At 25.7% G+C, this 124,599-nt stretch overlaps 4 protein-coding genes across 6 annotated transcripts; 1 reads left to right on the top strand and 3 right to left on the bottom strand.

Annotated features, from left to right (window-relative positions):
* Positions 1-3,154: 3,154 nt before the first annotated feature.
* On the bottom strand, positions 3,155-24,320 carry LOC129965679 (zinc finger protein OZF-like; the record flags this gene model as incomplete). The annotated part of the gene is made up of 6 exons (XM_056079783.1): positions 3,155-3,408; positions 12,233-12,478; positions 15,684-15,761; positions 20,563-20,742; positions 22,429-22,602; positions 24,074-24,320. Coding segments are annotated over 6 exons (1,179 nt in total), but the record flags the coding sequence as incomplete, so codon positions are not given.
* A 1,316-nt stretch (positions 24,321-25,636) lies between these two features.
* On the bottom strand, positions 25,637-52,513 carry LOC129965678 (zinc finger protein OZF-like). Its single transcript, XM_056079782.1, has 8 exons — positions 52,363-52,513; positions 47,872-48,021; positions 43,372-43,437; positions 38,592-38,774; positions 36,290-36,529; positions 30,298-30,622; positions 30,158-30,192; positions 25,637-26,525 (listed from the first exon to the last, which is right to left on the bottom strand). The coding sequence occupies exons 1-8, from the start codon at positions 52,511-52,513 to the stop codon at positions 26,194-26,196; spliced, it is 1,482 nt and encodes a 493-aa protein (XP_055935757.1). The 3' UTR covers positions 25,637-26,193.
* A 1,227-nt stretch (positions 52,514-53,740) lies between these two features.
* Positions 53,741-84,543, bottom strand: LOC129966850 (uncharacterized). Of its 3 annotated transcripts, XR_008784301.1 has the most exons (4): positions 84,356-84,486; positions 72,727-73,606; positions 57,939-58,218; positions 53,741-55,401 (listed from the first exon to the last, which is right to left on the bottom strand). XR_008784301.1 is itself a non-coding variant. In XM_056081443.1 (3 exons), exons 2-3 carry the CDS (start codon positions 73,550-73,552, stop codon positions 58,187-58,189), a joined length of 858 nt encoding a protein of 285 aa, XP_055937418.1. In that variant the 5' UTR covers positions 73,553-73,606; positions 84,468-84,543; the 3' UTR covers positions 56,617-58,186. The 3 variants fall into 3 exon arrangements, 2 of the variants coding, with proteins under 2 accessions (XP_055937418.1, XP_055937416.1); XM_056081443.1 differs by lacking the exon at positions 53,741-55,401 and having other exon boundaries at positions 56,617-58,218; positions 84,468-84,543; XM_056081441.1 differs by lacking the exon at positions 53,741-55,401 and having other exon boundaries at positions 56,617-58,218.
* Positions 84,544-90,019: 5,476 nt separating this feature from the next.
* On the top strand, positions 90,020-97,251 carry LOC129965670 (zinc finger protein 658B-like). Its single transcript, XM_056079771.1, has 4 exons — positions 90,020-90,033; positions 91,665-91,720; positions 91,938-92,132; positions 96,926-97,251. Exons 1-4 carry the CDS (start codon positions 90,020-90,022, stop codon positions 97,249-97,251), a joined length of 591 nt encoding a protein of 196 aa, XP_055935746.1.
* The last annotated feature ends 27,348 nt before the right edge of the window (positions 97,252-124,599 follow it).

Genomic DNA, 124,599 nt, shown 5'->3' with positions numbered 1-124,599 from the left:
TTATAGTGAAAAAAAAAATGAAATTATCTCCAAATTTGATCACAAACAGAATTATTGAAATTCAACAGTAGAAAACAGAAACTGAAAAAATGATAGTAATAAAGAACATTAACTTCCAAGTTATCCAGAATTGCAAATAATTTCTTTAAAAAAAATTGTTTTCATTTGAAATTTTTAAGGAAACTTTCTATACATTTAGAGAACAACAGCGGTGGTTAATGAGATAATTGTAGAAATATTTTACATTTATATGCACCACAACATGACAAAAACAAACAAACCATAATTTGAAAAGGAATATTAGGAAGAAGATAATGTTTCTTAACAGAAAGTTTAACACAATCAGGATAATGAAGGAACATCTATTGAAAGAGATTATATAAATATATAAAATAAAATTTAATACATTTTCACATATACACACAAAAAGAAATTGAAGTGAAAAAAAGATTTTTAAATAACAAATCAAGCATATTTATTAATTAAAAAAACTTATAATTTTCTTGTTTTATTTGTGTTATTTTCAAGATCATCAGAATGACTTTTAATCAATTTAAAGGAACAATGGGCATATCCCAAACACAAAACATAAAATACATCAATGATAATAGTTGTGATTATATGCAGCGGAAGATTTCAAACTAGGCAGCTGCCTAGGACTAAGATGGGCCCCAGGCAGGACAAAGAAATAATGTTATAAGGTGCTAAATTAAGAACTTATAAAGATATAAATTCTAGGAATTATAAAATTGCAATGTGTATAATCTCTCTCTCTACAAATAATAAAGATGAATGCATATGTGTTGGGGCTCTACATGCCAGATCATTTGACCTACTACTCTTATCAAATTTGGCACTTTTATACTTTAGAGGATGGGAATGTGCATCTTGATACATTTCTTTTTTTGAAATTTTAAAAATTAAAATTCTAGTAATTAAAATAATTTTTTAGTTTTTCACGATAAGTTTCAAAAATATTATTGCACAAAAATAAATTTTACACTCTTTCAATTTTTTTTTGAAATATCGATTTAATGATGGAAATTAAATAATCGAACGAATTTTTGCTGAATTTTGAGAATTTTTCAAAACATATTTCTTTGCTAAATTTCCAATAATATATTATATGATTGCTCTGGATTTAAATCAGTTTTCATTGTTTTATCAACTATCTGATCGAAAGCCGGGATAGCCTGGTTGGCAGGATGGTGGATTCACATCCCTTGGGTTGTCAGTTCGAAACCTGCTGGCCAAAGATTCTCCGTCTACATGGTGGCTAGTACACGTATAAATCTGTCAAAGCCACAAAGTTCTCTTAAGTCGTGACAATATCACGGGGGGTACTGGTTCAAATGTGATCATTCTGTGATTCAGCTCTAAATTACGATCTGTGGATAAGAGAATGAAATGTTTAGTCGCGTTTCGATGACCTGTAGCCTTACGGATTTGGTCATAAATCTGCCAACTAATCTGTTTTATGACCATCCTCGCCTATGGGCATCGGTCCGGAGCTTCTTGCAATTTGTCGGTGAACTCAACAGACATCAAAGAACCCCGGAAAACCACAAGAGAGGGGAAAATATGCTTGCATCCAGACGCGTTGGAACGGGGCTTATGAATGAAGTCCAATCTACAGAAAGGGCTGTGATGTATGAGTAGCTAAGATGCACTCCTGAAACAAGAGACACTAAAACTCGGTTTAAAATCTCTGCCTTGTCAGCGGGCTTGCCTAACAACTGCCATAAGAACAACACTATCTCATCGAGTGGTTTTTCTTCCATTGTTGAGAGATAAAGAATTTGCTTAGAATCTGTGTATTTAATAAGATGGATTTATTATAATACTGCTAAATTCCCAAAATAAATAAGCCACTCATTTACATTTTTAATACTGTTATGGGTCTGATTGCCATAAGAAAATATCAAGTATGCAACGAGGGCAGAATATATGAGACAAATAACACAACTTGAATGCCTGGTAATTTCACAGTATCACAGATATGAAGTTTCATGATGAACCATCTGAAGCCACAGGTGACTTGTCTACAATAAATGTCTAAAATTAGGACTATAATGTATATGTGCATAAAATTATTATTAAATAATCTAAATGATTAAATAAATAAAGAAAGAAAAATTAATACTTATTTATGAAATATAGAAAAAATCAATTCATATAACACCTTATGCTATATATCTATCACTTGAGAAGTTCTGCAAAATAATTTTTAATGTCAAATTTGTTTGAAGTCTATCATTTTATTAAAATCTTACCATACTAATTAAATATTTTTTATCTTCAAGTAAGATCATTAATCAATTATCAAGTCTGATTTTATAAAAAATTTATTTAGTCCCTTTTTCCTGTGACATACATATTTAAATATAAATAAACAAAAACAATATTTTTTACATAATTACTAAATAAAATAAAATTTGTTGAAATGTAAAAATAAATTAACCAGTTATTAAAAAAAGGTGCCTCAAAATGTGCACTGCCTAGGGCCACAAAATGCTTAAATACACCACTGCTGAACTCTTAGTATAAAAACTAATAACATGTTAAATCTAATGATAATGATAATTTCAAAATTATTTTTGCAAAGCATTTATTTGATAATTAAAACACACACAGTATGCAGTAAGAAAATGATAGTTCAAATTTAAAAATACATGAAAGTTAGAAGAACATTTATCTCCTGACACATACAGGAGTTTTTTAAAGGTTCTCCACATTCTTTATAAAGAAATGTGCAAAGAAAAACAACATTGTTAAAATGTTAATTTACTCAAACAGAGAAATTGCTAATGATTATTTTAAAAGACATTTTTGTGCACACACTACTGATAAATTATGTAATTTAATGTAAGCTCAATAAAAGAAATGAAAATATATTTTGAATGTTACAAGGAAGACTAACTTTGCTTTTGTATTACCCAACATGCCCAATAAAAAATAAAGAATTAAATAAATTTTTGAAAAATTTGAAATATACTTAATATTTACAAAGATTCAATAAAGTTGAACTAAATTGCTCAAATAATAAATATAAAAATCTACTGAAATAATTTAAAATAGATAAATATTAACCATTGTAAAGTGCAATACATTCTGGAATTTAAAAAAAAATCTGTTAAAAGTTTTCATCAACAGATCAATTCACAAATACAACTTTCAAATGCGTTTTTTCATGAGTCTGAAGATGTTGTTTCTGCAAAAAAGCTTTACCACAGGTACCACATTTGAAAGGTCGTTCTCCAGTGTGTATTCTAATATGTTTAGTTAAATCACTTTTGTTATATGTAGCATATGAGCAGAAGTTGCAGCTGTGGAATGTAATGGAGCATACAGTTTCTATATTTCTTTTTCTGAAATTTCTAGACGAATGCTGCACAATCTTGAAATTACCTGTTGGAAGAAAAATTATAAAAGAAACTTTTTAAGAGGAAATAAACCAATTGTTTAAAATGGATTGACAGATTTTGCATCCACATATAAATTACATTAAAATGTAAATATTCTCTATGTACATTTAAATTATAGAATAATACAAAATATATTGACCTGAAACTAAATAATTAATTGATCAATAAAAAAAAAAGCATCCATAAAAATGAGGCCAGATTGGAACTGTCTATAACTCTTGTTAAACAGACATAATATTTTATAAGCAATGAAAAAGAGCCATTTGAGAAAGACAATGACATATTCTGACAAAAAACCTGCTTTCCATTTGAAAACTAAATGAAATGATTTGCCTAACTATGCAGTTGTATCATTTCGTAATACATTTTTACTTACGTGCCAGTTTTCTGGAGAAATTTATATTTCAATAATGGAACCTTCTGTCCTACAGCTGAAACCATATTGAAGGCCAGAAGGATTCCTCAAATATTTGCAGAATTAGAATGAATTCTAATTATCATAATACGGTGAATATCTGTAATAATGGAAAGGCAAGTTCCAATATTACAGAGAGGTGCTGCAACTTTCTCTTAGATTCATTCAATTCAATTTCAACAAATAAATATTTTAGGCTGAGTTGTTTTTATCTACTAATAAGTATTATTCAATTTCTTATTTATTTTCCAAAATCTGAAATAATTACAAACATTAAAAAATGATGCCTATAACTGAAATAATCAGTTTCAATGACAAACATCAAACTTAATACAAATTTTTAAAACATTACCCAGAAATTATTCTCAAGTTTAGCTTAGTTTCCAAATTATTGAAAAACTTTTAAGATGATTTTGAAAAGAAATGCATCTTTTTCAGCTTCTAATTAACTTTTTTCATAACTCTTACATCCATTTTTCTAACATATACATTTTGATTCAGACATTTATAAAAATCTGTCCTTTTAATCTCATCTTAATCTTAAAAAACAATTTTTATACTAAATTGTCATATGCTTTTTAAAGAAATTATTCAAAATTCAGATATTACACTATACACTCCTAAGTAAATCAAGAGAAGACTATGCAAACTGTTTATAAAATTCTATGGAAGAATGGGGAATCCATGATTTATGAAGTTTGATAAGCTCGTCGTCCCCAATTTGACACCTTTAGACCTAAAAACTTATTTAAAAATGAGTTGAATTTAGGAATTTTAATAATTTTTTAAGTTCTCCTTTAACTTTATAAAGGAATGAACAAAAGTATATTGTTCACAAAACTTAAAAACTTTATACCTATCTAAGCATCAGTCTATCACAATTTTTCTACAAAATTTAAAAAAGATACACAAATATTATAAAATATAAATCTAAACACACAAATTTTGATAAACTGATTTAACTGAATAAGCTGAAAACAATGTATTTTAGATTTAAAATATTCTTTTAGAAGTGGGGGAAAGAGCTAAGGAATTGTCTATTTCTCAACTACATCAAGATTTCACTGATATACAAGTCTTTATTTTACAGAACAACTAGAAAATTATTGCACATTCATTCATAGCCTTTTCATGAATTTTTAAGAGTTAGACAATTAATTTTTTTTCTCTGCATTTTAAAAGCTACAAAAATTACAAGTTATTTACTAATCATTCTTGTAAGTAATAATTGGTGAATAATATGAGAAAGGAATTTAAGGAGATGAATTTACATGAATATTAGGAGAAAGAGTAGTGCAGGAACATTGTTTATGCAAAATAGTTCTGTCAGCAAAACCTTGGTCATAGTATTTGTACTTAAAATGATGTTTGTCTATGCTTCTTCTAAAATGTTTTTATGATCAGTTTTGTAATCACAAAATATGCAACTATTTTCATATTCTTCTTTGTTGTACTGATTTCACTACAAATGCTGATGAATATTTTTTATCATCTTTTGTAATTTTTCACTTGAAATTATATAGCGATGTAAAAATTATAATTTTAAATAGTTATAACAAAATAACATTTACTATAAAAGCTTGGCAAAAAAAAAAAAAATTATTGAAAGATACAAATAAAAAGCAACAAGACGTCCCACAATTGACTTACCTAGTTTATAGGGTGAAGATATTTAAGTATACCCATGGATTTTTAAAGAATTAAAAAGAAAATTTATTAAAAATTAGAAAATTGGAACATTATTTAATTTCAAATAAAAATTATAAACTGAAAGCTTAATTTTATCTACATAAGTTAACACATTAAAAAAAAATTGAAAAAATTCTATTACATGGAACATATAAAAAAAAGAATGTTTCATTCTATCAAAAATTAAAATAAATGAACCTTACCAATACTATTGTAATCAAATGTTACAAATCTTAAATGGAAGTAAAGAGATGAATACCACATACACAGTAAAATTATTCTTTACCAAAATTGTAAAATGGTTCAAAATAAAATTGTGATATCTGTTTGATTTATTCATTTCAAGGTAAAATTTATTATGCATGTTCAAAACTAAAGGCATCTCAATTAAAGAGAATGGGTAAATAAATGACACTGAAGAGATGAAGTACTTCAAAAACATTCTTTACAAATTTTACACATATGCAACTTTTGTAACATGTGCAATGCCTCATGTTTTTGAAGATTATGTTCCTGAGAGAAGCTCTTCCCATACATTTTGCACTTGAAAGGACGCTTGCCTGTGTGTCTTCTCAGATGTACTCTACAGGTATCTTTATGTTTAATTTGATAATCACAAAAGGCACAAGCAAACTTCATTACATTTTCAGCTGTGTTAATCTAATTGCAGTGTTTATCAACATTTTTAATATCCAAGAACAATTCTTCACCTGAAATAACACACCCTCATAAGAATTATATTTTTTAAATATCAGTAATTATATGATATTTGGTCCTGAAAGCCTAACAAAAGAAAAAACACGAACAAATATCAAATAAAAAAAATCCAATATTTATTTACTGATAGCCCATTATTATACAATATCAGTGCATTGAAAGTGTTTGCAAGTGAAAAATAATTTTTAAAAAAATGTTTCTTCAATATTCTGAATAAATTTATCAACAATATTTCCAAACAATATAATTAATCTTAAAATCAGACGAAGTTGCACTTTAACATGAGTGGGAAAATGACTTTTTCCCTGTCAACTTAATTTTGATACAGTAAATAAGACTTATCTTTTAAAGAATTCTCATAAACAAAAACAAGACCAAAAACATGACACAACCATGTAACAAAAAAAGCTGAACTTCATAAAATAATGAATTGAGCTAAACATAAACAAGAAGAAATAAAATAACTAATTGAACATTAAAACAAGCAAGTTTTCCAAATGTGTTTGAGATATTCAAAATATTGAAGAATTATTACAAAGAAAGAAAATTAATCGATCTCAAGAATAATAAAATTAGATTACAAAAATTCTGAAATGTTCATTTGTTCAAAAATTTGTTATGTATGTAAGGAATAAGATTACATATCAGGGTATTTAGTGAGAAACTGCGGCAAAAATTACTTTTAAAAAACTAAAAAGTATTTTTAAGCACCTTTGTACATATATGCATATGTAATCTTCATATTTTCTAAGCATAGAATGTTTTTTTTTTTCTTCATAATAATGCATAGATTTTATTGAGAAAAATTTTGTTAATTAATTTTGAATTTATATTTTTTAAATTTCAATATTTATTTCCACATTTGCATAATGCCTTCCACTGTAAAATAAATTATGTCTTTTTGGTAAAAATAATCACATTATCAATACCAAAATATTAAATCAAATTTTATAAAATTAGTAATACAGATCTGCAATCTTTTTCAACATTTCTGAGAATTTAAAACTGTCGATAATAATATAGATACATAGTATGATAAAAAAATTTTGTATTTGATTTTGATATATGCAAATACAAATAAGATTTTACATGGCTGGGATGTAAAGAGTAAATTTCCTCCTGCACTAAATCATTATATTTAGTATTTTATTTGCAGTTTTATAAAACTAAGAATTGATGCATTCTGGAATGACTATCAGCATAACACTAGCATGAATCTGACGATGGAACAATGCCATGTTCCAAATAAGTTCTTTTAGATCATTTATTTTAATAGAAAAGAATAGGAATTTTCAAAAAAGGTGAGACTATAAAAAAATTGTCTTATCACTTCTTCCTTCCGAAATTTAGTATAAGTCTTTTCTGAACGTTTAACATTCCAAAGATTTAACAAAAAAAAACTACTTTTTACCATACAAGCAAAAATTCTTACTTTAAGAAAAATTATATTAATTATAATAATTAATTAAATTATATATTTTATGAAGAAATGAAAATGCTTTAAAAAAACCTAGTTTTCATAAATAACAGAAACAAAACCACAAATTAAAAAAAAAAAAAAGTATTTTTTTTAAAAATATTTTTTGAAACCAGCACAAGACAATATATCACATTGTTTCAAAATTTAACAAAACTCATGAAATGAAGAATCTTATTCAATAAACTGTTTTGCTGAAAAAATATTTTTGTTTTCTTTTATCATGACTTTAACCATGGTTAAATAACACAACTACATGATTCGATAGATCAATGATATTATTTTGAATTTCATTATAATAAGTCACTGTTATAAATTACGTCCAAAAACTAATTTTTCGAAAATTACAGTTAAAAATGCATTCATTCAAGTACAAATTTTATCACTATTTTTTAAAACCTTTATAACAGCATTAAAATAATTTTTGTGCGATAATATGCTTTGATGTTACAGTACTGTGCAAATTAATTGGGACAAACAGAAAAAATTTCACAAATGTTGCTTAATTAGTATAGGTTAACTTACATGCACAGTATAGCAATCTAATACATAATATGTCCTCCTCTAGCTTGAATGAGATCCTGTACACGGTTTGGCATGGATTCCACTAAATTAGAACATATATTTTTGATCTCGTCATCACGAAACCAAACTTTTATATCATTCTCAATCATTGTTTTCTTTGTTGAGCAGTCCATTTTACTCAGATGTCTTTTTACAATGCTCTACAAATTTTTGATGGGATTTACATCAGAATACCAGGCCATTATTTTCTGTTTTTGAAAAAAATTCGTTGTTAGCTTAGAAGAATGGCATGGAGCAAGATCTTGTTAAAATATACCAACACTACCAGCGAACGTTTGCATCATAGGCACAATTTTACTTTCTATTATAGAAATTTATTGTTTACACTTCATCATCCCTTCAACTAGTACTAAGCTGTCAGGTCTTTCAGAAGTAAAATAACCATAAAACATATGTTTCTGAGTGTTCTTAAATACTTGAATAAGATGTTGTTCCCTGATGGATTCTCCATCACTTTGCCTGACAAATCTTGGTCGAAACCCTTGCATAAGAAAATGCGTTTTGTCGCTGAATACAACCTTCTTACAATCTTGTGCAGTCCAGGATTGATATTTCCTATCCCAATCCAAATGTTTTTTCTTCACTGCAGGTGTTAATAACTGTTTTTCAATTATTCTTGCAAATCTCCCAGCTTCAATAAGCCTTCATCGAACTATCGATGAATTCACGCTCACACCAGTAGCTAATAATTCTCTCTGAAGAACTCTACTTGTTTTGTAAGAATGCATTGTACTATTTCGTACAAGAAATTTGACTGTTCGAAGTGTGGTCTTGCGTTTGCGTCCACATTTACTCTTTCATTTTGGTGACACAGCCCCAAAATTCTTTTGCTGATTAATAATCCTAGAAACCCTGGATTTTCCGACTTCAATTACTGCAGCAATATCCCTCACAGCCATAGAAGTATGCTGACTAAGGGTAACAATTCTAGTCCTTTTCCTGGGAGTGATATCCATTTTTTTAATACACATCAAAAGGAGACAATTCACACAAGCGAACACTTTTTACAGCAACTGAAGGGAAAAATTTTCGACATGTCATGATTACATGGTCAAAGCGGTTTAGAGTAGTCAAGAGTAGTCGCACGTTCTAAGAAAATGCCGTTGAAAACGGTTTGAGGCAGAAAATCCCCAAGAAAGGAACAATTTTCTTAAAAAATCTGTTTGTTCCAATTAATTTGCACAGTCATGGTACTGGATTTTATGTAACCAACTAATATAATTACATAGCACAAAGAATTACAATTCAATACAGTACAGTAAAATTCCTATAATAGGTCATTCAAGGGATTCACCAAATGATATATTAATGAAAATAATGATTGAAGAAGCTTCACTGTAAGTGTTTTTAAAACAGCTTCTTCTATGTTCAAAATGTTTATATGGTGCACCAAATTCCTCCGGCTGTACTCTTATTTCCCATTGATCAGAACAATCTGCATATTCTTCTTTAACAACACATAAAAAGTTAAACATAGCAGATATAACTTAAATAAATTCTTCAAAATCTAAAACACTAAAAATTGAAGTTGAAAGTGTTTTGAATTGTAACAATTATGGCACAGTATGTATTTCATACTGTCGTTTTTGGGTAATTATTCCAGTATTTAAATAAATTACAATATACATCGTTTAAATAAGAGGGAGCAGTAAAAAAGCATCATTAAATGTTATCTTAGTATGTATTCGAATTCCTGGATTTCTTCACTGAATTTTCCCCTTTTGTTGGTTTTCTTTCTTGATACATCCAGTAAACAAATGTTTAGAACCATGTTTTTTAATTACTAAATTCAATAAGTGGGGAAACAACACAGAAAGCTTTCTTTGAACTTCTAAAAAAAAATGAGCACTTTTTAAGGACCTTTCCCCAAAATCAAGCATTTTTAAGGTGCTTAAAAGTGATTTTCAAATGTAAGCACTTTTTAAGTACTTTCATGCCACTACGCACCCTGATATATATACTGATTGAAAAAAGTAAATCTTTGCTATTAAAATGAAAAGGTTTTGTATCAGTACAAAAAAGAAAAGAAAAAAAAAAGAAAAAAAAAAAAAAAAGAGAGGAATTAAAAAAAATTTAGTTGAAAACAGACAATGATTTAACAAATCTTTAGTTTTCATTATATTTCAAAAGATTAATTCATATATTCTGAAATATATTGAAAAGTAAGATTAAATAAAATATTTATGTTCTTATGATTCAGTCAGAAATATTAGTAACTTTTGAACATTAAAATCCTTAAGAACTGAGTAATAAACAGGATAAAAGAAAAAATACTTTTGAAAATATTCTTTACAAATTTTGCAGACATGCAACTTTTGCAATGCATAACCTCAAGCAACTTTTTATGAAAATATTGCTGAGTGTAAGTTTTCCCAGAAGGAACACTTAAAAGAATGCTCTCTTAACAACCATTGTTCTCAAATGTAATATAGAAGTATGTCTATAATCAATTTGGTAAGAACAAAACAAATTTCTGTCCTTGAATGTGGTGATGATCTCCTTAAAAAATGAAAGTGATTTTATCCTTTACTAGCAATTATTCACCTAAAATCATAAATTTCCTTAATAATTTGAATCATCCTATAACAACATAAAATGCATCTTATAAATGTGGCAGGGATTTCCCCTCCCCCCATCAATTTAACTATCTAGTTTATAAAGAGGAAATAATAAAATATAACTTTTGATGAAAAATTAGAGTTAGAATAGGATAAATCATATAACAATAAAATATCAAAAATAATAATTAGGGTAAGATGTATCTGAAAAACTGAACTACTGTTTTATCAACATAAATTGCAATATACAGGGGTGTTTGTGGGACCCCAAAAAATCCCCTGAAACTTTTACGGACTTACTACCGACATTTTGGAGTTTCGAGAAGGGGGGGGGGGGGAGAAATGAAAAATTACAATTATGAAGTATTGAATGACCTAATTATAAAAGTTCAATGAATTACTTTTTTTGCAAAATTAAGACCTTTGAACCCAGGTCACGTGATCGCACATCTGGTCGAACGAAGTCTCTCCCTTTTTTTTCTGCCGCGCCTACTTGCCGAAAAGAATCCAGAAGAGAATGTCCGAGAACCGGGGGAATGAGTCATAACTCGCAATAAGGAAAGAACAAAAAAGAAGTTTTTTCCCCCTTTTCACGCATTATCACTGCCTTTGGAGAAAGAAAGGAAAAGTTTTCACCACACACACTGACCTTGCGTTTTCTGCTTTCAAAGCAAACAAAAGTACCCAGATCAAAATAAATAATTCATTATTATTCCTACTTCCTTTTGAACGACGATCCCCGGAATTTCCGGGTATCGAAGTTCAAAATCCCCGGAGCACAAACACCCCTGAATATATTAAAAATTTACAAAAATAAAGGTATACAGTAAATCCACAAAATAAAGAATCCTTCCACACATGTTACTTCAGTTTTATACAGCAAATACAATTTTAATTGCTATCAGAATTTAGACAATGACATTGCACTATTTTTCAATTATAAGAATATTAATCATGAATCACATAGAACATAAAAAAATACTTTACCAATTTATTCTATTACTGAAAAATATTATTAGCCAACTTTTCTATTAAATTGAATTTTTTTAAAAATTAAAAGAATTTTATTAGAAAAATAAAATCAGATAAGTACATAAATGAACAGAAGAAAACTTATGTCACTAAAATAGAAAAACATAAATATTTTTGAATAAAAAATAATTTTAAAAAAATTAAAGATAAATAAAATTTTAGATGCTTAAAAAAAAAAAACCTCTTTAAGACTTGAAAAAAAAATTAATACAAATATTAAAAATGTTTTTAAGCCAAATTTTGAAATCTTTAATTATATATTTTGGACATGAATAAATAAATGGGAATGAAAGATGGATGCTTTGTGGAAGTAATTTTTATAATTTGTACACACAGAATTTCTGTGATGCATGTGATCGTTCATGCATTTTTAGATTATGCTTCTGAGTGAAACCCTTCCCACAAATTTGACATGTGAAAGGTTTCTCTCCAGTGTGCTTTCTTAGATGCTTCACAACATCACTTCGATTAAATGATTCATATTCACAACATGGACATGAGTGTCTTGCTAAACTTAGTCTTCTGGAAACTTTTTGCTCAATTGGTGAAGCTTTAACAATTTCATTCAGCCTAACGATACCTAAAAAAAATATTTTTTTTTAAAAAGAAATAATTAATAGTTTATGAATTACCTCTAAGAGTTATCTTATTCCATTTGCAATATTTTGGACTTTCTGAAAATCGATATAAACTATAAAAACAAACCAATATACTTTATACTAAAGGGATATTTTTAAAAATTCCTTCCATTATTTCTTTAAAAATGCTTCTAATAATATTATTAAAAAATTAAAACATGCATATACACATATGTACACATACAAATCATATGCTAATTCATCCAATCAGCAATTAAGGAAATTAAAATCAATAAAATGTTTTTGAACCTATCCAATTTCAGATCTGATATTAATACTTTTGATGAATCTTTATTGTTCATTTTTTTTGGTAGTCTGTGACCCCCTCCCCCTTTTTTTAACATAAGGATCAATTTTATCTAAGGTAATTTAGATCATTAAAATAAAATACATAAAGAATAATCAAAATTCAGAACATCTCAAGCAGAATTATAAATACAATTGACATAAATGTTTATGAAATAAATAATTGAATTACGAATATTGAAAATTCAGAACATCACAAGCAGAATTATAAATACAATTGACATAAATGTTTATGAAATAATTAATTGAATTAAGAATATTCAAGATTCAGAACATCGCAAGCAGAATTATAAATACAATTGACATAACTGTTTAAAACAGATTTCCATCTGTTTATTTTATATTTTATAATGTACCATTACTTTATATTATGCCATATTACTGTTTATTTCATTAATGAAATAAATCTGAGCTTATGAATTATGCTTTGCCAAAAACATATTCTCTTTCACATCTTTGATACATAAAATAAGGTTTTTCTAAAAAGTTATTCATAAATTTTTTGCTAAGTGTATAAATTTATATTTATAGTATTATATTGATAATTACTGATAAAGTACATTCTTCTTCAGCAACTAGCTATATTTGCCAATTAAAATTTATTCATTAACATAAATCTGCCAACAAAACAAAGTATATTTTTAGAATAATTATATTTTTTATGAAGATATAAGCTTTAATTAATTAAACTTTCTTTTAATCATAAGTGGATCGTAACAGTTGAAGAAATATATTTGTTTGCCTTCCATTCAGTACTTTTTAAAATAACTATTTTACACACACAAAAAAAATCTTTCAATTTTAAGACAATTCTTCATTTGCAACTATGGCGAGAAATCTAGGAACTTAAATCATGACTAGTCAAAAATGCCATCAATTACATTAACTTTAAAGAAACATTTAATCTAAGAGCATTTTTTTTTTAAACATTTGAATTGAATCTTGTGACAGAATTTTGCTCAGAAAGGTCACCATCATTTAACAGGAATGCACAACATAAATGTACACAGATGTATGACTTTTAATTTTGAACTAGTATCAAATATAAGCAACATCTGCATTAGCAAGAGCTTCAGTGAATGTGAAATATACTAATGGCTTAGAAAGTGAATCATTAGGATAAACAAATTAGAAAATAAGGACAAGAAAATTCAAATTAAAAAGAAAAAAAATCTTTCTTAATAAATATTTTTAAAATTATAAGTGATTATGATTAAGTCAGATAAAGAACATTTCAAAGCAGCATCTTTAAAATGATTGGTTAAAAAATTAATTAATCTTTGATGAAAAATAAGCAATAAAAGAAAATAAGTGAAATAATCAAGAAATACTTGACAGCACTTTCGTTCATGTCCTGCAAATGATTTCTACAGAAATGCAAATAATTTGCATATAATTTTATTTCCTAAAATTTATAAACAGAAATTTAAAGAATGAAGTATTTTGGGTAGCTAGATTTTAGAACTTTGAGAAATTTGAATTAAAATTTATCAAAGTATTCATATCTTATGTCCAATTATACAATCTTACAATAAGTGTAAGAGATAAAAAATATAAGTTACTAAAATTTTAAAATTGCTCATTATAAATTCACAATTTTTTAAAGTTCAACAACAACGAAGCAAAGATGGGAAATCTTTATCGATAAAAGCGATTTCAATTTCAGTTAAGCTTAAAACAATAACACATACTGACCCAAGCAAATGGCAGATAAGCATAAGCTTGAAATTCTGTTAAAACCTTTCCAGAACCATTAAAACAGCCAATGAAGACCCCGAAAATTTACAAATTTAATTAAACCTTAATCATATATAAAATTTTAAACATAAAAAAATATTTGAATTATTACTAATTAAAATAACAATACAAATTATTAAAATTGAAATAGAAGAAGAAAGCAATTAATCACATAAACATTATATGAAATAATTTGCCCCATATAAATTATAGTGTAGCATTACTTTTCTAAAACTTTGGCTAGTGAACTAATAAGTCAAAGGTACACATTTAAAAACATCCTATCCCTCATTAAAACCTAGGAACCAATTATTACATTGTATCGTTTTAAAATCAAGTAAAGATTTAAAAAAAAAAAAAAAAAAAAAAAAAACACAAGGATAAGAAATAAAAATTTTGTTTTCCAATGAAATTAAATTTACTTTTTAAAAACAATGCTGTTGCTAAAAAAGATTAGAAACAGATTTTTAAAAAAATCTTTTTTATTAAATTAAAATGGAAAAACAATTGTACAAGAATTTTACATATATATATAAAAGCCACAAAATTTTATTGCACACAAGAATATACGATTTCTGTTGCATAACAGTAATTTTTAAATCTTGGTAATTATACAGTACAGTTGTCTTAGCACATTGTGTAAATATTTGTAAACTGACACCCTAAAGATTTTCAGTTACAAATGAGATAACTTTCTAAATTTAATCATGCAATATCATGATACATATCTACAGTTAAAAAATTATTACACAAATAAGAAACATATTAATGAGCTTTCAATGTATCACAAAATGAAGCCTGAATATATAAATAAACAAGTTTGAAATCTTCAATCATTAATCTTATAATAAATGTCATCATAAATGTTTTAAATATTTTCTAATCAAATGCTAAATAAAAATGAAGAAAAGATGAACTTCGAAAAGCATTCTTTACAATTTTTAGAAATATACTATTTTTGCAGTAAGTGCAATTTTTCATGAGTTTTAAGATTGGATTTCTGAGAGAAACCTTTCCCACAAACCTGACAGGAGAAAGGTCGTTCTCCTGTATGCTTTCTTAGATGTTTTATTAAGTCACCTCGATAGAATGTTTCATATTTACAATATGAGCAAGAATGCGGAGTAACAGAAAGGTGATGAGCTGGTGATGTTATAACCGATTTATATGGAATGCTGGTACCTGAAAGAAAAAATTTCATATAATTGAGTAGTTTCTATCTTTATAGAAATCACAATCCACTTTAAAGTGTTTTTTGATAAGTAGTTTTAAATGAACTAGAAGGGGAAAATCTGATGTCCTTCAACATATATTAAATTTACTGCTCTTGAGAATAAAAATAAGTTATTAACCTTGTAATATAATTGCAGTAATGTTTCTTTAAAAGATTAGACTAATATATAAATGTGTGATATTAAATACATTTATCAATATATTTTGGCATACTAAAAAAACACAATTCTGGCAAATACTTAGTAATTACATAAATGCTTAAATATTAATGGGCCCAAATATATCTGAAAGTTTTGAATTATAGGCATTTCAAAAATACAGCAATGAATTTTAAAATTAATGGTTTTAACAATACATTCTTTCATTTCAACTTTGCATAGTCAGAAAACATAACAAAATTCAATTTTTTTAAAATGTAAAATATACTCTGAACTATTTTAAGCTAGTAAATTTTCAATCCAATCTAACAATACTAAAATGCAGTGCTATACATTGTTTAAAAATTTGCACTTATTAATTAATTAGCATGTGCTGATCATGAAATCAGGGATTTTTTAAATTTTTTTATTTTTATGCTTGGTATATAGTAAAGTAGAATCAAAAGTATTATTATTTGTAACTAATTTTTAAAAATTACCTAATAACCTACTATTGGATCTTCACTTGAGATGAAGAATGACCAAGTTGTTAGAAAAATAAACCTGAAACAGCCAGTTTTTGACCCATAAAACACTTTTAAACTCTACTTCATTGATTATTTATAGCTATGACAATCGAAGTGATAATCAGTAATATACTTTTCTGAACAGGTAACAATAAACAGAGAAGATCAAGGAAGAGAGCTAAATGAATGCTAAAAAGAATTTTAGGATAGTGCTATGTTTGCACAAATCTTTTTTCATGTAGAATATTCAACTGCAATCTGGTAAATTCAAAACTTTTTTGGATTTAGTTTAGTTTAGTTATATTAAAGTCTAGTTTTGAAGCAACACTAGGGCTATTTTGGATTCACCTCGTAATTTTGAACCACGGTCAGATGACAAGGACGACACCTAAGCTGGAACACCCCTCTCCAAACTTCCACACCTCATCAGTGAGAGGATGTTTGGTCCCAACGTATTTAACGTGCACTGGACCTGCTTACGCGACAGTTCTTTGGTGGAATCTGGTTTCGAACCTGAAACCCTTTGGTTCTGTAGCCAAACCTTACCAACAGGCCACTCTGCAAAAATTACTATAAAATCAATACGAATAAATAAGATATTATTGATTATGGCAGAATTAGCATTCAGTTGTTTAGATAAAGAACAACATCATTTGCAATCAATAGCATTGTTATATGAATTTTTGCTTTTAATAATTTCATACCACACTATCTTGATAGACAGGCTAAGAAATTCATATTGATATTCATTGTCGAGAACTGCCAAAAAATAATGTTTCATTTTATCTTTCAATTCAGAAATGAATTCAATCCTTTCCATTCAAGGCTTGGTCACTTCTTTCAGTTAACACATTTAAGTTATCAAGTAAATGGTAGAGATTTTTGCTTTAAAAAGTATCTATCTTTCCTTACTTCTATATTAAATTGCTATTCCCCATTTTCAAAAGCAATCCTAAAAATCTATTATTTCCTTATATATTATTTGTTTAGGAATGAATATCACTTCAAACATGTCTAGAAATCATCAATATATATTTTCAACAGAACAACTAGTATGATGGTGTGCCATTTTTATTAGACTATTGCAGCTCTTGATAGCTTAGAGCAAATTATTACAACTGCTTTCTTGATATTGATAATGCAAGCTCCAAACATTGGTTTCAAGTAATACTATTACCAAACAGAATTTTGAATGGTTATAATTATAAGACACCTTGAAGACAAAGTAAGTTGCTTTAACATTATTAAATAATTTTGAGACGATACAAAAGAAGAAACAATAATAGCTATATTATTGTTCCTCCCAATTGCTCCAAAAAATTATAATTTGTAATGCTCTTTAGATGATAATATAAAGTAACATCAAAAGTTTTATTTTCTTTATAATAGGATTTTCTCTATCCATAATATTCACAAACATTCAAATCAAAATTTAACCTCTACAATCGATATGAAATCAACAGTGACCATTGGAGGGAAAAAATATTAATGGCAAATACAAAATAAAAATAATGCCGAAGAAAAATGTTAGCAATAACTTCCAACTGAAGTAAAAATATTGTGAATTAAAATAAATACAAAATAATGCAAATTACAGATCTAAGCTCATTAAACATAGTAACAATTCAGCATAAAAAATGTAAATAAAATGAAAAACTAAACTACATAACTAAATTTCATTCATGTTAATTTTATACACACACTAATATATTAGTAAATATAAAAATTAAAAGAAAAATTCCTGCGTCTATTGCTAAATGCTGAAACAGAGAAATTGGGATTTTGCATCATATAAAGATGCAGACCAAAAAGATGTGGATATTTAAAATTCAGCCCATTATCATAGATGGCAGATAATGATTATATATATACTGATAAGATATTTTATAAGATATACTTTTCGCAAAAAAATGAATAATTCTTGTGGTCACTGTTTATAATTATATTTAAAACACCATTTCTGCTTATCTGTTATATCAAAAACTTTGCATACATAATAAAATAATGGATAAAATGTAATTAAACTCATGAAAGATGTATATTCAAAATCATTACAAAAATAAAAGTTAACAGAAAATTTCTTTCAACCATTTGTTTAAGACTTTAATTATGGGTTTTAATTTACATATTTAAAAACATGTTTCAACCAATTATTAATTATTTTGTAAGCATTTAAATGCACTTTATAATCTTCACAGAACTTTAAAAATTAATAGCACAAAACATAACAGAATACAGATATTATTTTTCGCTGATTAAGATGGAAAAAAAAAGACCAAGAAATAAGAAAGAATAAAACTGAGTCAAATGTTGAAATTTTAAATATTATTTTTTAAAAAATCATACTTTTCAACTCTAGATTTAAAAAGTTAAAAACAGATTTTAAAACAATTGATAATGTTTTTTTTTTGTTTTGTCATGTTATCACAATAGGAAAAATGTTATATTAATGAACAATGGTAGAAAAAAATTAATACAAATTTGAATCTCAAATCATTTACAGACAATCATTACATTCTTGCACCCTCAGATTATAGACATCAAAAATAAGTCATCAAAATCATCATTGGGAGCAATTTCAATAAAATTCAACTAAAAATTAACTTACTCTGAAACAATTTAAGACTGAAAAAATTCATATTATATATATATTCAGATATTAAGAATAAAATTACACTTTTCAGAAAAAAGTAATTTCACATAGAAATCATTTTATACAAAAATAAAAGATCACAAAATCTAAAAATTTATTAATTCAAAAACTTTAAAAAAAGCTTGAATATTTTATGCAAATTTCAGAGTATAATAATGCCACAGAATCAAAAATGAAAAAAGAAAGCAAAATGAATGATTTTGATTTAATGTAGGAAAATAATGTGGTTATAGGATATGGCATTAATCATACAAATATAGAATGCTCTTAAAAATATTATTCTTCAATTCCATTGGCATCGATAACCATGAATGACAAAAATTTCCTTAACAAATATTATGAGAAAAAAAAGTAATGCAAATAATTATACAAAAATATTTATTCATTTTTAATGAAAGAAGGGCTATACTTTGCATAATTCAAGTATTTTTTTTCTCCTTTCTTTTCACAAAAAATTGGAACTAATAAATATAATTCGAAAATTTACAATGTCACTGATATTTAAATCAGTTCTGTCTGTACTTGTCATTTACACTAAAAAATACCATAGATGTATCACCCTTCAAGGTAGCATTTACAGTCATTTTTAAAATTATGCTATGCAAAATAACAAACACTTGCATAAGAATTAACAGAAATTTTTTTAATTAATATATTGAATTAATATAAATAAAATAATTTTACAGCAAAACATAATACAATTTTGCAATCTTTTAAATAAATGTCATAGCAAATTTATATTTTCTAGTTATAAACAGCTAACAGCTAATTTATTTCATCATTAGTAAGAAAGAGAGAGAGAGAGAGAGAAACTGATATACATATTTACAAATGACAGGGAGGAGGTACCCCAAAATTGTATGTATAAATAATTTTTTGTGTGGATTATATGAAAGATTAAATATTCCTTTTTCTCACACCTGGTATGAATATGAGTCTGTATATATGATTCCAAACTAAAGCGGGGTGGGTGTGGGGAATGCAGTATTTGTTATGGTGCAAAATTCATTTTCTTATTCCTCTTGCAAATTTGAGATGGATAGTATTGCTTAGTAAGTGACAGAGTGCAAAACAAAAGTAAGTCTTATATAAGCAAGACTTAAATTCTATCTCCTTCATTTAAAATTACAGATCAAAATATTTATTTTCTATTAATTTAAAGGAAGAAAAGTACTTTAATGGGAAAAAATGACTTTCAAAAACAAAACAATATGGATAATTAAATAAGTTAAATTATTATTTTTTTCCCCTTATAGTATGTGAAAGGAAAAACTTGGATAAATTGCCAATTTCTTAGAGAACAGTTTTCAATAAAAATAGAGAATACTTATCATTCACAAAACAGATAATAGGTGTTGACCAATGTTAGACTTTCTTGACTGTGTGACCCAGAATATGAGATAGCATGGATTGTTTCTGAGTAAATCGTCTACCACAAATTGAACAAATAAAAGGCTTTTCACCAGTATGGATTCTCATATGTGTAGTAAAATTGCCTTTATGATATGTCACATATTTACACATGGTACAATTATAGGTTTTAAATGTTTTAGGTTCTCTTATAAGTTTTCTATCAATATTATGTTCATAAGTAGCAGTTGAGATATCAAAACCTAAAAAAAAAGAGGAATACTATATATTTTAAATTAAAAAAAAACATATAAAGAAGAAAGACCCAAAGAAAACATGAAATAAAAACATATCACAAATCCAGATTTAACTTAATATTAAGACAGTTATAAAAAGACACTTTTACTAAGAATACTGACATTTGAGCAACAATAAGAACATTGGTTTTTAAGTAAAATTTTTTTTAAAATACTTTCAAAATTATTAGCAAAGATAAATTATATTTTAAAGACAAAATGGTTCTTCTATTGATAGAATAATTTTTTAAAAATCATTTTTTAAAGAATCTTTTATTACACTACAAACTGTAACATGAAACACATATAATCTGTAAACTTGACACACTTTTTAGGACACACAATTTAAACACACTGAAAATAAAATGTGAAATAATTATGATATCTTTCTTATCTGTTACGTTTGTCGAACTCAAAAAGTCTGTATTAAACAGATGAAAAAGCTATAATGGAAAAATTCTCATAAGTTGTAATTCACAGTAATTTTAACACTTAGTTACTCTAAAAAAAAATGAAATTACTGGAAAAATGTACATCCATTAAATGAAATCTTAATTAAAAGTACTGGACAAAAGCTAATGAAAAACAAAGTGCCTTTCCATCATATAATGAACAAGTCATATCAGTATAAAATCATTTAATATTAATTATAGAATCTTATTACAACTAAATCAGTAAATTGGAAAGATCTTAATGAAATTAGTTGCAAAAGTTTATTATATTGCACTATAAAAAAAGTGCAAATTTAAAAGTTAATTTCTTTCTAATAAAAAACGTTTTATTATTTCAAAATATTTTTTTTTTTTCATATACACTAATATTTTGAATTAGTATAAACAAAACATTTACTTTGTATGGTTAGTAAATTTTCTTGGACATAAACATAGATTATATATATTTAATTCAAGAAGCATTTGCATAATAATTTAATTAATGGCAATTTGATGTAGCTGATTCCATGAAAATACTTTTTCAAAAGGCTAATTAAAACAAATCTACATTATTAAGTCATTAAAAGATTTAATATATTAAAAAAACATTGCAAAATAAATTTGAAATTTCTCAAATTTGATGACCTAAAATTGAAGTAAAAAAAGTACTAAAACAACAAAACATACTTAAACAATAATTGAAATAAGAATATAAATTAGTCAAATAAAATGTTAAGGAGAAACACACCCCAACTTTCTACAAAGATAAAGAATAATTTTTACAAAGTAAAGGATGGAGTTGGGAATTTCAACAATTTGACAAGAAAAATATTCAAATATAATGATGTAAATTGATACATAGATACATTAATTTGCATCGCTTAAAGGAACAAATAAGAACATATTCGTTTCACTCAGAATAATCCAAAAACTATGTCTTTTCTCTAAGGTAGTTTATTTTACACGTAATCTTCAATAGTTGAATAATGTATCAAAATCTGAATTAAATTCATTGCAAAATCATACAACAGAGTAAAATATCTCAAGTTCACAAATAAAAAAAAAGCAACTTAAATATTTTTTTTACAGATTTATTGAATACAAATAAATTTAACACATGATCAAGAAGAAAACCATCTTTGTAAAAAAAAAAGTTAAACAGATTTAAGTTTATGGCTTATAAAATGAGACAGCATGGATTGTTTTTGAGTAAATCCTTTACCACAAATAGAACAAACAAAAGGTCTTTCACCTGTATGTATACGTTGATGTTTAACAAAATTGCCCTTATGGTGTGTCACATATTTGCACTGACTACAATGATACATTTTTAATGTCCTGTATTCTTTTGAATTTCTTATATTACGTTCATCAGTAGCAGCTGAGAATTCAAAGCCTACAAGAGAGGTATAATGTAGTATTACATAAAAAAATAAATAAGTGATGGGGGTAACATTTTAAAAACAATAAAAGAATAAACATTTGAATTACATTTACAGGTCAATGGTATATAGTTTTAATTGTAGTAAAACAGGAAAGAAAATACACCGGAATACGAGAAAATTTCATTTTTTAAAGGAAATATCATATTATAAACCAAAGGGAAAAAATGCTTACCAGTGCAATATTACAACATAAAGATGAGAGCTAATTTTTCACCATCTGTTTTGCACAAATCTTGTATAGACAACTGCTTTTCTTTGAGATCTATTATTATTACAGTTCAAAAGATTTTGCTATAAATATAACCCTTCCATTTTAATACAAAAATTTGAGTATTACATATATTTGCAATGCATAATGTAAAATGCTATAAAACTTTAAAATCTCAGAGACATTTTAATAATATGGCAATAATAAAAAGAAAAAAATATATATAACAATAAAAGTAGAAAAAAATCAAATTGGACTTTAAGGATCCTAAAGGTTTAAGACAGAATTTTATAACTTATTCACTGGATTTTCAGCACTGAATATATCATTTCTACAATAAATGGATAATATCACTAGGCAAACACATTACTGTTATTTTGAATATTTAGACACTCATTATTCATTCATTAAATTTCAGAAGCTATAATATTTTTTTCTTGCCAAATATGCATTTTATTCAAAAAGGAGGAAGAGAGTAGAAATGAAATAAAGTAATAAAAGAATTGATTTATTAACAGAAAAGACTTCAAACAATGAAATAGAATTTAACAAAGTGTTTAAAAGTGTGATGCATACATTTTATTTATTTTCAGAGTCAATAACAATATATTCTAACAAGAAAATTACTGCAAAATAGAACCACCATTATAAAAAGATCATATGTTAAATACAGATGTAAAATTAATATATTATTATTACTCGATAATCACAACTTGACTAGCTTTCTCACAATTCACACACGGAAAATAGGAGGTCATTTCATATATAGCACTCAGGTGAATATTTTGATATGTTTAAATAATACCTCCAAAATCTGAACAAAAGTTTATTATTATTTTTTTCTCCTTTAAGGAAAGGTAATGCAAATCAAAATCATGTACAAAGCTATGAAAATCCACCATATTAAAAGGTAATGCAAATCAAAATCATTTACAAATAAGTATATACAATTTAATTATCTTGATTTCGATTCAAGTGTATTTGAAAGTAAATGGCATGTTTAAAAAGAATATACTTTTAGAAATGAATATATTTTATTAATCTTAATAAAAAAAACCCAATTTAAACAGAAAATTGTTTAATCTAATAGCACTGAAATAAAGTGGCCCTAATATCCACAGAAAAATTATACAAATCCTCACAGCCTTTCAAAAATACTCTCAGCTTGAGTTGTCTTTGACTATGATCTGAAATTTGCAACAATCATTGGTGGTGGTGTCTTTCATGATTTTTCAGATTTTGTTTGGTAGTACAGCCTTTGCCACAAGTTGGACATACAAATGGTTTTTCCCCAGTGTGCTTCCTTATATGGTTATTCAAATTAGTTCTATGGATAGTGGAATATTCACAATATGGGCATAAAAGAAAAGATGGTGACTTGTATGATGTAGAAGTAAAATTTTCAGTTGACAGAAATTTCCTGGGCAATCCAAACTGGTTAATTCTAACTAAAGAGAAATAATTACATTATTTTAAAATGAAATTGTTACTCTTTGAAAAATAAATAATATTTCAGCAGTGCTGTAAGAAGTGACAACTCAACTTGACATTGCACTCAAAATTAAGAGTGACTGAATCAGAAGTGAATGATGAATATGAGATTCTTTTGCTATTCAGAATGATGATAATTAAAGGAAGATAATGAGAAATTAAATAATTTTACTAAACAGAATATTTATAACAGTCAATATTAAGAATCTGATATTTGAAAATGAAATATTTTAAATAAATTAGGACCATCTTTAAGTTAATTGAACAAAATAGGGCCATGTATCTTTAACTGTGCAATCAGTTTGAGTTGCCATGATTTACAGCAATGCATATCAGAAATGACAGCATACAGGCATGACAAAGGTTAGTAACAAAAGAAACCGAAATTTAAAAAAATAACGAATTTTGTCAAACATAAGCCCTATGAAATAATATAAGAATAATTAACTGAACAATAAGATGAATAAATTTATACAAAAAGTGTTTGAGATAATACATTTTTACATACAAGAAAATTAAATAACCCAAAGAATGATAAATTTTGATTTTAAAAAGGCTGAAATTTGCATTTGTGTAGAAATGTGTCATGTCTGCAGCATAATATAGAGATAGCTTTCATTTTTTTTTAAGTCTTGACAATCTAAATATTAATCAAATGCACTCTATAAAAAAGAATGATTATTTTTGAAAAATACAACTTAAAAGTTGAGATTTATTTTAACTTCACTGCATTGACTTCTTGCATTCGTAAAAATTCCTCCTTTTAAAATTTATTACTAATATCAGGGAAATGAATCTATCTCCTTTTAGGCACACCATGATGGTGCCAATAATTGTTAAATCAGCCAAATGAAGAAAAACATGTTAGCAGTTAGTTCTTAAGTTTTATTACACAATTAAAGTTAAAAATTAAATACAGTAGCTACAAACTGAACAAATATTTGATAGAATACTGATTTTAAATATATTCTATTTATAGAGCAGTACAAATATCACACAAATTTACAAACCATTAAATGGGGAAAAAAACATAAGTAAAATATGAAAACCTCGGAAATGACAATCAAAAGTATTTGTTTCAGAAGTCATTTTTAGTTTTCTAAAAGATTTATAAACAAATGTATAGATCCTTTTCATTAGTCAATGTTTCATTGTACAATCAGAAAATGAAAGTCTAAAATATATTAACAGTTTAAAATCAAATAGTTTTCATTTTTACACAATATGTCCATAATATACTTCTCTATATTCATTTACATATTAGAGTTATTTATTTTCTTCTTGCAATCAATAATCCCCCCCCCCACACACAGATAATCAATTTCAAATCAGAGCTAGGTAATTATATTTAACATAATTTTTTTCAATAATAATTTCTTCTTAAATAAAACCATGCTTAATATCAAAAATATTTTCCCATAAAAAATGAAATGCATACCTACTCTATTACACTTTAATTTCCGAAGTACTCAGTTATTTTTATTTTATAACAATCACCATTCATCAATAAACTTTCAAAGTATATTTTTAAACCATAGTTAACCAAGTAACTGACTCTATAAACAAGCCTTTTAAAAAATAAACATTTTTTTAATACACATACAAGTGAATTTTTTTTTCAGCTAACAGCAAACTCTCCCTAGTTGATCACCTGATCTTTAATAAAGTAAAAATGCACATTTTCTTTTGTAAGAAAAGTTGCTTTGATGACTCTTTGTTTCTTGAACATCAGAATAGACTTATGCTAAGAAAGTTTTAATGTGATTAACATTTAAAAACATTACAAGATCTGAAATTAATTCTCCATATAAAATGTCAATATTGCAGTGTGATATTTTCCATATTATCCTTCATGATAGCTATTATGGGAAAGAGCTAACATATGAGATTCAAGAGCAATTCTGCTTCGAAAGCATGCTTTGCAAAGTGAACACATATGGAGTTTTTTTGTTTCATGTAAAAGTTCATGAGCATCTTTGTGCTGTTTTTGCGTGAAACTTTTGCAACAATACTGACATAAATAAGGTCGTTCACCAGTGTGTTTTCTAATGTGCCTTTTCAAGTTACTTTTGTCAACTGTAGCATATTCACAAAAATTGCAAGACCTGGTAGGTGCATTGATCATTTCTAAAAGGTCATTTTTAGAGAGTGATGAATCAGAAACTGTTTCCATACCTAAAAAAAAAATATATATATATCATTCTTAAAATTAAAATTTTTGTGGAAATGTAGCTGAGCAGAAGAGAAAATTAAAAAGAACTAAAAGTGAAAATAAATGATTGTATAAAAAACATATAGTAATGAAATAAGACAAAAAAAAAGTTTGCACTTTTTTTTCTTTTTTTTTTACACATACATACAAAACAAATAATTCTTCAGAAGTACATTCAATACAAACAATTCACTGCAAAAATTATTTTCTAAATGCTGTTCATCTTCAATGAACTTTGTATGTAAAATAAATTATGGTCTTATTAAATGACGATAATCGAATTATTATACATAACATGTTTCAAAGACAAAATTCCTTTGACATTGATAAAAATTAAGAAATGATTATATATTTCTTCTTTTGTCATGTTAGCTACTTAGGGATGGAATGAGAGTCGGACTTACAATAAATGAAAATATTTCATGGATTTAATATTATATTAAACAGGAAAATGATGTAACATTTCTTAACCAAGACACTTTACAACATAAAATGGGTGCACACATAAACACAATTAATGGAAATTTTGAAAGTATGGAAAGAATTAAAACTTATAGTTAATATATGTATAGACCAAAATTTTAATAGAAAATAACTAATTGCTGTCAAATGAAATTACGCAGCTGATTTCTCAAAAACTAATTCTAAATGTCAATGATACTACAAAAATGAAAAGCCAAATACAAACAAATCCTTCTAATAAAACCACAACTTGATTTTTTTTTAGGAAGTACAGGTGATACAATCAATGTTTATAGCAAAGATCAATATATTTAATAAAGACTATAAAAGCATAACAGTATGAAAAAAAGAAGGGAAAAAAACTATCATAATATTCTTATATGCAATCTCAATAAATTTGTAAGTAAAGGCAGAAAAAAAATTATTATTATTAATATTTCAAGGAAACAAATTTTAGTGGTTTTGTTTAATTCATATTTTATCTTTAAGTACTTAAATTGATTAAAAAAAACTATTAATTTCATGAAGAGAGAGGATTCAAACTTCGGCTTAAACATCACAAAACTTTTTATATGATATTTAACATAAATACACAATTTTCGTAAAGAATTTACTTTACAAAAATGCCTAAATCTAAATTTAATAATATGTCTTTAAACTTTAAAAAATATTTCAGCATTTATATTGTCTACTCAATATTTCCCTATAATTCAAGCTTGAAGACTGATTTAAATCAATGAAAATAAGGCTTCAAAGTAACCAACCACAAGAAAAAAGTATGCAAAATGTACAAAGCACAAGAAATAAACATAATAATTCAAAAACAGTATGTAATACCCAAATGAAAAAGTAAATTGAATTAAAATGTATGGACAATACCTTTACTAATTAAGAATACATTCAAAAGCAGAGGATGTTAGTTAGATATAATTAAAAGTTAAATTTGTATTGGTATTTTCTATTCAAAAGCAAGTTAATAACCAAAGAAATTTTGAAATGTATATTGTTGCTTTTTTACACAGCATAAATATGATGGGGGGAAAAAAAAGATTTGAACAATGAAGAAATTTATTAATTCTAATGTAAATAAACAGTATGAACAAATAGCAACAAAAAAAAACCCCTTTTACAATGAAAAAGATAAAAGAACAATTCATCATCATATATGAATAAAAAAAAAGTTTTAAAAGAATATAATTAAATTTAAATACAAAAAAAGAGACAAATGAAATTTAAAAATATATATCAATATATGTACTAAGCTTTATGCTACAATCAAAAAATTAATATTGAATTTTGTTTTTTAACTGAGGTAAACTTCCACCATATTTGTATAACAAACTATTAAATGGAAAAAAAAATTAATAATAACAATTGAAAGAGGCAGAGAAGACATACACAGAATATAAATAAAAAAAAAAACATTAATGCATTATAAATAATAAATTATTTATATTTCTACACTATCTTGTGAAATAAATATACATTTTAACTGCAGTTCAACACTGACTCCAGAGTAATATTTTACTTAACCAATAAAATTGAAACATAATTCACAGTAAATAATTAATTTATATTTCTAAAATATAAATTAAAATAAAAATAAAATAAGTATAAATTTTACCATTAACTACAGCAAAATGTTTTACTTAATTAATCAAATTATCTCATAAATTTTGTCCAAATATATATTGTTCAAATTTATATTAACGTTATATTCCAAAATATGAACTAATTAAGGGGGGGGGAAAGGAAACTATTATCAAATTAAATAGATAGAACATAAGAAATCAACAAAAACAAAGCAAAAGTAAGAACAATCTAAATATTTCAGACTAGTTAGAAAATAAAATAAACATGCTTAAATGGTATAAGTTTAGTAATATTACATTTCTAAAAAAATATCAAATGCAAATGATAAACTCATTTTACATACTTTTCACAAAATTTTATGTCACAAAGAAAAATTAAGAACTGACAAAACAAATCTATAATTGATTTAGATTAGGTTTAAAAGAGATTATTTAAAATAAGAATATTATGATCTTTATAAAAAGAAAAATAAATCTGAAAAATTTAAACAAAGTAATAATAAATCTGAAAAATAAAACAAAGTATTAAATATTAATAAAAATAGGTACTTCTCAATATGACACTCAGACTTAAAGTATTTTAAAGAAAAAAGAAACACACTGAGAAAATATGATATCGAATTTGAACCGATTGGCTTAGAATGTAACATCAGAAAGTTAAACAATACATACCAAATATTTAAACACATAGATTCTTTAGGGTTTAATGAAATATTAAAAAGAATGATAAAATATTTAACACTTAAGAGCAATGTCATAGATGAATATTTTGAATCAATTTTTTCTTTACATCATAAATTAAATTACAAACTCAAGGATTTGTTTTAGCTTTAAAAAAGAAACTTATTACATTAAATTTAAGGACAAATGAAAAAATAATACTTTTCAAATATGTTCCATCAAAATTAACTTGCCAGTCTCCGCTACAATCCTTATTCTTTTTAAATAAATTACTGCATTGTATAGAAAAATATTTTTATTTTACAGAGCCAAATATTAAATATTAAAATAAAATTCACACATAAAAGCAAAATAATATATAATTCAAAGCATTCATAAAGGTACCACACATTATCAGTTCCAACAGAAATAACACAAAATAAGGTATAATACAATTAAAAACTCTAAATACTATAATAAACATTGAAAATAGTTAACATCATGACACAAAAATGCTTTTTCATAGAAAAAAAATCACGCTTCATAAGCTATTACAATGTAATCCATGATGATTTTTTTTACTCTTTTGTAGCTTAGAGTATTATAAAAAGAGTTAACCAATAATTATAAAATATTCAAATAATATACTATCACAAAATTAAAATTCAATAAAAAGCATACATTAAAAAGTATTTCTTTAGCCCTCCCTGTTAATTGAAAAAATAAAAAATAAAAATTTTAAGTGGTTAAAATTATATTTTGAAACAAGCTCAATATCATTGCAGAACATAAGTTTTTAATATAATCATAAGTAAATTGTTGACAAGGCAACACAAATTTTCAATCAATTTATGATAAGATATAATATGATTATTAATTGCTCAAAGATACATCATAGCAATTATTCTCAACTAATCTATAAATAAAAAATTTTATATTTAAAAAGGATGTATGAAATTAATAAAACAGTTTATTGGCATAGATAGGTAATTAAAATAAGCAAAAAGAATTATGAAATTACAAAATTAATGTTCCTTCATTGTGCTGTGAAACCAAGTGCATTTTCAGACAAAATTCACTTCGAAAAGACTCTTTGCATATATTGCACAGATGTAATTTCTTCTGAGCATGTGACACCATATGATAATCCAAATTTTTCTTTTGAATATATCCTTTACCACACAGCTTGCAAGAATATGGTCTCTCACCAGTATGCTTTTTAACATGCCTGATTAAATTGCATTTTATGTAAGTCTTATAATCGCAATAATCACAGGCATAGAGATGTACTGAACTGCTTCCTCCAATAATCAAATTACGCTGTTCAATCATCTGAGAAAATGGTCCTAAAAATGAATTAATTTACAAAAATTAGTAATTTATGGTCATGCAAAATTATTTCCAATAAACTTAATTGTATAGCATATTTATACAGTAAAAAATAACCATTATATATATATATATATATATGTAAAGATTTATTTATTTCAAACATTATGATAAATATGATTCTTAAATGGAGAAAATAACTGTCTATAAAACGTTCAACATTAAGAATAATTAAAATTGTGTTTTCTTTTTTTTAACACTTATTTCTTCTGTTTTAAAAATTAGAAAATAAATCAATCTAATCAAGATATGATTCTTTAGAATTGCAACGTTTATGATTGATTTAAAATAAATAACAAAGATTTTTTTAAATCAATCATAAACAAGGAGAAAAATCTATTTAATATTCAAGTGATGATTAATTTTCTGGAAATAGAGAAAAAAAAATCTTAAAATGAAAAGAATTGACAAAAATACAAGAAAATATATATGACTTACAAAACAATGTTTTCATACTCAATAGTATTAAAAGAATATATAAAAAAAATACTTTGAACATAAAAAAATTATATTTAGATATTTTAATAATTAGAAAAAAAAATTTTAAGTTCCAATCATTTCAATATTATGATTATATGAATATTATTTCCAAGATTACACAGTTATTTAGGAATAATATTTACTTTTCAATACAAGCATGCAATATATTGAACTTTAAAAACAAAACAGAAACAAAAAAATAATAAATTGTCTTTATTATATTCTCTCACTTGTTGCTACATATTGAAAAAGCAAAATATGAAATTACTTGATATTTGAATTAACAGAAGCAAATTATGTATGTATAATGTAATAAAAACACACATTATTTAACATGAAAAAAAAAAAAAACCTTTAAAGAAGAAATATACATTAGCTGCTCAAAATATTACTAATAATACATTACAAAAGAAAACGTTACATGAATTTACTTTTTAACAAATACATCTTAAAATTATAGAAACAATTCAAATTTTAGAAGAAAAAAAAGTTTGATATACTTTAAATAGATACTGAAATATTAAAGTTAAGAATTTATTATTTCACATTTTAATTAATGCACAACTAGAAATTATAAATATATTAGTATTTTTAACTAAAAAAAATGGCACATTTAATATTTAGTAATTTTTGGAAAAGTTTTAATCATAGGACTGTTTACAAATATAAAGATACAATCAACATTCATATACCATTCTGTTTTATATCAGTGTTATTATTTAACAGTATTTCTAAAATATTTATTTCACACTGATCAGCAGATTTCTTGAAATAAATAAGATAATGCTTTTTACATTATATAATATGTGCAATCAACAATAAATTCAATGTTTTTATGTGCCAAGAAAACATTTGCTCCTGAAAATTCGCATTTCTTACCATTAAATGAACTAATCATAACTGTTGTCTTTGTTATTTCATGCAAGCCAAACATGTTTTGGGTAATGCATGTACACAATATATTTTTCCCTTTGATTTTTCCACTGGTCTACTATCGGCCTTGCACCTAATTGGATAGGCTAGATCAGCATGGGCATTAAAAAAAGTATGGGGGGGACAAAAAAAAAACAAGGGAGGTTAACACTGAAAGCATTTGAAGCTGCATATTCATTAGAATAGTACTATTTCTCATCAATGGTAAAATGACGAAAGTTTGTATAAAGAAGTAACATATAAAATAGATCTAATAAAAAGAATTTAAAAAAAATCTACATGACTTTATTCCTCTCCCCCAGATACGAGAAAGAATTAGGATGTAAAACAGAATCTATAGAAAGAACAAAAAATTTATGAGACTTCACCCACTTTCTCAAAGCATTCTATCCAAAATTCAATGATAAAATGAACTCTTAATGTAAGTGAATGTCATAAATAGGATCGGGGCCGTGATGGCATACTGGTAAGGTCTAGGCTTCGGAACCGGAGGACTTCAGGTTCGAGAAATCCGTTGTGTAAGCAGGTCTGGTGCACACAAAATCCATCGGGGCCAAATGTTCTCCCGTTGGTGTGGTGTAGAAGTTTATAGAGGGTGGTGTCAGCTCACGAGTCATCCTCGCCATCTGACCGCTGCTCAAAATTACAAGATCCATCCCAAGATAATCCTAGTGTTGATTTAAAAACGGGACGTTAATGTAACTAAATTAAACATAAACAGTATGAAGATTGACTCAAGTCCTTTCTGAAAGTATTTTTCACCCTGAATGTAATTCCTTTTTTCTTTTGCATATGATTATATATAATTCCAAAAGATATTGTTCTGTGCCGTAAGAAAGAATAACTTCTTTTTATGTTACTATTTTAAACAATGCTTAGAAATATCAAAATTATGAGTATTTTATAAGAAAATTGTTAAGCATTTTTGATGAAGGTTTTGTTTTTATTTAAAACAATATAAATAATTTGCAAAATAACATGCACCCAATTATTCTAAAACAGGAAAACTCTTGTTTCAAAAAGCCTCTTAGTCTGTCTTTCTTTCCAATTCAAGGAAATATACTGGACATTGTATTGAATATTCTAATTATACATGCATTTCATTATCTTTTTCTTATTTTAACAGTAACTATGCAATATATATATAAAACTTTAGAGAAATAAGGGGAAAAAAATATTTTAATAATGAAATTGTGATTAAAAGTAATTGAAAAAAAACTAAATCACCTATTAAATTTTATTCCTATTTCAATTTTCTTGTTTAATTAATTAATTTTTTATATATTCAATATTTTTTAAAAGTACATGGGTTACTGAATATGGATCACATATCTATTCATATGAAAAAACATTTTACACAATAATAATCCTAGAAAATTTCAGATATATTCAGATGAAATACATTCTATCCATGTACCATTTTTTGTAGTTGTAAAATTCTAAAACCATGATCTTTTTTAATCTGACACTCAAATTAACCAAATGGCTGATAGTTGATAAAAACATTTAGTTTGTTTAGCTTCTCTGCCTTGATTTGGCAATAAATTTTAATTACTTAAAAATTTGCTATCATTTAGCTATATATTGTCATAGCCTATATGACATAAAAAATAAAATAAATTGCACATGCATTAGTAATTAATTACATTCAAAAAATCAATACAATAAAACAAACCAAAATTTTTTCGACAGCTTATGAAATTAAGGTGAAAAATAAATAAGCACAAATATTTTTATTTTTTTTGAAAATTAATATTAAAAGTAAAGTTTAGAAGTATCAGATATCAGCATTTCGGATATTATCAGGCAGAAATTTCATCACAGCACAGAAAATACATTGATGAAATACTACAATTAAAATATTAAATTAAATAATATATGAATAAGGAATTTACTGTGTAAAATAAAGTACAAAATACACAATAATTAATGTCACTAATGTATAATAAATGGAATGGAATGCTGCAAACTGAAGTTTCATAACTTCTAATTATTGCCAAGGCTGAAAAGTAAAATACGAAAAAAGTGCAGAAACCAAATATACATGAACATACATTTTCTTACAATAATTACTTTAATATCAAAAATTTATACAAACAAAAGTGGAAGGGAGAAAAAAAAAATAAACAGATAAGAGATATAAGATAGACACACAAATATATCTAAAAAAGCGGAGCTAAGAAGCCATTGAAGATAAAATATTAGAGGTATTTTAATAAATGCTGTCAATAAAATTGAAAGATTAATAATGAAACAAGTATAGAAGATATAAGTGAATATTTACCAGCACCAATAGAAAATATTTTAACAAATTCAAAAGTATTTTTTTTCTTTTTCTTAAATTACAATTTTGTCCCGAATGCTTTACATAATTATATAAAAATGTTACTTTTTAAAGTATGATTAATTATTCATAATGAAGATTCCAAAATAGAAATTCTACATTTTACTATTCATATGAAATTTTATAAAAATAAATTGTTAAAATAGGCTAAAATTTAAAAAGCTACTATAATGTTGATATCAGGAGATCTTCCACAAACACCATTTATTTAAAAAGAATTTAAGAAAAGCTATTACTAAAAGGGAATAAGATAAAGATATTGCATTTAACACAGTGTGATTTTATATTGTATGTGAATAATATATGTATTAATGTTAAAAATGTAATTCTTTATTTACAAAAATTTTCATTCATAACAATTATTTTATGAATAAGGAATATAAATGCCACTGGTTGAAAACTATTTTGAATTTGAAAATTCAACATTAAATTGGGAAAAGGGATTATTAAGACATGAAATTACTTTAAAAATAAATTCCAAACAACCTCACACTTTATATATTATTCAATATATTATTATTACCATATATTTCAATTTTTTTAAATTTCTTTATAAGATATAGATTAGAACAAGGAAGTTAATTTAAAACACAAATTATGCAGCAGAAGAACTGAAATTATGAATGCTTTAAAGATAAAATAAATACTTGAGCTAAACAAAGTACTGTCTTAAGACATATATTTGCTATCAAGCACACACCTATAATCATAATATAAATCAAATCATTAACTGAAAAGGCAAATGATTTCTCAAATATTTTTTTTTCATTCTAAAATATCATTTTTTTAAATTTTCTAAATAATAAAATCAAAATTGAGCCTCCCTGTAATTTTGTTAAAAGGGGGGGGGCATGAAACTGCATTCCTCCAATTCCAAAGCTGAACATCTGTCATCAGAATTGAGAACCTCTAAATAATATGAAAAAAATTACATCTGCAGTCAAGGTTTGAATAAATAATTCATCGAAATCTTTTTTCCAGTAAGTATATTTTATTAGCAAATATGTCAGCATTTTTTGAGATACTTCTATGGTTTTTGGATATTTCAAATTCAAATGATTTGGCAATATTGCCTATGAAGATGGGTAAAATACGTGATTTTTCTTGCATAGTACTTTATTAAATTACATCACAAAGAAAGCCAACAAGAGTTTTCCAATATGCCTTTAATGTACTGTATTAATCAAATTAAACTCAGTTTTACACACACAAAAAAAAATGTTACATCATAAATATCTTTAAGGGAAACAACAATTAAACTATGAAATTTTTAACAATGGTAAACATTTAAATAAATATAAACTATATCCATTATATAAGAAACCAAAATTATTGGGAAAACAAAAATATAACACACAAATAGTTATTTGTCAATCAGAATAAATCACATTGCAACTTGAAGTGACTAGAAATTAAATAATTGCGATTCCTATTTGAAATGTAGAATACTGCAGAAAGATTATCAAATATGAATTAAAATTTTAAATTATATAAAAAACCATACATAACATTTTCATTAAAAAAATAATAAATATCCAAAACAAGAAGGCACTATGGCAGAGAAATATATAATTTTTCTCAGATTTTTAAGCTTTTATCAGCATATCACAATAAAAAAGATATAAATTTTCAGTTTTAATGGAATGATCAATAACATAAATAACAAAACTGCATTTCAAATATGGCTTTTCTTTACATAAACTCTTTTTTTTATTATTATTTAGAACATTATTTAGAATAATACATCTCATTTAAAAATAGGAAAAGATCATCAAAGAAGTTTAATTTCAGTGTGTAAGCATGTGATTTTGTAGTGACATGCTTGATCGAAAACATTTTTTGCAAACTGTGCACATATGCAGATTACCTAAAGCATGGCAAATTTCATGTCCTTGAAGATGATGCTTTTGAATGAAACCTTTACCACAATACTGGCACACAAAAGGCCGTTCACCAGTATGTTGTCTCTCATGCTGCTTTAAATGGCCTTTATTATAGGTAAAATAGTCGCAAAAGGTACATTTGTGGTAAACCGTTGATTTCACACGATTAGTCTTGGCAAAGAATTTATCATACTGATAACTATTGTAATGTTGGGTAGATTTTCCTGTAAGAAAAATCAAAGCATAAATACATTTTTAAGTGTTTTAAAAAAATGCAAAATTATTAATTTTGGAAAAAAAAAAAAAAAAAAGGAAAATTATATTTCATTCAACATATTTCCTATTTTGAATTTCAGAAATATATTTAAATCATTTTAAAGTAATAATTAATTAAAGAAAAATATACAAATTTAAACAGCACAGAATACTAATAATCATAGATTTAATATGCATATAATGGAATTTTTCGAAATATATCAATAACGAATGAGATGAATCTTATTATAAAGAGATCTCTGTAAATATATATAACCTTAAATAAAGAAATTTATTTTTTTAAAAAAATACATTAATTTAAAGACAAAGTAAGTTTTCAACTGTATATATTTTTTATTTCCATTATTAAAAATCAAGAAATCTCATTTTAGGGTAATTGCAAATTAATATCACACTATAATATAATAAAATATAGGGTACAAGAGCACTTGTATGTTTCACAAATAAGCTGCTTTTTACTATATGAAACAAAGTTGCAAATAACATATTCTTATAATTAAACTTTATCTGCCTTTTATGTTTCACAAGTAAATTTATTAGACTATCCTATGAACTTCAATCATCATCTCCCTCACTATGTGTTTTCTGGAACAACATATAAATCTAAAAATTATTTAAAGTAAAAATAAATATATTTCATAAAGTAACAATTAACTGAAAACCTATCAAGATTATTGCTACTTATATGAATCATCTTTCAGTGAATTTAATTTAAAACTAAAAACATTTGTACTGTAATAACTTTTCAAATTAATTACCAATATCTAAATAAGTAAATAAGCCTAATTAATATATTCAACAGAAATGAAACTAAAAAAAAATGTAAGGAAAATACACTTGATTAAATATTATATTAAAAAATTAGAAACTACACAAAACAGTATAAAAAAATTCAAAAAAGATTTGTGGTTTTCAGTATAAAAAAATGGAATTGTGTACAATTATATTGAAAAACTACAGGTAAATACCTTTAAAAGATTTTTATTCTAATTTAGAATTTTACACAAGTACTTTAACATAGAAGTGAACAGAAATCTAAAAGTAATTCCTTCAAAATACATTCTTAAAATAAACATTAACTAATATATAAATGAAGCAGCGAAACAGAAATTTTAAAAATTATTAAGAAATAAAGGTAACACCTTTCCTATATTTATTTAAGGATACAATAAAGGTTTTTGTATTCTTGGTTTAATTTAATAAATTATCAATATGAAATATTTTAATAAAAACTGATAAAAAGATTTGAATGTTGATAAGTATATAAAATCATGTTTTATTCTGGAAATTATTAAAATGACACAAATAAGAATAAAATTAATATTATTTATTATATTTGCTGAAAAACAGTACACAGCGATCACGTTGCATCAACTTTCAATAAGAAAAAGAAACATAAAAAACAGTTTTTTTTTAAATTAATAATCAAATACTGAGACAAATAGAAGGGGAACAAGACATTCTAGTTATAATTCCATGATGGAAAATGTACAGCAACTATAGTATGATGTTTTGGAATTAAATTGAGTCATAACTAGGATGAGAAATTTACCTAAATGCAGTAGAAAGATAAGTGTTGATTTTCTTTAAAAATCAAATATATATATATATGTATTAATTTTTTTTATTAAAAACTTTTAAACAAAATTTCAACATGAAATACAATAAACCAATAGTAAGAAACATAATAAAAATTTATTTTTTGAAATATCTTAGTATTTATTTATTATTATTTTTGCATTACATTTTTTACAAATATAATTATACTTTATTATTTTTTATAACAACAATTAAGTTCTTATTTAAATAATGAAATGACTTCTTCTAAATAGCAACTTTTATCAAAGCATGATTTATCTCAGATAAAAAAAATTCATTAATGTTGAGTTGCCACGTGAAATTCAAGAGTTTCTTTAGATCGAAAATTCTTTTTACAAACTACACACATAAGCAATTTTTGGGTAGCATGTAAATATTCATGTCCTTGTAGGTTTTGCTTAGAGGAATAACCTTTCCCACAGATTCTGCACAAATAAGGTCGTTCTCCAGTATGTTTACGCAAATGAGAAATTAAATGGCCTTTGTTATTAGAAGAATAAGAGCAAAAGTTGCAGCAATGTTTCATTAATTCTGATGTCCTTCCCACACGTGATACACCGATGCTACATGTAGCCCAAGATTTTGGAATACTTCCTACAAATAAAAAATAGTAAGTAATAGTAATAGTAAAAAATAGTATAAATATTTCAAAGTTTTAAAAGCAAAGAAAAATAAACACAAAAATACTTTAAAAGAAATGAAAGAGAAGTGGAATTTTATAGAACAAATGAACAAAGCTTAGCTATTACTACTACTATTTAACATTTTATCGATTCCATAATAAAATAAATAAACATGTATGTCAGGTCAAAGGATCTCTAATTAAAACAGAATCTTTCCACAAATTTGAAAATAAAAATGTGAAAGTATTTATTTTTATTTGTAATAAAAAGGTAATTAATAATAAATAAAGAATGCACATTGTAATTCAAAATTCATTTCAGAGAACAAACATTAAATTTGTTGGGGGGAAAAAAAGGCACTCTTAATTTTCAATAAATATATCATCACTTCTTTGATGGATCGAAACCAAAATTGAAAAACAATCATTTTGATCGGCCATGGTACATTAAATGCTAAAAAAAATCTTATTTTTTTTAAACCCTTATATAATATGATTTCAAAGTTTTTATAGCCTTTTTATTTAAGCTAGGGGCATTTGAAAAAAAAAAAAAAATACAAATGAAAGTTGAAGTAACTTTTCATCAACCAGCTTTAAATATTTTGATATGCTTATCACCAATTTAAAATACACAACGAAATAAGGTGTTCTACAGGAATTTTCAGTTAGCAACTCAATTGAGTACCATCATTTTCCATAAGCTATAGATGGAAGTTTATCTCCAATGTATTCAAAACAAAAAATATTTAATCAGAAGGAGGGGGGGATAAACACTTCAGAAATTTATTTTAATTTTATTCAATCGTACAATTAATTAAAATCACATAAAAATGATTATTTTTATTTTGAATAATAATAAACTATAATCCTTAAACATTTTTTTTATATTTGGGTTAGTATATAACCTTTTAATTCAAAAAAGTTTTCTTAATTTTAACAGAAAATTAATCAAGTTTCACAAACATAAATAAATTGAAATTGATGTCACGAGACTCTCAAACAAGTATGATCTTAAAATGTGGGAAAGATTTCACCACAAACCAATTTTGCATTGAAAACAAACAATGGCAATTGATATTGAACAATAAAGAGAAGAGTAAATTGATACAGCAATTTTGAAACTTCTAACAATATCAACTTTTGAAAAATGATCAATATTAAGCCTATTTTGCAATCTGTTAAAAATAATGAAGTTTCGAATGTGGTTATCTCTTTTATCAGGCTACTAAATTGAAACTTTGATTAAGGTTTCAACTCTTTTAAAAAACATTTTTTTCCCAAGTACTTTTTTTCCCCCTTTTCTATATTAAATCAAAATTACTCAAAATAAAAAGTTTCACAATGAAAATTAAAATAATACAAAAATAAAACTAACGGAATTGTAGTGAACTATAAAAGGATATCATTGAAATTCAATTTTCATATACTTATTTCAAATGAAACTTCTATTTCAATTTATCAGAAAAAAATGAATATTTATATGTTTCAGATTTTTAAAATATTTTATTTTTAAAAAACTGCAATGAAACAAAACAATTTACATTTTTTTAGCTTATTTTAAATAAAATTAAGATGCAAAATATATCACAAAACTTAAGTGTATTATATGGAATTTATAAAATATTTTTGTTAAATAAATTGCATAACAAAAATAAATGAGTAATGAATATTCATTAATATACTTTACAAAATATTTTCATTCCTATTTTCTTTAATTTTCAGGATTTTGCATAAATGCTTTTTTAAGATTCAGGATTTTATACTAAAAATTATTCCTTGGTAATTTTTATTATAATTTTTTTATTATTATTTTAAGCAGAATTATTTTATTTCCTTATTCAAGCTAACCAATATATAAATAAAACACATACAATTTTTTAAAAATTATACAAAAATAGTGGTAAAATGTAACTTATATTTGTTTAAAGGCAATTTGAAAATTTTTATATTTAGGTTTGTTTGATAAAATCAATTCAGAATAGGGATTGCAATACCGGTATACCGAATCAGGTATTTTGAGCCATTTGTACAATTTTGTAATACCGGTATTCACAAGTTTAAATACCGATTTTTCGGTATTTACTAGAAATTTTTAAAATTGTCTCCACTATATATTCAGGGATAGCCAACATAGCAAAATAGTATACGTTTTTGTTTTCATGTCTTCCCTAATGGGCGAAATTAATTAGCTAATTAATGGCTTAATTAATTGCTAAAATCTAAATTAGCAAAACATGGATTATTCCTGTATGAAGATATTGCATTCATAACGACTGATGGACAACAGTTATGAAAAAAGTTGGAAAGTTGATGGTGCAAATCAACAAATGTGCTATGCTCATGGAATTCAATTAAAAAGTAATAGATGCATTATACCAAAAAAATAAAGAACAAAAGAATCCAAATACTGTGGATATAGAAACTTCGAATTCCAACTTTAAAAACACTAAGAGTGAGAGTGATATTGACAAAGAAGATAAAGACAATGTAATTATTGAAGAAGATATTCCTAATGAGGATGAAATATTAACCCATCAAGAATTGCTTCCTATAATTTATAAAGTTTGAAAAACTGTTAAGATATTTAAACATTCCCCTATAAAAAATGATATATTATTAAAATATATACTAACTGAAAATAAAATAGAATATATGTTAACATTAGATTCTAAAGCATGTTGAAACATTTTACTCCTAATGATGGAACGATTTTTGAAACGCAGAAATCCAATCCAAAAAGCAATAATCAAATTCAACCTGTAATTTAATTTTTCAGATAGTGAATTCGACTTAATATCCAGAACTGTATCAGCTTTACTTCCAATAAAACTAACTATTGAGGCATTACATCGGAGAGATTCTATAAACAGCTAATGCAACAATAAATTTCATGTTGCATACTGAAAGAACAGCACACATCACTATCTGAAGAATTATATATTACCTTGAAAAATCGCACAGAAGAAAGGCATACCGAAATAGAAAATGTCTTGTGGTATTTACATAATTATAATGATTTTGAAAAAGAAAAGAAAAGAACCAATTCAAATCTAATTAAGTTTAATGTAAATTTTTTTAAAATTTTTTACTCACAAACCTATCCAGATTCAGAAGAATTCGTTTCAGTTATCGAAGATTATGATGACACTAATGTTGATAGTGAAAAGGAATTGTCTCTTGAACAAAAATAAGAATTAGTGATAAATAAGAAAAATTCAACGAACCAAAATACAATACAAAAATCAGCTATATCCAATACCACTCGATGAGAAATCGATTTATTTGAAGACGAGCGATTTAGAGGTAAATACTTGGAAAAAGTATATTGTGCATTGTTAACAGTACCACCAACTAGAGTAGCGTTTTCGACAGCTGGTAATTTTTGTACAAAATTACTTTTCAGGCTTAATGACAGTACAATTGATGCATTATGTTTTTTAAGACCACATTTCAAAAATTTGTAATACTACCTCAGACTGAATAGTGATATTTATACTTTTTTGTTATTTAATTAAATAAGATGTTCCTTTACTTTCTTGGGATTCATTACTGTTATAATTTATAAATTACAAATTATTTTTTGTGATATTTACACTCTCTAATATAACTGGCAAATAAAACAAAGAAACGCCTGTGTTTTCTTTCTTTTTCTAGATTTTTTAATACCGGTATCTAGATCTAAAAAATACCAAATACCAGTATTGAAATTTTTGTCCGATATTGCAATCCCTAATTCAGAATAATAAAATTTAATGTTTGAATGTAAATAAACATAAAAATCACATATTATTCATCAAATTATAAAAATCAAAGTAATATAAATAAAATTGTTTATTATATTAACTGATAAAATAATATGAAGCTATAATATTAGAGCTACCTTTGATTGATGTCTTATAGCAACAATTAAAAAAGCTTTTAGCATAATTTTTAACTGATAGTAAAATATTGAGAATAAAGCGAAAGAGAATGGGGCATCTAAGTTATCATCCCAGGATGAAAAATACATAGCAACTAAGACATGGTGTTTTAGCATTAAATCTTTTATAATTGGAAGCAAAGCTAACCTAAACACAACAATGAGAAGTGTTGAAACAAACAAAATAATAATAATTACTTATATGATTATATTTAATTCTTTTATTGAAAACTATAAAAGCACAAATAAAATATAAATTAATAACAAGCCAAAAAAATGAACTTATTTTTAGAAACACCACAATATTCATTTATTTTTTATGACAACAAATTTAAATGATTGAAATGAATTTACAAAACATCCTTAACTTCATGGCTCTTCTTTGACGACAACAAATTGTGGATGCTGAGTAGCCATGTGAAATTCAAGAGTATTTTTAGTTCGAAAATTCATTTTACACACCATACACACAAGCAATTTTTTTGTGGCATGTAAATGCTCATGTCTTTGTAAATCGTGTTTAGAGTAAGAGCCATTCCCACAATAGCTGCAAAAATACAGTCGTTGTCTGGAATGTGTACGCAAATGAGCAACTAAATCTTTTTTGAGATTAGTAGAATATGAACATAAGTTGCAGAAATGTTTTATACTTTCTGATGTTCTATCTATATGTAGTTTACTAAGGCTGTCTTTCACCCAAGGTTTTGTAAAAATTCCTACAAATAAAAAAAATAGGTAGTTACATAAACAATAATTCATATTTTTAAAAAAGAATAAAAGTAGACACAAGTATATTAAAAAAAAAAGTGACATGGAGAGGAAGGTTTTACCACAGTTGAATAAACTAAATAACTGAACCATCTATTCCAAATCAAAATAAATGATAAAGTCATCATCAAGTCAAAGGGTCTGTAGTAATTAGTACACAATCTTTCTATTGAGTTATAAACAGTGCAGAAATAAAAATGTATATGAATAAAATTTTATTTTCAATTAAAATATAAACAGAAATAATAATACTAAGATTGAACACAGAGATATTGTTGAAGGAGGAAATTGTTAATAAGTTGAAGGGGGGGGGGGGGAAAGAACTCTTAACTAGCACTAAGAGTATTCATAGATATTCTGAAATTAAAATTGGAAAAACAGTCATTAGATTAAACATAGTATGTTAAGTGTTAAGATAAATTATGCATTTTGATTTCAATTTTTTACAGCATTTTTAACTTAGTTTGAGGCATTATTTTTAATAATTATAAAAAAAGTCATAAACAAATAGTCATAACTTTTTCATCAACTGTATTAATATGTTCACTACCACTTTAAATATCAGGGGTGTTTGTGGGACCCCAAAAAATCCCCTGAAACTTTTACGGACTTACTACCGACATTTTGGAGTTTCGAGAAGGGGGGGGGGGAGAAATGAAAAATTACGATTATGAAGTATTGAATGACCTAATTATAAAAGTTCAATGAATTACTTTTTTTGAAAAATTAATAACCATTAATTTTGCAAAACTAAGACCTTTGAACCCAGGTCACGTGATCGCACATCTGGTCGAACGAAGTCTCTCCCTTTTTTTTCTGCCGCACCTACTTGCCGAAAAGAATCCAGAAGAGAATGTCCGAGAACCGGGGGAATGAGTCATAACTCGCAATAAGGAAAGAACAAAAAAGAAGTTTTTTTCCCCCTTTTCACTCATTATCACTGCCTTTGGAGAAAGAAAGGAATAGTTTTCACCACACACACTGACCTTGCGTTTTCTGCTTTCAAAGCAAACAAAAGTACCCAGATCAAAATAAATAATTCATTATTATTCCTACTTCCCTTTGAACGACGATCCCCGGAATTTCCGGGTATCGAAGTTCAAAATCCCCGGAATTCCGGGGTTTCCCCGGGCCACAAACACCCCTGAAATATACAACCAAGTAAGCTATTCTATTGTAATTTTCAATTAACAGCAAAATCTAGCACCATCATCTTCCAATTTTTAAATGGAAATTTACGTGATTAAGGGTAGAGAGGGAGAGAGACTTAATAACAAAAGAAACTTGTTTTAAATTGCATCAATCATTTTTAAATAACGAATATCACATAAGAATGATTATTTTTATTTTCAGTAATAATTAAGTACAATCCACTTTACAATGGTTACTAGATAATCTTTTAATTAAAAAAAAAGATTTTTATTTTTTATTTTAACAGCAAATTAATTAAGCATCACAAACATACGGCAAATATAAATTAATTGATGTTGATGTTACAAGACTCTTAAACAGACATGAATCTTAATACGTGTAAAAAATTTCATTACAAGCAAATTTTGCACTGAAAATAAACTATGCCAAGAAATAAATTCGTATTGAGTACTAAAAGAAAGTAAGTAAACAGGTATAGCAATCATCACATTTCCCTTAATATCACACTCGAGTGATCACATTCAATATATTTAGAGGGGGGGGGGGGGGGAGTGATCAGATTCGATATTTAAATTGACTTTCGAAATTTATGGAAAATTGATCTATATTAAATCTATTTTGCAATAAACTGAAGCTAAAAATAGTGAAAAATGAAAATCTGTTTCTATTGTTTTCATCTCTTCTATTTTATAAGAATTTTAAATTGATGCTTTGACCAGATTTTAAAATCTTTTTTGTAATATTTTCTTCACTTTTTTTATCAATGTCATTACAAATTTTAAGTTTCGCTATGAAAACTGAACAATACAAAAAGGTAAAATTAAAGGACAATTTGAAGAGATTGACCATAAAACAAAAATAAACAATTCTATTATTTCCATTTACTCATTTTAAAGGTGACTCATTTCAAATTCATCAGAAAAAAAATTAAGGATATACACATTTATTTTGCTTCATTCACTTCAAATTATTTCAAATCTAAAAATGAAACATTTATTTTTTAAATGTTCTAATCACAATTTTAATCAATAGCTTTGTAGCTTATTTTGTATCGAATGATGCAAAAAAATATAACATGAAACTAAACTGTATAATGTTCATTTACAATACTTAATGCTTTTATAAACAAATTTGAAAAATAATGTTAAATGAGTGTTATATAAATTTACAGAATTTTATTCTTTAATAAAAAGCAACAATTAACTCATTCTATTAAGAGCATTTTTAATGACAAGAACAAAATTTTAATATAATAAATTTAGAAAATATCATAAGTTAATTATATTTGCATTGTAAAGATTCCCATGCTAAAACTTTTGTAGTTATATAAAACATACAAACTTCACAGATTTCTTCAAGATGCAGCATGACCCCCTCCCCCATAGAATCCACCATTCAATTGGATGCATTCTTTTCGCTCAAACACATATAACAAAATGAAGTTATATTTGTTATTTCCTTTTCTAAATTTATGATTTTATTTTATTTCAAATAATCAAGATTTTTTAAGAACAAATTTCAATTGCAACATTCTAAATGGGAAACAAAATTAAATAATTAACAATTATTAAGATGTTATAACATTTAATCATGAATATCTTAAAGAAAATGCCTGAACAGATAATATAAGTAATCTCCAAATATAAAATTAAATTGCAGACTTGCAATTTAGTAATGTGGACAAAATAAAAATTAATTATAATTTTTTTTACAAAAGTAAAGGGAAGAAATTTTCTATGAATGTAAGAAAATCTAAACAATACATGTTTATTCTGTATAATTGCATTCCTGATTTTTTTTATTTTAATAGAATGGAAAAATTTTATTGCAGCAATGTATCTGAAAATATACACTGGAATAAAAAAGAATAATTAATGTTATATGAAAAGTGATAGCTAAATTTAATAAACACATTACAAACCAACTTTATCTAATTTTGTAAGAAAGAAATATTTTTATAACATCAGTATTGAAATAATGAAGAAAATATATTTAAAAAAAAGCCAATTGTAAGAAACTAAATTGTCATTATGTTTTACATTAAAATTATTAATTTCTTTAATAATAAAAAGGTTTCCTCATGAACATATTTTAATTAAACAAATAATTTTATGAATGATTAAAAATACAATAAAAAATATATGAAAATTTTCTATAATTGGTTTTTAAAAAGTTACTTATACTTGGGCAAATTCCATTTAATTCCTATTATTTTATAATAAATTTTGTTGAGTTGAAATTTTTGAGTAAATCATCAATACAGCTGAAATCCTTAAAAAATTTATAATTTAAGAAAAACCTGATAATTTTTTTAACAGAAAATGAGAAATGAAAGGGGAAAAAAAAAAAGAAAAAGAAAGAAAAAAAAAAGTAAAACTGAATAAGATATAGAACAGAAAAAGTAATTCCTTTCACTATACGAAGAAAATTCTATTATTTGATATTTAACAATTTTAAAACATATAGCAACAATTAAAACAGTAAATAATTTTAATTAACATCAATATTGCACTTAAAAATTAAATTACAGAGTTGACACTTCAGTCATAAGATATGCATAAGAATAAGCATAATATTCATAAAAATTGAGATTGACCATTTAACATGTAGATCAAATATAGATAAAATCTACTATGAATTGTGAGATTAGATTACATTAAATTGCAAGATTAGAAAATTTTTACAAAAATGGCAAATATATATAGTTTTATAATAATGTTCAATGCTCTAATTTATGCAAGGATAAAAGTGAAGAATCAAAGATTTTAAGTAAATATTTCATAAAGTGTTTAGAATAGAGGATGAATAAGACATTTATCTATTCTCATATTTAATATTATGAATGATAATAAAAAATGTTATTTATGATTTCAACTCATGTTTATTTTTTATAATACAATGAATAAAAAGGCAAAAGAAAATACTTATTTTAAGACATGAACAATTTCAAATGTCAATTCAGTTCATTTATTATAATTTAAAATTGTCAATTCACTCATTTCAAAATCTCACTATAATAATGACATGATGGCACAAATATGAAAAAATCAGATATTTTAATCATTTATGACTCAGCATGTGGAATTTCAATGAATCTAAAGTACGTAAACTTAATTTACATATATCACAAACATGTATTTTTTTCAAAGAGTGAGAAATTTCATGAGATCGAAGATAAAATTTTTGACCAAAACATTTTCCACAAATCTTGCACATAAACGGTCTCTCACCAGAATGTTTCCTTACATGGCGATTCAAGTTGCTTTTATAATTTGATATATAAGGACATTGTGGACAAGAATAACAAGGAACTTTCCCTGCATTGTTTTTCCTCAAACAGGAATCATCATATATCCCTCTGATATCAATGTTCATAATGTCTATGAAAAGAAAAAATAATCAAAACTACATGTAAAATTATATCTATCCATTACTACCATGCATATTATGGGAGAAAAAGAATCTATAATATCAAAAGAATCTAATTTCATTCTAAAAGCAGTCTGGTATCATAGAGCAGTAATAAAAAAATGTTTAAACTACAATAATGATAATAAAATAATTATATACATATAGAAATAAAATAATATTTAATGTAAAAAATCAGCATTGAGAGAACATTTTAAGAAAATACTAATCACCATTTTATTTCCAATTAAACTACGTTTAATGATTTCATGAAGTTCTGAAAAACATTAAATATTGTTCTCGACCTTTACAGAAATTAAAATTTAGACTATGCCTAATATGACAGATAAAAATATATTTACATTGTAAATTTGAATTTTTTTAAAACTCAAAAGTTATTACAGCTTATCTAATGAATGCAATTATGTTATAACATGTCAATTGAAAATGCTAAATGACATTAAAAAAATATTTTGAAACTAAATATAAGCTATCTTAAATTATAATACTTCCATTAATATCTAAAATTTCTTACTAAGGTAATATTTTAAACTATAAACACACTGTGAATACTGTTTACAAGAACAATAGAATAAAGAAATTTGGGGGGAGGAGGTAAGGAGCTACCATATTATATATATATATATATTGATAAAAATATTTTTCCTTAAGTTATATTTTATATATTACATTAATTTCTGTAATTTTTCAAGAAGTAAATTATTGTAATGATTATTGAATAAGAATTTCCAAAAATTTATATTGATAATTTGGAAAAACATGAAGGCACTTAAGAAACAGATATTGGTTTTCATATTTTTGCACAAGTTTTAGCAAAGAAAAAAAAAGTACATATGAATCTCTACCAGAATAGAAGAGTTTAATTTAAATACTAAAAAAATGAAATATATAAAAAAATAAAAAATTGGAAAATAGCAGCAAAAAAATCAAATTCAACTAATAAAAATTATTTTTAATATAAATATTTTTAATACAAAATATTTTAAACAGATAAAATAATTCTAATACAGATTGAATAAGAAAGTGATTCACAGAACAAAACATATAATGCTATAAATAATATGAAATAATGCATAAGAATACCTTGGTATGTAAAACAAATGATTGTGTAATTTCTTTTAAAGTCATGAGTAAAGAATAGTAATTATTCATCAGTGAGACTTAATTATGTATAAAAAATTACCAAGAAAAAAAATTATAAAAAAGTAAGTTTTATAAACATACATCTAGAATATGAGAAAATGTAATTAAAAGAAACAATACATATAAGACTTTATTCCACTTTCTACATCTTCCAGAAAAAAAAAAATGCCTAAAGAAAAATTAAAAATCAGAACAGATTAAATAAGATATACAAAATTAGCATTAGAGAATTATTGCTGATACAACTCAAATCTAACCAAAAAAATATACTGAGTACATTTTAACTATTTTTTTTCAATACAACTAGAGACTATTAATCAATTAAGTTAAAAAAATTAACATTAAAGCATCATGTAAGCTTAAAAAAATTTTCTAGAAACTCAACTAATATTTTAACAGCAAAATTCAATTTTTAATATAAATGCAATCAATCAATTTAATTAAAATAAAACAATCTCACAAATATAAAAATTGTAATAAGAAAGAGGACTCATAATTGTTCATTACACAAAATTTAAACACTGCTATTTTTTTATATAAAAGAATTGAAATTGTAATTTTATTTATCAGACGAGGATTACAAATAGTTATAATTGATTTAGAAGTTGTAAAAACATATATAATATTCTAATATTAATTTTGATATATGGAATGAATTATTCAATGTATTTTTTAGTAGATTTGCACCTTATATTTATTCTTTTCCAATGTTATACCACAATATATTTTTCATGAAAGCAATTAATAACATTTCAGCTATAGCTGCACTTTTTCCCTTCTTATCTTTATTTAATAATATTTTTTTTTTTTTTTTGTAAAACAAGATGTGGATTCCAAACTGGCAATTAATCAATTTTATAAATTTGATGTAAGATATCTTATCATGCTTTGAAGTATTTAAGGGATCTTTCAATTGTTTTGCATAAGTAATATCTTTGAATTACTGAGAATTATTTCATTTTCTTTCAAATAAACATTAAATAAAATTTGAACTACTTTCAACGCTTATTTTATAACAAAATAAATAATCAAAATTGAAACCAATGAAAGATTCTATAAACATAAGCGTAAAAAGTTCAACTGCAATAATACATACAGAATTATTTAATATTTTTTTCTACCACTAAAGTTACAAATACCAAAATAACTAGATATCACAATACCAATAATTCACTAGATTTTCAAAAATAATTGGATATAAATACAAAAAGTCTTTTACCTTATTACTGAACAACTTTTTAAAATTACATGAAATTTTTAAAAAAATCCACAAGTTTTGTTTAATGTAATTTCTCTAATGATTAATTATTAAATTCTGATTAATGAAGTTTAAAAAATATATATTTATCCATTTACTGATAACTTTCTCAAGTACTTAATAATAATAATAATAAAAGATATTCTATAAGCCCAAACATATCCAAGATAAACATAGATATTACAATGAAAAATACACGGAGAAGAAAAAAAATATTATTAACTAAAGATATAAATTTTATCAATCTGACATGTTTCAAATTAATGCATTTAAGACATAACAGAACTCTTAACATTTCAGAGGAAGTAACACCATGCTTAGCAATATTTTTATACTGAGCTGCAAAACAGGAAGACATCATTTCAATCAAATATGTCACTCATAAAAAGAGAGTAAAAATCACTACTTTATATAAATCAAAGTGCCTTTCATGGAAAATTTTATAGCAAAATAATAGCAAGCATCTCCTAATAAAAAGGATTTCTCACTTGCATGGATATTTTTTTATTATTATTATTATCCTCAAAATATTAATATATATGAAATATTAGTAAAATACATTTCACAAATACAATTTAATAACAAATTAAATAAATAAATGCAGTAAAAATAAACATGATGTCTTCTTTTTTACTTTTTCAAATTTCAAAATAAGAATAATTATTAAACTGACTTTTTGCTTAATAGTAACAATTTAAGATAGTAACAATTTTCTAAAGTTTAAACTGCATAAACAGCATCAATGTAAAGTCTGGCACATTAATAATGAACAGGACATCCAACAAACTAATTTAGCAGCAGATCAAGGGCATCATTATTTCAAAGGTAAATACAAATTTGCTATATTCATTTTATTCTAAATAAAATAGATTAAGTAATTACAATTTTAAATATGTTTAAAATATGAATAATGCTTTACCTTGTGTATCAATATTATAATGTTGCTTAAACATAGGTATTTTTTTATATTTATAATATAGTTATTAAAAATGAACATTCTAGAATTAAGAGAAGCTGGCTAACAAAAAAATTCAATTTGCAATGGATGTAGCCCCCAACTACATTTTTTATTTTAATCATTAATTATTTTATAAAAAGATATTCATTGGATCACATGAGTTCAAATTTCTAATTTTAGTCCTGATATGGCATCAAATTACTCTAGTTAAAGACGCTAAAATTTGTGGGATGGTCTTGATAACATAACAGCAGAGAATTCAATTCTATAAAAAATTTAAAGCAAGCTTTAAGAGAAGATTAGGTATACCAAATCAAATATGTTTTATATAAGAACAGATTGGCCGAAATTATGATAGTAATATCAACAGAGAAAAGGAAAAAGATTTATTATTTCAAAATAGATTTATTTAATAAAATATGTATTACATTACAGAAGGTACTAGATTAAAGTGAGACTTAATTATGGAAATCCAGCTTCCAGTAAGTTTCAACTTAAATAGTTTAAGATGAGGTACATGCCTATTTGAAAATCATTCACAATAAAAAGCATTTCAGCAAATCCATTTTAATTAGTTTAAATACATGTTGGCAGTATTACTCATTTGCATCATGTCTAACACATACATAAATATAAGATGTCACAAACTTTCATTCTGTAAAATTAATTTGTTTTAGTAGAAACTGCCCCTTAACACCATTAGAATACTTTTCGATCATACTAGCAAAGAAAATTAAAGCCTTACTGAAATGAATAAGACAACAGCATTAATATTGTATTAATTTTTACAAGTTAGTGAGTGAATTTTCAAATAGCTTAATGAGCGAAAACTCTGATGGCAAATGCTGCAAACATGAATTCTCTTTGACAAATGTGCCTTTTCATGATTTTGAAGATGATGCTTTTGGGTAAAACGTTTTCCACATAAATTACAGCAAAATGGTCGTTCACCAGTATGCCGTCTCTCATGAAGTTTAAGATTACATTTGTAATAAGTTGAATAAGTACAATATGGACAAGAGTATATTTTTAATGACTTCTCTTCTCCAAATAGTTCCATGATATTTGAAGAGCTGGAATCCATTTCTAAAAAAAAAAAATTTAAAAAATCCTTTATAAAAATTTATAATTTTTTAAAAACAGTAAGTGAATTTATAACAATAAAGCAAAATGGGTACTTTTAACATCAAGAGATCTAGAAAAGCAAAATCTGGGGCAAAATATTTTATATGTTGCAACAAATATTCTGATAGTTTCATATATTCAATTAAAAATAAGCAAATAAAATTAAGCATATTGAAATATTTTCCATCAATATTCAAAAATAATACAATATGAAATGCAACGAAAATTCCTATCAGTTGTGCTAATTTAAGAAATTTGTTCAAAAAGATTTACTTTTCTCTGCTTTATAATTAAAAGTTATGACACTTTTTAAAGTAAACTTAAAAGCATTTAAAAAAGGAAAATCAGATACAATAATTATTAAAAAGAATTACATTAATATTTAATAAAAATCAGTTTTTTAAAAGCCAATATAAACCTTTTATAAGTAAAACTGAATTAGTAAATACTTTTGAAATTAAACAAAATTAAAGTAATTTTGTTGCATTATTAGATCACATTTTCATGGGGCTTTCTAAAAGCTATATAATTTATTTAAAACTGTGTCCATTGAAGCAATTACAATTGATAATCAGAACAAAATTTCTCTCTTTTGCACACATTTTCATGAACATATAATGACATTGAAATGAAAATATACTTTAAATGATTACTCACATTCTTTCATTCAATATATATATTTTTATTCTTAATAAAAAGATGCATAAAATTTCTACAGAGCAGAACATCATACAACTGGAACTGCTGATTACATATTAAATTATTTTTATGACACATTTTGATATAATAAAAAATAATAATATAAACAATTATGTAATATTAATAATACAAACAGTGAACAAAAAGAAATAATAGAGCAATTTTATAATCTAATTAAACTTATAAATTTGTTTAATATCTAAATATGCACAACTTGTTCTTTTTTTTTTTTCTAATCTTTTAATACATATACATTTGGTCAACATTTAAGAATTTCCACTTTAAAATTCAACCTGTGTAGAGAAAAGTCCTGTCAACGAGGGGCATAAAAATCATTCACAGTGAAATTTAATTTCAAATATTTATACATTGTGCCTCGAAAAGCTGAGCAAAATCTATGTATTGGTCTGGTTACAAATCACTAGATTATGAAAAAAAAAAATGGTTAAGAAATACAATTATATAGCACAAAAAAAAAAAAAAAAAAAAAAAGCAGACAGATATATGAAACACAAAAAAATGCAGCAAAAACATACTAAAATTATAGGAATACTGAGCATTCTACCCATAAGTTATGATATTCTAAACATACAAATTCTTGGATTAGTTCAAATTGGTAAGAAAGTCATGGACATATGTCACAAATTTGACTACCCTAACAATAAGGTTGTTTCAAGTATAGTACATGTATATCCATGTTTCTACATTGTGCTTCTATATAAAACTTATTAAGACCATTAATGCTTAGCAGTTTAATGGTCTTAATAAGACCATCATAGCCAATATATTTAATTTACATGTTTAATCTGTACTTGCACCATTACATTATTTTATAAATATTACAATGATTTTATCTGTCCATTACACCATTTTATAAATATTACAACAAGCTCTTTAGCTACAATGATCAGCACAGAACTTCTGCTTATCTTCATTCATGGCATAATAATAAATGTTTAAAGAAACACAGTTCTTTTTCCTTCACAAAAGAGATAAGTCTACCTTCTGGAGATGTGGAACCACATTCCTTAAAGCCTTATTGGAATTTTAAGTTTGACCCTAAATGAATTCATTTCCATACTGATCTCTTGGCCAAGAATAGCAAAAATTAAGAGTTACCTGAATTTACTAGACAAATGTCACTGGAAACAATTCAGAGCATTCCATCTTCAGCTCTGAAAATGTACACTGATGGCAGTAAAGGAGATGGTGGTTTTTCTGGTAGTGGCATGCACATTGAGACTCCTGAAGGAGCTACTGATATTTTGATTAGAAATCCTATCAACTGTTTTGTATTCAGGTCCGAACTTATTGCTATCTATAAGGGACTTCAATATATCGACACGTCCTCTGAAATTGTCTTCGGGGACATTTGGATTTTAAGGACATTCATGCCTCTATACAGCACCTTTCTCATTGGATGAAAGTGGGGGACAAGATTAGCATGAATATCTTAGACCTTATTGCCAGGCTCTCCGCAGAACACTCTATACACTTTCAATGGGTCCCCTCACATGTTGGTTTAAATGGTAATGAGATAGTGGATAACTTAGCTAAGACTGCCTCAGCTGACATATTTCATAGAGATGTAACACTAACTTATTCTGAAATCTTCTCTATCAAAAAGATGGAGTTGAGTGCACTTTGGAGAGTCCTACCTGCTCACCCTTGGTACTTTGGTTGGTGTCAACGTCTGAATATCTCTAGAAAACAACAAACGGCTCTCTCGCGTTTGAATAAATAAAATGAATACTTTATACAAAAATAACAAACATCATATTTTCAACTAACATTTCATTTTGTAATAACTAGGCTATGCTAGAATTTCAATAAAAATTCTGTGTGGTATTTGTTAATTTAAAAAGTATATAATTAAAAGTATATATTCTATTATAATTATTATATTATCATAAATGATGAATGTTAACATTCAATTTTTGCGTTTTGGAACACTAGAAGATGAACTCTGATGTATCAGCAAATGATACTGCAAATTATGTTTCCGAGTATAACTTTTCTTGCATATCTTGCATACAAAAGGTCTCTCTCCAGTGTGTTTACGCAAATGCCTTTTTAGTTGCCCTGATGCACATTGGTGTGGACAAAACGGACATGACTGAAAAGAATATTTAGCCAGATGTTTCAATCCTAAAAAAAAGGTACTAAAGTTTATATTTGATAAAATACTAGTATAAATTTTTTAAGTAAAAATATTTATTAATTTAAAATTATTTATGCTAAGAATATATGTATTCTTAAACAGAAGAACTGACATTAGAAATAAAAATAAATAAATTCATATCCTACAACGAATTTACAAAAATTTCATGCATTAAATATATATCACATTGAGGGTTTTTTTTTTTTTTTTAATAACGATGCATATATTTCAAGAAAAATCAAAAGAGTAGAAATAAAAATAGTTTATATACAAATTACAAAATATTTTTCAACATCATGCTCTGCGAAATTGCAGATCTTAATTCTGAGCGTGAAATATAAAAATATTTAATTAATTAGAAACTTGTATATTTATGAACAATCATGCTCTAATAAACAAGAGAAATATTTCTTTGCCTACAGTTCCAATTCACTAGATGGCATGAAGTTATATTACCACAAAACCCATTTTCACTGAAAAGATTTTTGAATTTTCCTTGCATTCGCCAAAGAAACTGAAAACATGGTCACACAAGATTTAAGTAATAACTGGTTTTAAATACTTATTTTAAGACTTATACAAAAATACATTAACATTTTGAACATAATTTCATGATCTGCATAAAAAAATTTCTTCAGTCACAAACTTGAATTAATTTTAAAATTATCTTTCTTTTCACAAATAAAACAGAGCAGTAATTATATGTTCCTTCTGATAGTGAATTTTACTTTAAACATTTTGATATAACATATATATTTCATTTTATAAGATTTCTATAAAATCGAATTGCATAGAGCTGCTTTTAAAGATAATGTTTCAATTCTAAACTCTTAAAGTCAAACAAACAAAGAATATATTCTTATATATATCACATACACCCTAATTATGTTAAAACTTTTAAAATGCCGATTATTTTGATTCCATAACTTTCAAGTTCAGAGAAATAAAATTTCAGACAGCTGAATCATGCATTGGGAAAATAACATGTTAACAATCTTTGTAATTTCACTTTTTTTAGCAATAAATGTACAACTAAATAAGAATTAAACTTTGGGAATCAATATGAGGAATAAAAAAAGCTGGTCTGATCATTTAGATTTTAAAAAATACATCATTTTTAATTCAGATTTGTAGAAATATTTCAATTTTAAAGAAAAATGGAAAAAATGGGAGAAATCTCTGATAATCATTATCATTGATTAAATATATATTGATTAAATAAAAATATAAGGATTTGTAGCATAAGATTTTTTTTTTTTTAAAACTAATAGCACTGATTTAACACTTGCTTACTTATATTCAAATGTTAAGTCATCACATTTCAAAAGTAATCTCAATATGAATGCATTTCAAAACATCTGACTCACAAATTTTTATTCAGACAAAAAATACAAAGAAAACCAAAATTCAAAACAGGTTTTCAAAAGAACACATAAACATATTCAATTATTGACAACATGAACTAAATTTTTTAAAGGTTTTTCAGATAGTTTTTAAATATGAACTAATTAAAGAACCAGGTTCCTATTTTTAGAGAAGTTTTAATGGCAAGTTTTTTGGAATTTATCAAAATCTAATTCAGAACTTTAAATAACATATAAAAAATAAATGTGCAAGAATATGAAATAAAATATAACTTTTGTACTATTTCAATTTAAAATCCAATATCCAAAAACATTAATCTTTTTAAAGTTATATCATTAATTTAGAGTCACAATTGATTGCAACACACACACAGAGTCACAATTGATTGCAAGCATTCTCCAACAAATAAAAACACAATAGATAATAACACTTATAGATGATTATAAAAAATTCAATAGATAATAACACTTGGTATTGAAGTACTTATTAATATGAGAGCTGTGAAATTTAATTACTTACAGATTCCTTTCTAACTATAAAAAATAAAATTTCAGATGTTTATAATTTTAAACAGTTTAATAAATGAATGAATATTTTTAATTTTACATATACAGATTTCTTTTACAGTTACAATTACAAAAATAAAAGTCAGTAATTTTCATCATAAACTAAAAAAGTTTTAAAATCTACTCACAAATTATTTTAGAAATATGAAAGTACTTTCAAAGATTATAAAAGTTCACTGATAATAAAAAGACTTAAGAATTTAGTCTTAGAATCAATATACAAATGCTATGTTTGATTTTATGCTTGTTTATAAATGCCTTTCCAGACCATCAAATTTGACAGCATATAAAATGATGATATATGTACTGCAATCAAAAGGGTAACATAATTTCAGAATCAAAACTATATAACAGTATAAATTAGCAATATTTTTACAATTTTTTTCTGATTAATTTTGAATATATTAACGTCTAAATAATTATTTTACTAATACATTTTCTGATTTATATATATTTGAACCAATTTAAGTAATAAACTTGATGAAAAATATGTATTTTTAATTCCTTTTAAATATTTATAGCCCATAATTATTATGATTTAAAACTATAATGTACAAAATTATATGAATTAAGGAATTAAAAGCTATACTTACAGAACATCAATAATATGCATGACTCTTGATTATTCAATTAATATACAGCATTGAATTTTACATTATTAGCCTTAATACAAAATGTAATATTTTTTTCTTACTGTAAAAGAACCCATAATCAAAACTTGACATAAAATACATAAAATTTTAGTTAAATTTTAAAAAGACTTAAAAAAAGTCCTTAAAAAATGTAAATGTTAATTGTGTTTGCTATATATGTACAGTTGCATATACGCAAAATTTCAATCCTATTGACGTCTGCAGTCAAAACCATCATCTCCTAAAATAAAAAAGAAAATTTTCTAATTAAGAAAAGAACAACTAATACATGTTAGAATACAGAATTCACACATAATATACCCTATCAGCATAAGTATTATTTTTATCAATCGGAATATTTGATTAACTGAACTCAAATATATTTTATATATATATATATATTGTTTTGAATTTGTAATATTGCTTCATAATGCAGTAAGTCTTGATAACAAATCAAAGTTTCCAGAATAAACAAGAATCTTAGAAAGTTCATTACGTCATGAGTTATAGGGATCTTTCTAGAAACTTTTTACTCTTTCATGGAAACTATAAAAGGCTAAGAGGCAAAGCTGAAGCCAGTCATTATCGAACTGAATAGTGAGTCGGCTGGCGAGTTCAGCTCACACAAGTAGTCAGTGGGAAGTAGCACCTATTTGAGAAGCTTGAGAAGTAGTGCAAAGTCTCTCTCCTGCGAATTCTTCCTGAGCATTTTATACTATTATAGTGTAAAAGATAATTCAGTTGAGACAAACAGTTATTGCTTATATACAAGATACTCACATTACATTTTGTAACAACTCAACTCTCTGTGTATAGCTGAGTCAACTCAACTGTTCATTTTTGTTTTATATTTAAAACTGCTGTTACGTTTTTAAGTTTGAGTAAAAACAAGAATTCGAATTGCGTTTGTGTTTAGAAGTCATTTATTACAATAGTACTTGTGTAACAGTTTATTGCAACAAGTGTTGTACCTGTATTCATTTTGGCTGTGTGTTTGTGAATTTATATAGAATAAAGCAACATTTTGTTACCGAGTCTGTTACGCTTCATTCACTGTACACCAACTGCATTGGATCTTTGATTTTTGAAACATATATATATATATATATATATATATATATATATATATATATATTGATAAAGGTCATATTATTACAGGTAATTTAAAAATTATTGAATCCAACTCTTTAAGAGATTTGATGGGAAGAGGAACAAAATTTAGATTAAGAGAAAAAATAAACCATAACAAAATTTTGATTTCTATTGGTAATGATTTGGATGTTTTTATTGCCAAATTATCTAGAAAATACCACTGGCCTGCGGAAGGTTTCGGGGAATGGAAAGTGAGAATTTTAAAGGAAATTAAAATAAAATTGAATACTGATTTTGACAGATCTAAAGAACGTGGGATTTATTTTAGTAAAACATTAAAAAATGAAATAAAAAATTTAAAAGAAAAATTTGTTATTACAGTAATAGATAAATCAGCAAATAATTTCTGTTTAATTTGTAAATATTATTATAAAGAACTTTTAATTAATGAATATAACTCTAATGCAACTTATATGTTAAAGAACACCGGGAAAAAGGAATTAGATAAAAGAATGCTAGCTTTCGCAAAAAAAACCAAAACTAAGACTTGCTCTCTTAACTATCCTTATTTATTCTCTACAGTTAAATTTCATAAAAATCCATTAAAATTCAGATTCGTAACCTGTAGCACTGGTAGTTATAATTACTATACGGGTAAACATTTCTTTAAATACTTAAAAATTATCCTGGACAAAATAAAAAATGAAGACAACTTTATTATTTCTAGTAACAAAGAAGTATTGGATTTTCTTAAAGATAACAACATTAATAAACTTAATACTTTTGATTTCGAAAATTTATACACTAATCTACCTCATGAAAAATTAATAAAAGTCTGCACTTTTATATATGACGAATATTTAAATGAAAATATCATTCCTAAAAATAACTGGCTTGAGTTATGTAATTTTAATATTACTGAAAATTACGTGTTTAATGGTATTAAGTTTTATAAACAAGTCAAGGGCATTCCAATGGGGACAGCTTTCTCAAGTGCTTTAGCTAATATTTTCCTGCATTACTATGAGAAAAAAATAATTAAATATAATTTAATAAACGGGTGGAGATATATTGATGACCTACTTTTGATTAACTTCGACAATACTAATATTATTACTAATTGCTATCCAAAAGATTTAATTCTAAAAGATACAAATATAAATCAACTTGAGGCTACCTTTCTGGATTTAAAAATCGAAATTGCTAATGATAAAACAATAGTTGGTATATACGATAAAAGGGATGATTTCAACTTTAAAATAACAAAACTATGTAACTACCATTCCAATCTAAACTCTAAAATTTTCAAAAATCTAATTTTCTCACAAGTTAACAGGATCAAAAGGGTTTGCAATAATAAAAATTCTTATATTGAAGCATCAAATATCCTCCTTAAAAATTTAATTAAAAATGATTTTCCTAGAAATTACTGTAATGTCAATTTTTTAATTAAACAAGGTATGGTTTGGGATTAATCTTTTGGCTTAAATAAAAATAGAACTTTACTTGCATATTGGATCACTCAATAGATGGCGCTGGGTGCCTACCTCTGTTTACATAATTTACCGTTAACTTTTAAAAACAGGAAATCACAATCGATTGTTTAAAGTTTCCTTCACTGTTGGTATGTTCTGGCCTTTTCGTTTTTAATTTTAATTTTAATTTTAATGCTGTTTTTGTTTTTATTGTTATTGTTTTTATTGTATTTTTACTTTGTGGTTTTTTTCTAATTTGTTATTTTGTATTTCCTTTCTGTTAAAATGGTATATCTCTTGAGCATAATTTCAGGGGATTTTCGGGTCACGAGGAATCATTATTAGGCTTATGTCTGTATGTCCTCACAGAAAAAATCCCTTTATTTGAATCCCTGCCTGAGGGTGACCCTTGAAAAAGTCTTCAGGCCGGATTCTTTTTTAATATTTTTTTAATAATTTTTTTGGTTTAATTTTTATTTGATTTTTGTTTTTCCTATTAACTTGATTCTAATACTTTTGTATATATATATATATATATAGGATAGTTGGATTTCATTTCCATGCCTAAAATAAACTTTTTTTAAATTATTTTTACTACCTCTAAGAAATTTCAACATTTTTCAAAATTCTGAAACAATTTTTAACTAGCATATGGCTGTCAAGTAGTGAAATTTTTAAATTTAAAATGTCATCATTTTTAAACTTTTTCCCCTTGCTTCATTTCAATTTGAAGTTAATTTAAGAAATTCAAAAGTAACCTTTATTTCTGAAGAAATAATATAATATAATGAAACAATATATCATTTTTTCCCCACTGTTTTAAAATTAAAATAAATCATTCATTCTATGTGTTCTAAATTCTCTATCAGATATTAAATTTTACTTACAAAAAAAATTCTTTTATATACAACTGAAAGGTTAGCAGCTTCATTATCAAGAACATCACAATTCTCTTAAAGAGTATTTTTACAAAAACATTTCTGCTATGAAAGATTTTTCGTTCCTGTTGGTCTGCGTTCATTTTATTTGAAACTCTGTTTAGATTATATTTTTATTCTGAACCAGGAAAATGATGTAGCGTATTAATTTCTAGGAACAAGTTTTAAACAAACTGTTCATTTAATTAATGCTTAAAATTTTACAACCCAATTTTTAAAATGCTTCAAAACTTGAGACTGCTATTTGTGTGTGGGTGCTTGCATTTCAGGTGCATCTTATTAGACAAAAAAAAAAAAAAAAGTAATTTAGCAAAGATTACCAAAAATTAAAAACTGCTGCGTTGATTAACAATTATATTTTCATATAAATTCATGTGTTTCAGTTTTATGAAATAACAAGGCAAAATTAAAAAATAAATAAATGCATTCCATATTAATTCTTTAACAGTTTAAAAGGTCAATAATCAGGGCAAACAAACTGGCTACAGAAGGAGCTAGTATGTATGAAAGCTACAATCTTTATTACACATTTTCCTTCCATATCATTATTTTCCTAAAACTTGCCTATAATTATTAAAAATCAACATGTCCTTGCAAAGTTAGTTTGATTCCTTTATATATTTTCCTAATGTAAATGAAGCATGTGATATATCAAACATACTTATATATATGGTTTCTTTTTATTTATTTATTTAACCAAAGTTTAAAACAGAATCATATCAAAATAGCAAATATATAGCTTCAAAAGGGAACTTTAATTATGTACATGTCACATTGTTGATGTCATGTTTTTAACCTTATTTATAAAAAATTAAAAGCAATTTTTATTTTTCAAAATCTTAAGCTTCTGTAAAATAATAATAATAATAATCAAAAGCTTTAATATATTAAATAAACAAGTTGGTTGACAAATGTAATAAGGCTATGAATAGTAGATTTTCATGAATACAAAAAATAATTCTCAAAAATACACATTAAAAAAATATATAACTTTTTTATACATCAAATAATAACCATTAAATACATTTATACAATTAAGAATTAAGGCATTAGACCTTTTTAAAATCTGATTACAAAAAATAAAAATGATCATTATTTTATAGATATCTAAATTCTTGCACACATTCTCTATTATTGTAGAATGCAAATGCTTATCTTTAAAATAGTTCATCGTAGAATTTGAGATACTTGCTCATTCAACTGTTTCCTCGCATTAAATGAAACAGAATTTTATTTATTTACTATTTATCTCATATGATTGAATGAACAAGGATTCATTGATTGAAAAATAGAACTATTTCAAGTTTAGTAAAAAGCTACTCTTTATATATATATAAGATTACCAATTTTTATTTAATCGTAAAATGAGCATATTGATCATTAAAACAAACTGTGTTTGCAAATTTCATTACTGACAGAAAGAGACCAAGATCCAAAAGGTGTTTTGTCCAATGGTCTGTTATTTCATCCTAAATAATTTATCTTAAAACACACACACACGACCACAATAAATAATACATATTTATCAGAAATTTGAACGTTAAAACCCTGGGAATTTTAAAACAAAAACGGATAAAAAACAAAGAAACTTTAAATGTCAGAGTGGGAAGGAGACAAGAAGAGCAGAAACGGGTTGAATAGTAATAATTCACTTAGTTCTGGTCATTATAATAGTGATATTCCCATTCACAATCTTATGATTTCGGATGCACTATTTAGTAGCCGAAAAGTCAATTTCCATGTTAATTTGTCATAAATATTAAAGTTTTCTGATATTTATGTATTAACTGTATATCAGCAATCAATTGCTAAAAAAAATCCCTAAATATTACAATTCTTATTACAATTAACATGCCAGGGATGGCCAATTAATTTTATAGTAGTAATAAGCTCTTTCTTACTTAAAATTTTACTATATTCGCCAATAGCATAGACTCAACACTACAGATTGCCAATAGCATGTAGTTAATGCATAAGTTGCCAATAGCATGTAGTTAATGCATAAGTATCGTTTTATTTGACAAAAAGCTAACAGTTGCAGCAGAAGTACTGATCACTATTGATTTTTTTTACTTATTTAGGGAATCTGCTGCACAACAATGAATTAAAATATTTTTTTCATGCTTTATTGAAATTGGCCATTGATCTTTTAATTGGAAAAGGTTGGTAAATTCAAAAAATAAAAATAAATGAATCATTAAAAGGTACGTGTATATGAACTGCTATCTTCGGTCAACATTTAGCTTAAATGCAAGCTAATGGTAAAGAAAGCATAACTGCAAGCCACTGTCAAAATCTAGCAATGAGTTACATGACACTTTTTTTATTATTGTTATTAATCGCTATGTATTATAAAAATACATAGTTTTTATTCAAAAATATAATTTTTTTTTTTTTAAGTCTTACATAAGTGCATTTTTAATTCAATATTCATTTTTGTAGTTTCTAACATTCTGATTTAATAAAAAAGAGAGAATGTAAATTGTCATTACTAAAAAATTGTCAACTTTTATAAATTTATCAAAAATGTGTTACCCTTTTACAACAATTTTAAAATTAAAAAAATTACAGTTCAACCTGGAGGAATACATGATTTCTGAAAATATTAACAATGATGTTGAAAAACAGCATGAGCAAAAAAATATTAGAAGGTGGAAAAGAAAATTTTTTCATTGTGTTTTAACAGAATCAAAAATTAAAGAACGCATTTAAAACAATCAATTAACATTTTAAACTCTATTAAAAATTCTAATTAACATTTTAAACTCTATTAAAAATTCTAAGTAAATTTTAATAACTTGTGTTTTTACTTTATTAACACTGATCTTTTAAATTTCAATAACTATGATATATGGATATTAACGAATGTAAATCAATTAATTGTGTAAGTAATCTTTGAAAAAAAAGTCCTTGATGTAAAAACGTTTTTTTTTTATTTTTTTTATTTTTTTTTTTTTTAATATTTTAAATGAAATATTTTAATATGATATTGTGAATAAGTAATTATAATTGCTCAGAAGTTTGATTAACAAGAACACCAATATTATCTTTAAGTATTAGTTTGATACAAGAATTAAAAATTCTGAAAATCTGATTTACAAGATATCGATTAAAATCCATATTATATGTATATATGTAACATAATTATGGTAGATGCATGGCTGAGAAGATGGCAATTTTTTCATTTTTAAGTTTGATTTATTTTACCACAGAAGACAATATTTGTCCATGAGGACTAAGTTGGAATGTCAAGAGCAAAACTGACAGAAATTTTCCCCATTAATGATTTTACAAAGAGATCCTGAAAATTTAATGATTTTAGAAACGAAAGAAAGACTGACACGTGTTGACTTAAGAAAGGTAATTTTAGGTACCTTAGGTAATTTTAGGTAAAAATTAAGAAAATGACAAAAAATTTAGAAAATAGAATGAATCACACATTTATGTTTTAAATAATGCCATGATGTCACGGGACTGCTCTCTATTAAAAAGGTTCATGTACACAGAGCAAGAACATGTGTTCTCTAGTTATATTTACAAGAAAAACAAATTTTGGCAGAATCTTGGATATGAAAATATGTTTAAATAATTTAAGTGGTATTAAATATAACTAATATCTTCAACAAGTTAGATAATTAGTTTCATTAATAAAACATAATAAGTTTGTTTATTTGTGGTTATGTCTGTAATATATTTACTATAATTTAAAAGCACTTTTTTTCTACTGTGAAATACACATTAGATATTTAGAAACTTTCTACTTGTAAATATTTAAAAACAGTATTCTTTAGCGGCCAGTTGCTTTGCTGGGATTAATATTCACTAAAACATTACATTAAATATTTTATGTAACTTGGTCTTTTAATAGCTTTCTTCAGAATAATATTTTTAAGCTTCAAATTTTGACCAGACATACAACCAACTCACACTATTATAGAAGCACTAAGTTATTCTGTTTAATGTACTATGATGTATCTTTAATTTTTTGTCAGCTTCCATTAAATTTGATCTTTAAACTCAAGCAAAAGTGTTTAAACTTCAAATAATATGAAATCTTTTTTGCTGAAATCAAACAAATTTGCTTTCAAAATACGAGTACAGAAAACAGAATCAATCAGCAGTGAAAATTTATGAACTCTACGGAATATCTTAATATATATAAATTACGTGTCACATTGTTTGTCCGCGATGGACTCCTAAACTACTTAACCGATATTAATCAAATTTGCACACCGTGTGCAGTTTGATCTAACTTAAAAGATAGGATAGCCCTTTTTTTTAAATTTTTAATTAGAATTTTAATTATTAATTAAAAACTAACTTTCCTGCCAAAAAAAAAATCTTTTCATTTTCCCCACCGCCAAATGAGTACGACTTCATTTTTTTTTTTTTCCCCAACAGTCATGAGGCTAGGCTTAAGATTTTTTGGCTGATTATTTGAAACGATTCTATTTATTTTCTTAATGTTTGATGCATTTAAAGTTACACATTGTTAATTAATCGATCTTTCAAATTCATTCTTAAGTACTTTTGAATTAAAATAAAACAGAATAAAGGAAATTAAAAATTTGCAAACTGCATAGCGTTACCTCAACTGGCCTAGAAAAACTCACACATTTGCGTTACCGTAACTGGCGTTGAAAATTCACGCATGCGCATTGTGTTCTGATTGTTGACATGACAACCATTATCAACGGATGATTTAAATTATTTTTTGGTTAGTTGCAGGTTTTTGTAATTAAAGTGTATTTATGTTAGTTATATATTTTTTGTAAACGCTTATAATTTTAAGTACATCGTTTTTTTAGTTTTTTTTAACCTGTTTCCGACCGATTATTTTAAACGATTCGTTTTATTTTCTTAGTGTTTGATGCATTTAAAATTAAACATTGTTAATGAATCGTTCTGGTCATAATGAATCTGAGAATATTTTGTTGACAAATTCTTGAAATATTACATAAATTAGGAAAGATATTCTTTAGTGCCCATAAAGTTTAAACACTCAGTGACTGTTTTCAGTAATCATATTACAAAAAAATACTTCGTTTCAGTAAAAAATATTATTATATTAATTGCAGATCAATCCTTTCCACTTTAATTTATAGTATAAATTCTACGGGAACTAACAGAAAATTAGAGAGATACATATTACGTTCTGACTGAAGACGTTTATAATATTATGAGAGAATTATATGACTATCAAAATTTGAAGTTTTAAAACATTTTGATGAAGAATCTATTAAAGTAGGAATTGCATAAAATATTTAATTATTAAAATTTTAATGAACATTAAGATTGGCGAACCATCTGGTCACCAAAGGCGGCTAGTTTTTATGTAATTTATGAAATATCTCCAAGAATTATTCAATAAAAATTTCTGATTCAACATAAAATTCAATTATTAGTTTTACTTTCAAAAAGATTTAAATGACACAAATAATATTTTAAACTATTTCAGTCAATAAATGTACTTCTGAAATTATTAGAAAGTTTAAATTTTATACAGTCTCTCTCTCTCACACACACACAAAGAGTGGAAAAGAAGCAACAATTTAACATTATTCAAAAAAACATGTTAAAAGAAAATTTACATACAGAAAAAAATTACTATCTAGAATTTAGCAAGACAAAATTTATATATTATGGGGGAGATATATTACTTATCATGGTCTTTAATTGTAAATCATACAAAATTAAGAACTCCAATGTAATAAAAAAAAACATTTTTGATATCATGACATAAATCATTTATTGATTTACAAAGCAAGATTACTTTTTTTTATTCATTTTTGCCAATTCAAGTATTTAGGCATCAATTTCTACAGAATTTTCCGCATTCAGTTTCATGGAGCTAATGGACCTAATCTGTAACAAATAAGGTACAACATTTCTGTACTATTTCACTTTCAGTGAACATATAACAAAATAATTCTGATGAATCTTTCAGTGCATTAAAGGATGAATGCCTATAAAAATTTAGCTTTAATGACTGTTCTAGAACTAAAAATAAAAAGTTTCCAATTGGTTTATTTTTCGATATTAAATTTGATGTTTTTGGAATTGATGTGTCACCTTTTTCTGGAATTCTTTTTAGATATTAAGTATAACATCAATGATGACTTCTGAAATGGTATACAATCTTGTATGCTTTCCTCTTTCGACAGGACAAAAAAAGTACCTATTTTCCCATATTTCTTTATTATCCTCTTACAAACCCAGCAGTATGCAGAAAATTGATTTTGTGGAACTTCCCAAACCCATTCAGCAAAATGAAGATAGATTTTTTTTTTTTTAATCCATCCCAAGTCTTTTTTCAGCAGCTCATTAGGAAAATTCTCAAACCTATTTTGAATAAACTTATAGTTTCTCAAATAATAAACAAACCATTCAATAAACTCAAGCATGGTAAACTAAATATCACCGCATTGCTTCCACAGATTGAATGTTGTTAATCTCGATAGAGAAAATTATTCTATTCCTTTATGTAATTTCAGAAATCCCGCATATGCTGATTAAGTGCAATTCAGGAATCTCATGGGAAAAGAACAACTGTCATGCAAATCAAAATTGGAATGATCTATACAAGAAAAATAGAGGAGAAAGAAAAGGGACGAGTTTCCGCCTTACACAAACACAAATGGTAGTTTTCCCTTCCTTTTTGGAAGCTTTGAGTACGATCTTTTATTCTCGCAACGTTTTGAAATTGGCATTTTTAGATGGGAAAAAATTAACTAAGAAATATTAAATTCCCTGTATATCCTCATTTTTTATGAAAATTTTCAAATTTCCCTACATTTTCCCAGTTTATTTAAAAAAATTTTTTATAATTTCCTGTTTTTCCAAATGACGTGGCAACCCTGACCTAAGTAAAGAGAAATGATTTTTTATATTTAAATATATTTTATATGATCTAAACGTGAAAATTGAAATTGCTGAGACATAAATAGCACATTATCATCATTATAGTTTGACTTTCAAATGCTATTTCTATGTTTTGTTTGAGCCTGAATTAAATTTAAAATAGCTCTAAATTTAAGTTACTTTTTTCAGTGGTGGAGAATTATTATTATTTATTTGAAATTTATACAATCAGAATGATAAGAATCTAAGATATTCAACCTAAAGATAAGAAAAGATCTAGCAAAAAGTGGAGAAGATAATCATTACACCCTCCCTTCCATAAGGTGGAATACGTCTCCCCCCCCCCATCTGGCAAATCATGACAAAGATTGTGCCAACTTTCAATTTATGTATTTAAAAAAATCAACATCAATTTTAGGAAAGAAAAAAAAAAGTTTATCCATATCATGATGATTCGATATGCAGGGAATCAAAGCTTTTTCAATTAATTTTAATTTTCAAAGTTTAACTGTTATTAGCTTGTGACTTTCATCATTAGCATATCTAAGATTATCACACCTTTTAAAAATGAAACAAAGTGGAATTTCAGTAAAATTTAAATGTTTATTTTTGGTACCCTTCATTTTTGTTGGATTACTATTTGATTTTACAAAAAAAGGTGAGGAAAAAAAATTGATATTTAGAGGAAATGAACGATTGCATGAGAAGTCAACTGTTCTTCTCAAGTAGGTCAGTAGACTGTAGAGGTTTTTCTACACAATTTTTGTTAAAAAATTTTCAAGCACTGTCTCATACTTTAATACTAAAATACTGTTTTCAGTATGTCAGTTTGGAACGAATTGTTTGCTATTTCCTAAACTGAAAATTTCTAGCATCAAATTGCTATTTGAATACAATTTAAGAATTATGCTTTGTTTATTTTCTGATATACTGGGTGCGCCTTAATTCGTGCAAACTTCAAATATATATATTAAAATTAATGCTTGAAAAAAAACTGAGGTTTGTAGGAATATGTCCAAAGTCTGGATTCACTCCCCCCCACCCAACTAAATAAATGATTAAAAAAATACAGACAGATGAAACTTCCAAGTCAAACCGAAACAGTTTACTGTTCATTTCAGTATCATGAGACAAACACTTTTCGACGATTCTATCTGACTAAGGGGTGAGACGTGGAAGGATGAGCACATTTCCGGAATTCTTTGACCTTGATTTCGCCCTGATAGATATTTTTTCGTTCATTTTTATTCACGTGTATGTGAGTGTCGTGCCATTTCTGACCCTATTATTTTATTTTAATTTAGTCTGCGAGTAGTCCAAATTTACTTTATTGTTAAATGTAACATCTCCACCTTTCCTATTTTCTCTCACCCCTATTTTGATGAATTAAACCCATCCTAACGCATGTGCAAAAGCAAGGAGTGTTTTAGAATCCGTTGGCAAACAATACCTAAATCAGCTATAAAACACAAGGCTGGAAATGGATCCTTCATTCGATGCCTGCAACATGCTTTCATTACCGGATCAAGCATTAGTGGTCAAACTTTTCTATAAAAAAGGTGATCGCGACTAAAGCATTGCGAAAGTTACACATGATGAAAGGAACCAAGGAGAATAAATGCGCTATTTCAATAAATGGGACACTGAATTTAGTATGCTGTTTTGCGGAAATGGGGAGTTTGGAGGATCATCCACAAAGTTGTAGACCATCTGTCAGTGCGGAGTCAACAGAATTAGCAGCAACAACAGAAATTTAAAAAATCTACGAAGATGCTGATGGCATGGAATTAAAAATGAAAGATGAATCTGGAATTGTCAACACAATTGGAAAATTTACAAAAAGCAGAAAGTATATACTTTTTTTTTAAAAAAATTCTTGTGTCTTTATTCAGAGCAGATGTTCAGCTCTATTTTTTCTTTTCAGATGCAGACGGTTGCCACATTGCATAAAGTATCATGGAAAATTCAACAGCCAAAATATCAAGGAGTAGTAAAGCATGTGAAGCTGAAAGGGTAATGAGGGATTCCGAAAACACTGATCCAATGCATTCTTCATGGAATCCTGAAACTGTATCCACACAAGACACAGATTCCGATGAAAGACAAGTCTTTGCAACATGGGCACTCGCACAAATGGAATGTGACCCAAAAGAATTGCTGAACATCATGTAGACAAATGAAGCCTACTTTTCATAGCATTATGACGTCAATACGCAAAATAGTCATACAGGGCGACATCAAACTCTCGTGAGTGCTTGACCACACCACTACATTCTCCATGTGTGATTGTAGTGCTTGGACAAACCAATACATTCTCTGTAAGTGATTGCTTGGTGTGGTTTCTCCATGTCCTTCATTCTGAGGTCTTTCTTTTTTGAAGAGCATTGCCCTGTATCCAACTGAAAAATCTGTCCCGTCATTGTAAAAAGGTGTCATGTTTTGCAAGACCACGTTGTGCCTGCTTTGCAGCAAAGATATGTGTTCGATGGTAACCCGTCTCACATTGCACATTCTGTCAAGACGTTCTTCCAAGACACATTCATTGAGGACAAAGTGGTAAGCTAAGGATGTAAGATTAAGTGGCCCTTACAATCGTCAGATCTTACTCCAGAAGATTTTTGGTTTGGGGGATACCTAAAGTCTCGTGTCTACTGGTTCTTTCCAGCCACTTTAGTGCAAATGAAAGATGTCATTCAAAGGGCCATCAGGGGCACTGATGGCAATATGTCACACTCGGTTGTACATCATGCCTGCTTTGAAGCAAAGACGTGCATTATCTTCCGTTGCTAGTTCCGTTAAGACGTTCCTCCTAGACACATTGAACTGAGGACAGAGTGATAAGCAGAGGCTGTAAGAATGAGTAGCCCGCACTATCGCCAGATCTTTCTCCAGAGGACTTTTGGTTGTGGGGATACCTGAAATCTCGTATCTACCGGGGCTCTCCTGCCACTTTGATGGAACTGAAAGATGCCATCATTGGCCGTTTGTGGCATTGATGCCGACATGTTACACGCAGCTGTAATAGGCGCAGTTATGCGCCTCACTTGCTTAATACCTTTTAGTGGCGGTCATGTTGAATATCTTTTGAATTGCATACACCATCCCAGTTTGGCACATGAGCGCCATCTATCGATCACTTTTTGAATCATTTTAATGGGGGAGGTTCGTGTTCAAAGGCTTTCTTAACATGTTTCTGCAAACCACAATTTTTTTCCAGCATTACTTTTTTTACTGTAATTTTTTGAAGTTTGCATGAATCTATGGCACACCAAGTATTTATAATTTCAACAAATTGTTGATACTCTATTGATATTAAACATACAAAATAACTTCCTAAATTGTGGTAAAAGTAAAATTTTGCAATAATTTTTAATACTTTTATAAATTAAACATAAAGATCATTCAAATAACAGAACCACAAATGTATCCCTACTATATTCAATTAATAATGCTAAATGGATGCTAAATGTTATTTAATTTTAAACACCTATTACTATATTCAATTAATAGAAAAAGACTCAGTCATTAAAAAAAAATTCTTTTTTAAATTCGGAATTCAAAGAAAATAAGTTTGAATAAACTTTGTATTCAAATGTTGTCTTCATTTTTTAAAATTTCCTTTTATGTGCTAGAAGTGCTAGTTAGTAAAAAGAGTTTATTTATAATTGCAATAATTAAATAATAAAATCACAATATATTTAGAAATATTGATTTATGTTAGATGATATAACAATGATGAAATCTGGTCATTACTTAGCTTTAATTATGACTCACTATGGGGTGAACTCTAATGCCTCTTATTAACAATCCATAAAGAATTAAATAGATATTAATAAGAGAAGGCTAATATAAATTCATAACCTAAAACAGTAAAAAATTTTAAAAATGTAAAATTTAAAAAAAAGTTTTAAAAAATGTTACAGTAACATGTATTAACGCTCATGGATTCCTTCCTCGAATTCTTTCCTTGCACTAATTTTCTTGCTTAATACAGCCAGTAAATAAAGCATTATGATTTTGCTTTTTATTAATTAAATTCAACATCTGAAGAGAAAATTTAGAATGTTTTTGAAGTTTAAACATTTTTAGGTGCTTAAATAAGATTTTCGAATTTAAAACACTTTTCATGATGCCACACATTTTGACATTCTACAAGCTACTAAAGATCTACATAGAAATCTACTGAAATATAAGGTCATATTAAAAACTTTATAACAGTAATTATAATGCATAGAAACACATATGCATATAATTACGATAATTTTTTCAAGGTACATTTTTATAATCAGGCAGAAATTTTATGTTCACTTTCTGTATTATGTATAAATACAATAAATTATTCACATTCCAACAGCAAATAAATAGTAATGAAATGGTACTAACCTTTATTAATTCCACAATGGAATTCAATACATTCATCTTCGCAAGAAGAGTCATCGTCCTCAAGCTTTTCAAAAGCTGATTCGATATTTTTCATAAATTTTGCAGTATCCAGCTCTTGAGACATTTGGGTGAAGGTGAAACTTTTTTCTCCATCCATCTGTTCATTCCTCTCATGGCTTATGAAGTCTTCCACTCCATATTCAAGATGGTCAGTTACAGAATTTTGCATGTCAACATTTGAGATTTTTGCCTTTGTATCAATTTCAATATCATTCAAATTAATAAATTCATATAAATTATCATTCCAGTAAATATTCTCTAGATAGCTGTCAGAAACTTCTAACTGGTCTTTAGAAGGGGAGGTAGAAGTAATATGTAAATTACAAAGTAATTCAGTAGTTTTTATAATATCTTCAATATCCACAGAATGGGATAACTGGGTGAAAGTCATTTTGTCCTTTTCTTCTTTCATTTTATGCTTTGCAGCATTCTCTGTAATTAATTTATAGCGATCATTTATAATTTTCGTAGCAGCTTCTTGGTTTGAAACAGACCTTTCCAATTCCAAACGAATGTATTCAAAATCAGGTTTCATACCATGATTGAATGGGGCAAAGAGACCTGGTATTTTGCTTTCTTCTTTCTCTTCCAAGTTCAAAGATTCTTCATTACAGTTGTGGTTATCAGCTTCTGTACCTGACACAAACTCGTTTAATTCTGTTTTGACTTCCATATCATTATTTGCAATTTCAGATTCTGATAAAAATATAGGGTTATGTTCATCAACCTCTTCACCAATCTCTGCAAATATTGCAACATTTTCCATTTTTTAAATTGAAACTGTGGATGATTTGTCTAAAAGCTTCTTAATAATATTAACCTGAAAAATATTCATCACTTTAAAATCATTAAATACAAAATCACAGTACATATACAAACTTTTTTTAAAGCATGTATTAATAATTTCAATACATCTACACTCTTAAAATAATTATTTTCTATTCATTTTAATTCAAGCTTCAGTAAAATTTTTGAGGCATGTGATTTTTTCATTGTCACATTTCCGAGTCTGAACACCTGTAAAATATACTAATTTGTTTAAAATCTAGGAAAAATTCAAGAAAAAGCTATGTCAGCTCTGTTTTTTTTTTTTTTTTTTTTTTTTTTTTAACTGGCTTGCAATCTTGTTTCCCTTTTTCAGCATGAATAATAAGTGCCTGTTTTCCCATATTATTTAAGCTTAATATTTTCTTACAAAGAAACAAATGTATTTTGGGGACTTCTCGAATCCTTTCATCAAAATCAGGATTGATTTTTTTTTTTATTCATCCAATTTGTATTAATTGGATTTCGAGCAGCTCATTGTTATAAAAAATTTTCTTATCTATTCTGAGTAAGCTCTCAATTTTTTCAATTAATTTCCCCCCCATCAAAATTAATGTTTTTCTTCAATTGATTACATAACTGTGTTATATAATTACTTGAAGCCTCCACAATAAATCACAAAAATCACACAGTAAATTTTGAAATCACAGCTCTCATTATAATCACCTAGCATATCGAATGTTCTTTAAAAATTGAACTATGTATGATTATATCTATATCTATATCTATATCTATACTTATAATAAAGCTCAATGTGTGTGTGTGTGTGTGTGTTGGCGCTCTACAGGCCAGGTCATTTGACATACAGCTATCAAATTTGGTACATGTATACCTTAGAGGTCGGGAATGTGCACCTGGGGTCCCTTTTTTTGAAATTTTAATTAGAATTTTAATTATTAATTAAAAACTAACTTTCCCGCCAAAAGAATCTTCCATTTTCCCCACCGCCAACTTTTCCGCCAAAAAAATCTTCCATTATCCCCAGCGCCAAACGAGAAAGGCTTCCGTTGTTTTTTTCTCCCAACAGTAATGAGGCTAGGGTTAAAATTTTTCGGCGGATTATTTCAATCGGTTCTGCTTATTTTCTTAATGTTTGATGCATTTAAAATTAAACATTGTTAATGAATCAATCTTTCAGATTCATTCTGAAGTACTTTTGAATTAAAATAAAACAGAATAAAGGAAATTAAAAATTTCTAATCCGCATAGCGTTACCCCAACTGGCGTAGAAAAAATCACGTATTTGCGTTACGTAACCGGCGAAGAAATTCACGCATGCGCATTCTGTTCTGATTGTTGCCATGACAACATGTATATGCTTGTAGTTTTAAGTACAACGTTTTTTAAGTAGTTTTTTTTAAACCTGTTTTCAACCGTTTATTTTAAACGATTCGTTTTATTTTCTTAGTGTTTGATGCATTTAAATTTAAACATTGTTAATGAATCGATCTGCTCATAATGAATCTAAGAAAATTTTGTTGACCAACTCTTGAGATATTACATAAATTTAAAAAAATATTCTTTAGCGCCCATAAAGTTTAAACGCTGAGTGACTCTATTTTCAGTAATCAGATTATAAAAAAATGCTTTGTTTCAGTAAAAAATATTATTATATTAATTGAAGATAAATTCTTTCCACTTTAATTTAAAGCATAAATTCTACGGGTGCTAACAGAAAATGAGAGAGATACATATTACGTTATGACTGAAGGCCTTTATAATATTATGAATGAATTATATGATAATCAAAATTTGAAGTTTTAAAATATTTTGATGAAGAAGCTATTAAAGTAGAAATTGCATAAAATATTTAATTATTAAAATTTTAACGAACATTAAGATTGGCGAACCGGCTGGTCGCCAAAGGCGGCTAGTTAGTAATATTTCTTAAAACTCTTCCAAATTTATACATCCAAATATTTTAAACTTACTAATTAAAATAATGAGGCAGGCTCAATACACTTTAGAAGAAAAAACAGAAACCCAAGAAAAGAAAATTGACTACTATTAAAATGAAGAAATTGAATTGCAAGATTTTGTTAATATAAAATTTAGTTCAGCAATTCAACCACTGCAAGAAGGAAGCCGAGATATAAATAAGATTAAATCTTCACATGATGAATTTTGTTCATAGATATATCAAAATATATATATATATATATATATTAGGAATCACATAAAAAAAAATATTTTTTAAGCCTTTATGTTAACAAAAGTTATAATTAAAACTTTTTTTCAATTTCAACAGATACCATCAAAAAATTAAAGTTAGCAATTTATTAAAAGTATTAACAGAAAAAAAATATATAATTTACAATTACCAGTTCTCAAAACATGGTCAAGATTTCTTCACTGTTTATTATATGAAATCCAAGAAATTGTAAATACATGGTCATTATAATTAGAGTTGCAATTTTAAAATACTGTAAATTAAGAATCATTGGTCTGAATGACATAACTGTGAGTGATTAAATACCACGCCTATGTGTCAGCAGATTGAATGTTGCTATTCCTGCCAGAGAAATGTATTCTAAACCTTCACACAGTTACAGAAGTTTCGCGAATGCTCATTAACTGCAATTCAGGAATTTTATAGAAAAAGAACCATTGTCTCACAAATCGAAACTGGACTAATCTATACAGAAAAAAAAGGGAGAGAGTAGAAAAATAGCGAGTTTCCGCATTACACAACCGCGAATGGTATGTTTCGTTTTTGGAAGCGATGACCACGATCTTTCATTTTTGCAATCCTTGGAGGTCTAAATTTTTTGGATGGGGGGTGGGGGTGGGGGTGGAATAGTAGAAACAAAAAATTCCCTGCATTTTAATCGATTTTCAAATTTCCTGTTTACCTGATTTTCCAGGTTCTTCTGTTGGCATGGCAACCCTGATAAAAGATGCAATTTAAAGAAATCATCCAAAGTTCTCTTTACCAAGCAATGGCATAATATATATGCAGAAGTATACTAATCTGATGTGACTCAGAGGACAAATGCTAAAACAGCATTCCCTCTTCCTACTCTTAAACTTCTATCTACAAATTTCTGCCTATTAAACTTTATGCTAGAAAACTCTTAAGATTGAAACGACTATTTCACTTAAATAATAATTAATCAAACGATTCTGTACTAATGTGATCTATAAGCTTTCAGTACCGCTCAAATTAATAGCAAATTACATTTATAACCTCAACCAACCTTAAAGTGTTTAGAGCGACTTTCTCAACAAAAGAGAGAGAGAGGGACAGAACAATTAAGATTGCTTAACATTTTAGTTAAATATGAATTTAAATTGAATTACAATAATTGCAGATTTCTTAGAAAATCATAAATGTCATATTTAAACAAATTACAACATGCAAATCAATAAATAATTCTGTTTCTACTGTCAACCTGAAAAGAAGCAAAATTACCATTTGGAATGCACAATGAAATATATCATGAATATAAAAAGGATCATAGCAGCTACTTAATTCATTCATTCATATATATAACTGCATATCATAATTCTGATAAATTGGTATATTATAATGATATGGCCAAGGAAGAAATTATAGCATACATACACTATAAAATATCAGAAAAAATTCTTATATTATATATATATATATGGAAGACAATTTTTATAATAGCACTGATGGGTACTATATCAATGATTCTGAAATCGACGGCAAAACAGAAGATTCCAGAATCTACTGGAATTTTAGCAAATAGTCATAAGTCGCCTAATGGACCTTTATAACCATCCTTGCCTTGTTAATATATTATATATATAAATATATATATATAAAGCTGAGAGTTATAGTTAAAGTCAATCAACATTAAATCTTGTGCTGAACAGCCAGTCTGCACTGAGTTAGTCGCCAAGTAGTGTAGTTATGAGTAGGAAAAATGAGAAAGAATAGTTAAGTTCTCTCTGAGTGCTTTGAAATGTTATTGGTTTACAACTAATTTGCTGTTCATGTGCTGCAATTTATTTATGTGCAGTTCGTGAGTACACTTTAGATGTATTTTAAAATGTGTTGAATAAATGTTTTTATTATTATTATTATTGTATATTAGTTATTATATTGTTAGTGTTATACCCACTACATTGGATACGTTAGTTGTCAGATTTTTCAGACCTTTACAAAAATATTATGCATAATGTTTCCATACCATTATATTATATATAATGATACTTCAGATAATAAAACTACACGATTCTAATGGTTATTACAATAAAAATTACATTGTTAATTAGGTTGCATATACCTTAACTCTTAAATTAAAAAGTACCGTCATTTTCTTATATAATGCGCTATTAAAAGTAAATATAACCTTAAAAGCTATGAAAATTGTCTAAAACATCCATGCACATTTAATAAATCTGACCTTGAAATAAAAATTACCTTTGCTTAAAATGATACAGAGAGAAAAAGAACGTTTAAAATTCATAAGCTACGAAATCACTAAGAGTAAAGAAAAGCTTAAGAATAGCGAAAAAATTTTACTTAAATCTTAAGAATTTTTTTTTTTATAAATATCCGAGATAGAACAAATTTTTTCAACAAAACAAATATTAACCATCAGATGAAACATTTTAAGGATTTGCAATAATTTATTTGGTATTTAAAAGTGAATTATTTCACGAATATGAGTAATACTTCAACTACGTAATAAGTATTTGTACTATGTAACAAATTCATCTCAAACTCAAAAACAAGGAAAACAGTCAATATATTGGATGAAAGTAATGCAACTTCAACATTGGTAAAAATGTGTGAATGATGGATGTTATTAACAAAGAAATTGGTTTAGCACTTCAACATTTTTTTTAATCAATAAAAATTATATTTAAAATAACCTTTAAAAATTGATTTAAAAAAATCAAAGAAAAAAAAGCATAGTAATGAAACTGATATTATCATAAATATAATTTTTTTTTTTTTTTTCAATTTTAAGATGGTGTAAAAATAACTTCCAGTGCATGATTTGTTCAGAAGTTATAATGGAAAAAATACAAAATTTTTAAACCCATATTTTATTCCTTAAAGAGCGATGTAGAAATTTTTAATAGTATATTTAATCCTTGATAAAAAAGTATGTATTTCAGAAATTCCTTTGAATCTGTCTATGGATATAGAAGTAAATGCGGTTTAAACAAACAAATGGCCATTCAATTTTTTTTTTTTTTAAGTTGTATGTTACACAACTATTTTTATATCATTAAAAAATAAGACAAAGATTTTAAGATAGCATAAAAATTATTTTTGTACAACAGTATTTTTGAAAGTTATAATAAAAAACATAGAAATTTTGCTTATTTATTTTCCCATTAAAGTTCTAAAGAAAAGAAAAATCACCATAAAATACATGTTTGTGGTGATGCCTACCAAGTACATTTAAGTTCAATCTGGTAACTTTATATCAAATGATTTGCTCCATAATATGTCATCAGATAGAAAGACAATAGACACAAATTAGTTTTTCATATCAGTACAGATAGATAACTGTACAATAGACATAAAATATATGTACAACTGTTTCAATTAATTTGCATCATTGTGACATATCTAAAATATTCTTTTTAAAAACTAATTTGATAAATTTTAATAAAATTTGTTAAACTTACTCAGAAAATTTAAAGCATTACTTAAAAGGGCTTATATATAAAATTCGAACAGGTATTTGAATGAAAATTTTGATGCATCAGAAATATTTGCAATTGCACATTCCACGGTCTTACAATTTAAAAAAATTAAAATAGTTTAATTTGTTAAAATGATAAAAAAAAATAAGGTACTTTTCCATTAGCCAGGGACAAATGTCGGCAATTGTGAACCAAACGTGAATTTGACGTAAGAAATTTGGCGGAATTCTACATTATTTGGCTATTTTTTGCTTGCGCCCAGCTAACAAAAGAGTGCCAAAAATAAAATACCTAATTTTTTTTTTTTCTACATAAATGCTAACTAATAATTTGGACCCTTTATAATTTATCAGACAAGATGAAATATTCCCATCTATGCTTTAATCTGTTTAAAAATAGGAATATACTTTATTCCAAATTATTCATCATGAATTTCAAAAGTATCAAATGAGTATGAATAAGTATGGAGGCTATATTTTTTTTTTCTCTATGTATACCACAAAAAGCTTTTAGACATCCTTTGGCATTAATATAAACATTAATTACCATTTTTATAAAAATCTGATGACAGTTATTTCTATTCACATATACGGACACAAATCTTTGATAAATCAGATAAAGGCTTGGCAGCCATATTTCTGCAATACAAAATTATTATTATGCTTTGAAAAATACCTTAACCCTACTCTGATACTGTGCCAAATTTGACACATAATTTATTTCTTATGTCAACAATTAATAGGATTGTTTTGTACATTCATACATGTTAAATCATATCAAAAACACAATAACCGACTAAATAAAAAAAAATCTCACATTTCTACGTATTCAATATACCACAAATTAATGGAAATGCAAAATATTATTAGAAATGCTCTGGAAGAGAACTCAATGTATCAGCGAAAATTTCATTCAGTTAGAGGACACAAGATGTAAAGAAAATCAAGAAATAGCATCAAATTAAATTCAAAGCAAAAATAGGTGCAACTGTTACCAGATTGGTAATCAGTATAATCAGTAATCCCAAAATATAATTATATAAAAATGGCCTTCACATTAAAATTTTTAAAAAAATAATAAAATAAATAAAAAGGCTTGTAGACAAGAGCTTTTGCAATAGAAACATCCTGAACATTCACTATAAATACAAGTAAGAAATATGCCTTAAAATTCTCCAAAGAAAAAAACAACAATGAAACTACTGATTTTGACAGATATACATTAAATTTTAATACAATGCATAAGTACAATAAACTGGGAGAAATAAGATTATCTGATAAATATAAGGACTATCTGATGTGATTTTGCACAAGACATTAAATTTGACATACTAAAGAGAGGGTTAAGCATCTTTGAAGTAGAGATGAAATTTAAGTTTTTCAGTACAACAATTTCAAAAGTGTAATGAGAGTACTGAATATTTGACAAAACATCACATCTCTGACATTGGTATGGCCAAGAAAATAAAACCTTAAAAAAATGAGAACCATCAGCAATTTACAAGAAACCTTAAACAAGATAAATGTGCAGCACTTCCTTAATTGGTTGCAAATATTACAAAGCTGAGGCATTAAAAAGTGTAAGCATTCAAACTATTAAAAGGGTCGTCAATGATATAGGCTTTTGAAGTCGAAAGCCTACTCATGTACCATTTAGATTGCAAAGTACAAAACTTTATGCTTTGCCTAGGACTGCTGATGAATTCGAAACACATTGTCTTGTATGATAGATCCTGTTTCCAATTATATTAGGTGAATGGATATATATAGGTATGGAGACAACCTCATGAATCTGTGAACTTAACTTGTCAATAGGGGGCTGTTTAATCAAGTGGTGCCTCTGAGCTAACATGAGGCATGTGCAGTTGGCATGATATAGTGCTTTGATGTTAAAGAGATGAATATGATAAGTGACAGTTTCGTAAACAACCTGTCCATTCACCTACACTTATTTATGTCCATTGTGCATTCCAATAGATTTTGACAACTCCAACAGGCCACTGTTCTCACAGCCAAGAATGGCTCTGGGAACACACTTTTGATATAAGATACTTCTATTCATTTAAATGTCCAGACTGGAACATAATTGAATCTATGATGTCTATTGTTCAGAAGTGATATCTCCCACAATACATTCCTATAAATTTTTGGACTGCACTGCAGAATTCATGACACGAGTTCCTTTCAATATAGCTTCAGATGTTAACTGAGACTATGCCATGTTGTTTTGCAGCACTTCTATGAGCTCATAGGGGTTCTACAGAGCTTTTGGTAAGTGTATACAAGATTTTTTCTAGTTCTGCAGTGTATTTATATATTCAATGGCTAAATGCCGAGCACTCATTCATAAATTTCTTTGAATAGGTAGAGGATATTTTCCGAATATCCTTAAAATAATTCCTTTAACATTATAAAGTGTTCTCCTCTTTGCAGTTGCATTTAGGGAAAAACATGGTTTTAAGCCTCTATGAAAAATTGTTGTATAACTTGTCAGCCTCAATTGTGTGATTGCTTCAATAGAACAGAAACATAACCGAAAGAATACCCATCACTCTGTCATTCTTATGACAACTCTTTACAGTACTAACTTTTTCTATTTTTCAACATGTGGTTTTAGCATTTCTCATCCCATAATTTATAAATAATATATCAACCCATAAATATTAATTTAAATAAATTAATATTTTAATTAATATTTAAATGTACCATGTAGTCCATCAAGAATTTTCAGCTATTTCACAATTCTAACTCCACATTTCTCTCTCATAGTGCTAAAATATGCTTATATCTATTAAGCATTTGCATTTAGAACATATAATTTAATATATTGTTTAAGCCTCATCTCTTCAATTGATCAAATATAAAATTTGATAAATAGTTTAAGTTCATAATTATAAGCTCAATTTTATGCTTCTAGCATGTTGTGTTTATGAATGATCATGTTTCAATATCTGGGAATAGACAGACTGAAAGGCACTATCTTCTAATAGAACTGGAATTTCAAAATTTGATGCAGATACACAAGCTTGATGATTAAGCCTATGTAAAATGCCATCCATTTTTAAAATATTTATTATATATACATAAATCAAGTGGTACAGTAGACAAATTTCTTTTAGACTATTTCCCCCAAGACTTTATTCAAATTAATCATTTTGTTATAAAAACACATAACAAATTTCATCTTTTTTAACTTGCTCCATTTTTGAGTTAGTGTGTTCACAGACAAATGCACATAATTTCATATATGCTTTTTTTTCTGGTCTCAAAGTAGGCTGATATGAGATATGCTGAAATCTCATGGTCAATTTATTTGATAACTACAAATATTTGTCTTGTATAATTTGTACATGGATAAGTAAAAATTATTTATTTTAGATATTGTTTTATCACTATAAATATTACCCATATGCATTTCTATAACCAGATAAGCGAAATAAATATATTTTATTATCATTGTGTTGTCAGATAAAAATTTAGTATTTGCTTAAAGCACTGAAATAATTAAAAATTGTTGAGCTTTATGTAAAATCCAAATGTACAATATTTTCATTATTACAAAATAAATTTATTTAACTTAATTATCTAATAATAATCTTTAACTTTATTTAACTTGATATCCACTAACATTCAATTCAGAAATTTCACTGGCTAAAGATGTCTTTATTGTATTTGTATCTCATCCATCAGAGATTTAATTTCTAAAAATTAAATTTAAAAAAATGTTTCATTTGACAGAAAAATTAAAATGGCTGTAGATTTTTTAGAATGAAACCACTAAAAAAAGCTGAATTGATTTAAAAAGTAATTGAAATGTTTCTATATTTTTTTAAAAAGAAAAATATATTTATAATTTCAAGATTGGCTCATATTAAAGATAATTCCGAATCGTGTTGTTTATTCCTTTGAAATTCCAGACAACAAAAGTCTTTTCTTCCTTTTGCTATTATCTAGCTGAGATTTACTTATTATATGGTTCCAAGTGGCTTGGTTCTTATTGGCTGGACCTTTCAGGAAACAAAATTAAGTATACTCAAAAACTACTGTGAATTTCAAAATGAAAATTGGTGTAATACTTAAAACCCGCCGGATAAATTTATCGAAAAATCTCAATTTCCATAATGGAAAAATTTCAAAATACTAGTTAATTAACTATGTAAATCAGATTGTGTATCTAAACAACACCTTAAGTTATTTTCATCAATATAAATTTTAGTCAAGATGTGAGAATAAATAAAAAGTTAGGGGTTATCATTTTTTGTTGATGATGATGACTATAAGGGAGAGTTGGGAAGAGTGAGACAGGTTTCATAAAATAAATTTTAATTCACTAGCTTAGTGAATTAAAGAGTACAGTTTATAAAAATCTAACTGTATTTTCTTTACTGCTAAAAAAAATAGAAGAATAGCAAAACACAAACTATAAAAAAAGGTATGATTATATAAACAGGTTATCAGTTTCATTCAACCAAAAATCAATAGAATGCTTATGCTGGAATTCTATAAAACTTTTATACAAAATTAAAATGCCTATCAATAGTTTTCATAATTTTAAACGAATCAGTTTTTGATGAACTTGCAAAACACAAAGTAAAATATTGTATTCTTAACAAAACATATTCCTTACAAAATAGAAAAAAATTTTGCTGCCTCATGAATAATAAATTATATACTATTTCATGACACAACATACCAAAAAAAAATTATATTTCCAATTTCTAAAATGCAATATATTTCAAAAATGCAGGCTTAAATAAGATAAACATTTCCTTATCAGATCATTCATACTAAGTTATTTACCAACTTTGATTTTATTTCAGAAGTTAATTTATTCACAAATTTATACTTCAAACATATTAGCTGATTTTCAATAAATTAAAAATTTATACTGGATATAAGCTGTTAAAATGCAAGCAAGGAAATAAAATAATTGCATCTCTATTTAAAAACAAAATGCAGAACAATATTGAAAAACAACTATTCAGAAACTTATTTCATATCGTCATTTCAATATTATAACGTAATAAGCCTCACAGATAGGAAAAGAAGCAGTTAGCTTTCTGAAAATTCAACGGACAGATAAAACGAAATAATATCAAAAAGAAAATACTTACATATAAAATGTAATAAGATAAACTGAACTATTTTCTAGTAATTCAATTAAAATATGGAGTATAACATATGGAGAGCATTCAATAGAAAATTACTCTAATACAGATAACTTACTTATTTCAAAATTGCAATCAACAAACATTCACCAAACGAAATGCAGACCGCTTCAAGTCACTTTATTATTTTTTTCCCTCCTTCTTAATCCTTACACTATTGTCACTCTAGAGTTCAGTTGGAGTTCGACAAATACAAATGATATTATTTTTTAATTCCTTTATGCTTTTTCTGCATAGTTTACTTCCCAAATATAATGATATAAATCTACCAGTTACATAAATTAGAAAGAAAATCAGAATAATTATTAGTTATTTATTACTTTAATTTATCCACAAATCAATATTCCAAATTTAATCGTCATCGTACGAAAGCGGTGGTGTAGATAAGTAAATATGTTACTGTTTGGTTTTATTATTTCTATTTGTTAGGGAACTATGACAGATACTTTGAATTAATAAATTGATTTCTGACAATTTAACAAAAGTGTCATTTTTTTTAACCAGGTGGTAAGCTGATCATTAGTTCAAAAATTGTACCAGAATAAGCATGATAAAAATTTTAAATTCAAATAAAAGCGTCTTTAATATTTTAATTTCATAAAATTTGTTGTTATTCTTTTGGGGGATGAATAAACAGCCATTATTGTTTTCAACATAATATATATCAACAGCAAGGATGAATTTTAGCGAAAAATTATTTTATAGTTTGTTGAAAATCCAAAATATTACTTTTATTGATGTATTTCTAATAACTGATTTAGTTTTAAAATTCAAATAAATTAAGAATTTGAAATCTGTAGTAGAATAGAAAGAAAAATTACATTTTTTATTAAAAGTAAGAACATTATTTTGATATTGGCAAATTTATTGTATGGATGAGTTGAATGAGATTTAAGTTTTATCTGTAAATTATCCAAATTTTAAACTTTTGTAGTTATACTTTTAATGAAAAATTTTTTAGTTGGAAATTTGTATTACTAAAATTATCTTAACGTTCTTCAAAAAATTTGGGGATATAATTCTGACAGTTTTAAACCTGTTTAGGTTCACAAAACTGTGATGTTTTTGTAATGACTTAATAAGAATTATTGAATTAACAAATAACTTTGTTTTCATTCTTAAAAAGTAAAGAAAGAGTGTGGTCAAAATTGGGAAAATTTGATTGATCTCTGAGTTTTCATAATATGTTTATATTTTTACCTGTTTTCTTGTGTGTTTACATCAGTAAGAATTTGACTTACTTTTCAGATGTAGTTATAGAAGTTTTTCAAATAATCTAAACAATTTATCTCTAATTTTTTGTTTGCAAAGAGTCCTTTAAGTAACATTTTTGTTTGGGAGAAAGAGAAATTACAAATAAGAGTTTATTCTAAAAAGATTTTGCTTGTTTCATAATTAGCAGGATCTTTTTTCATCAGCAATATTGAGTTTGGCTTGGCTTGTTTGGTTAATAATATTTTTTTTTATTTTTAGTATTTCTAGGTTATGTTACTTATTATTTTTGACTAATTTTCATCATTTAGTTTTCAGATAAATGTTCGCATTTATAATCATACAAAAAAAAAGATGAAAATTATGCACACTTACTTAATTCATTTGATTTAATTGCATAGTATGTCATATTCCTACCTGGTAAATTTAATATTCAAATTACCAAAAGAAATCTGCCTATAAATATAAAATCCTTGTGATGAACCAGGACAAGATTGAGCCTCTAAGTTGCCTTAATATTTATCTGTTTTTAAAATTTAAATCTCTTAAATATCCTTTTTTCATTAGAAGATAAAGATATTGAAATTGAATGCAATTTGTATATGTTATTTCCTGACTAAATTTTTGTTTACAAATTTTAACATCCTTTCAGCGATAGATTCCATAGTAATCTGAAATATATGTTAGAACTACCTCTTTATTTCATATTTATATATATAATATCTAAAACATAAATGTGTACAACAATTTCTTTTATGTTTGTATAGCATGAGATGAATGCTATAACTAGTAGCTACAAAAATTGAAAGTATTTCAAAAGATGGCATTAAATTTTCTTCATTACATATTACTGCAAAGTAGATTCTCTTTTGACCTTACATTTTCTCAAAAAATTTAAGCGAAATATACATCCCCCCCTGAAAAAAACCCTATTTTTTAGTTATCTAATTATAGCATTTATCATACAATATTTTTGTACAGTATTCCTTAAAAATATGTTATTCTTACATGTGCAGAGAGAGCCTAAAATGGGATTGAACCTGAAACTGTTGCAGTCATGATAGACATAAGGACTTCTTTTTTAAAATTTGTTGAAAAATTATTTTATAAAGCTGCTGATGATACTTCATGCATTCATGAATAAATCTTTCTAAAAATCTTTTTTTTGGATTTGAACTTTGAAAGATGTTTTCTGTTGAAAAATTTCAAATACAGTAGATTGTTATTTTTGAAACCTGAAGTATTATTCCCATTTTAACCATGATTTTAAAATATTTTATTAAAGTAAATATTTTATACTGACTATATTTTTAATGGTTTAGATTATGGATATACACTATCTACCAATAAGTATTTTGGACATCCATGCAAAGGTGTTATCTGTGGTCCTGATCTATGTCGCACCTTCTGTACTTAAATAACGTGTAGGAAACAGCATTGGCTTTAATCATATGCAAGATACCTTGAAATTCAGAGTCATTCTGACTTCGAGAAAGGCATAATTGTCAGATATCATAGAAATAGCCAACCCTGAAGGGGCATATTGGGAAGTGGAAAGTCATTGGTGATTGTCAGATTGTGCTTCAACCCAGCAGACCCATGAAACTAAGATATAGAGACCGACGAGTGCTGTCCAAAAAAATTCGAAAAAAAAAGCACCAAACTTATGCCTACTTACTCCAGGTGTTCCAACAAGCATCTGAGAATGTTGTTTCAATAAATACCATCCATAAGGAAACACATTTGCTTGGTTTCAATGATCGTGCTGCTGCCCATAAGTCTTTGATTGCAGAATCCAACCGCACTGCTCAGTTGAAGTGGTGCATGGCACATCGAAATAGGACTGTAGATGAGTGAAAACAGGTTTTCTGGAGTGATGAATCTAGGTTCAATCTCTACCAGTCAAATGGCAGAATTTAGGTTTGGCATATGCAGGGAGAATGCCTTTTGCCAGATGGCATTGTGATTACCATAAAGTGTGGCAAAGATGGAATATCGTCTGGGGATGTTTCTTGTGGTATGGACTGGAACTCTTGACCTCAATTCATGGTAAGCTCAACACCGACACCTACTCCACTATTCTAGAATAACAATGTACTTTCTGTGCTGTGGCAATTTTATATGTTGGAGCATTATTTTTTCAATGATACTTGTCATTTTTCAAACCATAGATTGGTATGATGACAATGGAATTTATCGACTGGACTGGCCTGCCCAGACTCCTGACTTGAATCTGATAGAAAACCACTGGGGCAAGTTGGATCGCCAAATTAAGGGGTGTAGCAACCGTCCAAAATCTGTGAAAGAACTTGCATGTATTCTCCATGCCATGTGGAAGAAATTACCACCCACTATGATCCAAAAACTTGTGGAAAGTTTACCCCACTGGGTTTAGGCTGTAATTGCCTTAAGTGGAGGCAATACCAACTATTAAATGTGAATAAATTGTGTTAACGCAATTAATAAGTCCAATTTCTTATTAGTAAATAGTGTATTTAATATTATTTGGATTGTGCTTTAACATTAAATTCCTTTGATTTTTCCAATAAATTATATTTTAATAAACTGCTAATATGTTCTTTTTACAAAGTTATTTAATCATTCATTTTAAAAATATGCAATTAAAATCTTTTTTCTCAGATAATGAGCTGTGTTTTTGAAATGGTGATATTTTTTACAACCTTGTTTTCTATTTTGATTAATGTATGTTTTTTGTTGTTAAAATAAACGTTTGATTTTTTTTTCTTTACTGGTTATTATTACAGAATATATTAAATAATAAGCATATATAATATAAATATTATAGAATATATTTTCTAGAAGAGAGTGGAAATTTAAAATATTTTTAGTAGAATCTTTCAAATCTTTTCTTTTTTGTATTTTTTTAGATCATTTTGTTTCCTGACTATTAAAAAATCATTTCAAATGATTGAAATAATATTGCTATTAATTAATATTTATTTCCTAATTGTTTATATATATTCATTCCAAATCATCAATATATAACTGAGAAAAAACAAAAGTTGAATTTCAGGCAGTATCGTAAATATTATTTATGATAAATGTTTTACAAAAATTGAAATATTTGAATTACAAAATATTTATATTTACAGAAACTAGTGAATATTAAGCAAAAAAATTTCCATATGTTGTAATTGAATTTTTTTTTTTTTTTTTTTTTTTTTTTTTAATATATGCATTGGTGTTTTTTTTTTTTTTTTTTTTTTTTTCTTATCTACAAATGATAGCTTCTGCTATTCTGCCATTTTTCTATCTTCTTGCTTGGTACAAATTTTAAAAATTTAAAATTAGTTTGATTTTCAAGCTGGTTTAGAAATACAAGATGCACATGAAATCATCAGCAAAATGAAATTTTATGCTTTTCTTATTATGAAAATACAATCTTTTTTAGTTTGTGCTAAAGCAAAATAAAACCAATTATAGTCATCTATGATGAATAAATAATATTATGTGTTTTCGTCTCCCCTAACCCATAAGATTATATTTTAAGTTTTCTTTTCTCCCTCAAAAAAGTTTAGTGTGGAGTTAATGTTTTAGTATTTATTTTATATTTGCTTTTGTAATTAAAACATTTTTTTAAGTGACAGAAACAGAACAATGCATTATAATGCAGCCAAACATAGTCTTTTAGTATGGTTTCAATAAAGATTTTTTCAAATTAAATGTTTCTCAACCATAAAAAATGTTCAATCTTTATCAACTACTGTAAAGTTGGGGAAGACGGTGAGTATTGCAGTATTGATGACTTTGATGCTTTTTACTGCTGTAACTGAACTTTAAAAAAATAACCAAAAAATATATGTATTTTAAAACAATAATGAGAGATTAATTTTTATCATTTCCCAAAAAGTACAGATAAGCATTTCAATGTTTAATTTTGATAATTTCTTTAATTTTTGAATTTTTAATAAAATTATTAAAAATTCACGTTTTTATAACTTTTTGAAAATAATGCATTTGATTAATAAATGTTTCATTATAGATTTCGATTTTGCTATAATATAATCTGAAAGCCTTCCTTAAATTAATATTGTGAGTAATTATCTCTCAATTATAGTGCGTAGTCATCGCATAATTGTTTTCTCTGTAAAGACATTCTGCAAAAGGATTTGCTCTTTCTCTTTCATTTTCTTTTAGTGCTGGAATAAGTGATATTTATTGAAACTCTACAATTGTATAAGTATTCAATGATACATTTAAAAAAATTAATTTTGATAAAACAAACAAATAGTTTTTGTTTTATATTAAATCTAGATGTTTAAAATTTTTATGTGAAATTGTGTTGCAAATGAAAACCTTCATATGCCTTAATATATTATACATGCATACATACATATATAAAATGAAATAAACACATGTATGTATGCATTTTAAATAATGGTTCTGAATATGTAAGTAGATTAATTTTAAAACTATTAAGATTGGCACTGGTTATAAAATATTTATTATATGAAGTTGGTCATTCAGCATTAAAGATTTCTTCTTTATCTATTCATTCACAAATGTGCATATATTATATTTAATAAATTAGCTTTTCTTATTTAAATCACCCAAAATGGATACAACTCTAGTGCTATATGCTGCAATTATAATAATTTATTGATGTATTAGTTTTTTAAATAAATATTTCTTAGAAATTATTGGTATTGAAATATGATCTAATTATACATCAATACATTATTTATGATGGAATTTGATTTTGTATGATCCAATCATGTTGGATATGTTCAATCTTTTATCAAAAATTCTTTTATTTATCCTGTTTGTTAAATTTCAGTGACAAATAAAAATTTTAAAAAATCATAATTTTAGAATTATAAATTTGGTAATTTGCTATCGAATAAATGCTCTTGTGAGCTTCATCTAAGTTGAAAAATCATTATTTCACTGGTGGCAAAAATTAATATTTATTTTCAGTTTAGCTACTGATAAGTTTAAAGAAATGAAAATTAGTTGATCGAAATATTTAATTTTTGTTTCATTGAATTTATGTGTTATATATGGACTTGTGTTCTTGTAAAAATAGTTTGTAGTTTCAAAATGTTGATTTAATTTTGTATGTAAATTTACATTTGATTTATTAAAATCCTCTATCAGATAATAAATAACATGCAAGAAAAAAATATGAAAATAATAATAATTTTTTACAAGCACATTTTGTTGATGACTTCAAAATATTATTTATAAAAGCAAAAATGTGTTTTTTATTCAATACACAGATGTCCCAAGTTTGAAAGAATTTCAGAGGAATGACTATAAAAGATATGCTTCTTCTTTTGTTTATTAGATAAATTCAAATTAAGTCTAGTTATAATTTGGAACACACTGTACAGAAATAAAATCTTTTGAATCAGAATATCAGTAAAGAGTTTTAAAATCACAAAGAAATATGAGGTTATATTAAGAATACAAAGTATGGCATCAGTATATTTTTTAAAAGATTAGTTCCCTAGACATAATTATTGGTTTGATTTTGCTCATTTTTTTAGTCGTATGAAAGCTTCTGTTTTCTAGATATAATGGCTGTATGCCTTCCACTACCTTTTATTTTCAAGCACTACTTCATTATACATTCTCTTTGGGAGAAAAAAAATGATGGTGCTCACCAGCCATAAACACTTAATTGTTTTATTATTATTATTTATATGAAATCTCCTGATTTCTATATCATCAATGGCCACCTTCTTTCAACTATTCTAAAATTTTGAGCTATATCAATAACTAAAATTAATAGAGTATCCAATCTTGATAAAGAACTGAACTGAATTTGTCCATTTGATGATATTGCTAACCAATCAGAATGCTCTGCTTTACTATTTAACTTAAAATAGTATTGTGTGTGCGATAGGATGTAGTTTTCCAAAATTAGTTGACATGATTAAATACATTTTAATGTTTCAATGTTAATATTAAATTTTAACTATTATGTCATTGTTAAAATTTAAATAAACTGACAATTTCCTCTTAGTACAATTACTATACATTAAATAAATTTTTTAATATAAAGTTTAAACTACTTCAGTTGTCAGCTTGTTGGAGCACCTGTCCTTAGAGCAAAGGACTATCTCCTTCATGGCAGTAAAATTTAAACTTTTCATACTAGTTTAAATATAAATAAATTAGTATTCTACTTATAAAAGTTTAAAAATGTGAGGATTTTTTCAAAAAATTTATTAATGAAACATGTATATGTAATAAATTTGAAACTTTAATATTTCTCCCTTAAAAATATTGATTGTAAGATCCTTTTTAGATTATTTTGTTAAATGATTATTGTTCTTTTTTTCTTTTTTAGTTTGGACCAATGTTTACAAAAGCAGCTTGAGTGAATCATATGCATATGCAACACCTTCCCTTAATGATAGCCTTCCAACTTTTGATAGAACTTCTGAGCAGTTACATGTTAAATGTAAATCATTTATATGCTCAGTTTGTCACAAAACATTCAGGCACAAGTGCAACTTGACTGCACACATGAGACTACATACTGGTGAAAAACCCTACAGTTGCACATTGTGCTCTTTGTCCTTTACTTTTCGTTCTTCCTACATAAGTCACATGTTTACTCATCATAAGATCTCTTAATATAATATACATTTTCATAAAAAGTCTGTGGGCTTTTTTAGATATAGATGTAGATATGTTTTTAAGTGTTTTGTGTAACATAGAAAATTTATGAAAAATGAAGTATTTATGTAATGCATGTGAATTGAAAACTGTTCTGTTTCTATCATCTTCCAAATATTTGCATCTTATTTATTTATTGTTAAAAATAACAAAATGTTATATTGTTATTAATCTTTTATGGTGTTTTGAATAAGAGAATAGTTTTATTCTGTTCATAATGCTGCCTGTTCTTGTTTTTATGTTCAGCTTAAAAGAGGATTATATATATATATATATTTATTTATTTGAATATTTTCTTAAACTTACATGGGTAAATTGTACTTGAGATTTCATATTTTAAATAATTTGATATGTGATTTATCTATTTTGTTAATTTATTCTGATGAGCATAAAGTTACTTTATTAACATAATTAGTTACATAAAATATTAAATTTAAGTTTTTTTTACTTGATAATTGATGAAGAGCATATTAGTTCAGTTTGCATTCCTTTTGTGACGTATAATTTTTCTTAAGTCTTTGCAGTTCTTTTGTTGAAATGCTTACATGTCAAAATCTTTTCTAGCAGATGGAAGAAAAAGATCAAATCCTATATTGTCACAAATTTTGCCTACATATTTATTGTGCTATGTATAAATATCTGTTCCCAATAGAAGTTATTTTCAAAAATTGTTTCCAAAAATTATAATTGTAAAATATCTATTTTATTTTTATTTGTTTTTTTATTAATATCTTGTTTTGCAATTTCGTGAAGCTTATTTTGAGATTGATTTTGTAAGTTTCTTTCATAATAATATAATAAAAACAACATTTAAGTTGGCACCAAGGCTGCCCTAAACAAAAGCAGGCTCTGATTTATAGATGATTTGCAAGACCTTAAAACAACAAAAAACTAAAAAATAGTAATTTATGGCATTTTGCTGTTTTTTACAATGCAGAAATTTGTATAATAGCTTTAAGGAATGCATAAGAATGATAAATAATTAAATTATTTTTATAAAGTTAATATTTCATTCACAATAATATGCATTTAATGATAGCAAATTACTAGTTTCATTTATTACTGTATGTAATTGTAACTTGGTATGTGAATTATTAAAATAAGGTTATAATATGTGATTGTAGCCTTATATTAGTATTAATTTGATTATTTGACTAGAATTATATAAGCATTATGCTATCTGTTAGCATAGTAAAATTCATGGCACCCAATTTTTTTTAATTGATTGGTGTGAAATGTTCTAATGTGATATTATTCAAGTGTGTGTGTGTATATATATATATATATATATATATATATATATATATATAATTTAAAAGAACCTGTTTCTCTCTTCCCTTTCTTAAAATCTTTCAGAATGCAAGTCCTCATGAGTTTCTAATATTCTGAACACCATCAAATCATCATCATATTCAATAAACTTCTACATTACACCATAAGAAGAAAAAAAAAGAAACAGTTTTGAATTATACCTCCCCATTAATTACTTATTCCAGTTTGGGCATGTTGATTTCTGGTTATTAGAAAATCAACATGCTAATTTTCTACATATCTTTCTGACCATGTAATTATTCATGACACAAAACCTTCTTTTTTTTAATTCCAATTATGGACAAAAATTTTAAATGCAAATCTTATTTGCAGATGCTTAAATGCTCATAGCTCACATGAGGATTCATATTGGTGAAAAACTATTAATGACTTTTTTTTTTTTTTTTTTTGACAAAATTTTACAATTTAGACTGCTTTAAGATATTTTGTAAAATTGTGCTTTAAGATTCCATTTTGTATCATCTTGCAACAAATAAGCCATAAAACATTTCAACTTGATTTAAAGAAGCTGATGTAGGTGTATTTTCTAAAGTGAATTTCCAGGTCTTTTTTTTTTTTTTTTTTTTTTTTTTTGTTACTATTAACATTTTATGTACTTTTTAAATTTAATTTTCTATTTATTTATTTATTTTTTTTAGTGTGTGGACTATTTTATTTTCTAAATCACTGAAATTTCAAAGCATGATTTTGTGCTACATCATATTTGCTTCTAAGAAACAATGTATTCATTTTAATTATGAGAACATTCACAGAATATTTTCATAATTAAAAGATTCACTATGCAGTCAAGTGCATTTTGATCCCTAGATTGAATATTGTAGAATTTACTTAGTATATGAGAAAAAGAAGCGCTGTTATATTTTGTGTTTTTTCTTTATTAAATCTGCTTTATAAATGAAAAAACAGACTTGTAATTCATATGTGTTTTAATTTGAAAAGATTCAATTTGTTTATTATTAAACTAAAGTGTTCAGTCATAATAGATCAAATTGACAGTGAAGCCAGAAAGCGCCACAGTGGAAAACACATTTCGGTTATTTCGAATATTTTATTAAATATTGTTCGATTATTTGACTATATTAACAAAATATTCAAAAAGTCATTGATAAACATTTTAATAAATATCTGATTTCTTTTTTTCTGTTAGATAAAAAATTCAATTTGTTAATAGGCCTTAATCAAATCCAGATTATTTCATTTATATAAGATACTTAACACAGGAATGAACTTGATTAAAAAAAAACTTATAGTGAATAGATTTCTTTTAAAATATAAAAATGTGAAAAAAAGTTATTATATTTAAAATTCTATAAATATAATAACCTTTATATTTAAATTTCTTATATTAATTATTAAATTCTTATTATATTAAATTTTTTATATTTAAATTTCTGATTTCGTCAATTCTTTTTTTTTAATCATAAGAATTAAATTTTGATGATTAAAGTAAAACTTTTTTGTTTCATTTTTCTGCAATTGAAACATTATTATTTTTATTAGATTATGTGTTATGCAGAGGTTTTTAGTTTTGTGTTAAAAAAAATAGGATTTTAACATGATATCATGATAATTCACTGATTTTATATTTAAAGGTACAAAAATATTGTATCCATTAAAAAGTTTAAAAACATCAAGCATGGTTTTTGCCAAGCTAAAAGTGCATTTTATCTTTTCTGAATAAAATGTTATTTACTCTGATGTACTTCTGTGTATATTTAATTAGAAAAATAATAGGACTGCTTCTCTATTACAAATTTCTAGGCAATGAATACTAGCTAAAATTTAATTATTTGCATTAATGATACTAGCTTAAGCTTTCTAGCTAAAATTTAAACAATCGCAATTCCATTTGATGATTTATAAATTTTAGATTCATTTATTCAGGAAGACATCAGATGAAACTAATGAAAAGTGTGATGTATAATGATATTTAATAGATTGAATAGTGATTTTTTTTTTTACCATGATCCTGATTTTTATTGAAAAGTTATTATTGAAATCAGTACAAATTATTTATTAATATATTGCAACTTATGTTAAATTCATTTGTTTTTATTTACTATTTGAAATTCAGTAGTTGATATGCCAATTTTACTTTGGTAAAATTGTTTATATTAGTTATTAATGAAAGTTATATACTATTATGGAAAGATTTTGTATTTGTAATTCTTATTAGAATAATAAATTATTCATATATTCTTGTACATTAAAAATTACTTTCAATCATGCACTTATTAATGAGCTTTTTACATTTATTTTCTCATTCTTTAATTTTATCTTCATTCTTTTCTGAATTAATATCATTTTGCATTTTTGCATATGATACAGAATTGACTGTGACATTTGTAAAACATATTTAAAATATTCATTTTTTTCCCTTGGAAATACCAAAGAAATTTTTAAAATTATGACTTTTTGGTAGGTTTTTGATCATTTGTTTTTAAATTTTTTTCCTAAGTCAGTAAATGAATAGGACAAAAAATTTATGTGCAGTTAATAAAATGTCTTAATAAAGTTATATATGTAAAGATTAAATTCATTTTAAATATTCTTTCTAATTCATCTTATTCATTCATAAATATTGCCATTTGTTTTTGTCTTAGCTTGATTTCCTTACAAAATGCTGAATTATTGCTAATATTTAATAATTAAATATTTGGAGAATATACTTTGGAAATATTAAAAAAATTTTAAACTGTGTCTTTTTTAAAAGTAGTTATAGAAAGGAATAGTCTTTCAAAAATGGTAATTTTTGTTTAAAATTCAAGGCTTTGAAAATTTACCTTAGATTCTTAGATTATGTTTAAAAATAAGTTCATATAAATTTATTATGAAACTGTATCATCAACTGATGGATAAACTGTTGATAGTTTAGTAATAAATCAAATTTTGAAGGTTTTTTTTTTTTTTTAAATTTAAAAAAGAGACTAAGAAAGGTTTTAACCTTTAAATTTTCTATTTCTTGTCAAGAACCTTACTTTAGTTATCATATATGCTACTTTCTTTGTTTTAATTAATGAATTTTAATTTATTTTAATTGTTTTAATATTTTGAAAACATCAAAATAATACAAAATGAAGTTTTAATATGTATTGCTATTCATATTGTTTATTTTATCTCGATGTTTTGTTTTCTTATATAATTATTTACTGTTTTATATCTTACATTTGTTCATATCTGATGACTTTATAATTACAGAGTTTACCTTTTTCTTTTTTTGTGTATTTGTAACTGTATGAACATCTATTGATAATAGGTTATCTAAATATGTATTTTTCGACAGTATTTGCATTTTTTAAGTATTTAAATTTATTTGTATTTCAGGAAGTGCTTACATAGCCTCCGAAAAAGATGACAAGCAATTCATATGTGGTGTTTGCACATTCAAAACCAATAATCTTGTGGACTGGAAATCTCATGAGTTATCTTATGGCCATAGACAAACATTTGCTTGTCCCATTTGTGAGAAAAAATTTACTCAGAAATGTAATATGAAAGCTCATATCAGATTGCATACTGGAGAAAAACCATACAAATGCAAACTGTGTTTTCAAACATTCACTTATCAGTCTGCTCTTAGAGGTCACATGATGGCACGTCATAAAATTTCTGTGAATTACTCTCAAACTGAAATGCAAACAATAAATTAGAATTTACACTAAAATATTCTTTTTTAATTTTTTTTTTTAATTTTCATTTCAAATTCTTTTTTTTAGCATTTAAAGTGGACATTGCCATAAGAAATTTATAATATAACATCAAGTAAATTAATACATATCTATGTTTAAAATATTTTCTTGATGAAATAATAAAATTATCATAGGTTTAGAGTTAATATTTTGTGATATTTAATGGTGTAATTATTTGGTAAAGTAAATTTTTATATTATTTGTAGATTTTAAAATCACAAAAAAAAAAAAATAATAATAATAATCTAAATTCCAAGTTAATTTTATTTAGCTTATTTTATGAAAGATTGTATCTTTTTCTTTTAACTTTTATGTGATTGTGCCATCACTAATTTTTTATATGTTATTAATTTAATATGCCATATTGATAGTTTTGTTTTGAGAAATCTATTTAATCAATTATATCTTCCAAAATATTTTTTGATTTTAAATTGTCAGCAGAGTTAAGGAATATACTGTAAGAGTTTCTATTCTTTTAAAATAATTAAATCTTAGCTATCCTGTAATTGCCTTAACTAGTATTTGTTACTTTAAAGATTATTAAGTATTTTTATATTTTATGCATTTTAGAATTAATACACTCTTTAATTCTTTGTTCCTTTTCCTCCCCCTTTTTTACAGTTCTTTTCATTGTTTGTATAAATTAATTTTTCAACTATTTATGATTATTGTTATATTACTTTCCTGTAAAAACATTTTGAACATATAGATCTTTGCAAATCAAGTATGAAGGCTCAAGATGAAACAAACATTAGATATGCATATTCCCAGATATGTAACAAATATTAATAAGCGAAGGCACATATACCTTATACTTTTTCAAGGGCACACATTGGATTGGAGAACCGTTTTCATAACAAAATACACATGCAAAAAAAGATTCATTTATTCTGCAGAGTGTTTTCAAGTGATACAGCATTTGATTTTTCACAAGAATGAACTTTTGAAAAGAAATTAATGGATTATTATGCTTTAAAAATACAATACTGAATTTGAATATATTAAGTATTGATATGAAAAAATAAATAACTAAAAATTATTAGTAAATTCAAAATAAAACATATTTGTTAACCCTTTTTTAAGCAACTTAATGCTGAAAGGCCAGTGCACATATCAGACTTCAGGGGTCTGATCGTCTTTTTTTTAGATGAGTTAACAGAGGAAATTCTCAAAATAGGAATGATCATCTTCCAAATTGTCTTAAATGCAGGAACTGTAAAATTGGGATTCTTCTTAAAAAATCGATTTTTTTTTTATTTATTTTTTATATATATTTTTTTAAAGATCTCTGGTTTGGGTGGAACGCTGTTTTTTTGGGTGGGGGGGGGGACAATATAGTTTGAATAAATAGGTGTAATCATAGTATTTAAAAATTAGCAGCTGTGTTGTTCATTAAATCAATACTGATCATAAATTTATATTTCTACAATTTAATATTCTGTCTATCTAATTTCTTAAAGAAGCCAAGTGGAACCCTCAGCTTTGGAATTGTTTTAGTTTGTGTCAAGTATTGATTTGACCATGTGTATGAATTTGCTGAGCATAAAATATAGTGATCTGGGTCAAAGGTCTGCATGAATGTGAATGGACGTTGCAAGTATCAGATTATGTCCCTTTCATCTAATGAATGATCAAAATTTCATGATCCCCATCTTTTGCAATTTTATGAGCTTAAGTGTTAATATATCAAATTTCTTAGCTTCCTGATCTTTCTATTCTTGGTAAGAGAAAGAGGCTACGGTGGCCTGGTGGTAAGATCTAGGCTTCAAAACCATAGGGTTTCAGGTTTGAGACCCAATTCCACCGAAGAACCATTGTGTAAGTCTGGTACACGTTAAATCCATTGGAGCCAAAAGTCCTGCCACTGATATGGTATGGAAGTTTGCAGAAGATGAATGCCAGCTCAGTTGTCGTCTGACTGTGGTTCAAGGTTATAAAGTCCGTTCCAAAATAGCTGTAGTGTTGCTTTAAAATGCGACGTTAATATAACTAAACTAAGTAAGAGAAAGAAAAAAAACATTGATAAACTAAATTGCTCTGAGTATTTTCTTTATAAAACTTCTAAAATCTTAAGATATTGAAGCTTAGCTCAAAATTTCTAAATATTTATTTGACATTTCTTGTTTGATGAAAAATTTCAAATATCACATCAAATATATTGTGAACTTCAACATTCCGTTTGACATTAAACCTGAATTAAGGATTTTCTTCTTAAAAGATATAATCAAATCATCCGAGAAACATATTGTACCATGTGATTAGAATCTTTCAATAAAAATTAAAGACATTATAATTTGTAAAACAATAAAGTTATTTAGTAAGAAATTCAACAATTATTTATTTTGCTTTAATACATTATAAAATCACATCATAATAAACAATGTTGTATCAGAAGCATTGCTAAATCCTTTTTTTCAAAGCACAAATTTTATTTTATATAATTGACTGTTAGATTGAACTTTTCATAAAGCTGTCTGTAGTTATGTAATTATAATATAATTGAATGCATTTAAGGTATTGGAGGTTTTGATAATAATTTTGTGATTGTTCTACATGCTTATGATGGCTGATGTACTATGTATGCTTGACTGTGCTAGTAATGATGTTTTTTTTTTTTTTTTTTTTTTTTGTCATTGTTGTTAATGAGAGTTGTTAGCTACTTATTCCTAACTTCTTTTACTTATAATAAAGATTAAAAATTATATTCTGTATTAATTTTTAAATTTCAATATCTATTGTTCATCTTTGTCATATCAATAAAAAAAACTTGTGCATGAGATTTATGCAAAATACTTCATAAGATTTATAATTATTGAATAAACTACTCATAATTCTTTATATTTAGTTTTTATGTATTTGTTAATTTTCAGCTTTTGTATTTTTATTTCTAAGTAACCTTGTTAATAGTGCTGAAATAAAAAATAAATTTAAAAAAAAAACCTGTTGTTTGTACTTTTAAATATTTTTATTTATCAGTTTCATCCATGTAGTATTACACTGAATTAATTTGATATATTGTTGATTTTTTTATGTTGTGGCATTTAACTTTTTAATAATTTATTCAAATTCTTTATAATAAATGCTGAAATAGAACTAAAAGTTTAAGTAATGCACAAGTTTTACCCCCTTCAGTATTTCTTGGCTATTTGTCAATAAATTTAATTTTGTAATCTCATTAAAAAGTTTTCTATTTGCTAAATTATTATTTTGGGAAATAATGTGTATATTGTTTATTTACTTGGTTGTTTAAAAAATTTGTAATTTCTAATAAGAGCAATGTTGCATTTTTAAAATAGTTTTCATTTTTTTGTTATAAATTATATTTACATTTTTACCTGTTAAAGTAAAAATATATGTACATTTTCATATTTTTCAGGAACAAGTTTTAGTGGAATAGCAAGATATCATTGCAAAATTTGTCCATATGTTGCAAACTCATTCTTACATTTGAAAAAACACGAAAAGGTTCATAACCCTCAAGATGTATTATTTATGTGTGAAATATGCAACAAGACATTCAATCGCAAGTATAATTTAAAAGCTCATATGCGTATACATTCTGGTGAAAAGCCTTTCCTTTGCAAGTTTTGTGATTGCCGATTTTCATTTCATACTTCTTTAAAAAGTCATGTCATGTCCCATCATATTTTTCCCAACAGTAAAAAATTTTCCAATTAATTAATATTTTCTTTTAAAGAAGGAAACAAAAAAAAATTTGAATAATTTATGAATGATTTTAATAAATGGTTTAGATTGCTTAGCATGTACATGAACAAATAATAAACATTTTTGATAAGGAAATAATTGTAGATATGATGCATTTATTTCAATTTGAATTTTGTGTTTAACTGTTTGAATAGTAAACAAAAAGTTTTTAGCAAATGAATTGAAAAATATCTTAAAGTCTAATTTTTTTAATATTTTTTTTATAAAATGTTTGATAATTTTTTTTTAATTTCGAGAAGCTGAAAAGTGAAGCAAAACATTTCAGCTGTATTATTTCATATTATAATAGTTGAATTGTTGAATATATAGACTATTTAACTAATGAGTTTCTAAGGATGAAAGATTAAGGAAGCTGAAAAAAAAAATGTTTCTGAAGAAATTATAGATGGCTATTTATGGCTATAATAAATAGCTGTTTTAAAATATTGAAGAAAAAGTGGTCATCCATTAACATTAAGAGACTGTCATCCATTAACAAAAATAGGATTTTGAAGAAGGAGGTAATGTAAGTATGAAATTTATTAAATATAATGTTTGATGTATTGCTTTCTTAATTTCTTATTAATTATTTCCTTTTTATAAATTTCACAATTTTTTAGTTATTGAATTTTAAATACAAGAATTACCATTCATTAAGAATTTTATTGATAGTAATATGTGTTTTGATGCTTTTCTTCTTTTAATTAAAAAATAATAATAATTTATCGTGATAATTCATTTTGTCTTTAATTTTTTAGATGCATACTTTTGTATGTTTTTATATGATTAATGATCATGCTATGCAATCAGAGTGCAAAATGATATTGTGTGTTAACATTAAAATATTGTTTATATTATGTTTTGCAATAGCGTGCAATCTTGTATACTGTATAAATAATGCTGTATTCTTATTGTTTATGCTGTCCCCATCATCCTTCTGTTCAAAGCAATTTTAATGTATGAAAAATTTTGAAGATTTGCTGCATATTAAATTGAAAATTATTTATGTATTCATATGCTAATTGTATAAATATTAATATTTTGTTTACAAATTCTTTAACTAAAACTTTAAAAAAAAATTATGTCAATTTTTTACGATTTTGCTTTTTAATTAATTTACCATATTTTAATATGATGCTCAATAATGAATTAATCTGATAGTTTAATATAAAAAATTTTGTATCGATATTACTTAATTTTCACTAATTGTATCTTTCCTTGTGATAAAATAAATTTATAACAAAATATGTATCTGTATATCAGTATCAGTATTTACCATGAACCTTTTTATGCAGTTTTTTAATCATTCAGTCTTAACAGGAACCTTAAATTTAATTTCATATTTTTATTGATTTTAATCAGTTTGTTTAATCTTATTTAGAATTATGACATCAATGATAAAACTTGATGCTGATAATGTTCAGTATCATGTAAGCTGTGTACTACTTTAGTTACAAACATTCTCTTCTGTGCATTTTTTTCTTTCTTTCTGATGCCTGGTTAAAATATAGATGAAAAAATGTACATAAAAAATTATAATGGTACAATATATAGAATTTGTTCTATCATTTTTCTCTTATAAAAAATTTAAATGAATGATTAAATTTCCAAACATTTTTATTATTAATTTTTGGTAATTATATGCTATACATTCCTCTTCCTTTTATCCTTAAAGTGAATTTTCATTCAGAAATAAAATTAAGACTTTTATATTGGATTGTAGAACTTTTCTTATTAATTAAAATGGATGCTTTGTTTAAAATGTAATTCAAATTATGAATAATTTATTTACTTAATTTTGAATATATATTGAATGATCTTATATGGATAAAATTATTTGTCCTAAATTGACTGCTTTGTGTGAAAGAATTTTTTTAAGCTTTTTAACAGTATGGGGTGTTTTTTGTTTTTTTTTCCCCCTCTCAATCACTGATTTTTAAAATTTTTATATGATGCAAAATCAAAATTGTTCCTACTCATAATATACTGTTTTATGGTTATAAAGGTCTTTCTCTCATTTTAGGAGTGCTGTTTGGTGTTTATTATTTGCTTAGTTTCTAATAAAAACCAGTACTTATCTGCAATCTAGTTTATTAAATTCTTAAGATTTTCTATATACAATTTTGTAATAAATTTTATCTTCTTGTGTATCTGGAGGTAATTTTTCCCCCTGCTGTTGCTAGTCACTGTTTATGAAAATTGTGTTTAGTTTCTATTTTTAAATTCATTTTAAAAATTCAGTAAATTTGAGATTTCCAAATAAAATTTAATCAAATAACTTTTCCCTCTAAAATGTGGGGGAAAAGTATGTATATTTTCTTTGATTTTGTGATATTTCTATTTATATGTCTATTGGGTTTTTTTAGATGTGCTAATTTGCTTATATGTGTAAAGCTTTTTAAGTTTTAAATATAATTTTTAAATGGATATTATTGTTTCTGTCATGTTTAAATCTACTTTAATCTTTCATTTAGAAAAAAAAAATTTTTTTTTTTTAATCTGTAGATTATTAAACAAAACTGGAAAATTTACAAATTTATTTATTATTATATTTCAATTGCTTGAAATTTATTGTAAAATTTTTTCTCATTTTTAAAAATCTGTTTATCACTATCATAAAATTGTTTTAATGCATTAGATACTTGTTATATATGAAATTTTATTTTTATATCTAAGTTTGTTTAGAATACTTTATTGATATAATTATATTATGCATTGATTCTCTATAGTTTTAAACCTTTTTCAAATATGATTAAATAGGAAATGTCTCTTACTTAATCTTAGTTTTCATTTTAATAAAAATTTATATAATTAATATAATAACATTTACTTGTACATATTTATAATATATCTATTTATCAAACAATAAGCTTTGTTTCCTTATCTGCATATACAATTAAGATTTCTATTATTATTTTTATTTTAAATTAATTGCACTTTTGATTAAATTATCATTGTACTTTAATTCATCATGAAAATTATACTAAAAATATATTTAATTTTAAACTGAAATCTTAACATAGCTCTTCTTTGCATATTTACCATTTAGTGGGAGATTTAAAAAAAAGTTTTTTAGCAATATAATTTTTATTTTGATGGGGGTCTTTTTTTCTGCATTGTAATTCTCATTTATAATCTGACTCTTCTTAGAATTACAATCTTTTTCCATATGTCTATTTCTTTTATCATAAGCATTGTCCCTATCTTTACCCAGAAAACTTAGATCTTCTCCAAATTGCTTTTTGTTGAGATTGGCATTCAAATCTGCCTGTAAATAAACCATTTAAATGTTCGGATTGTTCTAGAAGTTCCCACATTACTGCAACAGATATCAGGTGGCTTTCTGGACTACTTTTTTTTAACCACAAATTGAACAAATACTGACATTGTTCCTGTAGTCATGATTCCTTCAGATTCATAAATATAACTAGAATTACAGTTATAAGCTTTCACATTCCTTAATATAACAGTTAAGGTACAGCATTTTTTCTCAGCTTGATATTCTATATTATTTTGTTTTTTAATTTCTTGCTATCTTGAATCGATTTTTCTTTTAGAATTTGAATCAAGTCTTAATTTGTTCTCTTCTTTGATTCCTCACTGTTTTTATTCCTTTTGGCATTTCTTTAAAGTCTGATTAGTCACTCTTGAACAGTTTCTCATGATCTTTGATCTAATTTCCTTTCAGTCTGATTATTTCTGTTTTATTCTTCTATTTCAGATCTTTTTTTTTTTTTTTTTTACATACATATAATATAGCTGAAGATTTACTAAAGGAAGCATATTTCATTAGAAACATGAGTAGAGATATAAAAGAAACATTAATAAAGCATTGATTATAGTTTAAAAAGCATAGTATATCATTCTGTGAATATTAATCATTAGGGAAATGAAATTTTGTCCCTTGCTATATGAATAATATCAGGCAAGTGTTTGTAGAAGAAAGGTGCTTCAGCAATTTAAAAAATTTGTAAATTACATACCAATTTCAAATTTGCTATTAGAATAGGGATTTTCTAAATTTTATAATAATAATACATATATAATTTTCTAATGCAAATATCTGCAGAAACATCCAAATTGAGCAGTAAATAAATTTAAATTTTTAAATAATTTTTGAGGCACTGGTTCCTACTTAATGCTAATCGATTGCTCTACTTAATTTGGATTTGTTGCATTCAATGGTCATGGCATACATAGTGGTGATTAAAAGGACATAGAGACAAAGCAATTCTTTTATACATTTGTAATATAAAGAGACAGAAAAATAATTTTATGAGGATTTCGTTAGTGAAGTAATTTTTCTTTATATCGTTTCATAAAGCACTGTGTAGGTATGGAGATAGCACTCTGTTGCATTTTAAAGCCACTCGTAAAGAAATATATTGCTGTGATTTATGTACCAAAAGTTTTTTTAAAGACATTTACTATCAAAATTGTATGAGTCAACTGGCTCTACTATACATCTTTGCTTTTGTATAAGATAATTTAGTGCATTTTATTCTCAAAACTGCATTTGCATGTTTGACAATGAATAAAAAATATTTCCTCTATATCATTCATATTAAAGTATACTTTAACGCCTTATTTTCAAATGGTCATTTTGGTTAAATTATTACATATCATCATTAATTAATAGATATATCAATAATTTATAGTAATATAATTTACTTTTATCTCTATGGCTGCATATATACATATCCCTCCTGTAATTATTTCTAAACTGTTTGTCTTTTTTTATGATTTTAAATACTGAGAATTTAATGATACTTGCACAAATCCTGTATTAATTCCCTTTAGTGATGCCTTTTGAATATAAAACTTGGCTATTGCTTTTCAGAATCTAGTTGCAGGTGCAAAAGGAAATAAAATTGCACTTGGATTGCAAAAAGTTTATCTGCAAAATTCGTGAAGATCTTTAACTCGTATAATAAAATAACTATGCATGTGTTGGAAAAAGAGTTCTTCACAGCCTCTTCAGTTTTCTAATAATGTTGATCTTTCCAATTTAAGAACTTTTGTTTGACTCTCAATCAATTCGTTTTCTTTCTTTTCTACCCCCCCCCCCTTTTTCTCTACTAGAACTATGTAAAATTTTATTTCATGTGTCTTTTAATTTTAATTAATTTTATTATAAAAAACAATAATTTAGATACAATCAAATCATTGATCTTAAAGAAAAATAAATTTCTTACAGTACATTTTTTTTTTTTTTTTTTTTAAAGTTTGTTCCCCAAAATTGTACTTTGGAGGTAAAATTTATGTTTCACTTTTATTAATAGCTTATTAAAAAATTTAATTATTCGTGCAGATAACAAATATTTTTGATTTTACCCAGTGAAAATGTAAAAAATTGAATATTCACATCAGATATCTTGTTACTTTTTAACTGATGGTTTTTTTTTTCCTTTGTTCTTTTTATCTTGCCATCCCTAATGAATTTAGTACACAGCTAGTGAAGCCTGATCATTTTTTTTTTCAGTTAATTTCTCTTATTATACATCATAATAAACTAAAAATTCATTCTTTTTATTTCAGACTTTTCTTTCAAGCGTCATTTGGAAAATTTAAGCATTTTGGCTCAAGAAAAGTATAGAATTGGATTGAATTTGTTTGGAAGTGGTCATTCTTCAAAAATGAAGAATCACAGACTTTTTCATAGGGAAGTTCACACTTGCTCTGTATGCCATAAGCCTTTCACTCAAAGGTATAATCTTAAAGTTCATATGCGTCTTCATACTGGTGAGAAACCATTTAAATGTGATATTTGTTTGCAGCGATTCCATTTTCGACCATCATGGAAGCGTCATCTGCTTTCTCATAAATAGTCTCATTAACAACTAGAATTGTACTTCTAATTTTTGTATGTTAATCTTGAAAAGTAAAATTTGTGCTAAAATCTTTTCAGGAACACTCATAAATGTTCCTGGTAAAGAATATTTCTTTTTTCTGTAGAAATATTTTTTTAACTTATAGATTAGTAGTTATTGTGATAAGTTTTTTATTAAAATACTCAATTCAGTTATATGAAAAAATTTCAAGTCTTTTGACTATTTTAAATTTGTTTTGTAAAATACATTTTTTAATGTCATCGAATTTTGACTAGGGGAGATAATTAGAAGGCTAAGTCGTAAGTTGCTGAATTTTACATCCCCCCATATTGAATTTTTGAAAATTCTAGTGATTAGGTAGATAAAATTGTGTATGTGTATTTGAAGTACTTGAATATGCAGTGTGTATTTTAATATAGTCACGAATCATTACATAAATCTAAAAACAGTGTTTCAGTATAAATAAGAAATGTATTGAATGGATTTAATATTATATTTAGGAAACTTTATTTGAATAAATATTTTGTTAGAATTTGTCTTTCATGATAAGTGATTTGAATCTTTATCTGACCAACTTTGCATTTGTTTTAGCATTTAAAGTTTTAAATTCAATAATTATGTTTTACAAATCTAAACCCAGGAATTTTCTTTATAATTTTATTTCACAGAATTTTTACAGATTAATAATTGCTGGCCTTTCCTTGATCTTGGGCTGTTTCTCAAATCACTTCAGTTTAATTTATTCAGTAATTTTAGAGATTGTTAATAGAATATTGAAAAAAATTACTTTGTATCAAGTCATTAAACATTCAGTTTTATAATGCACATTAACTTTTTCACCAGTAATCGAACCCAACTGGCCATACAGATTCTATACTAGCTTCTCAATTTCTGTTTCAAATGAAGGGTGCTGGCTGTAAAGTGAGGACATCCTTAGTGATAACTCTTTTTATATCCTGCACTTCTCGTTTGAAACAGAAAGCTGCCTGTCAGTGTAGAATGTGCATGGTCAGGGCAGTAGTAAAAGGGTTAATAAATGTTTTTTTTTTTTTTTTTTCCCCTTCATATTTGTTTTTATATACTTTTATTTTTTAAATTTTTTTCCTCCATTGAAAAAAAATCTGAAAAATGCTTTATAAAATAATACAGTTGGTATATATTGTGTCTTTTATATATATTATTTAACATCATTAAAAAAATTATTTATAAAGTTCAAAGAATAAAGATTGTGTTTAATGAAATACCGAATGAATTTAATGCTTGGTTTATCAAGCATGTATATATTCTTTGGTTCCTTGCCATAATGTCATTTATTTTGTGAAGACAATATGTTTGATTAACAATTCGCATCAAATTTAGAATTTTTGATATGAATGATAGATGGAATTAGTATAATGTTCAGTTCTTTTATTTATATAATTTATAATTTTCTTGAAATTTTATCTTTGTTAACAGAAATCTTGAATGAAGATGACTTAATTTACTATATCAATTGATAGCAGATTATGAAATATTTGTTATATCTTAAAATAAGTGATAGAAATCAGTATTAGAAATAGTCATGGATAGTTATGTCTAGTATGACTGTTTGCAAATTCTTTTTTGTGTGTTTGGTATGTATCTTTGTATAACTGTTTTGATGTTCCTTATTCAGAGCTTGTTTTTAGTGTTATAGATTATTGTTAATATTCTTTCTAATTGCATCAACATTTAAGAAGCTTTAGTAATGGGGTGATTCTATTATATCTTATTGATGTCTCCTCTGACAGTCTCTCAGCAGCAAAATATATCTCATATGCAGTGAAATCCATCATTTCTCATAATTTAAATGTTATATACTATTATTTAAAAAAAAACGATTTAATGCATTTTGAGATTTTAAAATCTCAGTATTTTAACAGTATTAAATGCACAGCACTATTGTCTATTCATTCTAGCTGTATTTTATGTATATATCTAGGAAAATTTGCAAATTTTTACTCATGTTCTTAGGTATTGCATAAATTGAGTTTCAAAATGTGCATCAAAATTGATTTCTTTTATTATAATAAAAAAGCAATAATAACTAATTGATAATAAGATCAAAAACATTTTAATAAATGCTTATTTAAAAACTTCGTTTTCCTACCAGTATTAAAATAAACTGATTTTACAAAATAAAATTCTGAAAAATAGTTTTAAGTAAACAGGAGGGTGAGCACTAACAAAGAAGAGAAAAGTAGTAATTCATGATTTTCCTTTTTTAACCCTTTTGGGACTCGAGGCCTCAATCCTAGATGCACGCATGGGATGGAGCATACACAAAAGGAATTTACCCACAGGACGGGAATTTTGCATTGCTGAGCCTAACTTTGAAAAAAAAAAGTTTAAGCCCTATTGTCTTCATTTTTGCTAACTTTTTAGGATATTAGTTCATTCATAATATGAGCACAGTCTCCCTCTTATAAATAGCATTTTCTTGCCGTAACAAACCAAGCCACGACTTTCCATAATAAAAAGAGAAGTGTGTGAAATGCATCCGAAAGCTATGCAACACACAACAGAACTGACGGTAAAGCTCAAATAGTAGTTACAGTTACACAGTAAGAACAAAAAAAGAATTCAGAGGGAGACCAGAAATGTGATGATTCTATCAAGCAAAAAGTTACACAACCCAGCTTTGGTTATTTACGCTACTCTACCCCCCCCCCCCACACACACACAACAGTTGATGAGTTAAATACAAAAGTCAGGCTGAATATGAGCAAACTGAAGGTCAAGATACTAATACTATATTTATTTCAAAAGTAATGGACATAGGAAGCCATCTAGTGGCATTTAAAAATTGTTCTAGTGTAATATGCATCACCATCCTATGAATTCGATTTCCAAAGATGCACAGGTGGAATGCCCAGCTGTGAAAGACATTTGTGATATATATATATGACACACCCTTCTTGAAAGGGTTAATATTGGTAGGCAGTTAATTCTTCATCTCTAGAAACTCCCCCCCCCCCCCCTCCTCTTATTTAACCGACATTTTGCAGTACATAATTAAGGAATTTTTTTTTTGTAGTTTGAAGTTATTTTATACTTTGTTTCTTGCAGTCTATATCCTAAATTTTCTCTCAACATGATGCTTTTAGGAGTAGCAGTAATTGATAATTTATTCAATAAGTTTTTATATTGTTTTGATATATACTGTATTTGATGAAAAAGTCATTTTAATATATTTAAGCATTTAATATACTCTATAAAGAAAATTTCAACAAGTAATCAAGATTTTGAATTATATGTGATTGCTGTTGTATCCTCAATGCACAAGCTGCCACTGATTTCCATTCTAAGGTGGCTTAAATCACTGATAACTGTATATCGTTATTAATGACTAATAGGAATTATTACATAATTAAGCCTTATATAGATAATATTTTTGGATGGTTTCTTTTTTCTAAATTTTTTAATACATATATATAGTAAAATCTTGAAAAAAAGCTTTCATTTTTATATTTTAATTTTTCTGCTTTTTCAGATTTACTTTCTTTTATTCTTTCGTGAATGATTTTGTATTATCTTAAAACAGAATATTTAAATAAAACTGAATTATGAAAATAAATTGCATTTTATCTTGTTTATCTTTTTGATGGGATTAAAGAGATATTAAACAGGGTGCGTAGCATCATGAAAAGTCCTTAAAAAGTGCTTAAATTTGAAAACCATCTTTTACCACCTTAAAAGTGCTTAATTTTGGAGGGAAAAAAAGGTCTTTAAAAGTGCTTAATTTTCTCGAGAAATGCAAAGATATTCCTTTTTTGTTTTCGTAGGCGATGAATACGATAAATCAGTAAAAGTCACAATATTTTATTTACTGGATATATCAAAAAAGAAAATCGTTGAAAGGAGTTTCAACCCATGTTAAGAAATGCTTAATTAACTTTTTTTTCACTCCTTTTTTCACCAATGGGCACCAGCGTATATTGAAGTATTGGAATGATTATTCCGAAAGAGCGAAATACGAAATATGCCGAACTGGTTGCAACTAGAAAAGCGTTTGAACCTCTTTTACAATTAGTGTTCTAAATAGCGAATAATTTATTTTAGTTGTGCCTGGTGACTTTATGTTCAGCTCAAGGATTTTCCCATTAACAGCTTTCAAATCTGACCTTCTCTTATAGTATTTTGTTGGATTTCATCTTAAAGCTTCAGAAAAATACTATCTACTCACATTCCATCAATAAATTCTTTATCCTCTCCTTTGTAAACCAATATTTTAGAACTAAAGAAGCAAATTCATAGTACATATGTTTGGAATTCAGTTTCGATAAAGAAATCTGATGCAAAAATCCGTTAGTGAACTCAAAGCTGAAAATATTGCGTATAGCAATTAAAAGTTATCCTCCATAGAAAATGAATGCTACCGACTTTCCTTTGAATATATTCAACAACCCAAAAATACTATACATTGTAGAAATTAAAGAACTGTCATGAAAAGCTAATTTAGCAAAGGATTTTTCACTCGTAGCGAAGTGCAACAACATTCAAAGAAGTAGGATAGAAAAAAAAAACTTATAGGATGTAGAATCAGAAATTGTCAATGTGAAATTTTTTTTAAAAATGTAAAATTAGCTGTAATAATAATGTTTCTCTACTTACCTACCTAATTAGTTGTAATAATAGTGTTCTTGTTTCTACGCTTATTATTTCCATTCATATAAATATTTATATGAATAGAAAGTGTCTTGTATAATCAATTTAAAAAAATAACATTAAAATAAAAGCTGTATGTATTAGTTAATTTAATTTATCAATACAAAATAATACTGCCAGATTTTTGTCATTTTAATTTTAAAATTTGGGTTGAGTATTTTAAAAATTAGGGAAGGGAAGCAGTCAGTTACTTTTTGTGTGTACTTTTTTTAAAATTAAATAAAAAAAGTAAAAATTATTAAGATGTAAAAGTTATTTAACTATATTTTTTCTCATTTTTAAAAAAAAATTAAATTTAAAATTATTCTGATAAGAATCTGTGAGCATATCTAGTATTAATAAATTAAGTTTTCTGAGCTAATATGTAATTTATTATAGTTTTTTTTTTTTTTTTTTTGTATAATTAGAAAAAAAAAATTATCCGATATCTTGTGAAAATAATTTTATAAACCCATTTTTGTCGAATCTACCAATTATTGAATCTTTAATGTTTGTAACATATATTGATTCTATTCAGTTTGCTCTTAATGCCAATTTTTGGAGTTTCTTTGTATTAATTATTGCTGAAGATAATGTTCCAATTTAAATAAATGATGAGGCTGGAATCAGCATCGAAACATTGATTAAAATTTAAAAAGTTGTTTTTTAATCAAAGATTAAAATTTAAAAACGGATATTTTTTAATGTTTTATAAAAACTATATTATAAGAGAAAAAAGTCCTATGAGTAGAAAATTCTTGCTAAGGTTCGTTAAGGTGCTTAAAAAGTGCTTAAAGGTGCTTAATTATTGCATCCATTTCACACTACGCACCCTGTTAAATGTACTTAATCAATTTATTGATTGAAATTTAGTTATATATATTAAATGTGTGAAACAGATAAAAATACAAAATCGATAGAACTACTTGCAATAAAATTTTTATTCATTGGCAGTTTCTATAAAGTGCATTTTATATTTAGCATGAGAATAAATGTTTTACACTATGCACAGCATTTAATTGAATATGGGCCCATTTATTATTCAAAACAGCTATTAGTTTTAAAGAAATGATTGGAAGGAAATTCAAGACAATATTTGGGTTCCAAATATCCCTGCAACTGTTCAAGTCAAGGTATTGAGGGGATCAAACAAAATGTCTTTTTATCTTATTTATCAAATGATACTTGGTGTTATTTAAAAAAATATATTGCCTTCCTTGACATAATATTAACTTAAATGAGTGGATGCGGTGTCCCAGAAGGCTCCATTAACTGTCAGTTTTTATTTTCTCATGCAGAATAGTATGCCAATAAAAACTGTTTCAAGATGCTATTTCTTATATTAATTTGAAGCCATCTCAGCATTTTGTAGGTGGCAAGAAACAATCTATTGTAAATGTTTTTCCAAATGTAACCCTATCTGATGATCAAACATAGATCTGTTATTTGCACAGATGATTTTTTGCTACTAATAGACCTTGTCAGTACAAAGAAATGGGCACAAAATTATTTTGAAAGCCTCTCCCTCTACTTAATATCATAAATTCATTGGATGTGTGGCATTGTTTTGTATATTGAATAGATTTTGAGGATGTTAAGTCATGAAGCAATCACCTTTACTTTCTTTGTAATAAACAGCTATTGATTATTATTGCCATAGAGTTAGTAATGAATTTCTATAATTGGCCTCTAGGCTGAAAAAGACTGCAGGCAATTCAGTTAAAGAAATATTATTAGTCTATTGCCAAATTAATAAATTTGTAAAGAATACTGATTTTATGAATTATAGGTGTAGCATCATTTTTATTATCCTCTCCTCAAATTTGTCTTTAAAAAGTAGCATGGACTTTACAGTTTTATTTTCATGATTTCTTCTAAAACTGATGCCGGGATTCTGCTAAATCCCAAAACTTTGGGATTGTTTCTTTGGATATAAGATATTAAAACCAGGAAGTATATTGATTGCATGCAATAAGACACTATTAAGATGAAGGTATCATTCATTTGACAACTTTAAGTGCAAATTTCTATGCCAGGTGACTTCACTGCTGATGTGATACAAGCAGCATACATCACATCACCAGGCAGATGTTCATATTATTTTGTACTTATCCTCTGTGGCTTAAGTTTAGTGTGATTGAACAAAGGTAATATGTTTTCTTCTGCAACAGAGAGTTTAAACATCCTGAAAAGAAATATTTGTTTTTACATTTTAATATTTTTTTCCATATACAGTGAAATGCATACTACTATTTTTTATTATTACTTTTCATATAAATTTTGGAAAAATGAATGTTTTTAAATTGAATATAACATGAAATAGATTTGTAATATAGTATCAGTGTGTCAAAATATTTTTCTATTTTTCTTCTTTTATAGTTAATACACCAAGAATATTTCTGTAAATTAATGTTTTATGGCTGATTTTGTCATTTCCCTTTTTGAAGATTGTAATAATAATTTTTTTGTAATTTAATGATAAACTAATATAATAAATGATTTTCCTTCTTACTAGAATGTCTTTAATTTGATATTGTTTTTGAAATCCATTACAGTCTAATTATGAGCTTTGCAAAAATATATTTTATATGTAATAATGAAGAAAGATGATGTTTTAGTATTATTTCAAAACTATTATTTCCATACTTTTATTTTCAAAATATATTCTTAATTCTTTATGCACTGCATAGTAATATATAATGATAAAAGTTACTTCTTATTCCTTATCTTATTTTGTTTAAATTGCAACACTGAGACTCAATCCTACAGTATATCAGGACAACTTAGTTGAAGCTGAAACATGGAAATGAAATTCTGCTGTTGTTTCATATTCTATTTTATCATTTCATAAAATATTTTCTGTAATGTTTTCATACATTTTTTTGTATTACATTTCTTTTCAATCAGAGAAATGAAATATTTATCTAATTTCATTTTTATCATTATTTATTTTTCATTATATACTCTTCATATCAGCATTTAAAAATATTATTCCTGTAATTATATCTTTTTCTTCCAGTGAAAATGATTGCTTGATTTTTTTTTCTCCTTTTTTTTATTTTTGTTAACTATAAAAAATTTTAATTTATGCTTTTTTGCACTTTTTAAAAAAAAATATTATTAAGATTTATTTTTGTGCAAAGCATCATTTTCATGCTTTGCTCAAGAAACTTTAATACTAGCTGAGAAATGTAAATTTGAACAATGAAACAGTCTTTGTTTTTGAAAATGTCATCATAAAAAAAAAAGTGTTTAAAGTTAAGTTATAGAAAGTTGTGACACTGTATAGACATGCATTTCAATTAAAAACTTTGGTAAATACTTAATAAGATTTCTTTTTACAAAAATAAAAAAAAGTAAACCATAAATCATTAATAAGTTAAATCATTATCTTAAATATGATTGAATATGCTTTGGAATTACACCAGAATTGGATGTAATAATCAAAGAGCACATAATTTTTGAGTTGTGGTTGGACAGCATCTGGCCCGCCTTAAATTCTTTTTTATATGTATGAATTTGTACTTGTCATTTTACCATGAAAACTTAACACAAATTATTTTAATGGATACTTGAAGATTACTTATATTTTTTTTAAAAATTAGTACCAATGAAAACTAATTCAAAATATTACCTTTTCCAGTGATGAAATTCTTTTTCATTTTACTGTAAAATAATGAGTCAAGATGGGCTAAAAATTGCACTTCTAAGATTTTTTGATCAGTAGTGTGTAGCATGGAAATTTGTTAATCAGTTTTTCTTTTTTTATATTTTGTTATTAATTTACATAAGTTTATTTATATAAGATTTTAATTGGATTTTATATAAATTACCTTCAATTAATATTTTAAAGTAAATATATGTACATTGAAAATAATTTATACAGTTCATAGCGCAATAAAATAAAACTATTTGGAATGGGGGAAAAAATTATTCAAATATACAGACATTTTTTAAAAAATGCCATACCTAAATTTATTATGAATGAAATTTTTCAAATAAAGCCTACTTTTTTATTGTTTCATACCTATTGAAAAATCAAGTTATTATTATTTTTTAATTCTGTTATACTTGCAATCACATTTATTATTATTATACCTCAGTGCTGATTTCTGTTTTCCCTTTCAAGTTACTTTAAAAAATTTTCTACTTATTTTCTAAGGATTAGTTTGTTGTGTACAATATGCTTGAAGAAATCTTGTGGAAATTCGAGAGAAAATCTGCATAATTTTCACTGCAAGGTTTTTTCTGAGTGAAATTTATTGTCCATTTGTATATGATTTCATCATTGAAATCAAACAATTACAATCTTATTTAATGCTGACAAATTCCTGTTTCTTTCTTTTAAAAAAATGAGTTGGGGAGTCAAATTTTTTTGATAAAGAGTAGGTTGATTCCTTAAATCAAATTTTCAAGGAGTTCAACATTCATCAGAATACTCCAGAAGAACATCATATTTGCATTTTGATTATGAAAAATCCAAAAAAATCCATGCTTTGCTTTTATAAATACATATATATTTTTATTATATTTGAAGAAAATTGGCTAAGTAACCAATTTTGCATTTCCTATATAAAATTCACGCAAGATTTCGGTAATATTGAGTTCCCTTGAAAGCTGATGGCATATTTTCCCACTCCCTTGTTAAGAAACTAAATTCATATATATATATATATATAATGAATGTTTGAAGTTATATATATATATACATTATATTTCTCAAAGATATAAAATACTGCCTAAAATCTTCCTTTGAATTGTTTTTGATTTGCAGTTGGTGAAATGATAATTTCAATAATAAAGTGAGATTTATTTTTAAGCATGTTAATTGAAAATTAAATTGTGATATTGAGGATTAAATTTTAATTTTTTCTGAGTAATCTTTATTTTATGTTTTTAGAAAATAATCATTTTTTGGGGTGGAAGGAAATGAATGATATTACTTGGAATATAGAACAAATTTAATTATTTCATATGTGTTTATTATTTATTTTGTCTTTTTTTTAAAGAGAATGAACATTTAAATCTATATATATCAATTACTATTTCATGGCTTAAAAGAAGTAAATTATTTCAGGTGTAAATAATTAATATATTCACTTGCATATTTATATATATATACTACCAAGTAATGATAATAGTATTTGTGTTATTATTGGGGGGGGACCAATATTCCATAACTAATTGATCCTTTTCATGTTTATCCTTTGCTTTTTTTAAATGTTAATTTATTACTTCTATAAAATAGTCTTCAATATTTATTTAAAGTTGTGTTTTAAAATATTTTTGAAGAGATTTAAAAATTTTAATTTCTATACATTGTGTATATTTGTATAAATTTACAGTATTTTCATGTAAATTCTCTGTTTAAAGCTCTTGTTATTATTATCATCCCCTCCTCTCTCTCTCTCTGGGATCTCTGATGATGCAAGATAGTGAAGAATTTCCTTTATATGTATCTTCTGAAGAGATCATTGTGTTGAAAAACAATTCTTTTTTAAATTGAATGATTTTATAGATAATTTTATTTAAAATTTCAATAAATTAATAAAATCCCTGGAATATATTATATTTTATTTATTATTATTGTCATTTTTACTTACTTTATATTTGTTAATTTTTTTAGAATATATAATAAAATATTTAACGAAATTATTATCTATTAAAGTAAAAGATGTTTTACGAAATAATTATTAAAATGTAATTGTTTTTAACAAGCAAAATATTTTTTCATTGGAATCTTGTTGAACTTTAAAAGAAAAAAAAAATTATATTTCATCATTTTTTTTTTTAAATTTTAGAAGAGTATTTTAAATATTGTGATTATTTGGTAAATTGTATTAATAAACTTAGAGAAAAATGTCAAATTAGAATCAAAATACATTTTAATCTGGAATAAACTTTAAAATAGTATTTTTAATTTTAAAATAGTTTTCATATTATTTTTTTTTCAAGCTATATATCTGAATGTGTGTTTATTTAGTAAACTTTAAGAGGGAGTTTGATATTTGTTTCTTAAATAAGGATAAACAGAAAATATACAGAAATAAACATTTAAGTTTTACAGCTGATCACAAAAATGTACTAACCTTATTTGTGAATATGTTAATCTCTTCCTTCAAACAGTTGATCAATAATTAAAAAATTATTTTTTCTAAAATACTAGCTTATGTCTTTGTAAAAAACCACAATGTATGCCTTAATGGTATAATGCAGTCAGAATATTATTGATTTAATTAAAGCTTACACCGTGCAGTCATATTTTTTTCAAATAGCAAGAATAATTATGATGGCATTTATATAATAATGGTAAAAACACACTTAGTTGATAAACATGATTTATAAAGTTTATTACATCATGTCTTATAATCTAGGATTTCTTAATAACTTAACTAGTATTTAGTTTCTAATATTTCACATGTGCAATTGGAATTTTTAAAAATTTATTATGTATCATCTTTTTAATCAAGCTAAACATCAAAGAAAATATCCGACTTATTTATGTTTAACTGTAAATTTTTTTCTGTTAATTGCTGTTTTTTACTATGAATTACATTCTTTTCAGAATATATATATATGCAATACAAATTTAAATTTTGCAATTTATTTTTAAATTTTGTGAATTTATCGTCATAGGTTTAAATTTGCTATTCATAACTGCTATCCACATTGCAAGTTCAACAATCTTTCATTATTTAAAATCAGTTTATTTCATATAGCATGTTTATTGGAAGGAGTTTTGAATGTTAATTCTTTTGATACAAATGCATATATAAAATAGGCTTTTATATATTGAATTAATTTTTTCAGAAATGATTTAATTCTTCAACCATCTGTATATCAAATGTTTCCTTTTTTCATATATGAACATATTACTAAATGTTATTGATTTTTTTTAACATTTATTTGTTATTTTCTGTGTTGCTGTCAATAGGTATATTTAAGAGAGAAAGAATTATCTAAAATATTTTCATTTAATTTTTTAATGATCACTTCCAGATTATTATGCAACTGTCTCTTTTTATATTATTTTTCATTATATCTTATCAACAGTATTTGATTTAAATTATTAATGGTCGAATTTTCACATATTGTTGTTAAAATTTTGACATCTCAAGTTGAAACTTTAAAGCTTTGAAATTTATTATTTATATCATTTTTGTGTTATCTATTCATCTTATGGCTTCTCTTTCTGTAACTGGACACCTTTTTTTCTCAAGGTTTTTAAACTTATATAAAGTGTTACATAATTTTATTTCATGTGAATTTTTATTTTAGTGAAATGTGGAAATTTATCAAGCATTTATTTATATTTCCTTATTGAATCTTTGCTAATACTACTTTTTGTTATTTAAAGCATTTTCTAAATTATCCTTGAAGAGTAATTACCTTTATTGTTTAAACTGACTGTTCCAGTATTCAGTTCATTTTATATGATGTAAAACATGTTTTCATATTGCTAAAATATTTAATTGTACATTAATAAAGTTTTAACTATTTACAATATCTTGAATTGGAGATATACTAAACTTTACTGTAAGCTATTTGAATCTGAATTACAAATGTAATAATTTTATATGACAACCCATGTAATAACTGTATAATGTATCAAAATGTTAAAAAAATTTATGATGACTCTTTCTTTTATTTATATCTCTAGACTTTATATCAGATATAATTGTGCCTGTTTTTGTTTTGTTTTTTGTTTGTTTTTTTATTATTATTATTAGAGATATTTGAAAAGATATTGCACTCTTTAATCTTCAAAAAAATTTCAATTAAATCTGATAATCATTTGTGATTCTGTTTCAATTGTTGGGGGGAAAAGATTTTTTTTAAATAAAAATAACAAAAGCCATTTATTGATTTTTTCCACGTGTTTTGATTGTAAAAATGTGATAAATAAGTTGCCTTAAAAAATCTTTTTTGTTTCAAAGTTTATGAACAATAAAGTAAAAATGATTATTTTTTATTTGGCATTCATAATATGAAGTTCTAAAGTTTATGTCAAAAGTTTTTTGAATAGGTGAAGTTTGTTTATATATATATATATATATATATATATATATATAAACTGCTGAATTGCTGGAAGATCACATTTTTTTAATGAATGTATCATTATTATTTATGGAAGCTTTAAATTGTGATTTAAAATTTGATAAAATGGAGAAAATGTTGAATTTTATTTATGTGTTTGAAGTGATTGAAGTTTATTCTAAAATATTATGTTTCATCACACAATTTTATTGATGTAATTTATCTTGAAACTAATTTTGCTTTCAAACATTAGTTGATTACTGATGTAGATGTTCTTGATTTCAAATAATTTCATTCTTACTGGACAGTAAATAAGTTATGAATAATTATATAATTTTGAATTTTTTTTTAAAAAATTGTTGTAGTGGCTATATGTATTTCTTTTTACATTTATGTATTTTTGTTTGAATTTTTTCAGTATCTTATATATAGAAATAGTTTTATAATTTTTTTTCATTTAAACTTATTTTTATTTAAATATTTAATATAGATTTAGTTTAATTAATATTCTCTCACGTTTATGTTTTCGATAGAAGGCATTTAATTAAATTTTGTTGAATATCTAAATAGAATTTTCAGGAAAGTTTATCTGATACTGAATACATTTATCCATTTTGTTTTAAAAGAAAACTATATTCAGAAAATGAAAAAATTAGTTCTACACATTTGATTGAAATGACTCTTTTCTTTAACAATAAATATAGGTGCTCTTTTACTTTAAACATAAGATTTTAAATTAGTTTAATTATTTCCAAATGTGATGTTAAGAATTTGAGAATTAAATTTTGATTTCATATCATACAACATATGAGACATATATAAAATTTAAGATACATCGAATTGCTTCATGTTCATATTTTCTAAAAATTCATAAAATTGACTGTTAAGATAGTTGATAACCTCGTCATTTTATTTTAGTTTTAAGATAAAGAATCATTCTCACTTTTACCTTTGAAACATTTTACAGTAGAATGTCAATCTAATAAATTAATTTTTTAAACAATACTTTATGCTATGAATGGAGAATTCCTCATGTCTTAATTAGAATTTGAAGGATATATATTATTTTATTTTTATTTTGTTTATCTAATCTTTTAGTTGATTTTTTTTTTATTTTGTTGTTTATCATTATTTTATTATTTGCAATAATGGTTAGTTTTTTATGCATCTCCCCACTTTATTTTCTAACATTTTTTTCTAGATTTCATTTTTGGCATCTCAAGCAGAAGATCCAGTGCACCAAAAACTCATTATTGTGAGTACTGTCCTTATAAAACTTTGTATAGATCTCACTGGAAAAGACATCAGTTAGTTCACACTCAGGAAAGACCTCACGTTTGCCCTGTTTGCCAAAAGAGTTTCAATCACAAAGTGTCATTGATATGCCATTCTAGGTTACACACTGGGGAAAAGCCTTTTGTGTGTGATATTTGTCAATCACGTTTCACTTCTAGGTCAAGTTGGAAATTACATTTAGCAAAACATCTTTGATATTAGATTGTTTATATGGTTATGTTTGAAATGTTTTTATAAATGAACAGTAATAAAAAAATTCAGAATAATCCTTCTTTGGTGATGTATATTTTAGTTAATGTCTTCCTGAAAGATGGATTAGAGAAATATTGTTTATATATATCATTTTTTTATTATTATTTACAATATTTTTTCTATCTAATAATTATTAATACAGAGTATTTACTGGTCACAAATTTCTATCAAGAATCACAATGGTGTACCCCCCCCCCTTTGAATAAACAAATTCCATTTTGAAAACTCGAAAAAATTCTTAAAAATGGCTAAATGGAAAAGAAATTTGAAATAGTTAATGAAATTCTTATTTTTAATTGATAAAAGGTAGTTATTAAAGCTACTTCATTCTAAGTTCATATTGGAATTAAATCATAACAAAAATTATGAATAATGATTTTTTATATACACACACATTGCATTTCAAAATATTATAGATTGGCAATTTTTTGAAATAATAGTGCAAAAAAATAAGAATATGGAATCAGATCATAAATGTATTTCAACAAAAAAATATTGCCTTTATAAAAAAAATATAAGTTTTACAGAATTTTTATAAAAATATTTAAAAGCACAATAAATTGTTCTAAAAATATATAGACTTTATGAGTATTTTGTATTTAAATTATGGATCTATTCCAGAATTTAAATGCAATATTTCCTGATAGGATTTGAATCATCTTGAAAAACCTATCAGGAATGATTTAAATTAGTATGTGGAGGATATGTGGCTTTTATGGGTACCAATTTTGCTCTACTGATTGCTTTAATTCTTGATAATTTAATCAAAAACTGATAATTATGTTCATGATCTCTGCTGCAAGTACTTCCCAAAGGTTTTCAATTGAATTCAGAACTGGATTAGCCAGTCTATAACAGTGACTTGATTCTACATAAACCAAGCTGTTGTTGAACAGGAGTTGTGAATCGATGCATTTTTTTTTTGTTCGAATTTTTAGTTTCCTTATAATAGATGTTCCTAGTTGGAAATATATGGCTTTTGAGAACATTTTGATAATTCCCAGAGCATTGTTGGCTATGAAGAAAAGCAATATCTGTTAAAACAGATATCTCGTCCTTCATTAAGAAAACAAAGTGCTTTTCCTTGTTGTTAACTGAAGCACTCTTGAGATTCTCCTTTGTATATTATGCCAATATGTCCAACCATCATTTACCCTATCCCTCTTTTTTTTTATTTCTTTTTTTTCATCACTAAAGAAAATATTTAATTATTCGAATCCATTTGTTTTTTAGCCAAAAATGCTTGTGCCTTTCTATAATGCAATTTCAACAGGGAGGTCTAACACATTCTGCAATTTATATAAAATATCCTTGCCTGCTGCAATGGTGAAAAGAGCATCTTGAAATAGGAAGTGCTAAAGGCTCCCTGCTTCATGAACAGATATCTTTTGGGTTGAAATTCCTCGCAAAATCTTTCTATCTTCTTGCTGATATATCTTTCTTATTCAACTTGAATACTTTTGTGCAATCACATTGTTATCTTTCGATAGAATTTCATAAATCCCTACTCTTTACTTATTAAGCGATATCAGAAACTTTACATTTTTAAGTCTAAATTTTAGCTATATCAACTGCAGAGAATTGAATATTGTAAAGCATTTTCCAACCATTTGCAAATTGAAGAACAAGCAATGATTTTATATTTCAGAATGATTAAGTTGCATGTGCAGAGTATTTTTTATACAACGGTCACAAACATGAATCTTTTTATTAACCATAAATTTTTGGAATAGTTTTTATTATTATTATTTTATAAAAAGAATGTGGGAGATAAAAGTATGGCATTTCTGCATTGTAATTAGTTTGATTCCTTCTGTTAATTTTTTTTTATGATCATTGCACCATTTTTTTTAACTGTTATTGCAAAAAATGTCTATCCATATTTTCTTATTTTCAGACACAGTGTATATGTCATAATGGTAATTAGCACTTTTTCCTTTTTTCAGAAAAAAAAATTTTTTTTTTTAAATTTTAGGTTAGAGATAAATATTCTTTTAAATCCGAAATGTACTTTTCATGTATTGTTTTTCAGTTTATGATTCAGCATAATTGAATATATTTTCTGGATTTGGAAATGTATATGTATTTGTTACTTAAATATGTTGTAGGAATAAACTTATGGATGAACTTAATCATGGACTTCTTGGATATAACCATGAACATTCTTGATGAAAAGGTATTTTAAGTTTAATAAATAAATTTAAAGTTTTGGTAATTATTGCAATTTTTTTTAATACCTTCTAACTAATTCACTCAGAACCTCAAAAACACTGAAATATAAAATTGTGTCTTCTTTTTCCTTTTATGATTCTGTATTAGGATCCTGCATTTTAGATTCATCATATAGTCTTACATTATTTATTTTTTTAGCATGATACATGGTAGTTTTTTTCAACTTGATAGGTGCTAGATATTTTTCAGCCTGATTCTTTTAAATAGGAAAATACTTTTTTAACACTTTTTACTCGCACATGCTAAAGTTTTAAAATTTCTTGTATTTGTGTGAGAGGCCTTGGGGTTTGAGGATTCCAGGTTCAAAACTTGAATTCCACTAAATATCCATCGTGTATATGTACTGATGAACACTAAATCTGATGTCATGAGCCAACTGCCCTCCCATTTATATGGTGCAGAAATTTGGAGAAGGTTTTGCTTGTTCAGGTGTCGGTTTTGTCATCTGACTGTTTCTCAAAATTACGGTGTCCATCTCAAAATATTCTTGTCATCCTTATCCTTGCTGTTGCTTTCAAATGGAATGTTAATGTACTTAAACTAAACTAAAAACTGTACTTGTATGTTCGCAATAACAGTGCAATATATTGATATTTTTTTGAATTGAGTAATTAATTAATTTTATTCAATTTTGATTTTGTATCGGTGGCATCATTTGACAATAAATTAAAAAAATTCAAAAGTTGAAAATAATTCAAATAAGAAATTATATTCTTAATAAAATGATAATTTTTTTTATTAAATTTATTTCCTTTTCATTCTGTTAATCCATCCACGTTACTTTTATATATATTTGCCAGCCTTGAATGGCGTAGTTTAAGTCACATTTGAAAGTAAATTTTGTGATGCATTTATTAATATAATTTAGTGTGACTGTGGAAATTTTTGCATGATATGTCATTGTTAAATCCTTGTTTTTACATGTATTAAAACTCTTTATAAGATTTGAACATATTCAAACTGTTGAATGTTATCAAAAGTATTAATGATTGTTATTGATTTAATAAAACTAACTTGTTATTTATTTATTTATTTATTTATTTTTTTTTTTTGAAAAAATTATCATCTTTACTCTTTAAATATTTTAGTTTGTTAAAATATCTTTAAAAATGTTTTAGCTTTATATGCATATATTATGGTGATCCTTATGAAACTAGTTTTAAGAAATATTTTCTTAAAATAATCTTTTTCTAATTTATAGAGGGAAACGTTTCTTCTCTATTGCAACCTTTTTGTTGTTGTAGTGAGAATTTTTAGAGATTAATACTAACACTTCAAGCTTTAGTATAAT

Source organism: Argiope bruennichi, chromosome 4 (genome assembly GCF_947563725.1).
Source record: "Argiope bruennichi chromosome 4, qqArgBrue1.1, whole genome shotgun sequence".
NCBI lineage: Eukaryota > Metazoa > Arthropoda > Arachnida > Araneae > Araneidae > Argiope > Argiope bruennichi.
This window is presented reverse-complemented; position numbering and strand designations above follow the sequence as displayed.

What these genes read in the sequence shown, in the direction of transcription:
- LOC129966850 (XM_056081443.1), bottom strand. Translation starts at nt 73,552, where the DNA reads ATGGAAAATGTTGCAATATTTGCAGAGATTGGTGAAGAGGTTGATGAA. An exon ending in CCATTGTGGAATTAATAAAG is followed by an intron (nt 58,219 to 72,726) that starts GTTAGTACCATT and finishes TTTTTATTTTAG; the next exon opens with GAGATGATGGTTTTGACTGC.
- LOC129965678 (XM_056079782.1), bottom strand. Translation starts at nt 52,513, where the DNA reads ATGGATTCCAGCTCTTCAAATATCATGGAACTATTTGGAGAAGAGAAG. An exon ending in TGGTGAACGACCATTTTGCT is followed by an intron (nt 48,022 to 52,362) that starts GTAATTTATGTG and finishes TTCTTTTCATAG; the next exon opens with ACATTATGAACATTGATATC. An exon ending in CCATGTAAGGAAACATTCTG is followed by an intron (nt 43,438 to 47,871) that starts GTGAGAGACCGT and finishes TTTTATTTGTAG; the next exon opens with GAATTTTTACAAAACCTTGG.
- LOC129965670 (XM_056079771.1), top strand. An exon ending in GGACTATCTCCTTCATGGCA is followed by an intron (nt 91,721 to 91,937) that starts GTAAAATTTAAA and finishes TTTCTTTTTTAG; the next exon opens with TTTGGACCAATGTTTACAAA. An exon ending in ACACATGAGACTACATACTG is followed by an intron (nt 92,133 to 96,925) that starts GTGAAAAACCCT and finishes TTTGTATTTCAG; the next exon opens with GAAGTGCTTACATAGCCTCC.